This window comes from Mastigoproctus giganteus, chromosome 4, assembly GCF_048544385.1.
Source record: "Mastigoproctus giganteus isolate SK-2022 chromosome 4, ASM4854438v1, whole genome shotgun sequence".
Classification (NCBI taxonomy): domain Eukaryota; kingdom Metazoa; phylum Arthropoda; class Arachnida; order Uropygi; family Thelyphonidae; genus Mastigoproctus; species Mastigoproctus giganteus.
In genome coordinates, this window is record NC_143578.1 from 129,832,821 (window position 1) to 129,976,999 (window position 144,179).

The window sequence follows — 144,179 nt, forward strand, 5'->3', positions numbered from 1 at the left end:
AAAGAGGCTGGGATAGTGCATGAGTATTTAAAAAAAAAAAAATTAAATTTGTAACAATTTTAATGCAAGTTGAAAAAATTTGAAATTCACTAATGTGTTTATATTATAACTACAAGTAATGCATAAGATAGTCCCATGAAAGCTTATAAATCATATTACCACTTTAAACAGCCATTTTGACACTGTTCAATGGACATTTCAAATTTTTAATAGAGAAAATAGTATAAAACTATCTTGGAAGCAGTGTGAGTTACTTCTGTGTGAAGATAACTGTTTTCAAAAGGGAAGTAGCAAAAAAAAGGGGGGAGGGGGTCAAAATGATCCATGTGATCAAAATGGGTTAATGAAAAAGAACTAATATTGGTGTCAATTTTGACATTTTTTTTTGCAGGAACAGTAATACTTTAGTATTTCATAAAATACTTGGAATGAATACTATGTAGTACAGTTTATTGCATTATTGTTTAAAAATATACAGTTTCGTCGCTGTATTTTTCCCAAGGTGAATGGAACTTAAATTTATTTAAAATAAACAAAAAAAAAAAAATGCTTAAAAAAGTATTAACATTAAGTACACACAATGTATCTCCTAAAAATAATCTGAAACAATATTAAACATTGACAAAGTAAGTAAACATTTCTCTTTTAAATGAAAAATTAGATTTTTATGTAAATAAAATGTAAAAAGCTATTTTGAGCTTGACCTGGAGGTTATGCATTTAAATAAATATCACTGAAATATAAATATTTAAAATACAAATATAAAACAAATTACAATATATTACATAAAAAACTATATAATGACTAGACATAACTATACAATGCAGAGTATTTCAAGAGAGAAAAATATGGTAAAAACTATATTGTATATAAATATTGTATTACATCATAAGGTTTTTGTTATCTTACAACGATCACATGGATTAAAAAGCGCATTATTACTAAACAAAGAAAATTCAGACCCTTTCATCAAAATTGTCTGAAAATAATGAATTCCAGTTGTCTGCTTTCCAAGTCCCACACTCCAACAAAGCAAAACAGACCAAGAAATAGCAGATTTTCAAATGTCCCTACAAAAGAAATAAATATTTGAAATCCTAATACAAGTATATAACTAAAGTACAAAAATTATCCCATTACACACTTTTTTAAAAATCTTATTTAATAATTAGTGGCCACTTTTGCTATTCTCAGCTTATACCAGTGCTATTTACACAATGATTAATGATCCATTATAACAAATGCTATTTTCTAAAGAAAATAGCACTACAATGTAAATATTTCCAGGTCCTAGACAACTTGCCATTTTATTAGTGTTTTGTAAAAGTCTCTTTTGAATTAAACAGTTCTGAAGAAAAATTTGATGTGATAAATAAATTATTTTCAAAGTCCACTATATATAAAATGCACTGATTTACAAATAAAGAAAAACTGTAAAAATGATGAACAGTAAGTGCAAGAACAATTTATAAAACTTCTGATTCATTAACTGTGTCCAAAACTTATTAGATACATTTTGCAAAAGCAACTAAAGGCATTGGTACAGTCATCCAAGAGAGGTGACATGAGGCTGTAACAAAGCTCAGAAGAAGCAAAAGCAATTTAGGTAGCATTTAACGAAGTTTCATGAATTTATATGAAGAAAAGAATATTACAAGTTTTGCATTCAATGCGAATAAAGTCTATGTGTTTGGATGCACAGAAAGCTCTTGCATGTAGTGTTAACATGCTGACACAACAGTGGGTTGGGTTTGTTCAAAGCATGCATTAAATCAAAGTTATCAAATCAAAGGTAATAAGTAATTAATGTGTATTCCAAATTAAAGGCTAATAAGTACTAGAGATTTGATAAATACAACGAATCCAGAGAATTGGGGTTGAAATGATAACCATTGGAATGTTAATTTTGCTTTGCCCAAAGTCTTTGCCAAGAACTGACTGGTAAGCATTCAGCAGTGGTTGCAACTTGAAATTTGATTTTTAAAAAACTTTCTAGTTTCAAAAATGATTAACATGCATAAATTGTACAGAGCAGTCTTCTTTACAGGGGTTTTAAAAGTTCAAATTTCAATAAAAAAAAAATCAAGACAGATGAGCCTACTAAGAAAATGACTCCTTTAAACACAGGATTAAATTAAAGCTGGCTCTATTCATTATATTTTGGAATCACTGCAGGACTCCTTGACTAAGAATTAGGACATATTCCAGAAAAAATGCTATGCACAAACTCATCAAAATATGAAGTCTGGACCTCATCATTACAAAAGAGGATCACATGAATGTTATGTCTGGTTTGTGATTTGAACTGGCCTATACTTGTGCAATAATTATCCTATCCCCATATGTTCTACTCCAGTTGAGTTGCTGCCTTGCTATAAGAACTTACGATACACCTTTTGCTATATCTCTTCATCCAAGGTGTAAAGGCAGTAGCAAAGTGGTCTTCTTCAGATTATTTCAAGGTGCTGCTAACTGAATATGAAGCTGTATACACTTTCCTTTGTGGCTAAAACAGTTGTCCATAAATCACTAGTGAGTATAAGAGAAAGACTAGTTCAATATGACTTTCTTCAAAGAATATGCCCTACTTCATATGCAATGTTACCCTCAAAGGATTTAACTATGCCGAAAGTGCATAAATGGGGACCAATGTCCTTTTGTATGGAATATTTTATTCTCAAACAATATGTTCTCAAATTTTTCATTATATTTTGTACTGCAACAATTGCAAAAAAAAAAAAAAAAAAAGTATGAGAACAAAATATAATAAAATATTCCATGCAAATGGCTTTTGTGGCCACCCTGTAAAAATGAATATAAACAATTAAATAAATTATCATTTCATTCTTGTATTAGTTATTTTTAATGAAAATAACAGCTAAAACAAGAAAATGAATATCAACAAATTTCAATTCTCTCAGATTTCTTTTTGGAATACATTATACAGTACATTATATTCTTATAAGTGTAAGGAATATATATTCTTGTAGTTGTAAAAGTGCACACAATAAAACCCCCAACAGTAAGTTGGCTTTTAAGGGTTCTTGTAAGTTTTGCACCATTACTTGGGTGGTACAGAGCTTACAAGAATATATGTCCATTTACTTTTGTAGTTGCAAATTACACAAAAATAAAACCTAACAATAATATCAGATCATCCATACGTAACATTATTTCCTGCATTGTGATACTTGTGTTGTATTTATACGAGTATTTGTGCATATCACATTATATTTATTATTTCCATGCTAATTTGCGCTAGACTTAGTCATAAGTGGACATGTAGAATCTGAAGAGTTAACATGCTCCATTTATTTTTAGCCATTAAAAACAAGATGGAGGTATCAGAAGTGTTAGGAATAGAATGCTTTCAGAAAGGCAATAACGTATGTTTTTTCATGCTGAAAGAAAATTGAGCCATGCTGAGAAATACAGATTAACACGGTTTATTAAGACACTTCAATAAACACGTTAAAATTAGTTAGAGTAGTTAAAATAAATATATAACACCAATAGCTTTCGGACATAAGTTGCTTTTCCTCAGCTGGAAGCGTTAATACAAAATTAAAGAATGCCATAGCCAGTATGGTGGTCATGCGAGGTGAACCGCATGCCACAGGTGCAGAGAACAATTGGCAGCTGGAAGTAGAGGCTTGTTGTAACTGCAAAGCTCGGGTTTCCTGCGTGCACCATTTATCATGCAGAAGGATGGCTGCTTCAATGATGGGATGGATGTGACCTCCTCTGTTCCGGTTAAAGGAATCATGACAACACAAGATGTGGAGTGATTCTAACCAAACGTGTTCACGGTAGTGACGAGATTGGTCAATAATTGTAAAGTCATGTTGGGCAGACCAGAAGTGCTTGTGATCGCTGAGTGTTCTAAATCAGTGGAGCGGATTGCTCTCTTGTGCTCAAAGACCTGATACTTAAGCCTTCTGCCAGATTCACCAACCTTGTAGCCAGCGCAATCTAGAAAGGAAATACAGTACATCGAATTGCTCGACAAGAGAGAGGGGGAGGGAAATTGGTGTCTTTACCCTTGAGACATGGCACCGCAGTTTCCTGCCTGGAAGCTGCAAGCACTTTATCCCGTAACTCTGTAAGACCTTTGAGAGTTGCTGTGACAGGTTCGGGTAGTATGGGATAAAGGCAGTCAAGGTGGGGTCATCACTATGTGCAGTCCTAGGGTTTGCTGCATGGTCACACCTATCTAAGGCACCGGCAGGGTAACTGTATTTGGCCAGATCTGTCTTTACCCTAGTAATCTCAGCACACCTCTTATCCACAGAACTGGAGTGGGTCCAGACATGGGTTTGTAGGGCTCGTGCTGTACTAAGAAGTTGACTATGAGCATGCGCTGACCGGTAGTTGGTGAACTGGCCAGCACACATTGGTTTGCGATAGACTGAGGTCTTGAAATGCGTGCCCTCGCACCGTCCAAAAATGGAAGTGCGTTGTCCGACTCTAGTTCAATGGTGAATTGATTAAAGGGTGAAAGAGAGTTGAAGTGTTGTAAAAGTCAGTCTCCTGACCTGCGGGGAATGATGACAAACACATCGTCGACATAATGACACCAAAAGGCTACATGATCCGGCAGACCCATGAACGCGTGATCCTCTAACTCCTCCATAGCGATGTTTGCTGTGACTGAGCTGATGGGTGCACCTTACGATGATTTTGGTGGTAAAGGGATTCACCGTATATAACCATGCCACCAGTCAGGCACAACTTAAGAGTGGCGTAAATGTCGTTGGCAGAAAGTGAAGTTCTGTTGTAAAGGTTTTGGCCACTGTCCAGGAGTTGTTTAGCACATGTTATTACCAATTGAACAGGAACTGTGATACTATGTCAAATGATGCCATAACCTGATCTTCAGGAATGGTTAAACCAGAAACTAGGCTCAGGACCTCCCCGCTGTATGAAATGGAGTGAGCAGTCTTGCTTACAATAGGCAAAAGCAGGTTGGCAATGAACTTTGACAATTCATTCGTTGGAGAACCACAGCAGGAGACGATGAGTCGTGTTTCCCTTTTAAAGGGACACCTTGCTTGTGGACCTTCGGTAAGCTGTAGAACCGGGGAATCTGGTATCCAGAGGAGTGCAGACGCCAGTGTACGGATTCGGAAATTTTGCCAGACTTAAACCAACCGTAGACCAGGCCGTTGACTTTTGCTTCCCATCTTTCTAGGATCTTCACGGGAGAGTCAGGCAGGCTTGTAGACAAAGGTGCCCTGTAAAAGAGACAGGGCTTTTGCATCGCAGTCCAAATGATTTAGAACAACCAACTAATGTCCTTTGTTTTTTCATGGCTGCAGTGAAAAAATATAAAAAAAAAAAAAAAAAGAAAAAAAGTGAGGCAACTCTAAATATAAGGAAATACCAAACACAGTTCCAGAAATTCATGTGTGGCAAGTACAGCTAGGACAAAAAGTGCATTCAGGATAACCTGTTAATTTCAATAATTATTTGCTGATAGCCTACTTCAAGATTCTGCTGAATAGCCAAAGAATAGCTCAGACACTCAATTACTATTTATTGTAATGAGATCCAATCCACCATTCATTGTTACTTTAAACGGCTAAGGAAAATATGCTAAAACTTGAAAAGTGGGTTCCACATAATAAAAAAATAAAAAAAATTCACTGCCTTCTCATGAACTTCACTTGCAATTTTTTGGGAATGAAATATAGGTGCTTTATCACAATCATCATCAACAATGCATTAGCACCAGAGAATCTGCACTACAGCCAATTATTACAGAAATTTATTATAGAAAAATGAATGATTTTAAGGAAAAATGGGGGTGTTTCAGAGCATTTGTTTTTTTGTGTTTATGAAAGTAGAAAAGTGTCCTCGAATTCCCATTTTCTATACTACTCGTATATGCCAAGTTCTTATCTGCATGTGATATACAGGGTGTCCCAAAAAGGTGTAACCAATTTTAAATGTTTGTAACAAATGTAATTTTAATGATAGAAACATAAAACCTGCACTAAATGTGAGAAAAATAGTTGAAGTTTTTACTGACATTTTTTACCAAATAATAACAAGCAAATGACATGCTGTTTGATTGACAGGTGCTAAGCCAATGAAAGGAAAGCACTTCTTTTTCTTTCTTTCTTTTTTTGTAATTCTCATTATCCACTCTAATATTTTCTGGGTGCTTTCAAATATTTCTCAAGAATTAGTTTTATTGACTATTTATCATAACCTACAATATTATTCTTTTCTATTCCTACACTTGCCTTCTCAAAATTTTAAATACAGGTAGGCCCCGATTTATGCTGGGGTTGTTCCACCTCCTCAGGGTCATTAGCTGAAGCAGGGTAAATCGAGGAAAAATTATAATGTATTTAAATGAGATATAGATTCCTTCACTACGAAAATTGAACCATTAATATAAGTGTTTTTTATATTAAAAATCTGTGGTTATTTTATAATTATTAGATATAAATATGAGTAATACAATAAAAATTAACTTACTACTTCATTCCTGTAAAGCCATCTTTGGAGTACATAGTAATGCCACTGTCTGCACCCCCACTAATTGATGTTCTTTGACAGTGGTGTGATAGACCTGATGGTGGGTCAACCAGTTCTGCAGGTTCTTTGGCCTTAGAAAAGAACTGCAGCAGTGACAACTGTTGAGTCTTTCTCTTTTTCTCTTCTAACATATCATAGTAGGGCTTCAATACATTAGTAACAGCTCTTTGGATAGAAGTCTGCATTCCCAGTCTGGGTCATTATCACAGAGTTTCACAGCCTGTTTGTATTTATGCCAAAGCTGATTGAAGTGTCTTTGTGGTGAGGGTCCTAATTGGCATAATCTCCTGCTCTTCTCTTCAGAATCCTGTTTATCCAGTTGTGCAGCCAGCTCCTCTAAGTCCGCCTTTGAAAGAGGCTGATCATGGCTTTGCAGCAACTCACTGACATCATCAATGTCAACCTTGTCAAGGCTGATATCCTCAGCCATCCGAGTGACATCTTCAGCCACTACTGAAACTGGCTCAAACTCAAGAAAGTAAGACACTGCATCAGGCCACAATTTGCTCCAAATGTCATTCATGCATGATTGCGACAGTTCTTTCCAGGCTGCAGCAATATTACTTATGGCCTTAAGGATGTTGTAGGACCTCCAGTCATTGAGTTAGATGCCTGCACTGCCTCAACAATCCCTTTGAAGGTCGTACATAAATAGTACACCTTAAAGGTTGCAATAAAACCCTGATACATTGGCTGCAACAGTGAGGTGGTGTTCGGTGGCAAATAAACGACCTTCACATTCAGAACATCGTTAGAGATATCTTCAAGGTTGGCTGAATGTCCTGGAGCGTTGTCGAGGACTAAAACAACGGACAAGTTGTTTGCTGCACAAAATTGGGTCACCTCTGGACAAAAGTATGACATTATCATTCACTAAAAAGGGTCTGGGTCATCCACGCCTTTTTATTAGAGCTCCAGAAAACATGAAGTAGAGGCTTCACAATGCCCTTCATAACACGTGGATTCTCTGAATGGTACACCAACATCGGTTTTAACTTAAAAGTGGCTTAAAACCCAGAAGTAATGTAAGCCAATCTTTTCCAGCCTTATAACCAGGGGCAGACCTCTGTTCACAGGCTATGTACGTACTACCAGGCATCTTCTTCCAGTACAACCCCGTTTCATCAACATTAAAGACCAAGTCTGGGGAGTAGCAGCCTTCATCCATTAACTTTTTGGAATATGGGGGAGAATATTCCTCAGCACCGGCACTAGCCGCCTCACCAGTAATTTTTACATTGTGAATTCTGGTCCAGTTTTTGAACTGGGAAAACTAGCCCCTACTAGCCAAAAATGATTCAGCCCCTCCCAGTTGCTCATTAATTTCATTAAACAAGCTCCTAGCCTTGTCCATAACCACTACCTGTGTTACAGGAATGTTATTTTGGTTCATATCATCTATCCACAACACTAATAACTTCTCCAGCTTCTTCGTTGTCTCACTCCTCGAATAAGTTGTTCTAGAAATGCTTACATTAACAATTGTCGTATGTGACTGCTTTATCTTCTTGGCATTATTCATAACAGTCGAAGATGATAAATTTAAGGTCTTGCACACCTCCTAACGCCGCTCACTAGATTCCATATAACGAATAACATCCATTTCCACTTCAATCGTTAGAGATTTGTGGCTTTTTTTAACATGTGCAGGCACAGATTCACCCCTATGCTTAGAAGACATGGTTGCAAAATTTATTTTAAATAAATTGTGCAACCATGTCTTCTGGCACTAATGAACACAGGAAATTATTAAACTTTAAGGCACAGCTCACAACAGGTGCACACAGGCGGACGAGGAGAAAGCAACTGATGTCGCCGTCTAGGTACCCAATTCTTGTGCTGCGTTTACTCTTGCTCTTTCAAATTTTCTTTTTATATATATGATGCTTCAATTTATATTTTATTTTTTCATTTTATTTTAAAAGGGCGTTAACGTGAAACATGTAAATTGAAGCATCATAAAGCAGATGCCTACCTGTACTTGTATTCAAAATACAGGTAGAACTATATGCAAACAGTGTTATAACATACATTAGGAGAGTCAGAAATTTGGTGAACTATACCTTGACACCAAACAGTCACTAGCCAAAGAGCCAGTCCTGCAGCAAAGAGCTTCACCATCAAATTCAAATTTGAGTACCACTTGTAATTTATTTTTTCCATAGCTTTGTGGTTTTTGGTTAGCCAGTTTTGGGAAGTTGCACCTGCACAACACAGTTTTTAATACTAAAAACTACTTTTATAGTTAAAAAAAAACAAGAAATGATTTAGTGCGTTCTTACCTCATACTGGAGAAGTACTGGAAAAGCCACTAAATTAAACAGACATATGCATGTCTGCATAGCTAAAAAAACTTTGTATTTGCTTTGCTCCAACTTTGGGGGTACTACTAACATATATAAGGCCTGTACTCCCTGTTTCTGTAGCAATGGCTTTTGCTGTATCTTGACATGCCTTTATGCAGTTTTCACCATTATATTCTAGTGCAATTACTGGTCCTGAAATATTTTTAAAAAATCATTTTAAAATGATCTTCCTATATCAGTAGATTCTCTTAATGAAGGTCACCTCATAAAATAAATTAATATAGGAAACATATACAGTTAGTATCAGTATTAATCAGGCCAAATTGTGCAAGAAAGCAAACATATCCTGCATTATTCATACTAACTGCAATTAATACAAGTAACTGCATTAACTAAATTAAAATAAAAACAAAACAGGATAAATTCTGATGCAAAAATAAAATACACTGACAACTGTGAAGTTAAAAGCTACAAAATTATATATAAAATTAAAATATATACAAAATATTACAAATTAAAGGTGATAAAACAATATTGTAGCTTTCAAAGGCAACTGTCTCTTTATCAAAAGTGGAAATTTACTGTCATTGCACATGCTTAAATAACATCAGCAGGATCACAGTGGCTTCTGTTGCTCTAGTATGTTCCATCTCCCCAACATACCACTCCCCAGGTACAAGATATTTTACCTTTGACACAACCGTGTACAGTCTCTGCTCCTGTAGCTGCACACAGCATGTCTGACACATTCTTAATATTATAGATTTGTTCTGTTAAGCCCATTTAGTAGGCAATGTATGTGGTAGCAGTGGGTAAAAATGCCTCTATTTAACTTCTCGAATGTTTGTTCAAAGTCTTCTGGGGATAGCTGCATTTTTGAGGATTCACTGTGACACATCTAATCTCTTCCAGTCTATCCTCAGAGGCACTGCAGTGGGTCCCAGCCCTATCCAACAGAGCCCTAATTACACTATTTTTATGATTGTTGGCTTGTGCCATGGTTAAACTGCAACAATAGCACTAATTGGCCGGCCCATAGCTGCACAATGAATCTGCTTATACACAGTACCTTTCTGGAAATGGCTTGAGAGCATGCGGATTTGTTCTTCAGAACATAATACTATCAATAGAGATAGGGGAGTCTGTATTTAACTCTTTTGTTCCCTTCTTTGTTGTTGACCATTGTTGTTTTCAATATTTATCAATGATACTGACGAAGGTATATCAGGCTTAATGTCAATGTTTGCAGATGATCAAAGGTTGGCAGGGTAGTTAATAACAATCACCAGAGTTATTGCAACAAGATCTAGGAAAATTGGATCGATTGGCTGAGAAATGGCAGTTGAAATTTAACATTGGCAAATGCAAGGTACTGCATATGGGGTAGCAATAACCCCAGAGTAACTATAAATGGTGTGGTACTACACTCAGGGTAGTGGAGAATGAAAAAGACCTGGGAGTAATTGTGCAGTCAGACATGAAATTCTCTGAGCACTGCAGACATGCTACCAGGAAAACTTATGGTGTTCTGTCAACGATATACAGAAACTTTGCTAGCAGGGATAAGGAGGTAATTATCCCTTTGTATAAGGCCATGGTTAGGCTGCATCTTGAGTACTGTATACAGGTCTGGAGGCCTCACTTTAAGAAGAATGTAGATCTGCTGGAACAGGTGCAGAGAGGGCCAACCATATTGGTGAAGGGAACAAAAGAGTACTCTTACCTAGAAAGGCTTCAGTTCTGCAAATTGCAGCATCTCAATACCAAGCACCTGCAGGGAGATCTGACTGAGGTGTTTAAAACCTTGAATGGATTGAGTAAGCTGATGTTAATGGTATTCTTCCACTTGCTGAGACTACACACACAAGGGGGCATAAATTCAAGTTGAGGAAGGATGGTTGCAAAATAGATGTGCGGAAGTTTGCCTTCAGCCAGCAAAGTTCATTGTCCTGGAAGCCACTTCCCCCCATGTCTTATCAATTATCCTCAAACAATGGAGGAAGTGATTTTTCCAAAATTATCTCAATGTAAGTTCTGTCTCTGATGTCACTTCAAAATACCTTTGAAACAGGGCTTTTGTATAAAGTTTTTTAAAACAGGCAATGACCTGCTGATCCATGGGTTGGATTAGAGGAGTTGTTTGGTTTTATATATTTAATGCGAATAAAGCTGTATTCCTCTGCCAAATTGTCTTCCAAGTCAGGGGGATGAGCCAGAGCATTGTCCAAAACCAAGAAAGCCTTTACAATTATAACTTTCTAGATAAGCTTTCACACTTGGGGCAAACACTTTGTGAATCCACCCCAGAAAAACTGTCGTTACCCTCCACATCACATTTAGTTTACTTTTTTATGATATTGTTCTTCTTAAAAACTCTCGGATTTTCTGAATGATAAACAAGCAGTGGTTTAATTTTGCAGTCCCCACTAGTGTTACCACACAGCAAGAGTGTTAATCTGTCTTTCATTGGTTTGTGTCGGGGCAATGCTTTTTCCTCTTTTGTGATGTAGGTTCTTCTAGGCATTTTTTTCCCAGAACAGGCCAATCTCATCACAATTAAAAACTTGTTGAGGGATAAATCTTTCAGTGAACTAGCCCCTACTTGCCACAAAATCACCACTAGTTTCTGGTTCTTTTGTTGCAGGTCATCATATAACTGCCTTGCTTTTTTGCAGATGATAGATTCTGAAATACTAATCACCGGCCATTTGCTTTTCAGTAATCCATACTAATAAAAGATTTTCCATGTCTTTGTACGTTTGTGATCTTTTAGCAGTAAGAATTTTTACAACTTTTGCCACATCAGCTGCTTTAATTGCTTCTTTATTTTTAATTATGCTACTTACCATAGTTCTCGGCATATTAAATTCTAATGCTAAGTTGGAAACACGTATTCCACTTTCAAACTTAGCAACGATTTCTTTTTTCAACTCAATTGTGGTTCTCACAGCTTTCCTTTTTGGTTGTTTTTCTTCACTACACTTTTTTGGGGCCATGGTCACTTCTTTTTACAAAGATAACTACAAAAAATTGCAAAATTAAAAAAAATTTCAAAGAGAGCATAACAGGTGATGCACATGGAATGATTGCACAAGGCAGACTGCTGGGCTATCGCATGGGGCTGGCTGACTGCGTGGGCAATTTCACGAGGGTAGGATGACTATGTGGTGGGTGACTTTTCGTGATGAATATTGAATTTGACGAATATAGGGGCTGACAAATATAGAGGTTCCGCTGTACTGTACATATCAACCATCCACCCTACTCATCCGATTTAGCACCAGTGGACTTCTTCCTCTTTCCCAAAGTAAAAACTGCCCTTAGAGGGAAGAGATTTCAGGATGTTAAGAACATAAAGAAAAATGTAGCTGCTGAACTAAACAATCTTTTTGGACACCTTTGCTGACTCTTTTCAGAAAATTTTAGAAAGGTGTAATAAGTGATAATAAGTGTAAGTGTAATAAGTGTAATAATAAGTAATAAGTCGATCAATTCGGCCCTGGAAAGATTGTGCAAGGCTCAAGGGGTAGAATTTTTTTCAGCCTGGACTGTACTTGTTAACAGGAGGGATTGCTTCTACAGGGATGGGTTACACTTAAATAGAAAGGGTGCAAGAATATTTGCTGATGCTATCGAGGCAGTGTTAGGTGGGTCGGAAAACTGCTAGCTTGGGGGGGATACAAAGACAAATAGATTAACAGTAGCCACTGGCAGAGGTGAAAGAGATTCTTGCACTGCTTCTATTGGAATGAGCAGAAGCCTGAAAAACAAGATTCAGGATATTTCAGAGACTGCTGGGAGTCATTGCGGTACAAGTAAACACATGGGTTGTGTTAGGGTAGCTAAGAATAGAAATAGGTGCATGTATACTTGCTTGTACACCAATGCTAGGAGTTTAGTAAATAAATTTGATGAATTTGAGGTATTGCTCAAAACATCAAAGGCAGATATTGTTGGGATATCAGAGACTTGGTGTCACACAGATATAAGGAATGCAGAACTGGAATTTGGGGAGTACAACGTCTACAGAAAAGATAGACTGGATAGGAAGAGAGGAGGGGTTATGCTATTAGTTAAGAAATACATAAAATCCAAGGAAGTGAAGCCAGTGGACATCGCTGGACAGTGCAGTGTCGAGTCAGTTTGGTGTGACATAAGCATTGGGAGATCAAAATTGAGAGTAGGAGTGTGCTATAGGCCTAATGACTCTGATGAGTATAATAAGAAACTGTACAGGGAAATAGAGTGGGCCAGTAAATCAGAGAGTCTTATAATGGGAGATTTTAATTTCCCAGATATTGACTGGAATTTGTGGGCTGGTCACTCACACACTAGCAAGGCTTTTGTGGATTTATTGGATGATTGTTTTCTACATCAGCATGTTCGGGAGGCAACTAGAGGGAGGAATACTCTTGATTTGATTATCAGCAGTGATCCTTCATGCATTAAGAATCTGCAGATAAATGAACCACTAGGTGGCAGTGATCACAGTGTGCTGAAGTGGGATTTACTCAAAGAGGTAACTACCATTAGGGGTAAAGGGAAGGGTTATTGCTTTCGTAAAGGCGACTACGATGGACTGAGACAGTATTTAAATTCTATACAGTGGGACCAACTGATGATGTTACCAACAGTAAATGCAAAATGGGAAGCATTCAAAGAACTTATCTTGGAAGCTACTAGACTTTACATACCAACTAAGAAATATTGTTCAAGGTTTAGGCCTAAATGGATGTCAGATGAACTGATGAGGCATATGGCAGAGAAGAAACATGCATGGGATACATACAAATAACACATGACACAGAAGCCTATGATAGATACAAGTTGATCTGTAACCAAGTTACAAAGGAGGTTAGGCAGGCGAAGGCAGATTACGAGAAATCTTTGGCAAGGGATGCAAAGAAAAACAGCAAAGAGTTCTTTACTTATGTAAACTCTAGAAGGAAGGGGATGAATCAGATTGGTCCACTTGATATCGATGGGTCAACTGTTGATGATCCTGCTCAGGTAGCTAACAAACTAAATGAATATTTTGCATCGACATTCACACATGAGGAGTTATTTAGCGAGGGGAATGCCAGAGGTGTATTCAACTCTAGCAGTAAGCTAGAGAATCTTGTAATAACTGAGAGTAAAGTGGAGGAGAAATTGTTGAAGATAAACACAAGAAAGGCACCGGGGGTGGATGGGATCTATCCAGTTATATTAAAGGAGGCAGCAAAGGAAGTAAGCAAACCCTTAGCCATAATTATGAGAGCTTCCTTGGACTCAGGGGAGGTACCCATAGACTGGAGATGTGCAAATGTGACCCAAATTCACAAAGGAGGATCAAAAGCTGACACAAGCAATTATAGACCTGTGAGTTTAACTTCTGTTCCGGGAAAATTAATGGAGGCACTAGTTAAAGAAGCACTGCAGGATCATTTAGACAAGACTTCAGTTATAGCTCGGACACAGCATGGTTTTGTTAAGGGGAAGTCTTGCCTGACCAATTTGATTAGATACTATGATGCAGTCACAAAGGAACTGGATGCAGGGAATAACTTTGATATTATATACTTGGATCTTAGAAAGGCTTTTGATACTGTTGCACATGGAAGACTGCTGAACAAATTGAAGCAGTGTGGCATTGGAGGCAAATTGCTGCTATGGATAATGGGGTGGTTGAGGGGGAGAAGACAGAGAGGGGTAATCAATGGACACTGCTCATCGTGGACTAATGTTATTAGTGGAGTCCCTCAGGGCTCAGTGTTGGGTCCATTATTGTTTTCTGTATTCATAAATGGTATTGATGATGGTATTTCAAGCTTAATGTCGAAGTTTGCAGATGATACAAAGGTAGGCAGGGTTGTCAAGGACACTACTGACACTATGCTGCTGCAACAGGATTTGGAAAGGTTGAGCAGATGGGCTGAGAGGTGGCAAATGAAGTTTAACATTGACAAATGTAAAGTACTACACATGGGAAACAGCAACCCCAGAGCAACGTATCAACTCTGTGGTATTACACCGACAGTGGTAGAGAATGAAAGGGACCTGGGGGTGGTTGTGCAGGCAGATATGAAGTTCTCTGAGCAGTGCAGACGGGCTGCAAGAGTAGCTCATAGTGTATTGTCAATGATATATATGAATTTTTCTAGCAGGGATAAGGAGGTGATTATTCCCTTGTATAAGGCAATGGTCAGGCCACACCTAGAGTACTGTATACAGGCCTGGAGGCCTCATTTCAAGAAGGATGTAGAGCTGCTGGAACGAGTACAGAGAAGGGCAACAAGATTAGTGAATGGAACAAAGGGGTGCTCTTACGAAGAAAGGCTTAAGATTTGCAAATTACAGTGTCTGGAGACTAGGCACCAGCGAGGTGATCTGATAGAGGTGTATAAAGCATTGAATGGTTTGAGCATGCTCAATGCTGATGGGATTCTTCCTCTCGCTCAGAATAATCACCTGAGAGGGCATAAATTCAAATTGAGGAAAGACAGATGTAGGATAGACGTGCGGAAATTTGCCTTTAGCCAGCGAGTGGTTGGTTGGTGGAACAGACTTCCATCCCTTGTCGTGGAAGTTGATAGCCTAAATAAGTTTAAGGCTCAGCTGGACAGGTATTTTGAACGAACAGAGGGGTGAAGTGGGAGTGGTTTTTTTTTTTTTTTTTTGGCTGATGCTGCATAAGCTTGCTTTCTTGCATCAAATGCCTCTACTAATGCTAATGCTAAAAAGTGCATTCAATCAGGTGGTGATTACTTTAAATAAAAATAAAGCCATTTTTGAGTCCATTTACTTTGTGTTCTTTTTATTGCAGCAGTCTGAGAACTTTATTGCCACACCTCGTATGTTTGTAACTTCCAGGATAATTTGTTTAAAATTTTTTAACTGAGCATTCATATTCAGCAACCTAAGATTACCGCCTTAGAAGACCCTAACTCTAAAATTAAAACTCTCGCCTTTTCCTATGATCACTAAAATTTCCTTGGATACTACCCATTTTATAAAATTGTGGTGACTACCTACTAGTGGTTCCTGCTCTGTCAAATCTTTGATAATATGTGGGTCCTTAGTGAGGACTAAGTAAAGGATATTTTGTACTTTTGATGACATGTTGAAATACAAGGTATGATCAAAACGTTTGTGGGCCAGTTTTGTATTTTGAAATTCAGCATCTCGGTCAGTTCTGCATACTTCATGCAACATAAACTAGCACTTCTGATAGCCAATTAATGCAACTAAGCAGAGATTCCCCGAGTTGAACATAGTTTAACTATTTTTTTGTGGGAAAAAAAAAAAAAAAACTTGTTACAATGGCAAGGTGGAAAAGGAGACAAAACAAGATTCTCTATCACAAATCTGAAGAAGTATGCAAATGCAATTTTTTTTTTCTACATGCTACTGAAATGGGTATATAATGTATAACTTTGTTAATATTTCAATTATATTGTAGAGGAAAATTATTAAATGTTTTTTTCTCTACACAAAACTGCTTATAACCTGGTCATCCTGTTTCAAGAGGGCAGGCTGATATAAAATGCTCTTATTGCAATATTTTGGGATCACCTCATACGCAATGGAAATTTTGTTTGTTTCAAACTGTAAGCATATTAATTCTGAGGTATCAAGTGGTAGCCACCTTGGGTACATTTTTACAGGGGTACAGATGGTTGGTTTAATTTTTTATTGTGCATTGGCAGCTTAGGCCATAATGTGCCAAGTCAAAAATATGTTCGGTAACTTATAAACAGGCTACCAAATCAAAAGGTAAATATGATGTTCTAAAATATATACAGGCAACCCCCATATAACACGGTACTTCTACAAGGTTTTGCTCTAACACGATTGATAAATTGCAACAATCCTTGCACAACACGGTTAGGCAAACCTCACATAACACGATATTTTTGAACATTTGTGTGGAGAAAACCCTATTATTATTATGATGGATGCAATTTTTTAACATTTCCATTCTTTTTTTGTGAATCCCTGCTGTTGACTCACTAGTTGTTATGCAGAAAAAATGATTGGGAAAGCCCTGTATTTTATTTTGTTCAGAAATCCCCATGTTAGGTTCTGTGCTATTGAACATGTGCTTGTTTGAGACCACAAAAAAAAAAAAAAAAAAAAAAACTGACTTCGAAGCATTACTAAACTTTGTTCTTAAGACCATATTGGAATAATTTCTTGTTGTGAATTAAATTCCAGCCATAAATTATGCCTAAGGAACTTAGCATAATTTGGGTATCTGCAGATTTATTTAAAAAATGGTTTCTAAATTGTTTTGTGACAGCTGTGAAAAACTATTTAAAGTGGAAAAACCTAGTAAAAGTTTTATTACTATTAGATAATTCTCCAGGCCATCCAAAAGATTTAAGTAATCTAAAATGTTGAAGTACTGTTCCTACTGCCTGTTGATGATGCAAGGAACTTTAATGGGCTTTTTTCACTCCGTGGCTGAGTTAGTCAGTCTCAGGCATAGGTAGCAAGGTTTCCTCCCAGAAACTGGGGTTTTTATGTCCAGAAAAACAGGCAAATTGACCAGAGAACGCACACAATTTACAGACATAATACATAAACAGGTATATGTAAGAATATTACGGATAGTATAATATAATAATATTATACTAGGTGGCTCTAATATAATAATTTAAATTTGTTCTTACAACCTATACAACTTCTTTAATTCAGCCATAAGATCAAGGCATTATATCTACCACTAAAATTCATTACATCAGAAAATTTACAATGGATTTTGGAAAAAAACTGATTCCGAATCTATTGAAGTGATGGAGGCATGGAAACATTTCTCAATTGTGGACTGTATTGGAATCATAACTTTATCACTCAAAGAAATAAAACTGTCAACATTAAAACCGTGTTGGAAAATGTATGGCCAGAGTCAGTTCATTCAGGAAATATGGTCAAACTGGCAGAAAACAGAATTGGTGCGATAGTAGATATTGCTAAGTCTGTAGGAGGGGGGGGGAAAGGTTTGATGATATGACTACTGAAGATGTTCAAGAATTACTGGTAGAAAAGAGGCTGATTTGGTGGAAATGGCATCAGAGGTAAACCAAATCAATTTAGAGGATGATAGCACAGATTAAAATTCTGAAGTTTCAAATTTTACACTAAAAAGCACACGGGTAGGCATAAACTTCGCCGAGCAATTAGAATCTTATTTTCTGAATGCAGATCCTCCGACTGAGACGAACAGAAATTTCAAAAATACTTTGCTCCCTACCATGAAATTTACAAAGATCTATCAGGCAAAAGCAAACAAACCCAGATTACTGATTTTTTAAAGAGAGCAGAAGATACATGAAATCTAGATGCTCCAGAAGAAAGTTCAGAAGGTGAAGATATCCTGCAACAGAGAAAACGTTCTCGTTTGATTGTGCTTAGCAGTGATGAAGAGGAAGAAAATTAAAAATGTACATTATCTGACATTATCACAGTTTGCAAGACTTTTGTTCAGTTATTACTATTTTTAATAAAAATTAAGTTTCCGATTGTTATAAAATGATGTATTTTTGTTAGCTTTTGGAACCTAACCTCCCCTTTTGTACTGGTTCTTAGTCCAGTATAACATGGTTTCGCACTACACAAGATTTTATGGGAACCTAACTACCGTGTTATACGGGGGTTACCTGTAGTGTATTACGGTAAAAAATATATATAGAGTTAAAGAACAAAATATAAAAGTATAAATTTAAATTTTTGTGTATAAATTATCAGCATAGAAAGTTAAAAATGTCACACATATTGTTTCTGTCATTTAAAATCTGTGTATAAAGGTTCAGTCAGATTATTAAAAGCAGTAAAGCATAAACGTCATGCATCTCTAAATGCAGAATATTCAATTAAAATATTAGCATTAGCAGAAGCATAACGATGCAAGAAAGCAAGCTTATGCAGTATCAGCCAAAAAAAAAAAAAACAAAAAAACCCCTTCCATTTCACTCATCTATTCACTCCAAATGCTTAACCAGCTCAGCCTTAAATTTAGTTAAGCTATTAACTTCCGCAACAAGAGATGGGAAACTATTCTACAACTGTTTTTCCTGCCTCCTCAGGTTCTTAGGCAAGAGGAAGAATCTCATCAGCACCAAGCTTGCTCAACCTGTTCAAGGCCTTATACACCTCAATCAGATCACCTCGCATATGATCGATGGTTAAAAAAAGTTTGCAATTCTTACATATTAGTGGGTCATCTGCACACGGCAAAAAGGAATGTGTCCGACGACTGTAACCTATGTGGAGCGGAGCAAGAACAACCTCCTCTCTCTGAACCATGTGTAGACTAGTATACCACTGCTTGACTGCTGCTGTTGTTTGGTTTTTAGGAGCATTAGCAACTAAGGCCATATTGCTCCGGGATATGCGGTGGTCATTCCCTGACCTTTACGCATCCTCCGTATTTGGTGGTGATGGGCTCGAACCCCGGTCTAATCAAGTAGCGTGTGCTGTGCACTGCTGCTCCTTCCCACCTGGCTACGGAGGCGCCTGCTTGACTGCAGGCTTAATCTGGTGTAGTTTATTTGTGATCTGTCCACAACAAGAATCTTACTATTTAGAGTATAATTTGGTGCACATTATTTGCATGTAATCTGTGTAGGGGACTGACAGGCAATGTCTATTCAGGAGATCGGCTGACTTTGTGGCAGTATTAGTTAATTCATTTCCCCTGATCCCAATGTGGCTTGGGATCCAGCAGAAGCAGATGTCAAAATCTGATTCCACGAGGGAAAAAAAAATCATCTGCAGAATCTGGGACAGGACTGGATGAAGGTTATACCTCACTGATAATAGAGCCTGTAACACACTTGATGAATCAATATATATCATATGATATCACGCTTTTGGTAATCATTATCTTTGATGCAACAAAAGGCTATTTCAACTGTGTGCAACCCTGCAGTATATGCTGGCTCCTTGTGGAATCTTGTTGGATACTGTTTAATGTGAAAGAATAGCAGCTGATCTCACATATGATTCTGACTACAAGGCATCTATGTACATTGGTAGGAAATCAGAATACTGCGCACAATGTGATGCAAAGAGTTGTTAGTGGACAGCTGGTGGTATATTTGTCTTCTCCCAGATCTTCAGGGAGAAGTGACAAGTTGGAAAATGGGCATGGTGGGAGGAACTGCCTTGGTGACAGCGCAACCTTGTCTACCATCATGTTTAGTTCATTTAACAACCTTGGATTCAAATACTAAAACGTTGGTTATCAGTCTGAAGGGTGTTGAAGAGATTTTCTCACTGTGGCCCAAAAATGGATGTCCACATGGGATGATCATGCAGGGATTTTTATTTAAAAGCATACTGTAAGGATAACTACTTATGTTGAAGAGAAGGAGATGGTTCAATTTCTTCAATGTAGAGGCTTTGAATGGGGATGTACAGTATGCTCCAGTAGCAGTGCAAATGGACCGGTGACAGATTAGGTCTAGCCATCAAAGTTCAATATCTCTAGCAGAAGCATAAACCTGGGAACCGTAATCAAGTTTAGGATAGACGAGCCTGGTACAGCTGGAGTAGGGTACAGTCATCTGCACCCCACTAAGTTGACAAAAGGGCATGGAGGATGTTAAGCTCTTTGATGCACCATGTCCTTAGCTGACAAATATGTTGTAGAAATGTCAGTTTATCGTCAAAAGTAAGTCCCGGGAATTTGACTTCTGCTACCACTGGGATGTTGTTTAGCCCAAGCCTTAATTCAGGGTCAGAATGAAGATTATGTTTGTGACAAAAGCATACACAAATGGTCTTCTGCAGCAAAAATCTGAACCCATTAGCCAAGGACAAAAATGTAAAGTGATCAATGGTTTTTTGCAGTTGCCTTTCAGTGACCTTCATATTCCATAAATGACAGAATATAGTAAAATCATCTACGTAGAGAGCATTGTTTACTATCAGTAGAAGTTATTCTGTAATAGTTTATTTTGATGGCAAAAAGTGTGACACTTAGAACGGATTCTTGTGGGACTCTCTCCTCTCGGCAAAATACTCAAGAGCGTGTGGATCCTACATGAACTTGAAATTGACAATTGTAAAGAAAGTTTTTAATAAAAATGGGAAGGTTACCCCTAAGACCACAGTTATGAAGGTCTTTCAATATGCTGAATTGCCAAGCTGTGTTGTTCGCTTTTTCGATATCAGAGAAAACTGCTACCAAATTTGATAAAAGCATCATGAATGCATGTTTCCAGTCTGATCCAAAGTGGGTCTGTTTCTTCAGATACCAAATACCATATGAGGCAAGCATTAACCATTCTTTCCAGAATCTTACACAAACAGCTTGTCAGAGTGATGGGATGATAGTTATTTGGATTTCTAGGATCCTTTCCTGGTTTTGGGAAGGTAAGAACAATCGGTTTCCTCCAGAATCTGGAAATTCTTTGCCAAGACAGATCCTATTAAATAAATCTGGAATATGATCCTTAGATTGTCTTGAAAGATGGTTTATCATTTCATAATGAATGTCACCACACTGGCCCCACAGTGCTTGCTTATGACAGAAAGGGTGCTACACTTAACTTTTTATGTATGGTTCAAGTATGGTTTATGTATGTGAAGAGAAGTTTAATGCTTCTTTCTCACATTTTTCTTTTAGGGCCAAGAACTCTGGGGAGAATGAAGTTATTGTAGAGATTTTTTTCAAATGTTTCCCCTAGATTATTTGCAATGGCAGTTGGACTTGTAATTGGATACCCATTATGCTTTGGGATCATTAGGAGTATAGTTAATAAATTTGATGGCACCTCCGTAGCCAGGTGGGTAGGAGCACCAGTGGGTAGCACACGCTTCTTGATTAGACCGGGATTCAAGCCTGTTACCACCAAATACAGAGAATGCGGATAGGTCAGGGAATGACCACTGCATATCCCCGGAGCAATATGGCCTTAGTTGCTAATGCTCCTAAAAACCCAACAACAACAATAAATTTGATGAGCTTGAAGTGCTAGTCAAGACATCAAAGGCAGATATTGTTGGGATATCAGAGATATTGTGTCACACAGACACAAGCAGTGCAGACAGGAAGGGAGGACGGAGGAGTTATGCTGTTAGTTAAGAAACACAAAATCTAAGGAAGTGCACCCAATTGATGTTGGTGGACAATACAATGTTGAGTCTGTTTGGTGTGACATAAGCACTGGGAAAGGAAAAATGAGAGTAGGTGTGTGTTATAGGCGTAATGAATCTGATGAGTATAATGAGCAATTATGCAGAGAAATAGAGTGGGCAAGTAAATCAGATTGTCTTATAATGGGAGATTTTAACTGCAACTTGTGGATAAGTCACTTGCACACTAGCAAGACTTTTGTGGATTTATTGGATGACTGTTTTCTACAGCAACATGTTCGAGAGGCAACCAGAGGGAGTAATACTCTTGACCCGATTATCAGAAGTGATTATTCATGCATTAAGAATTTGCAGATAAAGGACCACTGGGTGACAGTGATTACAATGTACTGATGTGGAAATCTTAAAGATGTAACTACCATCAAGGCTAAAGGGAAGGGCTTTTACTTTCGTAAAGGTGACTACGGGTCTCAGACAGTTTTTAAATTCTGTACAATGGGATCAACTGATGACATTACCAACGTTGAATTCTAAATGGGAAGCCTTCAGAGAATTAATTTTGGAGGCTACTAGGCTTTTCATTACAAACAAAATTTAGGTCTAAATGGACTAATGAGAACTAATGAGGCTCGTGGCAGAGAAGAAAAATGTATGGGATGCATATAAAGCATCAGATGACACAGAAGCCTATGGCAGATATAAACTAGTCTGTAATCAAGTCACAAAGGAGGTTAGACAGGCGAAGGCAGATTATGAGAAATACTTGGCAAAGGATGCAAACAAAAACAGCAAAGAGTTCTTTACTTATGTAAACTCTAGAAGGAAAGGGATGAATCAGATTGGACCACTTAACATAGATGGGTTGACTATAGATGATCATGCTCAGGTAGCTGATAAACTGAATGAGTATTTTGCATCTACATTCACACATGAGGAGTTATTCAATGAGGGGAGTGACAGAAGTTTATCAAACTCTAACAGGGAGCTAAGTGATTTTGTAATAACTGAGAGCAAAGTGGAGAAGAAATTGAAGTGAAACATAAAAAAGGCACTTGGGGGGTGGAAGGGATCTATCCAGTTATATTAAATAAGGCAGCAAACAAAGTAAGCAAACCCTTAGCCATAATTATGAGAGCTTCATTGGACTTAGGGGAGGTCCCCATGGACTGGAGGTGTGCAAATGTATCACCAATTCACAAAGGGGGTTCAAAAAGTGACACAGGTAACTACAGACCTGTTAGTTTAACTTGTGTTCTGGGGAAAATAATGGAATCACTGGTTAAAGAAGCATTACAGGATCATTTAGACAAGACTGCAGTAATAGTTAAGACACAGCATGGGTTTGTTAAAGGGAGGTCTTGTCTGTGCAAATTATGTGGTCACAAAGGAACTGAATGGCAAAAATAATTTTGATATTATATACTTGGATTGATATCATATATTTGGAACGAATGGAGGGTGAAATTGGAGGGCTTTTTTTATTTGGCTGATGCTGCAGAAGCTTGCTTTCTTGCATCATATGCCTCTCCTAATGCTAATCACTGAAGGGTATGGTAGATATTTATCCTTCATTTTTCAAACCTTATCCTAAACTACTTTTGAACTATCAGCCTGGGTTATGGAGAAGATAAAGCAGATCCATTTGGCTCTGACACTGGATATAACATGCTTTGGCACATGCACAATTAAATGATGTTAAATTTTCGGTGGTGATATATCGGCGGAATATACTCCACACCTTGTTTCAGGCTTTTCTTGCTGCTGTGCATTTTGAATTCCACCAACATTTTGGAAATGATGGAAACAGTGTAGTTTTTGGAACTGCAACTGCCACTATATGGATAATACCTTTTATAATATATGAAACTTCATCACTAATTTGCTGCTAGCTGACTCTTGATGAAGAATTGTGCCAGATGTTCAAAGGCATTATCCCAGTCAACCTTTATTAAACTTCTACTGACATATCCTTAATGGTTGACATGGTATTTTTGACAAGAAAACATCTATAGCGGCATCTAACAATGGTATGTAATGGAAGTGTATCAGAAATGTGAGACAGAAATAATGTAAATTATGTCACACCCTAATTGATGCTAACTCAGTCATTAACATTGATTTGGTACAGTAAGTAGTGGGCATGAGCATAAAATGTCACAATCACACTTCCTCATCATTGTGCCGATGTAGTCTCGATGTCACAATCATACTATTCTACAAATGGATTTCACTAACTTCTTCCAAGCCAAGGATGTATTCACATAAAACATCTTTTATACGTACCCCTTTTTAATTTTTTTTTCAGTCAAAAGAGATATCACAAAGAAATGGTCACCCCATAGGGATTTTCTTCAACCTCCCATATGAAGAAAAGGAGAGATCATTGGCGGTAAATGTACGGGTTTGCATGTGGAAAAAGGTGTTCTTTCTACCATTTAGGGGAGAGAGAGATTATTTTTGAGCATGTGCTCTATTTTATGGCCCCTCATAGTACTATCTGCCCTACCTCAGAGGAAGTTATGCCCATTAAAATCTCCTAATAAAAGAATAGGAACAGGCAGTTGCACAACGACATCCTCAAGATCTGTTTGTTTGTTAGTTTGTTTGTTATTTGGTTTTTGGGAGCATTAGCAACTAAGGCCATATTGCTCCGGGATATGCAGTGGTCATTCCTTGACCTTTCCGCATCCTCCGTATTTGGTGGTGACGGGCTCGAACCCCGGTCTAATCAAGAAGCGTGTGCTACGCACTGCTGCTCCTTCCCACCTGGCTACGGAGGCGCCTCTCAAGATCTGTCTGGGAGATGTTGATCCCAGGTGGCAAATATACGGCACAAACTGTTAGGAGAAACCCTACAAAGAGGTGAATAGCAACTGCCTCTAAGGTAGTTGTAAGATGGTGGATATTTATCCTTCATTTTTCAAACCTTATCCTAAACTACTTTTGAACTATCAGAAGCACAGAACAGAACTTGCTGTGCTTCTCGTGTGGGCTTCCTTTGCCTTTGTTTTTTTCTTAATAAACAATTTATCCACTAGTCCACCAGTGATTCTAAAGAAAAAAGGTCAGATTATCCCCTCCACTTCGGGAGGGTTTCAATCTCCCATGGGATTCAATTTCTACTCCTGACCAATAACACCCACCGTCTGTTTACCGGGCGAGCAACAATACAAATGCCGTTACGGCTTGACTCTAGGGATAGCATTGGCAAGGTTGACTCAAGCAAACCCACCAGCCAACTGATCCTAGCCAAGCCATTCAGGACCACCCGCCTTCTTGAAGTAGGGGCCAAAGCGGTGTGTTTAAGCTGAGCCCCCTCAACCAGGATCTCCCTTTCCGAGTTTACAAGGGTCATAGCACACAGCAAACATGCTGCTCTCCTATGATGATGGCATGGAAACTAGGCTGTGGGCATTGGATCCCAGTGAAGTTAATCTGGAGGACCAGCAGTATCACTGGGAGGTCCCCTGTCCATGTGCAGGAGACTATATCGAGGGGCACAGGGATATAGAAATAATCCTGTTAGAATCTAGTGCCCTCACCACCCAAATATACTGCACACTTGGTTTTGATCAACCTCTAACACAAGAGCTCTAAATGAATGGCGCTATAAAGTGTGGTGGCTTTCTCGAAAGCTGGTGGAATGATATAAAATGAGCCATGTCAGGGTAACTAGGACATTCTTGTATGGATATAAATGTGGCTTTAATCAGACATCATATACAAAAACTCTAATAATGGGGGGGGGGAGATAGACCGTTGAAATAACAGCACCTCAAATAATGGAAAAGTCGAGATAACAGCACAGTGAGATCAGATGTTTACATACAGCACAGATAGTTTGCAGTGCCAAAAAAAAAAAAAAAAAAAAAAAAAGAAAATGGCAAGTGAAAGTCACATGATTACTGTATATGTTTACGTTCACCATTTTGAAGGTGAACTGTGTACTGATATCACGGATTATACCACTGTTTTACATTTATTTTAAATTAAAAACCCCTCACTAAAGGGGTTTTTAATTTCCTAAAGTTAATAAACCTTATATAGAGAAGAAAAGAAGAACAACATTAAAGCTTAGTGACAAACTTGATATAATAATAAAAAATAGAATGGGCATAGTAGGAGTGTATTAATGGCAGAATATAACACTGGATCGTCAACGTGTTTGTTTTTTATGTGCAGTTAATTAAATTGCATTCTTAATTTCTTTATTTCTTATTTAGCCTCGTTATTTTCGCATTAAATATATTAAAAATAAAACTTTCGAGATCACAGAAAAATCAAAATAATGGCACCTTGAATCCCTGAAGGTGCTGAAAGTCTATTGTAATAATAATATTATAATGAATTACTATTATATTATAATGAAAGTCTATTATAATAACCTTATTCTGAAAGTCTATTGTAATAACCTAGTGCTATTATAAGTCTAGCTTCCATATTTTGAAAGTATGGCTAAAAAGTAAATGTTCATACCTGTTGTGACAACAGTATTGTAGGAATTAGTACCAAAAACTCTCTGTGCATCAGTTTCTTCCATTTTTACCTCCTTAGTCCTGACTAGGAAATTCTGCAAGAATTGAAAGATGAAGTGGCTTTAAGACAACAAATAGCAGATCACAGCATGTGTAAATGGTGTTTATGCAAATATGATGAGATACATACCTCAAGATGTAGGTGAATCTAAGGTCCAATGAATGCACATTGAAAATATTCAGAGCAGGTCTAGAGTAAGCAGTAATTGCAGCTTTATTGGAACGCAACACATCAGAAGTAAAGAAATGTAATAGTATATGCAGAGAAGACTTTAGTTAAGGTATATGGTCCCCAGAACCAGACGTTTCACACACACTGATAAGTTGTGGAATCAGCCGCTACTCTTATTTATGACTGATTAAGCATGGCTGAACAGCCCAAACATGCCGCAATATGTCTTCCTAGGCATCCCAAACATGGTTTGATGAGATTCAGGGGAACAAGCAAACCAAACGATACATACTATACCTGCATCTTCTCACATATTGTTCACCATCTGGTCCTACAGACTGATTGTTGTCATCCATGAAAATGAACTCCACCTACAGCACAAGAACAGGGAAGGAACGTGGGCAGCAGGAATTCATCTCTACATCGACATGCAGTCAGAGTTCCATTCCTCATGATATAAAGGTTTGTACAAAGAGACTAATGCTATCCCATACTAGCAACACACTTCCACTAAACTGGCTGCATTCTTGTATATATACATAGGGTCATTTTAGATTCCTTTTACATGCCACACTAAGACTCAACAAGAATCCAACTGTAGATATACCTGGACTCATCAGTGAAGCACAGATGCATGTATATAAAATACAAGAAGCACACACACAGTTGTCTTTTGTAATAGGGGAACAATGGCAGTATGCCACTGGCCACAGGTTTTAGATTACGGGGTAATGCAACAGCTGTAACATAAATTTAACATGGAATAGATTTGAGTGGATTAGATCATCCATTCAAATCTATATGCTCTTTGCTTTCAGTGGAGACTATGAAGTTGGATTGAAAAATAAGACTCAATAAAGTTATGCCAGGAGATAATGGAATAACCAAAAGTTGAATCTGCCAAAGTAGCATTCTTCTCATTTTCTCACATATTCCATTAACCAGTGGCACATTATCCTTTGGTAAAAAACACATCTGCCTAGAGCCCCAATCAGAGGGGAACTCCAAAATTGCTGTTTCAAAAACTCATTACTGTTTTTCACTAATATTTTAAGTGATTTTTATCGGAAACTGAACTTTCTACCTGCCAAGGTCAATGAACTTTACTTGAAGATTAATTACATTATTTGAAGGAAATTATATTTTTTTGAAATTTTAAGATTTCATCAAAATCTTACATTTTGATGAAATTTTATATTTAGTTCTTATATAATTTGTTTTGTTGTCACAATAAAATGAAATTAAAAATGTTCTTTATTAGTTTTTTCTTTAGATGTGGCCCCCAAATTCCATTTTGCCTTGAGCCCCATGAAAGTATAACATGCCATTGCCATTAACCTAATGGTAACACTTAGGCTATGAGGCACTCAGCAAAATTTATGTTAGCCATCAACTGCTGGTTCAAAATTAGTGGTTGATCTACCTATCTTCTTAAATATACATGCACACTTCATTGAGAAATTTTAAATTATTGTTTTCTTGGAATTATATACAAAAATGGGTTTAACAGACCAAGCACCATTTTTAATGTGTCAGAATCCTTAAACTTCTGCATGACATACTATAAGCAGAAAATGAAGCTTAAAGACATGCATGTTCGATGCTGAAATTTCACAAAGTTGAATGATCTTATAAACTTGAAAATGGAAGCAACTAAAATTTCATGTTTATATTTGATGTTTATAATATTTCTTTCTTGTTTCTATTTGAATTAATCAAAGTTTGGTTTTGCTGAAAAGAGCAGTTTCAAAAATATTTTTTCATTTTTGTTTGAAAATGTTTCTTTTAATTATCATTGCAATCCACTAGAAAAGATCCAGCACTGTTACACTCTGAGCAAAATTCAAGAAAACCAAAAACTGTTTTCAGGATAAAGAAAATTTTTGATCTCTCAGACCAGGTGCCCTGTCTTTATAACAAGAGATAGTGCCACAAGAACTTTCAGCTGTTCAGATTGGTCTTAGCAGTGGCAAATGATGCACTAAAGCAAGCTTAATACATGATTAGAGGGGGGGGGGAAGACACCTTCCATTTCACCTATTCATTTCCTCCAATAGTTTGTCTAATTCTTCCTTGAATTTATTTAAGCTCTCCACTTCCAACAACAACAGATGGAAGTTTGTTCCAACAATCAACCACCTGTTGGCTAAAGGCAAACTTCCACACATCTGTTCTGCAACTGTTCTTCCTCAATTTGAATTTGTGCCTGCTCAATCCATTCAAAGCCTTAATCACCTCATCAGATCATCTCACAGGTGCCTAGTCTCCAAGATGCTGCAATTTTCAGAACTGAAGCTTTCCTTGTAAGAGCACCCTGTTGTTCCACTCACCAATCTTGTTGCCTTTCTCTGTATTCATTCAAGGAGCTCCACATCCTTCCTAAAATGAGACCTCTGGACCTGTACACAGTGCTCAAGATTTGGTGTGACCACTATTTATACAATGGGATAATCACCTCCTTATCTCTGCAAAATTCCTGTATATCACTGACAAAACCCCATGAGCTGTCCTGGAAGTCTGTTTTGCATTGCTCAGAGAACTTCATATCTGACTGTACAATTACATCCAGGTCTTTTTCATTATCCACCTCCCTGAGTGTAGTACCACACAGTTAGTACTTTCCCTTGGGTTACTGCTACCCATATGTAGTACTTTGCATTTATCGATGTTAAACATCAATTTCCATTTCTCAGTGCATCTGCTTAACTTTTCTAGATACTGTTGCAGTAGCATACTGTCATTAACCACTCTGCCAACCTTTGTAGCATCGGCAAACTTGGACATTAAGCCTGATGTGCTTCATCAATATCATTGACAAATAAACAAAACAACAATGGGCCCAGCACCAAACTCTGGAGGACCTCCACTAGTAACATTAGTCCATGAAGAGTAATATCCATTGTTTACCACTCTGTCTTTTCTCACTAAACAATTCCTTTATCCACAGCAGCAACTTGCCCTTTAACACCACACTGCTCCAATTTGTACAGCAGTCTTTCATGTGCAACAGTATCAAAAGCTTTCCTGAAATTAAAGTATAAGATATCAAAATTATTTTTTGCATCCAGTTCCTTTGTGACCACATCGTAGAAACTAAACAAACTGGACAAACAAAATTGCCCCTTAACAAACCGATGCTGTGTTTGAAGAATAATTGTGGCCTTGTCTAGATGATCTTACATTACTTCTTTTATCCAGTGATTCCATTATTATCCGTGGAACAGAAGTTAACTAACAGGTGTATAATTACTCGTCACCCATGGATCATCCCCCTTTGTGAATTGCGGAAACATTCACATCTCCAGTAAACAGGGACCTCCCCTGAATCCAAGGATGCTCATAATTATGGCTAAGGGTTTGTTTACTTCTATCGCTGCCTCCCTTAATATATATATATATTTTTTATGAAAACCCCAAACACAAGAGGTATTAGAACCAATAGTACAGTCGGTCCTCGTATAACACGTGTTTACATTACACGAATTCGATCATACACGATTTATAAATAGGGGAACGTTATCTTATATAACACGAACCGAATTCGCTTATGCACGATTCGCCTTTGTGTTTACAAGAAATGGCAGTCGAACGCGGAATCACCCCAACCGAACGCAACACGATAGGAATGAAGAAGATTCTGAAAATGTATTTGTGTTTTATATCAGTGAAGGGGAAACACATTTCACCATAATAACGTAAAAACCAACACAATTCCAGCTATCGGTATAATCGCAAATGCAATTAGATGGAGTTTACTACCAGTTTATAACAGATTCCACTAGCAGAAACGAAACTGGAAATTGTTTTTATTGTTTTATGGTAGTAACCCCCAGAAATGTGCTTTAGTAAAATGTGGGGTGTATCTCGGCCTTTACGGTGTTGTTTATTCAGTTGCTATACGCGCGCAGCTTTGTTTATGTGTATTAAGCGTGCCTCCTCGTTTTGTAATTGCGCTTTATTCCCTAAAAATGAGTAAAATACTTAAAAGGTGTGAAAAGGAAGCGTCCTGGTGAAGACACTGCAGATTCAGAGAGAAAAAAGAAAAGCAATATCGATAAACAGAGGCGGACTGGGACAAAAATTCTTACACGGGAAAATTTATAGTGGCCTCATACTACGGTTTATGGCCAAAATCACACCGGCCTCCGGCCCACCGGGGTTTCCCGGGTAAGGCTTATGGCCAGTCCGCCTCTGTCGATAGAGAAAAAAAATATGAAATTGCGAAACGCTTTGAGCGAAATGAAAGACCATGTTATATTGCACGTGCTACAGGCCTAAATGAGGCAACGCCGAGAATTACAAAGAATGCGGAGAAAATAAAAACAACTTTCATAGCGGGAACAACTCAAAGTGTAATTAAAATCCATTAGATTAAGACAAGAATCGGAACGGCTGTCATCTGGATAGAAAATCAAAGTCGTAATAAAATACTTACATATTACAAAATACGTAAGTATTTTATTACGACTATTTTATTTAATATAATAAATTTTTTACGAATTAAATACGTATTTTATTCGTAAAAAATACTTTTTTAGTATTAAAAAATACTAAAAATACTTTATTATAATATAATAAAAAATTATTTTTTATTAATTATATTATAATAAAAAATATATATTATATATTTTTTATTACGTATTTTAATCGTTATAAAATACGTAAGTATTTTATAACGATTAAAATTACTCTATTATTTATTGTGTTTGGTAATGTTTTGGTTCCAAATGTGTGTTCAATCTTGGGTGGTCGGCACCTAACCCCACTTTTCCCATAGGGCCTGTTGTTTATATTGCATGATTTTGCATTGCACGAGGGTTTCTAGGAACACAACTATCGTGCTATACGAGGACAGACTGTACTTAGTACCGTGCTTGGGTTGGAGAAGACGAAAGACAATATCTGTTGACATCAGACTTGAACTTCTGTAGACTGTAATTTTCAGGAAATACATATGAAGGAAGGTTGTTCCAGAAAACGGCAGTTGAATGAATAAACAAGGAAGATGAAAAGTTGGTTCTCTGAGTTTGAAGTTGGACAGTAAATGGATGTTGGCTTGTGTAGGCATGTGTTCGGACTTTTTTGAAAGAGTGAGTGGGAATTATAGAAGCCGATAGAAGAAAGATTCAGAAGAATAGTGCCCATGGAAGTATCTGTAGAGAAGGCATGCACAAGAAACAGTACGTCTATGAGACAGAGTGGAGAGACTCTGTTAGAGATGAGTCATTAATTAACTTAACTTCTCTCTTCAGAATGGAATCTAGAAGCCTGAGAGAGGTTTTGGGGGCACTGCCCCAGATGTGGGAACAATATTCCATGGTAGGGTGGATTTGCGATTTGTACAGAGTGAACAGCTGTTTGGATGAAAAGTAACGCCCAGAGCGAAAGAGAAAACCAAGTATTTTTGATGCAGAGGAAGCAATATTTGTAATGTGCTTGTGCCAAGAGAGATTAGAAGTTAGGGTAATCCCCAAAAGAGATATATCATTTTGCCTAGAAATCAGAGTGTCACCAAAGATAAGCATAGGAGCAGAAGAATCCTTTTTGTGAGATATAAGACAAGACAGAGTTTTAGAACGATTGAAATCAACTAAGTTGTCTTGGTCCCACTAGAGAATTACCTGGAGATCGGCATTTATGGAATTGGTAGCGGATATTCGAGAAGTTGAAGCTGATTGAGCAGGGCAAGGTTTCTCAAACTGGAAAGTGGAATGCAATGTGCTATCATCGGCAAAACTATGGATAGGATTTCCAGTCAATGGAAGAAGGTCATTAACATACAAGAGGAAAAGAACTGAACCTTGAGGGAACACCAGCACTAGTGGAGAAGTTAGCAGACAGAGAGCCATCTACCATCATCCTCTGTGAGTGATCAGAGAGAAAAACGAATAACCAATTACAAAAAAAACAACCGGCAAAACATAAGGTGGAAGTTTGTTTAGAAGACCTTTATGCCAAACACAATCGAAAGCCTTTGAGATGTCAAGAGCAACTGCTTGTGTTTCACCAAACTTTTCCACTGAATTTGCCCATAAATGGGTAACATAAGCCAGAATATCACCAGTGGATCGATACTGACAGAATCCACAATGGCAATCGTTGATCAGACAGAAGGTTTCTAGGTATTTTTGCAGTTGGCAGTTAATTGATTTCTCCATTACTTTAAAAAGAGTAGAAGTAATTGCAATGCGATGATAACTGGATCGGAGGGATTTGTCTCACCCTTTTTAGGTACTGGCTGTATATGAGCAAATTTCCAAGCAGAAGGCAAAACACCTTTGGAATAAGAAAGTGAAAAAAGGTGGCAAAGAACAGGAGTAAGTTCAGGAGTACAGATTTTGAGAACAAGTGGAGAAATACCATCAGGACCTGGCGCTTTCTGAGCATCAAGTTTCATCAAAATCCTTTCGATGGAAAACCACAGGAGGCATTGAACGGAGCATGTTGGGAATGGTGGGAGGTGTTTTACCAATTTTTAACAATTTCTCTTCAACTTTCCTCTTGGTTATTACAGTCATTTAGCTCTCTCTCTCTCTCTCTCTCTCTCTCTCTCTCTCTCTCTCTCTCATAGTTTGATATACTTCTGGCATACCCTTTCTTAAAGAATTCTTCATGTGTGAACGTAGATTCAAAATACTCATTCAGTTTGTTAGCAACAGTCATCCCCTTCCTAGATGTTCCCTGAGCAAAAAAGATTTTGCTGTTTTTCTCTGCATCCTCTGTCAAAGATTTCTTGTAATCTGCTTTCATTTGCATGGCCTCCTTTGTGACTTGATTACAGGTTAGTTTATATCTACCACAGGCTTCTGTGTCCCCCAATAATTTATATGCATTCCATGCATCTTTCTTCTCTGCCATGAGTTTCATTAGTTCATCTGACATCCATTTAGACCTTGAACAGTATTTCTTAGTTGGTATGAAAAGCCTAGTAGATTAATTCCTCGAACACTTCCCATTTAGATTTTGCTGATGGTAACATCAACATTTGCTGATGGTAACATCAACTGATGACGTTACCATCAGCAGATGATATATAGAATTTAAAAATTGTCTGAGATCACTGTAGTCACCTTTACAAAACAAAAACCGCTCCTTTTACCCTTGATGGTAGTTACATCTTTAAGTAAATTCCAAATCAATACACTGTGATTACTGCTGATAATCAGATCAAGAACATTACTCCATCTTGTTACCTCTCTAACATGTTGTAGAAAACAGTCATCCAATAACTCCACAAATGTCTATCTGGTCTCTGAGTGACCAACCCACAAGTTCCATTCAATATCTAGAAAGTTAAAATCCCACATTATAAGACATTATGATTTACTGGTCCACTATTTTTCTGTGCAGCTGTTTGTTGTGCTCAGAGTCATTAGGCCTATAACACAGTCCTACTCTCATTTTTGCTTTCCCATTCCCAGTGGAATGGGAAAGCAAAAATGAGAGTAGGACTTTCCCATCACACCAAACTGGATCAGCACTTGTGAACTCTGAAAAAAATCTATCAAAATGTCAATGGATGTTCCTATACTATCCAAACACAGAAAGAAATAATAAACAAACTAAAATATACAAATAAAATGAAAATAACATATGGTTAAAACTCAATTCATTAAAAGCATAAAAGTGATAAAACAGTACACATATAATACTGTTGTACACTAATCACCACAAAACAAATGCAGCAAATAAATGTTAGAATTATACTTAAAAGTTGATTCCGCTAAAGTATGTGTTGGCCATGCAATCTATAAGGTTAAATAAGCAAATCTACTAAACAAAACGTGAATCTGAGCATCTCTGAACTTAAGGTCGAGCTTGTGAATTATCAGTCTTTATTTAATCCTATTTATTTATTATGAAAGTGGCACTCGTACTTTGGTGGATGTGGGGAGATAAGTGTTTGCATTGCTGGGAGTGAGCACTGCTTTATCTTTTCTTATTTTTCTGATTTTATTTTATTTTGAATATTAGGGTATATTTTGTACTCAGATAGCAGAATCACACCTTGCCAAGTATAACCGAAATTGTAGCATTAAAAATTTGTCACATTTGTTTCATGGTAATTAGTGCTCCTTTTCTATAGTCTTGAAAGAAAAACCATGTCTGTTTTTATACTTTAGGTTTAGTATACACGCAACAGCTTTCAGGGCAATATATTCCTTTATGCTGTGCTGTTTCGTTTCATTTTTTTTCACTTTCCCCTTCCTCTTTTACATTTAATTTTAATCTCATTCATGATTAAATGTTAATGACTTTATCATCCTTGTACTCTCTAATCCTCTGTTTATTTGTTTTGTTATGTGGTGATCATCTGCTGCAATATTCTTCTCATAGTCGACAAAGGAGTACATTGCTTTGAAAGCTATTACATTAACACGTGTTTACACTACACGAATTCGATCATACACGATTTACAAATAGGGGAATGATATAGTGTGTAACACGAACTGAATTCGCTTATGCACGATTCGCCTTTGTGTTTACAAGAAATCGCAGTCGAACGTAGAATCATCCCAACTGAACGCAACACGATAGGAATGAAGAGAAAATTCTGAAAATGTATTTGTTTTTTATATCAATGAAGGGGAAACCCATTTTACTATAATAACGTAAAAACCAACACAATTCCAGCTATCGGTATAATCGCAAATGCAATTAGATCGAGTTTACTACCAGTTTATAACAGATTACACTCACAGAAACGCAACTGGAAATTGTTTTTATTGTTTTATGGTAGTAATCGCTAGAAATGTGCTTTAGTAAAATGTGAAGTGTTAGCGTATCTCTGCCTTTACAGTGTTGTTTATTCAGTTGCTACACGCACGCAGCTTTGTTTATGTGTATCAAGCATGCCTCCTCGTTTTGTAATTGTGCTTTATTCCCTACAAATGGGTAAAATACTTAAAAGGTGTGAAAAGGAAACGTCCTGGTGAAGACACTGCAGATTCACAGAGAAAAACAAAAGCAATATCGATAAACAAAGGCGGACTGGGTCAAAAATTCCTACCCGGGAAAATTTATAGTGGCCTCATACTATAGTTTATGGCCAAAATCACACTGGCCTCCGGCCCACTGGGGTTTCCCCGGTAAGGCTTATGGCCAGTCCGCCTCTGTCGATAGAGAAAAAATATGAAATTGTGAAACGCTTTGAGCGAAATGAAAGACCATGCGATATTGCACATGCTACAGACCTAAATGAGGCATCGCCGAGAATTACAAAGAATGCAGAGAAAATAAAAACAACTTTCATAGCAGGAACAACTCAAAGTGTAATTAAAATCCATTAGATTAAGACACAGAATTGGAAGAGATGGAACGGCTGTCATCTGTTTGGATAGAAAATCAAACAAAAAAGTCTGCTTACAATAGAAGCAAAAGCATTAGGAATATTTTATTACGTAATAAAATACTTAAGTAATTAAAATGCTTACGTATTACGTATAATAATAAATAATCGTAATAAAATACGTAAGTATTTTATTACGATTATTTATTGTGTTTGGTAATGTTTTGGTTACAAATGTGTGTTCAATCTTGGGTGGTCGGCACCTAACCCTATTTTTTCCGTAGGGCCTGTTGTTTATATTGCATGATTTTGCATTGCATGAGGGTTTCTAGGAACACAACTATCGTGCTATACAAGGACTGACTGCATTTATGTTCTTATTGTTTTGATCTACTGAGCTTTAACCATATATTATTTTTATTTTATTTGCAGATTTTTAACAAAGCCCTTATTTCTTTAGTTTCATCAGTTACAACAAGACTTATTTTATACTGTGCTTATTTCTGATGTACGTGGTCTTTTTTTTCCATTACAGTAAAACAGTTTTCATACTATACCACAGTTCACTAGCAAACAAAATTAGAGACATTTTCAGAATATAGAAATAGATAGCCTTTTCACCATATTCTAAAAAAAAAAAAGTTACTTTGTTAAAAATATGGATGAGATCATTTCCATTATGCAAGGCTTGAATTTATTTAATAATTTATTAATTAAATTATTAAATTAAATTAAATAATTAAATTAAATAATTAAATTATTTATTTGAATAATGTATTTAATACATTATTCAAATAAAGAAGCCTGCTCAGTGAAATACTTTGTCTCTAGCCTCATATATGATATGAGATTGGAAACAATTTTCTGATATTCAAAATATGAAGGCTCACTATCATTATTAGTTTCCATAATAACACAAATGGGACAGAACTGCCAGCTTATGTTCAACATGTGAGACAAACAGAAGTTGAATGTTGTTAAAATTCCAAAAGTTACTAATGATTATTATGTAATGACCTTTCTATTTTTATTCTTTCATGCCTATTTCTTTCTCTGCTTTTAAATTGAAAACACTATCCAAAATGCATTTCAAAACATGCAGTCTTCTTTAATAAATTTCTCGTTAGTTTGCCTTTCTCATTTTAATCCTTTTTCTATGGTTAAAAACAATATCAAAACGAAGTTGCAAACGCCATTTGGCAGCATTAAAGAAGAAGATGGTTAAAAAAAAAAAAACAAAACACTGCTACTTATAAATAATTTAGAAATATAAAAAAATCATAATTTTTTGTAAATTTAATTATGAAGTTTTAAAATGATGATTGAAGTCTTTTTTTTTCAATCTCCGCTTCATAACTTAAAGCAACATTTTGAATCATTAGAAATATAAGAGAAAATTCTATATCTCAACACTCATAATGTATCTACAGATAAAGCAATTCAATATATAAAGTAGAAGTTTCAATCCTTTTTACTTAACATATGCAAAATGTTAAAAAAAATCTATGGATAAAATCTAACTTACTGGTGTTTGCTCCAATTCTTTTATAAAGGACATAGCTCTTTGCTGTGACTGCCCATCAGAAAAAAATACTACAATGCATCCCTATTATAAAAATAACAAAATAAATAAAAGCATAAAACCAGAATTACCTAAAATAATATCAAAATTGTTGTTAATTTTTTTTATTGTTGACAGCATACAAAAAAAAAAAAAAAATTTACAATAGAATTTTAAATGAAATTTGGTCTTTTTTTTAATTAACAGGGACCAATTTCTTAATAAATATAACAAGTTCACTGGAGAATTCTGTGATTCCGTTGGAGAGGTAAGTTATTAAACTTCAAATAATGAATACAATTTAGCAGTTAATTTATTTAATCCATAAATTCCTGGTGATAAGCTTCCTCATTTACATAACTTCCTATGAGAAGAGATCATTCACAACTGCAGAAATGATGGTAATGCATAAAACTTATTTTCTCACTCTGCCACTGACTGCTAAACTTCTTATAATACTCTTACTAGATCTACTGATATGCCACAATACTAAGTTTGCTGAACTAGGAAATTTGGTGACAAAAGCAATTACTCAATTATATAATTTTGTAATTAAAAGTAAATTTAATTCTGGTTAATGTCATAAACTTGATTTCTTGAGAACACCTTCCAGATCATATATGACTTCTTTGTATATGCATAACTCAAGGAACAGTATGAATTAACAGTTAATTTGGAAGATAATTTACAAGGGTCTTACAAAGAAGGTGCAGTTGCAACATTCATAAAATAAATTATGGATATTTGCTTCATCTTTAGTTGCAAATCTTTATAGGTTTCCTTCTAGGTGGACAATCCATCAGAAGGTCCACTTAAAACACCTTGTTAACCAGAACATTAGCCATCAAAAATCTTCACTGGCACCTTAAACAACAGTTGAGGCATCTGAATCACATTTTGCCCTTCCTCATTGCTTTCACCTTGTGTTCTTCGAGATCGTGAAACCCTTCTCCACTGATACCTTGTGCCAAACTCATAATCCTCCACACCTCTTCTTCTACCAGGTATGAAATGACTTTGAGGTCTTTGACCACATCAGGCAACAGCTCCCTTCAGCATGCATTCCAAATCAATGGTTTATCTCTGGATTTCCTGACATTTGTTGTTGGAGAGAAATTCTCCAAATCAACAGGTGTAACATGAATTATATACTGCAACAAGAACCTTATCCAATGGTTGGATCAGTGTCTTATTTACAACCATGGCATATCAATGCAGGGACAAGTACACACACATATATATATATATATATATATATATATATATATATATATATATATATATTCTGGGTGCATAACATAGGTTTTGCATAGAAATTACTCAAAAAATAATAATGCCATACAAGAAAAATAGGTATACTGCATAGAGACAACCTGCAAATAATCAAACCCATGGATCACAGCATGCACAAATTGCAGAAGTGAGATTGTAGTAATAAGCAAAAAAAAAGAGAAGATTCTTACAAAAGTACCCAAAATGTGGTCTCATCTTCAATACTGCATACAATAATTCATACAACATGCATAACTTAATACAATAAGATCCTCTTTGTTTCTGCCAACAAAGTTCTTATGCATCATGTATATCACTGACAGAACCTTATGAGCACCAGCCTCTACCTATACTGTTCAGAGAATCCCATGTAAGATTATACAATTACCACTGGGGGGGGGGGGTCTTCATCTTTATCATTTGCTACCTTAAGTTTGATATTACCTTAATGGTATGTTATCCTGGGAGAACTGCTAACAAAATGAATTTATCATTATGTTATGCCATATGTTTCACCAATATCCTCCATTAATACTTTGCATTTATTAATATGTTATACCCCAAATGATATTTCAGTACTTTTACTATAAAGTAAAATCATTTAACTCCAATTCAGCATTAGATACACTTTTAATATCATCTCTTCTAAAAACTTCTTCAATATGTAGATGCAAAAGGTACATCTTCCTTGCACTGTATCTTACTGCCAGAATCAATTAAAATGATTGTTAGCTGCAGCTAATTTGCACAAAAGCTCTTGGTTTCTGTTATATCTGCTATTCTGATATCATATCAACCTAGTCTAGCTTCACTTCTTTGTTGCATTGATGGTACCTACAGTCAGTTCTGCCATAACATGGTACAAGTGTTCCTAAAAATCCCTGCAATATGGTATATAGCACATTAATAACAACAGGGCTTATGGGAAAAATAGGGATAGGGGCAAAGCACTCAAAAAAAAAAAAAAAAAGTTCAGTCTGTTAAGTGAAACACTAAAAAAAGTTAGAAACCCAATAAAATTGCTATCACAGGTTTAAACATCTTAAATTTCTAATAAATAAATAAATAAATAAATATTAGAGTAAAAATAGCACTTTACCTCGACAAGATATGAAGTTTGTTTGATTTATATTTCTTTTCACTGAAATTTTCTTTCTTTTTGGATTGTAAAATTTAAAACAGTGAAAAAGATAAGGAATCAATAATGGTGAACACGGAATGCACAAGTTGCACAAGTGAGATACGGAGTACCAAGTTTATGAAGCTTGAAAACTAGGAATGAAGAGAAGATTCTGAAAATTACTTTGTTTGATTTATATTTCTTTTCACTGAAATTTTCTTTGTTTGTTTGTTTGATTTATATTTCTTTTCACTGAAATTTTCTTTCTTTTTTTTCTTTTTTTTTTGGATTGTAAAATTTAAAACAGTGAAAAAGATAAGGAATCAATAATGGTGAACACGGAATGCACAAGTTGCACAAGTGAGATACGGAGTACCAAGTTTATGAAGCTTGAAAACTAGGAATGAAGAGAAGATTCTGAAAATTTATTTATGTTTTTTATATGATTGAAGATGTCATGGAAGGGGAAACACATTTCACCATAATAACATAAAAACCCACAGAATTCCAGCTATCGGTATTATTGCAAATGGAATAAGATCGAGTTTACTACCCATTTATAAATAATTGCACTAACTGAAAAGCCCAATAAAATGGGAACTGTAAATTGTTTTTATTGTTTTATGGTAGTGAACTCCAGAAATGTGCTCCTCTGCCCATGCTATCATACCTTATGAAATTTTGGTTCGAACAGAAAAATGTGAACACTCGAAAACATGAGTTGGCCTACAATATCACGTGTTATCTTTGTGAATACAGCGAGTGACAACAGTGTGTCTCCCACCAATACAACTACAGAAAATGGGAAATATAGCTCACACATTTGAAGTTTGACTTTTTAAGCTTCATAAACTTTATGTATTGCCGTGAAGGTCGCTACATTCAGCTTGGTGCTGGGTTTTGTGCTCACTTAGTGTTACTCGCAGACGAAATCGCACATGAGCGAACGCAAAAATCGCATTATACTTGCATTGTTCCCTAATATATCAGTCACGTTGGAGCAAATTCGCATTCCAAAAATGCCCGCTATAGCAGAAATGAATGTATCTTGATGGTTGTTCCAGTAGCATATTTAGCAATGTGTATCCTGCTTACTAACAAGAAAGCAGAGTGGGTATCCTACTGACCCAGGCAATACACCAGACCATAGTTTCTATTGGTTTGGAGATGAGGTTTTAGCCTATAATTTATACAATTTGTTCAGGTAGTTCTACATTGGAAGCATGTATTCTCATTTGTTCAGTAGCTTTATAGCTGGCTTCCCACTAACAGATTATATCACAAGAAGGCAAACAGTGGACAATGAACACCAGTTGGTTTGACACAAAACTAGCTTGGTAGATGGAGAGGGGTCTCCTCCCAGTTAGCTAGCCTCAAACCAATTATTATTTTTATTAAACATAAAAATGCTTAATGCCATTGAAGCTTTTCCATATTTTAACTCTTCTGACACATGAAAACTAAACCCAAGTCAAAAATATTTTTTGAGTTGGATTAATTTTTTTTAAATACTGCAAGTTACAATTCAAGAGACGATATTAGTTTTAAATACAACCACATCATTTTAGAAAATTAATTAATTCCAGTGATAATCAATGTTTTTTGCAAAGAAGAAATAAATATTTATTTTATTCATAAATAAAACTCTTTATTATCTTCAACCAAACTGTAAAATGATAAGCTAAGATGTAAAATATATCTATATGTATCTGTTTGAACAGAAAAATGTGAGCACTTGAAAACATGAGTCAGCCTACACAGTCATTCATTTGTGAAAATTAAAGGCATATCACATGCAGAATTTGAAAACTTATGGCTGCAATCACCATTTAGATTAACACATAGCAGGGGTTGTGTTAATTTCTTCTCACTACAAAGAAGTGATGACCACTTAGGTTAATAAGTCCGAAGTATGTGTGTGTGTTCAAGAAGTAATAAAAAGTAACACAAGAATAAAAATAATGCTAACAATACCTTTCATGAATATAGAATATATAAGTAATGGAACTTTTCATTAACTAGAAATAGATTTCAAGAGAAAATAATAACATAATCTTTGTTATGTTATTATTTTTATTATGTTATAAAATTAAAAGGAGAACTATACTCAGTGTTTCACTGTCACAAAATCAGAGGTCCCCTGCAGTTTTGCATCTTCTTTATAAATGGTCCTTGTCATGTCGGGAAGTATAGCGAACCCTGGTCACAAAAAGTTCTGCAAGTGTGTGTGCGAGGAGGGATTCTAACCTCGTGGGATTTTGACCATGACTTTGTCCAGTCACCAAACTTAAATGATTTTATTGCTACTGGCCTATCTTTTAGAATTGCTATGATAGGATATTAAGGGATTGAAAATTTTTTTCCACATGAAAATGCCTTTTTCATGCTGATAATGGTGGGTTAATGCACCTGCTATTCCATTTGTGAGGCCTGCCATGAAAACAGCATATTAGCTTTCTGTGCACAATTTCACTACAAATGGAAGCTGTATAATATATAACTGTTGAAGTATTTTTCTAAACAGTAGATCAGTATAATAAGCATATCTTATTTGCAAATTATGTTCTATGGCAGATTATGTTAGCATTAGGAGAAGCATATGATGAAAGAAAACAAGCTTATTGCTTGCTTAAGGCAAATTTCCGAACATCTATTTTACAATTGTCTTTCCTCAATTTGAATTTATGTCCCCTCAGGTGAGTAATCTGAGCAAGAGGAAGAATCCCATCAGCATTGAGCTTGCTCACAAGTTCTGCCTTGAACTTATTTAAGTTATTGGCCTTCACTACAACAGATGGAAGTTTGTTCAAACTATCAACCACCCGCTGGCTAAAGGCAAATTTCCGCACATCTATTTTACAATTGTCTTTCCTCCATTTAAATTTATGTCGCCTCAGGTGAGTAATCTGAGCAAGAGGAAGAATCCCATCAGCATTGAGCTTGCTCAAACCATTCAAGGCCCTATACAACCTCAATTAGATCATCTTGCAGGTGCCTAGTCTCCAGTGCTGCAATTTGTAGAACTTAAGTCTTTCTTGGTAACAGCAACCCTTTGTTCCACTCACCAATCTCGTTGACCTTCTCTGTACTCGTTCCAGCAACTCTGAATCCTAAAATGAGGCCTCCAGACCTGTATGCAGTACTCAAGGTGTGGCCTGACCACTGCCTTATACAAATACCTGCTAGCAAAATTCCTGTATATCATGTTAATGGGAATTGCCGCACATAACACTGTCTTCTTTAGATTTCACACCAAACTGTAGCTGCTGATTCTAATCTACTTGACTACATTACTTTCCTTGCCACGTAACAGAGAGAAATCATAACCAACACAAAATTAAATAGGCTATCCTTCTCAAATTAATAATGAAGGAATTTCACTCTAAGCACACCTCAATGCTAAAAATAGTAGTGACTCATGTACTGTAACTGATTACTTAAAATCAATTACACCTTGAATCTAAAAACATCAACTACAGCCACTCCCCGACTTATGTAAGGGTTGTATTCCGTGGACATCTATGTAACTCAGAATTTCCCTAAATGCTTATGCAGCACGCAACTATGTGCTGCTGAATTTGATTGAAGCAAAAAACAAACGTTTGATAAATATGTAAACAAAATCATTTATTTGATTTTTTATCTCATGTGCAGGAAAAATTACAAAAGTGTACAAAATTACAAAAATTTCAAAATTATAAAATTACAAAAAGAGAAAGGAGACAGGCATAACGTCAGCAAGTTTTACCTTTCGAGCATCGTTGCCAGAATTAACTCTCCAGCTGATAATCACACCGCTGTGGAAGTTGAGGGCTGTGGAGATTTAGAAGGGGTTTTTTTCCCAACATATCACAAAATTTCTCTGCAACTGCAGAATCGGCATTGGTGACTTCACTGTATACTTTTAATGTTTTGGAAACCAGCACAATGCTTGAACCTATTAAACCACCCGTTGCTTGCCACAATCTTGGCTAGGGGTTTGCCATACTTAACCTTAATATCTTCATAAATACTTCTTGCTTTTTCTTGAATGGCCATTGGACTCAGGGGCACTTGCTTCTGAATCTGATTTTTCCGTCCATATTATTAATAGCTTTTCCATCTTTGATATAGCATCTGAAAGCTGTTTTGTGATCACTGTTGATCTTAATTTTTTTTTATTTTTTTATTTTTAGGAGCATTAGCAACTAAGGCCATATTGCTCCGGGATATGCGGTGGTCATTCCCTGACCTTTCCGCATCCTCCGTATTTGGTGGTGATGGGCTCGAACCCCGGTCTAATCAAGAAGCGTGTGCTATGCACTGCTGCTCCTTCCCACCTGGTTACGGAGGCGCCCTGATCTTAAATGCCTTTAACATGTTCTTTTATACACGCACTGTCCCTAATTCTGTGCAATGGATGACAAACTTTGTCCTGCTTCGTATGTCTTAATTAATCATCTTCATTTCTAAATCAATTTTATTTCATTTCCTAGCACTGCCAGCACTTGCACTTTTCAATGGTCCCTTTCCTTTCACTATTGCAATAAGTAAATAGAAGTGAAGAGAAGATTCTAAAAATTTATTTATGTTTTTTATATGATTGAAGATTTCAGTGAAGGGAACTCATTTCACCATAATACTGTAACATAAACACCCACACAATTCCAGTTATTGGTATTATCGCAAATGCAATAAGATCGAGTTTACTACCCATTTATAATAGATTGCGCTAACAGAAAAGCCCAATAAACCAGAAATTGCAAATTGTTTTATGGTAATCACCTCCAGAAATGTGTTTTAAAAAAAAATTGATTCTTATAACGGAACATATGATAACGATAAAAAGAGTAGTGCAATTTTCATCATAAAAATGACCCAGCAGGCCCCCGTTATAACGCGGTTCGCTTTACACCGATTAGCTATAACGCTGTTTTTATATTATAACCCGTATCTGACTATAACGCTGTTTTTATATTATAACCCGTATCTGACTATAACGCTGTCACAGATCACTATAATGCTCTTTTACAGATTGCATTTTTGGCATATTTAATGAAATCGTTTCATTTCATGGAGTCGACTGCAAATGAATGTAAAAATATGGTTAAAACGTTTCCCACGCTGATTTGAGAAAATTTTCCACGCTCAGTGAAATTTTCTCCCGCGCTAATTTAATTGCAGTACAGTGACTTGTTACGTAGTTCGGAGATCAACATTTTAAAAAATGATCAAGTATATTGCTTGTAATATTTGCGTTATATGCATTTATCCGAAGTCTAGTCATCACTCAGTACAGTATTAGACATCGTACGTAATGGACAGTTTACTATCGTAATTAATGCAACCAACGCAGTTACATTTGTGAAGAGTTAATAATGGCCGATAAGAATGAAAAAGCAACAACGTCTCGGCGCAATACGAAGACTATAAATGTAAGAAAAAGACTGAATTTGAAAATTAAATTAGACGTTTTGAAGCAAATTGATTCCAGTCAAAGACAAGCAGATGTGTGCCATAATTTAGGATTTACAAGATTAACTGTAAGTACAATTATAAAAAAAATAAAGAATTAATTTTAGCAGCAGGAAAGATAGCTGTTCCACTGCAAGCAACTAGGGCTAGGCCGGCTATTAGGATTGAAATGGAAAGACTAACTAATTTTATTGAAGATAATATCCAATGCAGAATTCAGTTAAGTTAAATATTATAAAAAATAAATAAATAAAAAAAAAAAAAAAAGAGAGAGAGAGATTAGCCTATATGATGATCTGAGGAAAACTCACCTAAAAAAAAAAAATTGGAACCATTTAAAACTAGTAAGGGCTGGTTGAATAGATTTAAAATTCAGGGAGAAGACGCAAATGCAGATCAAGGAGCCTAAACAACTTGTTAAAATTATTGAAGAGGGGTATTATGTGTTATACTTCTCAACAAGTTTTTAACATAGTTGAAGCAGGACTTTTGTGGAAATTAATGTCTAAAAGAAGTTTCATATTGAAAGAAGAAAAAAACATGCCAGGTTTCAAAGCTGCGAAGGATCGGTTGACTTTATTGTTGGGTGGTAAACGCTGCGGGGGATTTAAAATTAATACCCCTTTTAGTTTATTTGGAAGAGGGCCAAAGTTCAACCCAAAATCGACACATTTTTCATGATTAAATTCATCAATTAAATTAAATCAATTTAGATCAATTAAATTCATGATTTTAATTGGAATTTTAAGTTTAATTTTGATACTTAAGTAGTTACCACATAATTATATACGTATGTAATGCAGAATATTTTATATGTACAAATATTTTAATATTAAATATTTTGACTGACATTTGTGCATCTTTTCACTACCATTAATTATTGATTAGGAAATATCCTATGGCACCGACCACAACTCACAAATACATGTTGCCTTACGGGAATGCGACGCTCGCTTAGCGCAGATTCACTTGGCGCTCTGTTTTTCGGAACGAATTATCAGCGTTAAGTGGGGGGGTCACCTGTATAGTGAAAATTTCAACTTTCAAGGTCTTGGAACGAATTACCAGGAAAAAAAAAAAAAAAAACAATGTGTTATTGGGTTCACATTACAATAATGCAATCATAGTTTTGCTGCATAAGAAAGGAGATATATCAGAAATTGGAAATTATAGAACAATTAGCTTGTTATCCCACATCTAAAAGTTGTTCACAAGGGTTATTACTAACAAATTAGAAAGAATACTTGATAAGAATCAACCGAAAGAGCAAGCTGGCTTTAGGACAGGATTCTCAACTATGGATCACCTTCATGTAATGTCACAGCTAATGGAGAAAGCAAATTAATATAAAACACCATTATGCCTGGCATTTGTGGATTATGAAAAGGCATTTGACTCCATACAGCATAAGGCAATATTTCGGGCACTGGAAAGACAAGCATAGATACCCCATATATTAAGATTTTGAAGAAAATATATGAGAATGCTAGCTCCTTTATTAGACTAGACAATGACAGTAGCAAATTTAAAATTGAGAAAGGAGTTTGAAAAGGAGACAATATCTCTGAAGAAGTTTACTGCTGCCCTTGAGGAAGCTTTCAGAAGATTCAACTGTTCGCAGAAAGGAGTCAATGTGATGGAGAGTACACCTAAACCATTTATGATTTGCAGATGACATTGTGGTCATAAGCCACAATCCCAAAGAATTAGTGGAAAATCTTAATCAGTTATGTAGAGTTAGTAAGGATTTTGGACTAAAGATGAATATGGCTAAACCAAAAGTAATGATGAACAATTATGCCACAGAAAGGGATATAATGCTTGAAGGAGCAGTAATTGAAAAGGTGGAGTCATATACTTATCTGGGACAAGTCATTAGCTGTAATAATAGTAAATGGCTGGAAGTCAAGAGAAGAATAAATTTTGGATGGATAGCATTCAGGAAATATAGTCACATACTGAGGAGTAATATCCCAATTTGCAGTCCTAATAGATAATGAACCAATGTATACCCCACACCATGACTTATGGAAGTGAAACTTGGGCACTCATCAAAAGAATGGAAGAGAAGCTGAGAACTACATAACTTCATACCCATCCCCAAATACACACATTATATGGATATATAATTTATAGGTAGTAGTTTCCTTGAGGTTTAAGTGGCCTTGCTATTAATAAACCTTGCTTCAGGTTTACAAATTGATGAAAACTGAATTTTGTGACCACTTATGATGAAATAATGTCTCAGCGACAGGATAAATACACAGAAGTCTGTATATTTATTTCTGTAGGAGGTTTTTTTTTTTTTTTAAAACAAGATTTAATGGCACTACTGAAATTTTAAGGTTCTTAACAAAACAATCTGGAGGAAATATTGCCTTCATCAGAGGGCAAAAAGAGGACTAAAATTTGGAAACTTTGCACAGAAACTGTTTGCAAGTTCTGCCATTATGCTGTGATGATTTGTGTGATATAGTACAGGGAACAGGAAAGTAACATAATCAGATTGTACAGGTGATTATGTTGGTAATAAACACTCCAAGTTAAATCCTTACTGGTGATTTGTAATCTATTCCTTCAGCCCAAATGACAGTAACTATGTCCTGAAGGTGTGAGGATAGAGTGAATGCATTACTGTTTGAGAATCAGCGGGAAACCATTACCTGAATAACACTAAGAGGGAGGATAAGCTGAAGCCACCCAGTACATGCATGCAATATCAATGCTGCACAGAAGAAATGAACTAAACAACTAGATTATGATAGGCATTTGCATCATAATTCAAAGGCTTATAAGGGGTAATAGTCCACATTGAGAGGCTAACAGAGTAACAATAATCAAGAAATTTTGAAAACAACTTGCCATTATTAAGCTCTAATATGAATGCATGATACTTTAATCACAAGTTGTTCCACATAAACTATTGTTTTGCCACTTTTTTTTAAAATCTAGACTACTTAAATCTGAAAACAACAACCACTGACTATCATATAGATAGTTGCTGATGACTAAAATAATTTTGAAAATAATCCACCGTGATTTGGAAAAAAATTTCAGTGGACTGATCACACCTCAAAAACTGTTGAAAATCTCAATAAATGTTTTTTTTTTTAAAACAAAAAAAAAAATGTAAAAACTTCCAAACAAGAGCATATTAATAGTGGAATTAGGAAAACACCAAATGGTGCTTTCAGGAAGAATTTTAACAAAATTTGAATTTGAGCCATTGGATGCTGGGGAGAAACTGAACTTGCACAGGCTTTACATCAAACTCATGTTCTATCAAGAAAAAAAAAAAAAAAAAAAAAAACACAATAAATAACAATTTTGATTGTATAATATATAACAGAACCTGGTCTTTGGTCTTCTTATGAGAACCAAGAGTTTGAGGCACTACACTGAAAACTGGATCAGTAGATGTCCGAACAGTAGCCAATTCTGGTATGGTTGGTACAGGAAGAAAGTCATCTATCCTTGCATCCTAATTTAAAAAATGTTAAACATTTTAAGTAAGGTGGCAACACTAAAAATATATATTATTACATTGTAATACTAAATATATGATATGCAACACCAACACAAATATAAAAAAGGTAATAAACAAGGCAACAAAGGAAATAAAATCATCTAAGTTAATAAAATAAGTTCAGGAAAGCTCTATGCCTATCTGTTGTAAAATTCAGTTTACAGGACTCACATCTGTCTTTAGAACAAGCTGAAAAATGTGTGGAAAGGAAATTAAGTCTTTCTATAATGCTATCAATTTCTCCTACTACAAAACTATTGCTGTGACTTGCCTTATCAGTACACTACAAATAAACAGTACTTCTTCAAAAAGAAATATACAGTGAATGCTTTGTTATGTGGCACTTAGATAACCAGAAAGTTCTAGTAATCAGCTTATTTATTTTCTAGAACAGGGATGAGAAAAAAAAAAGTTACTCATCATGATCCAGATCTCTTTTTGGAATCAAATTGATAAAACCCATGTGAATATTGTGATAACATATTTTTATTTTCTTTTATTATGGAATTATCAAAGAATGTGAAGAAAGGTGCATTTGGTATAATGCACAATTGATTTTTTAAATGTCATAACATCAAATTAAGGGAACTTACAGAAATGCAAAACTAAAATTAATCACCTGTAGTTGCTAACTTTTGACTTCAGAAAAATCGGAGATCGGGTAACTGCAAGCAGAAGGAAAACAGGCGGTTTAGCCAAAACAGGCACAAACAGGAGATTCTTTGGAAAAGATAGGAAGTTTTTAATGAAAATAAGCCAAAATTTGAACAATTTTTAAGAATTTGTAATTGTAATGTAGTATCATTAAATTTTTTGTAGGAAAAAAAAAACAAGATGGAGAAAAACTAGATTACTGCAAAAATAAAAAAATAAAAAAAATCTATGCCATCATGGTGAAAAGGAGTCAAATCAAGTAAAAAAAAACAGATTTTCCATTGTAAAAATAGAGAGCTTGCAGCTATGTTACCATTTGAGGTGGTAACATTTTTTACACAAAATGTGTTCTATACAAAACATTCACCACTGTGATTTGATCTATCCAATCAACTTTTTAGAACTGAGTACTGTAGTTCTCTGCATATATCTCTGAAAGTTTAACTCATCTGAGAAAAGTGATATTAAACTCTACTTGTTTTGACTGCTCTATTCATACTTTTTGTTGGTTACAATATGGTTCATATGAAAGAACAGTAAATAAGTATTTACCTTCGCCTAGAAATATGAGTTATGGATTTGACACACACACACACACACACACACACACACACACACACACACACACACACACACACACACACACACACACACACACACACACAACTAAGCCTCATAAGTTAAAGTATACAGGCAACCCCCCGTATAACACGATACTTCTACAACACAGTTTCGCTCTAACACGATTGATAAATTGCAGAAATCCTCGCACAACACAGTACTTATATAACACAGTTTTTTAGCTCTAACATGGTTAGAGTGAAAAATGTTGTTGTTGTTATTATTTGGTTTTTAGGAGCATTAGCAACTAAGGCCATATTGCTCCGGGATATGCGGTGGTCATTCCCTGACCTTCCCGCATCCCCCGTATTTGGTGGTGACGGGCTCGAACCCCGGTCTAATCAAGAAGCGTGTGCTGCGCACTGTTGCTCCTTCCCACCTGGCTACGGAGGCGCCTGGTGAAAAATGTATGGCCAGAGTCGGTTCATTCAGGAAATATGATCAAATGGGCAGAAAACAGAATCGGTGAGATAGCAGAACTTGCTATGTCAGTAGCACAGTTCACAGAATCACTCTCCTCCCCACACTGGCTGGAAAAGACCCAAGTTCGAATCCCGTTGATGAAAGGAGGAATTTTATGGGTCTTTTTCACAATGTGGCTGAGTTAGTCAGTCTTGGGCGAGGGTAGCATGGTTTTTTCTCCAGGAAACTCTGGTTTTTTGTCCAGCAAAACAGAAAATCAACCTCAGGACACATGCAATTTATAGACAATATACACAGAGTAACATGGCCTTAGTCGCCGATGCTCTTAAAAAAATAAAAAAAAGATATGATTACTGAAGACATTCAAGAATTACTGGTAGAAAAAGAAGCCAGCATAGCGGATTTAGTACAAATGACATCGGAGGTAAAATCAAATCAATTCAGATGATGATATTGCAGATGAAAATTCTAAACTTCCAAATTTTACACTAAAAAGCATAGGGGAAGACAAAGTTAGCCGAGCAATTAATCTTATTTTTTGAATGCAGATTCTTGAATGAAAGGAGCCAAAAGTTCAAAAGGAGCTTCAAAAATGCTTAGTTCCATACAATAAAATTCACGACGATTTACCAAGCAAAAGCAAACAAACCCAAATTACTGATTTTTTAAAGAGAGCAGAAGATACACGAAATCTAGAATAGTGTATTTTTGTTAGCTTTTGGAAAATAACCCCCATTTTTGTACTTTTTCTTAGTCCCATATAACACGGTGTTATATGGGACTAAGAAAAAGTCATGTTGTGCAAAACCATTTTGCACAACATGACATTTTACAGGAACCTAATAACCGTGTTATACAAGGGTTACCTGTATTTACTTGTTTTTCTAGATCCATTGGTTACTGCACTAGAGCTACGAACACAGTAAAAAGGTGGTATGCTGGAAGAGGCTAACGTCCGATTCATTATACAATTTCATTTGCAGGGGAAAGAAGCAAAACAAATCAATGAGGAGATGAAAGCTGTATATGGGGATGACTGCCCATCATAAGTGACTGTGAAAATTTGGAAAGCACAGTTTAGGTGTGGGCAAAGCAGTGTGCAAGATTACCCAAAAGAAGGAAGGCCCATCTCAGGCACAGACCTGCCATTATGGCTAAAGTGAAACAGCCAGTCCTTGAAAATAAATGTGTGACTATAAATTTTATAGAAAACAAAGTGTGAACATTAGCCATGTGTTGTTATCACTATAATGCACAAGTTTCTGTATGGGTCCAAGATTGTTGCCACCTAGTCAAAAGCTGCACAGGAAAGACTGTTCTGCAGAGCTGTTGGAGCTTTTTAGAAAGAATGATGGATGAATGCTGGGTATATCATTATGACCCAGAAACAAAACAGATAAGCAAATAAAAGAAACATTCATATTCACCAACCCCAAAAATGCCAAAGTTAAACTGACTTCCAAGGTCACATTGTCAGTTTTCTGGGTCTATAAGGGTATCATCCTTACAGATTGCCTCCCAGTAGGTAACAGCATTGATCAGGGAGTACTACAGAAACCACCTGGGAAAGTTAGAGGCTATTAAGTTGAAGAGATGCAGGAAGTTATCCTAAAGTGTCTGTCCTTATGGTGGACTCTGCAATCAGGTGTGGCTTTGAAAATGTGCCGCACCCTTATTCTCCTGACCTCTCACCTTCAGACTTCTTAATCAATACAGGGCCACAGATTTCAAACTGAGGAGGAGGAGGTGATTAATGAAGTAGAAGCCTAGTTTTCTGCTCAAAGTGAAGGATTCTATTCAAGAGGTAGGCTTGAATGAGCTTATCCACAGATGGGCTGACTCTGGTGTATATTTAGTTGAAGAGGCACTGGATGTCATTTTATGGTATATCATTCCAGACCTATTCTTTAGCTCCTAACTGAGGGATTGAAAGTGCAGGTATCAAATTTAAGGTCAGGCACCTTTCAATCATGTCCTAGACAGACATATTTAACAGAGACAGATCTGGTATTTCTGTAGGCCATAGAAGAACATTTGCCTTGAGGCAGAAGTGGGAGGCAAACAGTTCAATGGGTGAAGATTGCACGCACTTCCAGTAAATGGTTATAAACTGTACAGAAAGTCTGCACAGTCTGACTGTAGGGCACAACACACTCCTAATCTGGGAAAAAGCAGCTGACCTATTCACCAAAGACATTCACTGGATATATGTCAGTTCTGCTTTGGGTTCTTTTGGAAGGTCCTGTATCTAGTCTTGAAACATGTGTCTTCCCCTTCCCATTGTGTCCAACATCAGTGAATTGTAGACACCTCTTGCAGACACTAATTCATCAATATCGTGGAATGGCATTCCACCAACTCATAGGTCATCTATCTCTCTTCGTTTAAAGCCCATCAGTTTGACGTAGAGAGTAATTTCTCTTCTCGAAATTATTCTAGGAAAACAAACTTTAATCAATAACTTTCAAAAAATTATTTTATTTTTTTTTTTGTAAAAAAAAAAATTAAGTAGTAATTTCAACTCTATAATTTGTTCACAAATAACATATCACTTTTAATACTGAATCAAATTCCCTAAAAATCTGATCATTTATTCCTATAATCCACTTCAACATTATCACCAATATGGACCAAAATCAGATTACTCATTTGTAGTGTTCTGGTTTCCATTTCATTTAGTGTATTTAATATTTAATGAATTTCTATCTGTTAGAAGTTGTTTTTTTTTTAATGTATCGACTGCTTGGAACTATTCCTTGTGGTTTTATGTTTTCTTTTTTGGTTGTTGTTAGGTATACTATTCTTTTATATCAGTTCTACTTATGATCAGTCATCAGCTCATGGTAGCCATGACAACTAAGAAATCCAGGTTGGCAAATAAAATTTTGTGAGTCAGTCTAGTAGAAATAAGGATTTATTCCTACTGCCAGTTTGTTGTTTTATGATCACCATTAGTATCGGTAAGGGTATTCATATGTTGGACAAGATTTTGCAGCTCCAGCGAATGCTAAGTTTTTAATTATATTTAGCAGTTTTATTGACTTAATTGCTATATTAAATTATTTTCTATAAGTATTTTATAGTCCTAGTCAAGCTCCTTGGTTTATTTTGAATTTAGATGGCGATTTTGGAAGTTAATACTTAATGTCCGTAGATTTACCGTTTGCAACTTGCCACTATTGTTATACGATACAATGTATATCCCGAACTAGACAGCATAGAAGCCAATATGGCCTTCTTACCGTGTGGACGTCTTTTAGTCAACTCCGTAATTTTTGATTTTAAACATGTGTTTTAAGTGTTATTTAACCAAAGAAAAGTATGCACACAGGATTATAAAGAACAGAGGATCACACTGGTGAGTTTTTTTTATCATTTACTTGGGAACATTGTCTGGTCGAAGTGTTATTTATCTGGTATCCTTTGTTGCCAGACCGCATGGTCGGCGTGTGGCTGGAGGCAGGACTATAGAGAGGCTGCCGATACAATGCGGCAGCCACGTCTCAACCAGACACCTTGACTAGAGGGAGGTGCTATAGCGACTGTAACTTTGGACAGTGACTGGGTCCCAACCTTTCAACAAACTGAGTGATTTTATGAAGAAAGCTAATATGGGATATTGTGTATTCCCCCCCCCCCGCCATAAACTCTCCATGGAGAGTTTATGGCGGGGGGGGGGGGATATACACGATATAAAAAGCACGAACTATCTTCTCGACCACACTACTGTATTTTGAATACTACCATTGTGCTCGCCGCCCCCAAGAAATCCCCTAGAGAAGTAGTTCCACTCTTCTAGGGGTATTTTTGCATTCGGCTGTTGTCCCCCCCTCCAAAGTGAAGTGGGGGATAGACAATATCTTTGAAAACTGTTTGTGCAGCAACAGATAAACCTACGAACTTGTGGTGGGTAACAACTGCCATCTTTTTAAAAGATGCTACCAGAATATACTGAAGCATTCCCGATTACCTGAACTCTCCCGATTGTTCGGAATACGTAACAATGGAAGGGAGACATGAAAAAATTAAGGACTCCCAGATGCAGAAACAAAGCGACGAACTGACCATAATAGATCAACCAGACAAGATGGAGGAGGCCCGTTCCAGGGCCACCTTAAGCAAGAGGAAAAACCAAAAGGAAGTGGACCCTAAATTTGAAAGGGAGACCCGTTCGCAGGCCGAAACAAGCGAACCTGAACCAACAGCATCACAAAGAGATGCAAACAATGAAAGACAGCAGGAGTCACACCTGCACCATGCACTGCTGGAGGGCTCAGTCTATGAACACTCTCTACCACTGTCAGTGCAATACCACACAGTTGATACGTTACTCTGGGGTTACTCTTCCCATATGCAGTACTTTACATTTGTCAATGTTAAACTTCAGTTGCCACCTCTCAGCCCACCTGCTCAACTATTCTAGATCCTGTTGCAGCAGTGTACTGTCATTAGTGTCATCAACAACCCTGTCAGCCATTGTATCGTCTGCAAACTTGGACATTAAGTCTGATATACCATATTAATAAATACAGAAAACAACAATGGACCCAACAATGAACCCTGGGGACTCCACGAATAAAATTAGTCCACAAAGAGCAGTGTCCATTGATTACCCCTCTCTGTCTTCTCCCACTCATCCATCGCTTTATCCATAGCAGCAATTTGCCTCCAATGCCACACTGCTACAATTTATGCAGCAGTCTTCCATGTGCAACAGTATCAATAGCCTTTCTAAGATCGAAACAGATGATATCAAAATTATTCTTTGCATCCCGTTCCTTTGTGATCACATCATAGTATCCAATCAAATTGGTCAGACAAGACTTACCCTTAACAAACCCATGCTGTGTCCGACCTATAACTGAAGTCTTGACTAGATGAACCTGCAATGCTTCTTTAACCAGTGCCTCCATTAATTTCCCTGGAACAGAAGTTAAACTAACATGTCTGTAATTACTTGTGTCTCCCTTTGATCCTCTTTTGTGGATTCGGGTCACATTTTCACATCTCCAGTCCATGGATACCTCCCCTGAGTCCAAAGAAGCTCTCATAATTATGGCTAAGGGTTTGCTTACTTCCTTTGCTGTCTCCGCTAATATAAATGGATAGATTCCATCCAACCCAGGTGCCTTTTTTATGTTTATTTTCAACAATTTCTCCTCCACTTTACTCTCAGTTATTACAAGATTATTGCTTACTGCCCAAGTTTAATACACCTCTGTCATTCCCCTCCCTGAATAACTCCTAATGTGTGAATGTAGATGCAAAATACTCATTTAGTTTGTTAGCTACCTGACTAGGCTCATCAACAGTTGAACCATCAATATCAAGTGGACCAAACTGATTCATCCCCTTCTTTCTAGAGTTTACATAATTAAAGAACTCTTTGCTGTTTTTCTTTGCATCCTTTGCCAAAGATTTCTCGTAATCTGCCTTTTCCTGCCTAACCTCCTTTGTGACTTGGTTACAGACCAGCTATATCTATCATAGGCTTCTGTGTCACCTGTTAATATATATGTATCCCATGCATTTTTCTTCTCTGCCACATGTCTAATTAGTTCATCTGACTCCATTGAGGCCTAAATCTTGACCAATATTTCTTAGTTGGTATGAAAAGTCTGGTAGCTTCCAAGATTCGGTGCTTTTTTTTTGGGGTGGTACGCAACGGTACGGCATACTGGCACCTTTATTAACAGTGACGTGTGAAATTTGGATTCAGCGCACTTTGAAATTTATAATATTCCATAAATTTTTTCACACGTTTACCTACTATTCAAATATGCTTAAAATTATTTAACTAAATTTGCATTTTTACTGTCTATTGTTAAGATATTTTCTATATAAAACTGTATAACCATTTTTATAATTCTAAATTACTCAGTCGGACCTCTGTTTAACGAAGTCCTTTTATAGCGAATTATTTTGAATTCCCCTTGGAAGTAACATTTAAAATACTTTCAAGATTATTACAAGATTATCGCTTACTGCCCAAGTTTAATACACCTCTGTCATTCCCCTCCCTGAATAACTCCTAATGTGTGAATGTAGATGCAAAATACTCATTTAGTTTGTTAGCTACCTGACTAGGCTCATCAACAGTTGAACCTTGAGCTAAGAAAATTTTCATATAGCGAACGGATTAGGAGAGAATTAACTCGGTATGCACTGTTCGCATTTCTGGGCTTCAGGCAATTTGTGCTGTTGCACGAATTAAGAGAGCTAAAGCAATTACCATTCTACAACTCAGTGGTACCTGGTAAAACCTATCCAACCACCTGTCCAACATACGAAGTCGTGCTGGTCAACAGTAAGCAGATCAAGGGGTATTCCCAATAGGCTCTGGTCCACCTTCTACTGCAGTGGTGTCCAAACATTTCCTGTACCGGGGCCATATTAAAAAAAAAATTCAAAGTTAGATTTCTTTAGTATGTTACATTTTCTATCTTGTTGAATGTAAAAGTAAAATTGAAAATATTCGAAAATTTTATTAAGTACAATACACAATTACATTTACCGAACAAAACATTTCATGCGAAATTTTTTTTGATAATTAACAAAATTTAAAATGCTGTTTTAATTCACTATTAGGGCGGACCGTAGGTTGGACACTGCTGGGAATCTACTGTAAGCGCCCTTTTCAAGAATTAAGAGGGAGTGATTCTCTCAATTTTGCTTTCCCGGTGCTTTTCACACCAAACTGACTTGACACTGCACCATCCAGCCATGTTGACTGGCTGTACTTCCTTGAATTTTATGTGTTTCTTAACAAATAGCATAATCCCTCCTCCATTCCTATCCTGTCTATCCTTCCTGTATACACTGTACTCCCCAAATTCCAGTTCTGCATTCCTTATATCAGCGTGACACCATGTCTCTGTTATCAAAACAATATCTGCCCTGGAAGTTTTGACCAACACCTCAAAAATTCATCAAATTTATTTACCAAACTCCTAGCATTGGTGTACACACAAGTATACATTCACCTGTTTCTATTCTTAGCTACCCTAACACAGCCCATGTATTTACTTGTTCCGCAATGACTCCCAGCAGTCTCTGGAATCCCCTACACCTTGTTTTCCAGGCTGCTGCTCATTTCAATAGCAGCATTGCAAGGATCACTTTCGCCTCTGCCAGTGGCTACTGTTAATCTATTAGTCCGTGTATCCTCCCCAAGCTAGCAATTTTCCGAAACACCTAACTCTGCCTCGATAGCATCAGCAAATATTCTTGCACCCTTTCTATTTAAGTGTATACCATCCCTGTAAGAAGCAGTCTCTCCTGTTAGCAAGCACAGACCAGGCTGAGAAAAAGTCTACCCCTTTGAGCATTGCACAATCCTTCCAGGGACGAATTGATTGACAAGGCTCTCATTATATGCTCCCCCCCCATCGTGTCTGGGAAGAATTGCAGACACTTTCAAATTCAACCCTAACTCACGGCTTTTTTTCAACATTGACCTGTACGTGTTATAGGCCTAATGACTCTGATGAGTACAACGAACAATTGTGCAGAGACATAGAGTGGGCCAATAAATCAGAATGTCCTGTAATGGGGGGATTTTAGCTTTCCAGATATTGAGTGGAACTTGTGAATTGGTCACTCGCACGCTAGCAAGACTTTTGTGGATTTATTGGAGGACTGTTTTCTACAGCAACAACATATTCGAGGGGCAACCAGAGGGGGTAATACTCATAATGTATGAGTCATCAGCAGTGATGACTCATGCATTATGAATTTGCAGATAAAGGAACCACTAGGTAACAGTTATCACAGTCTTTTTTTTTTTTTTTTTTTTTGATTTGGTAGTTGTTGGCGCATCGGCTTCTGTGGCCATATTGCACCTCCCAAGGTTTTTGCAGTACTTTGATCCAAGCCCGAGGCGGGAATCGAACCCGCGACCTTTGGGTTGCCGGGCAGGTACTTTACCCACTCGGCTAGCCCGGTCGGCTTATCACAGTCTACTGATGTGGGATTTACTTAAAGATGTAACTACCATCAAGGGTAAAGGGAAGGATTTTTGTTTTTGTAAAGGTGACCACATTGGTCTCAGGCAGTTTTTGAATTCGATACAGTGGGATCAACTGAAGACATTAAAAACGGTGAATTCTAAATGGGAAGCCTTCAGGGAATTAACCTTGGAACTTCTAGGCTTTTCATACCAACTAAGAAATACTGTTCAAGATTTAGGCTTAAATGGATTTCAGCTGAGCTAATGAAGAAAAACATGGCAGAGAACAAAAACCAGTGGGATGCATATAAATTAGCAGGTGACACAGAAGCCTATGGCAGATATAAGCTAGTCTTCAATCAAGTCACAAAGGAGGTTAGGCAAGCGAAGGCTGATTACGAGAAATGCTTAGCAAAGGATGCAAAGAAAAACAACGAAGACTTCTTTATTTATGTAAACTCTACAAGGAAGGGGATGAATCAGATTGGTCCACTTGAGGTTGGTGGTTCAACTGTTGATGATCCTGCTCAGGTTGGTGGTTCAACTGTTGATGATCCTGCTCAGATAGCTGACAAACTGAATGAGTATTTTGCATCTACATTCACACGTGAGGAATTCTGTAAGGAAGGGGAAGACAGAAGTTTACTAACTCTAACAGGGCGCTAAATGATTTTGTAATAACGGAGAGCAAATTGGAGGAGAAACTGCTGAAGCTAAACATAAAAAAGGTACCTGGGACAGATGGAATCTATCCAGTTATATTGAAGGAGGCAGCAAGGGAAGCAAACCCTTAGCCATAATTATGAGAGCAGCCTTAGATTCAGGGGAGGTTACCATGGACTGGAGATGTGCAAATGTATCTCCCAATTCACAAAGGGAGCTCAAAGGGTGACGCAAATAATTATAGACCTGTTAGTTTAACTCACGTTCCGGGGAAAATAATGGAGTCATTGGTTAAAGAAGTGATGCAGGATCATCTAGACAAGACTGCAGTAATAGTTCAGACACAGCATTGGTTTGCTAAGGGGAAATCTTGTCTGACCAATTTGATTGGATACTATGATGTGGTAACAAAGAAACTGGATGCAAAAAATAATTTTGATATCATATATTTGGATTTCAGGAAAGCTTTTCATACTGTTGCACATGGAAGATTGCTGTACAAATTGAAGCAGTATGGCATTAAGGGCAAATTGCTGCAATGGATAAAGGGATGGTTGAGTGGGAGACGACAGAGAGTGGTAATCAATGGACACAACTCTACATGGACTAATGCTATTAGTGGATTCCGCTAGGGTTCAGTGCTGGGCCCATTGTTTTTTTGTGTATTCATTAATGATATTGATGAAGGTATATATATCAGGCTTAATATCCAAGTTTGCAGATGATACAAAGGTTGGTAGGATAGTTAATAATAGTAAAGACAGTATGCTACTGCAACAGGATCTAGAAAATTTAGGAAGATGGGCTGAGAAGTGGCAACTGAAGTTTAATATTGACAAATGTAAAGTACAACATATGGGTAGCAGTAACCCAAGAGAAATGTACCAACTGTGTGGTACTACACTCATGGAGGTGGAGAATGAAAAAGACCTGGGGGTAATTGTGCAGTCAGATATGAAGTTCTCTGAGCAGTGCAGATGGGCTGCCAGAGCAGGTCATGGAGTTTTGTCAATGATATATAGGAATTTTGCTAGCAAGGACAAGGAGATGATTATACCCCTGTATAAGGCAATGGTCAGGCTACACCTTGAGTACTGTGTACAGGTCTGGAGGCCTCATTGTAGGAATATGTAGAGTTGCTAGAATGAGAACAGAGAAGGGCAACAAGATTGGTGAGAGGAACAAAGGGGTTCTCTTACCAGGAGAGGCTTAAATTCTGTAAGTTGCAGCATCTGGAGACTAGGCACCTGCGAGATGATCTGATTGAGCTGCTCTGGCAGCCCATCTGCAATGCTCAGAGAACTTCAAGGCCTTGAATGGTTTGAGCAGGCTCAATGTTGATGGGTTACTTCCACTTGCTCAGATTAAGAACCTGAGGGGGCATAGATTCAAATTAAGGAAAAATCAGTTGTAGAATAGATATGCAGAAGTTTGCCTTTAGCCAGTGGGTGGTTGATTGCGGGATCAGACTTCCATCTGTTGTTGTGGAAGTTGATAGCTTAAATAAATTTAAGGCTGAACTAGATAAATATTTGGAGTGACCAGATGGGTGAAATGGGAAGGGGTTTTTTTTTTTTTTTGGCCGATGCTCTATAAGCTTGCTTTTTTGCATCATATGCCTCCACTAACGCTAATTAGTCTTGTTAGTCTTGGAAGGATTGGCCTAGCTTTCAACAAAAGTACAGCTGTCAACAGATTATTTTATGTAATGAATTATGTAATGGTTGAAGGAACATGAAAAAGAATAATGGCTAGACTAATCACACCTGACTTTAATTAGAACAGCATGAAAAAAATTGAAATTACACAGAGCATTTCATAATTAGTGTCTTGTTCAACATTGATACAGAAAACTATCCTTTCTTTAATTATCAAGGGGAAAAAAAATTAAATACATATCGAAAGTCAGCACTGGTTTCTCTCACATAAAAAAATAAAACTTATCTGAAGGTTGTTGATTTGTGAAACATTAATATTGTTTTATCTTATGCAGCCTTGCATTGCACAATGGTCATAACACAAGGAGTAACCCAGTAATTTAATCTCTTTTTTTTTCTTCAAATTTGTGATGGTTTGACGTACTGTAATAGTTAATACATCATTTACAATTAATTTAACATACAGATAAAAATAAGTCACAAAGAAATTTAAAAGCTTTTAATTTTCAAGGAGCTTAATTATCAACAGACTATCTAATATCATAGTATGAGATTGACTGATATTGGCTACTTTGGTAAGCTAGCATTACATAAATTAATGCTAAACAAGTAACCTCATCATATGATTCAAGTTTACTGTATAATGGTCATTCCAAAAGAGGTATATCTCTACTATTATGCAGTACCATTCATGTTTTTTGAGATTACGATAGGTGACATGGCAAAATCCAATATTTCTTACATTTCAAGAGTACAACTTCAAAATGGTTTTTGAAGGCCGGCAAGTAAAAAGTTCACCAACCTAAATCTATTGATAATCTTGGAGACATGCCAATTAGATGGTGTACAAACTCACTGCCTCTACTCTGCTAGCTCTTGACTGGAGGGAGTCCAAGTAAATCATAAGGGGTGCATTTCTGAGATTAAATTAAGGTTGCTGATTACATTCTTGCTGTGTGTACACTACATCCAAAAATTTCAGCAGTTTATACCCCCACAACCAAATTTTCTCATTTATACCAATGGCATCATGAATAGTCAAACTGATAAAACTTATCTACAAAAAAGTTCTAAACCTCCCAAAACCTTTCTCATTCATTTCAGAAATATATGTGGTCTAAATTACAATCTGCCAAGCCTCTTAGCTGAAAATTGAGTGAGCCCCTTGTTAACAAGCCTCACTTTTTACTTGCTTCACTAAACCAGCTGTCTAAATTTTACTTGACATCTTAATTATGTTAATTTTTAAATTATAATATACCATAAAATCATTCTTGTATCTTTAAAAGAAACAAAAATTCAAACCTTTGGTAAGAGGGACCAGTTCTGCTCTCCTTCTACTGGTGTGAAGTCATGAATACTGAACCAGTTGTTATTGAAAATGCTAAGCCCAGCATTTTTAAATTGATCTACAATTTGAAAACTGACTTTTCAGTAGAGTAAAAATTATTTTAATTTGTGTAATTTTATATATTTTTTTTATTAATAAAGATTTACCTTTGATTAATAAATAAACAAACACAGCTTTATATAGTTAACTAATGAAAGTAATAATTCAACTTATATGGAATCAGTTTACTTCATATTGTCACATAAAACTCATAAAAAATAGTTTATTATTAAAAATCTTTCTGCAAAATAGGGTTTTATATACAGCAATACCCCGCATAGCACTGATAATTGGTACCGAAACTATTCTGTGTTATGTGAAACCATGCTGATTGAGGTATAATTATAATGGGTTTTAATTGAATGCGTACCAGAGAAACAGTCTATAAATAAATTATAATAAATCTATAAACAATTTGCACTTGATAGCCAATTAAAAGGATTTGAAATTTAAAAAAATATTGCGAAAATTTTATTAATGAAAAGGCAACATCATGAGAGATGAGCGGTTCTTTATTTAGGTATTTCAATAATGAAGTCTGGTGAAGACTTCTTTTTCTCGGCGTACAAATCTTCGTAGCATCGAATCCCATCTTGTAAAATTTGGCATATCTTGATGCTACGTTCAACATTTGGATCTCCATTCATAATTGCCTCGCAGGCCATGTCAACCCCCATCCCAAAAAACTTTCTCCAGTTCTTCTGTTGAAAATTGTTTTGGTGGAGCTTCGGTGTTATCCACTTCAGAATTGTTTTCCTTTTCTGCATATGCAGTTTGCTTGTCAATTTCAAGGAGGGTTGCATCATCTAAGCTGCATGTGAGTCAATGCAGTCATGTACATTGGCAGTGTCCAAATTTTCGAATCGCAAGTCTTTTCAGACCTTCACAATGTCTTCGGAAATTATCTGAAGATGTGATTCAAAATCAGCGAAATCATTTACCAAATGGAGCAAAACATGCTGCCAAACAGAATGCATGTTGTTGGCAGTGATTTCTAACCAAGATGCAGATATATTTTCGATCGTATTTAAAGGGGTAAAAAATAAATTCTGAAATGAAAAGTTTGAAAAACTATCATGTCGTCTTGTCAGGATGGAATTAAGAATACTGAACACTGTAGCACATTGCAGCTGACTGCCTGAAGGGAGCTATTGTCACATGTGCATGGCAGACAATATTGCCACTGCAGCATATATGTATAGTACCTGTCTAAGCTATTGAATAAGTTTTAATATGTACAGTAAATTTTTGGTTTAAACTTAATTGAAAACTGTGTTATAGTGAAAACCGTGCTGTTTGAAGCCGTGCCAAGCGAGGTATTCCTGTACTATTTAATATAAGAAACTAATTAAAAGACTAGATATTTTTTTCTTAATATAAGCTTTAACACACTTGAATACACAGTAAAATTTCATTACAACAAACTTCAAGGGTGCATGAAATCATTTTGCTGTACTAAAATTTTGTCTTAACAAATATTACTTAGAATTATTTCAAATGAACCAGTATTTGTTTAAATAAACTCTGCTGTAACAATTTCCATTATATCAATTTAAAAATCAATAATAAAATAAATAAAATGATAAAATATGTGCTACAAGAGTAAATATAATTGTTCAGAGATCATTCTTTTGAAGGCAGATTACTGTAATTCATTGATTGTAAGATGCACTATTATTTTCAGTACCACTAACAAGGAAAACATGAAATGCTAAAATAAATTGACAAAAAAATTTTATTTCAACAGAATACACTTTACTGACATTTTATTGTATATTATACTTCATTTGCCTATCAGAGCCTAAAACTTCTTCATATTCAGAGTTTGATTCTTCTGAATCACTTTGACTCAGAGTCTGCATTTTCCCACACAATATATTATTCTCAATGCCATCTACAGCATTGGTGATGCAACATTTCTAAGAGTGTTCACTATTGTCTCCAGAATTTTCTTCTAAGCTGTTGATACCTATTCTGCAAGTTTTGATGCCAGCAGTTTATCTTACCAGAGGGTGTCAACAGAAGGTTTTCAGTCAACAACGGGGACATATTCCTTCCTAAAATAGTGCTTAAATGGTTTGTTGACTAAAATATCAAGGAGCTGCAGTTGACCAGTCATGCCACCAAGTCACTACATTTTTGGCCAGCTTATTCTTTAACTGTTCAGATAAATGTCTATAAAATGCATCAAGAACTAACATACTTAGGTGGGTTATATTGAACACCTGGATATCTATTCCAGATGACTTTTGGCCAGCCATTCATCAGCAGAGCTGTCCATTTTTTTGTCCAATCACAATAACTTCTTTGGTATAATTTTGCAGGTTAAAATTATATATGGTGGCAACCTTTGGCCATCGGTGGTTATGTATAGCACGACAGTGATATGTCACCTTTTGTAACCCATACTAATGATCTTGATTTCTTTTTAGCATCAACAGTGTAATTTCAAAGAATACCAGTTTTGTCAGCATTTCCTATTTAACTAAAATCGCAGTTTCATTTTCTCCTCAACTGACTTATGTGTTGCAGGATGCAGCTTCTGTTGATTGTCAGCAGGAGGTTTTTGACAAATTGATATTCAATGCCAAAACAATAGTCCTACACAATGCTAAATCGGTCACACCAGCCTCTCACTGCTTTGAAATTTTTTCATCTATTTCAAAGGATTTGGCAATTTCTCCTGCCTTCAGTTGCATTGCAAAACTGCTCAAGTAAGTCTGTATGCATGATTAGGATGGTAGACAGAATTTCAACCACAAATCTTGAATCAGTGATTAATGCACAAGACTGAGGGGTCTGTCAGACAAGGTACCACTGCTACTGGACTAATAATATAAAAATCATTGTACAGTTCCCCTCGACGTGGACACCTGTACGTGGTGAGAGGATTCCCAGTGACACTGCTGATTCTACAGATTAGCATCACTGGGAGCCAATGCTCACAGCCTAGGTTCTAGGCTAACACCTTAGGAATCTGGTGTGTTTGCTGTGTTCTGTGGAAATTTGGAAAGGGAGCTCCTGATGGTTGGGGGGCCCAGCTTGAACACACCACTATGGCCCCCTGCTTCGACAAGACAGATGGTCCTGGCTGGGTTGGCCAGGATCAATCAGCTAGTGGGTTTGCCTGCAACAGTCAATCGTGTTGATGCCATGCTCCTATGCTCATTGTCCGAGAGACAGGATTTAGGCTGGCAGAGGTGTGGGTATAGTGTCCAGGTAGCCCTGGTGTCCTGCTCCCAAGCACATTTACTGCTTGTCGGGTAGTAGGCATCCCTTTAGGCTCTGTGGTGGGTGGGGAGCTGGGGCACTGAACCACAATAAAACTGATATGAACCCTGATAATCTAAACTTTTCTTCTGCGGCAAAACACAGTCAATAAGAGTAAACAATGACATGGATGCAGACACTACAGTTCAGCAAAGAGGCCCAGGACTGAAGTTATATCAGCTCCAAAATCTAGATACCTGACACTCCATTTGTACCAGAGAAAAACCTATAGAGAAAATGTCACCCTTCTTTATCCAGAAGGGTTTGGAAGGGTTAGCAGGCTCCCTTAAATCAGTAAAATGACTACATTCTTGGGATATCCTCATCAAAAGCAGGTGTGACAAACACTTGTAACAGCTCCTCCAAGCTCCTCTATTGGCAGAATGCCAATTACAGTAACACTCCCACTTTGGAGTGTTACTCCAAACATTACAGTAACACTCCCACATTGGAGTGTTACTGAACTCAACCCGAGGCATGACATCCAAACAGGATTTTATGGAAGTGTCTGAAGAGGAAATCTATTCAGAACTAAAATTACAAGGAGTGACAGCTGCAAAAGGAATGATTGTATGTAGGGATGGGAATCTAGTCCTGATTAGAAACATCCTTATTTTTAACACACCAAAGTCTCTAATGAGGTCAAAGCTGGGTATCTGCACAATATGTCCATATATTCCAAAACCCATTACAGTGCTTCAAGTGCCAGAAATATGGACATTCCCAAATGGTCTGCCATTGTGGCTTTTGCATGCACTCAATGTAGTTCAAAGGACCATGAATTTACACCATGTAAAGCTGCAAAATCCATCCGTATTAATTGCCAAGGACAGCATTCTGCATACTCTTGAGCATGCCAGAGGTGGAAGGAAGAAAAAGAAATGACTTATTAGCAGTGAAATAAGTAATGACTTAAAAGCAGGCATCTCATGCCAGGTGGCCAGAAAAGCAGTGAAACCAGTAAATAGGAATAAGGCAACATATGCTGAAAAGGTTGCCAAGAAATGTTCTACTGGGACTCAAAACTGAAATGACTGCAAAATTTAGTCAGCTGCTACTTTACTATTGATACCTCTTTGTGCCTCAGCACTACAAAAATCTAAAGGAAATGCAACAGCACAAGAAATCCAACCACTCACAGCAGTACAAGAAAAAATGGATGTTGAAACTGCAGAGGTACCTCATGAAAGAGTCTTGAAACTCTTTGTGGAGGAAGAAATGGACAGAGAAGAACGTCCATACTTTCCCAAAAAAAGATAAATCCAAGACTAAAAAAATTAAGCCATCAGCATTTTGGAAGCCGACCAAGAAGTCCACCAAACCCAAGTAATGGCTAAATTCCTACAGAAGAACTGTCGTGGATTCCAGCGAAATACTGGAACCCGAGTGCTTTTGTTTACAGGAGACTTATCTAATGGCAAATGACCCCCCACCATAAATAACTTCATGATTACTCTAAGGATAGAACTGTGGATGGCCCTGCACATGGAGGAGTCATTATCCTTGTGGGCAACCAGACCCCTTTTCAGCCTTTGCAACTTATAAGCAGCATAGAGGCTATTAAGTTTGCCTTACAGTGGGATTTTTATTAACAGTCTCTTCCATTTAATTGCCACGTGGGATTAATATCCTCCCAGAAAGACTTTGATGATCTTGTTATGCAGTTGCCTCCCCCCTTTATTACTTCTTGGGGATTTTAATGGACATAACACCCTGTGGGATAGTGCTGATATCAGTGGAAGGGGATGAATCATAGAACATATGGTGCCTCCGTAGCCAGGTGGGTAGAAGCAGCAGTGCATAGAACATGCTTCTTGATTAGACCAGGGTTTGAGTGCGTGATCACCAAATATAGAGGATGTAGAAAGGTCAGGGAATGACCACTGCATATCCCTGGAGCAATATGGCCTTAGTTGTTAATGCTCCTAAAAACCAAATAACAAACAAACAATAGAACATATGCTCAATGATGACCTCTCCCTTCTAAATGTGGAAACAAACACCTTCTTCCACATGCCTACCTGTACATTTTATGCCACTGATCTTTCTATCTGCTCTCCTCTTCTACCTTCACTTACCTGGAAGGTGGAGGAAAATCCATATGAAACCCATATTATCATACGTCCCTGTGGTAACCTGCTTACATAGTGGGGGGTCTACATCTTCCTTTTAAGTTGCTGCAGTAGAGGATTGGTCATGCTGACTGGAATGCCTTTCAACATTTGGCAAATTTTGACATCACTACAGTCAGTCAGGAGTGTATCAATGATGCAGTCACATATATCACAGAAAGTATCGTCCATGCAGCTGCAACTGTAATTCCAAAAACATCCATCTGGTTTCCACCATTTCCCAAACCAGGTAGAATTCAGAATGCACAGCAGCAAAACAAAGCTGGGAAAAATTCCGATGACATTCCACCACAGCTAATCTCACAGCTTTTAAATACATATGCACTAAAGCACATTATATCTGACATCAGAGCCAGAAGGAATCCTGGATCTGTTTTACATCTTCTATTACTTAGGAGATGAGCTCTAAGGTAGTCTGAGAAAAATTCTGGAAAAATGAAGGAAAAATACACTGCACACCCCTCATCAGTCCTAGAATATAATGGATGTACTACTGCCAACTCAACTATAATAACCAATGCTATAGAGGAGACATTTTGTAACATCTTAGCAGCATCATCGTCTTACTCCCCAGAGTTTCTAGTCCTTAAACACAAAACTGAAAAAGAGGTCTTGAAAACCAATTGGCCATTTACCATCCACGAGCTGAAAACAGCTCTTGCCTTTATGAAGGCTACTGCCATTGGACCAGATGACATCCATTATGAAATGATCAAACACCTTTCACAAAAATCCATGGCCTACCTGTCTTCCTATACAACAGAATGTTCCTTGAAGAGCAGTTTCTGGACACCTGGTGCAAGGCAATTATTCTTGCTTTTGCTAAGCCAGGCAAGAATCCTAAACGTTTAGCAAATTATCACCTTTATTGCTCTGAGTAGCTGCTTGTGCAAATTATATGAGAGAATGGTCAGTGCTCATCTATTATGGTATTTAGAATCAAATGATCTCTCCAGCATTCAGTGTGACTTCTGAAGGAACAGGTCTACTCTCGACCACTTAATTAGAATGGAAACATCTATTCGAGATAGTTTCCTAAAAAGAGAGCAGCCGGTGTCCATCTTCTTTGATACAACTTGGAGATTTGTGATTTTAAAAGATCTTTATAACCTCAGTCTAAGAGGTCACCATCCTGTTTTTATGATAAACATTTTATCCCATCATTTTTTCCAAGTTTGAGTAGGATCCACCCTCTCTTGGTTCTTTTGGCAAGAGGAGGAGCGAGTATCACAAGGATCTACTTGAAGTGTTATGATTTTTGCCATTAAAGCAAACTCCATTACTTACTGAGCAACTTCCTCCCACCGTAAACAGTGCACTCTATGTTGATGATGTCAACATATTTTCCCAGCATGCAGCATGGGGGTTATCAAAGAACTGCAACTAACCACTGATCACCTCAATTCCTAGACAGTGGCCAATTGTTTCAGATTCTCACTGGAGAAGACCATTTTGTGTCCATTTTGGTCACAACCATCACCCAAAACTTGAATTACAACTTGGACAAAGTACCACCCCAGTAGCAGAAGAGATAAAATTCTTGGGACTCTTATTTGATTAAAAAAAGTCAACATTTCTCCGATATATCCATCAGGTAAGCACAAGAAGCATGAGAGGGCTGAACATTCTCCATGCTTTCTCTCCTACTTCTTGAGGTGGAATCCGATACACACCGTTATTCCGTCTGCATCATGCACTTGCACAATTCAAAATTAGATTATGGGTCTCAAGTATATGCCTTCATCCGAAATCTATGTCAGGGCAAATGAACCTTCCTTGTCACTTCAAAGAATAGAATTCTCTACAGTATTCCTGGCATACTCAAATATCAGCATGTGACTTCTCGCTTAAGAATGTGATGAAGTCTGATACCCCGTCTTCAGTCTACCTTCAGAATTTACAACACCATGCTGATAGCTCTGACTTTTTGACAGTTTACACAATTCAGTCTGAATCAGGTGTGGGATCTGCTATTTTTTTTTGAGATAATACTCAATCTGAGCAGTCAATCTAATCCTATATCTGAGCAGATTTCCCCTGAATGCATCACATACACTGCAGAGCTACACACATTATAGAGTTAGCTTTGGATCACATAAGAACTCACCAATACCAATGGTGTATTATATACACCGATTTACTAAGTGCACTACAGACTTTTTCAGCAATGAGATACACTACTTATCCAACCCTGTCCCAGATTCAGCAGATTATATACACTCTCTATGAAGGCAGACTCAATATCTGCTTCTGCCAGATCCCCAGCCACATCACGATTAGAGAAAACAATTTGCCAAATCAGCAGCCCTGAGAAATAATCTTGACCTGTCAGTCCTTAAATAGGATACAGACAAGTATTTTGTAATAAGTTACATTCTCAGCACAAGAATTGTGGCATTGGCAGGTAAAAAACAAACTTTATCAGATGAAGCCCGTAATCAAATTATGGCAGTCTGGTCTCTGTGCAGGGATCGTAAAGAGAAAGCTGTTCTTGCTCAGCTCTGCATAGGAGCTGAGCAAGAAATGTAGTCATCTGACACATTCCTTTCTACTAAGGGCTGATGACCCCTCTACGTGTGAGTATTGTGATATCATTTTATCCGTGAAGCATATTACAAGCAAATGTACAAATTTTAGAAATGCCATCTTACTGCTTTTAACCATCTGACAGCCTTAGCATTAGTAGAGGCATATGATGCAAGAAAGTAAGCTTATGCAGAATCAGCCAAAAAAAAAAAAAAAAAATCCCACTCCCATTTCACCCCTCCATTCGTTCTAAATACCTGTCCAGCTGAGCCTTAAATTTACTTAGGCTATCAACTTCCACAACAAGGGATGGAAGTCTGTTCCACCAAACCAACTACCTGCTGGCTAAAGGCAAATTTCCACACATCTATCCTATATCTGTCTTTCCTCAATTTGAATTTATGCCCTCTCAGGTGATTTTTCTGAGCAAGGGAAAGAATCCCATCGGCATTGAGCATACTCAAACAATTCAAGGCTTTATACACCTCTATCAGATCACCTCGCCGGTGCCTAGTCTCCAGACACTGTAATTTGCAACCCTTTGTTCCATTCACTAATCTTGTTGCCCTTCTCTGTACTCGTTCCAGCAGCTCTATATCCTTCTTGAAATGAGGCCTCCAGACCTGTATACAGTACTCAAGGTGTGGCCTGTCCATTGCCTTATACAAGGGAATAATCACCTCCTTATCCCTGCTAGAAAAATTCCTGTATATCATTGACAAGACAGCACGAACTCCTCTTGCAGCTCGTCTGCACTGCTCAGAAAACTTCATATCTGCCTGCACAATTACCCCCAAGTCCTTTTCATTCTCTACCACTGTCAGTATAGTACCACAGAGTTGATATGTTGCTCAGGAGTTACTGTTTCCCACATGTGGTACTTTACATTTGTCAATGTTAAACTTCATTTGCCACTTCTCAGCCCATCTGCTCAACCTTTCCAGATCCTGTTAGAGCAGCACAGCTTCAGTAGTGTCCTTAACAACCCTGCCAACTTTGTATCGTCTGCAAACTTGGACATTAAGCTTGATATACCATCATCAATACCATTTATAAATACAGAAAACAACAATGGACCCAACAGTGAACCCTGAGGGACTCCACTAATAAAATTAGTCCACGATGAGCAGTGTCCATTGATTACCACTCTGTCTTCTCCCCCTCAACCATCCATAGCAGCAATTTGCCTCCAATGCCACACTGCTCCAATTTGTGCAACAGTATCAAAAGCCTTTCTACGATCCAAATATATAATATCAAAATTATTCCCTGCATCCAGTTCTTTTGTGACTGCATCATAGTATCCAATCAAAACGGTCAGGCAAGACTTTCCCTTAAAAAAACCATACTGTGTCCAAGCTATAACTGAAGTCTTGTCTAGATGATCCTGCAGTACTTCTTTAACCAGTGCCTCCATTAATTTTCCTGGAACAGAAGCTAAACTCACAGGTCTATAATTACTTGTGTCAGCATTTGATCCTCCTTTGTGAATTGGGGTCACATTTGCACATCTCCAGTCTACGGGTACCTCCCCTGAGTCCAAGAAGCTCTCATAGTTATAGCTAAGGGTTTGCTTACTTCCTTTGCTGCCTCCTTTAATATAACTGGATAGATCCCATCCACCCCGGGTGCCTTTTTTATGTTTATCCTCAATAATTTCTCCTTCACTTTCCTCAGTTATTACAAAATCATCTAGTTCACTGCCAGAGTTTACTTCACCTCTGGCATTCCCCTTCCTCAATGACGCCTCATGTGTGAATGTAGATGCAAAATACTAGTTTAGTTTATTAGCCACCTAAGCAGGATCCTCAACTGTTGAACCATCAATATCCAGTGGACCAATCTGATTCATCCCTTTCCTTCTAGAGTTTACATAGGTAAAGAACTCTTTTCTGTTTTTCTTTGTATCCTTTGCCAATGATTTCTCATAATCTGCCTTTGCTTGCCTAATCTCCTTTGTGACTTGGTTACAGACCAGCTTATATCTATAATAGGCTTCCATGTCACCCATTAATTTATATGTATCCCATGCATTTTTCTTCTCCGCTATATGTCTCATTAGTTCATTTGACATCCATTTAGGCCTAAACCTTGAACGATATTTCTTAGTTGGTATGTAAAGCCTAGTAGCTTCCAAGGTAAGTTCTTTGAATGCTTCCCATTTTGAATTTGCTGTTGGTAACATCATCAGTTGGTCCTACTGTATAGAATTTAAATACTGTCTCAGACCATTGTAGTCGCCTTTACGAAAGCAAAAACCCTTCCCTTTACCCCTGATGGTAGTTACCTCTTTGAGTAAATCCCACTTCGGCACACTGTGATCACTGCTACCTGGTGCTTCCTTTATCTGCAGATCCTTAATGCATGAAGAATCGCTACTGATAATAAAATCAAGAGTATTACTCCCTCTAGTTGCCTCCCGAACATGCTGATGTAGAAAACAATCATCCAATAAATCCACAAAAGCCTTTTTAGTGTGTGAATGACCAACCCACAAATTCCAGTCAATATCTGGGAAATTAAAATCCCCCATTATAGGACTCTCTGATTTACTGGCCCACTATTTCCCTGTACAGTTTCTTATTATACTCATCAGAGTCATTAGGCCTATAGCACACTCCTACTCTCAATTTTGATCTCCCAATGCTTATGTCACACCAAAACTGACTCGACACTGCACTGTCCAGCGGTCGACTGGCTTCACTTCCTTGGATTTGATGTGTTTCTTAACTAATAGCATAACCTCTCCTCCCTTATATACACTCAGTCACACATAGAGGGTCATCAGCCCTTAGTGAAAAGGAATGTGTTGGATAACTGTGTCCTATTTTACAAGGTATTAATATTTATACATACATATAAAATAGGCAACCTATTTTTACTGTTATACTGCATTTTATTTATTGATGTATATGTATAAACCTTTGACAAGGTAACCTTTTAAAAAGGATACTAATATCCTAATCTTTTCTTAAATCTTAACATTGTACTGGCACATTATAACCATAGTCATTTTTGCACCATTAAAACCTAAATCAAACAAAATTAACCTAAATTGTACAGTTAAAATATTATTAAAATAAAATTACTGCAGAATTATAATAAAATATAAAACTAGAAAAATATAATATATAAAAAGAAGCTTTCAGAGACAGATATCTGTTTGTCACCTCTATTCAAAAAGCAACATGCCGCCCTTAAAAGGCTACAGAATTACAGACAAATCGCATAATCGAACATATAATCAATCACACTGTGAGAAGAAACGCTATCTGAAAAAGCTAAATTAAAACACCGAGAAACACAAACCTAACTGAAACGAAAAATCTACTAAGAAAAGTAATTTACCTTCAAGTTGTGCATACTGATAACAGAAACATCCAAATCTCATTTCTGTGCAGGCTTCAACTATTGGTTGGGTAGTACAGCAAAGAAACACATCCACTAGTCTACAATCTCTGGAACGGAATTGTTGGCAGGCCAAAAGAAAGCGACTCTCTTTGCAGTTCCTTAGAAATACACTGAAATAATATTTAATTAATTGTTACTTACATAAGGATAAATATCATATACTAAAAGAAATTCGCACATGAGATCTTTAATATAATTATCCCGTGCATTATGTCTTATAATAAACAGAAATTAAGTGAGAACAAAAAGGATCACTGAAATCAAATGTAACTACAAGTTGCATTACTGTACATTATGCACTGATTTGCTAATTACTTGGTAGGCTTGAGTGTTGAGAAATCTTTGGCAATTAATGTTGTGAAGATATATGAGATGATGGAATGCATTTGGAAACATTCTATCCATTTGCTCGAGTCTCAAGATGTCAGATTTGAACTGTTGTTGGTTTCTTAAATTTTCTCTGTTAGGAGCTGTTGTTATTATGTTGATTATATTTGATGAATTGCATGCAGAAGTTATCAATTTTACAAAAAGTATGACTCCACATTTGTTTATGATCTGTTGCAGAGGCTTTGCATTTAAGTTTTCATAAAGCTGTTGCCTGGATATTGTATGGAGAAAACCAAGTTTGATATTGAGCCATTTTAGAATCTAATACTCCAGGGTAAGAAATTTCTAGGCAGTTACTTGAGGGGCTTGAGACCAGATTTCAGAAGCATATGACAGTAGGAAAGATGAATCTTTGAACATGGTTTACAATTGTTTTTTTTTTCTATTTTGGATTGCTGCCATTTCCTGTTTGAAGATACACAAGTATTATTATGTTTATTTCTGAATTGGAAATACGCACATAAGGGAGTCAAGCGTTCCTGTGACCGAAGTGATCTTCGGTGACGGTGATATTGCAAAGATGGTTGTCACTGAAGAAGTGATAAAAAAAATACCACAAAACATTTCACCCCATTATGTACATATTTCCAATTCAGAAATAAACATAATAACACCAATGTAAGTTTTGAGTGTTTTATTACCTTCAAAACAGCCATTTTGCTTTTTTGAATTTTTTTTGAGCAATATGTAAATAGTGGGAATTAAAAGAAAGATTTTTGTCAAAAACTACTCCGCCTAGTTTTTACTTTAGTTTTTACAAAAGTTTAATTTCCATATGGACAAGCGATATTTAATTTCTATATGGACAAGTGATTTTTAATTTCTATGTGGTTTTATTGTTTCTGTAAGGAATAAGTTATCTGAGCAGATCTATTTGCATTGATAGTGAGATTGAGTTCTTTCAGAAGGGCAAGTTACTGTTCTGGATAAAGGATGTTGTTGTTGCTGTTCGGTTTTTAGGAGCATTAGCAACTAAGGCCATATTGCTCCGGGATATGCGGTGGTTTCCCTGACCTCTCCGCATCCTCCGTATTTGGTGGTGACGGGCTCGAACCCCGGTCTAATCAAGAAGCGTGTGTTAACTCTGCTGCTCCTTCCCACCTGGCTACGGAGGTGCCTCTGGATAAAGGAACAGCTGAGTAGAAGACAACAGAGTGGTTATTAATGAACACTGCTCTTCATGGACTAATGTTATTAGCGGAGTCCCCCAGGACTGGGCCTATTGTTTATTTCTAAATTTATTAATGACAGCAATGAAGGTATATTAATGTCTAAGTTTGCAGATGATACAAAGATGGGTAGGGAGGGTAATGACAGCAATCAGTGTGAGCTACTGCAACAAGTTCTAAAAAAATTAGGCAGACGGGTTGGGAAATGGCAGTTAAAGTTTAACACTGACAAATGCAAGGAACGGCATATGGGTAGCATAATCGCAGATTAACATACCAATTATGTGGTACCACACTCAGAGTAGTGGAAAATGAAAGAGACTTTGGGAATTATACAGCCAGATATGAAGTTCTCTGAGCAGTGCAGAGAGGCTTCCAGGTCAGCTCATCGGGTTTTGTCAATAATATATTATTATTATTATCATCCATATGGTGCAAGGAAGCCTGAAGCTTATGCTGCACCAGTCAAAAAAAAAAAATGAGTTACTGAGAGAGAGAGAGAGAGAGAGAGAGAGAGAGTCAAAATTTTGATTAACATATCCCCCCCCCCCCTTTGAAAACAGATTCTGCCTCTGAAGCAGAGAGGGATCATTTACTGCATACCCTGCCATGGCTGCGACACAAGCTACATCGGAGAGGCCATCCATCGTTTGGAAGACCAGCTGAGCAACCACCACACTGCTGTCACTAAAGCTGACTTTGCCCATTCAGCACTAGCTGCTCATTGTTGGCAGGAGGGACACGCTATCACATCCAAAGATGCCAAAATCATAGGCTTCTCTCATAATTGTCAAGATCCGCCATTGGCTGGAATCAGCACACATCAGTGTCACCGAAAGTACAATCAACAGGGACCGTGGCACCCGCATACATGCAATCTTTGAGCCTCTCATAGCATGAGCTCGGAAGCCACCTATGATGGCAGTCGCCCATCTCAACCGTTTCCTTTCCTTCTCCCCCCCCCTTGACACTCTCTCTCTCTCTCTCTCTCGTCACCATTTGCAACTACCCATAAACCATCTCTCCTCCTCCGTGACCTCGAATACTTACATACTTGAAGGTCAGCAAAACACATAAAAACAACCGCTTGCCAGTGCTCAATTAGTTGAAAAAGGCTACATACAGTAGCTGAAACCTCTATGTATGCTTCTTTATTTGTTGAATTTAATATATGTTATTTCTGGAATATCTGTGCCTTGTCAGTTTTTTATGTGTTACTGTGTGTACTCTCTCACTTACTAATTAAGTTCATTTCACTTGATCGGTGCAAGCAAGAAATTATTATACATCCAAATCCCGACCTCAGAGGATTCTTCAGTCAAGAAGATGCTCAGGAAACAGTTTGAAGAAATGCAGAATAACTTCCCCTTCAATGAGTTCCACACCAGAACACCTGCTATTACGAATTTTGTTAACAGCTAAATTAAGATCTTCCATTGAAAAAGGTTAATCTTGAATATCGTTAACATAATCTAACCAATCAGTACTATCACAATGCTATCACTAGTTATGAAGAAGCAAAACTAGTTACCTTGGTGTTGTGAAGGTATTCACAATATGATATATAATCAAAACAATGCCAATTTAACTTAACTACTTTGGTAGCTAGCTATGTTAATTGATGCTTTCGCACTTTATATTGTTAAGTTATACTTCACAATATAAAATTATATTGTGAAGTATAACTTCACAATATAATTTTAATGAACAAGACTTGATATGGCTTGTTCATTAAAAAAATTTAACAAAGGTGAAATTTGTGTCTTGAAATTATTTTTCTACTCTTCAGCCACGGTGGTGACTATGGCCATGCCTTCATATTCTTAAACTGTTCAACTAACATTTTATAAAACAGACATAGTTATTAGATGCTGTGCACTGCTTATTTTCCAACAGGATGTCTTTCTGTAATGAGATACTAAGCTTGTCCAGAACTAAAAAGTTACTCACTTTTGGCATTATAAGACTTTCCAGGTACAATTCTAGGCAACCGGCATGATTAGCCTCAATTTAATTTAATTTTATTGTAAAGACAGTAATATGCACTAAGTCTCTAAGAATAAGAATGTGGAGGACCGAGATATTTAAATTTATGTGTTGTGTAGCCACTGCCAATATCTCTTTGCATTAATTTCCTGATAACAAAAAAACTGAAGGTCAACCACAGAATATAAACTGTTGGGATTTATGTTAAATCCCAACAGTCCAACATCCAACAGAAGCAAAAAAAAAAAAAAAAACAATTCCAGAAATCTTAAAAAGGGTCGTCCAGCAGACAGCATATGCCAGTAGCTGCACAGTTCTATGCTAGAAGAAAGGATAGAAATTATATTGTCATTCACAAACGTATTAGAGATAAGACAACCACGAATTAGAATTATTGAAATTATATTCAAAACTTACCTGCCTTTCGTAGGGCCAAGGAAAACATTGCAATTTATACAATCATCTACTGTTACAGTATTGATATAATCAAAGATGTATATGTTGCAGTTCTATAAAATAAATAAAAATACTAACTATAACAAAATATGTAAAAGACCAGATGCTACTACTGCTGCAAATAATCAAGATTTAGAACAAATTAATAAATTATATCAGGATATGCATCATCTAAATTCTGATTAGCAATTCAAAAATACATTTTTTATCCTACAGAATATGATCTTAATGTGATGGTACATGCATGGAGCACAAGATGAATCCAACATATTTTATATCATTTTTCCCAAGTAAAAATGTCCTAGATTACTGAAACCTTAAGTATCTCCAAGTTAAACTATGATATTTGATTTTGATTAACAACAGCGTACATTCATCTGATGTCACAATGAAGAAACGTGCAGTCGGAAGTACATATTTGTAAATAGGAAGCAATGTAAAGTGTTCTGTGCCTGGTATCTGCTCATACAGAGGATGGAAAATAAATGATTATTTATGGAAACATCAATGATAATAAATTATGGCCTAATTAAAAACACAGTGCAACTTTAGACATTCATCCTATTAGTGCCTTGGCACTAATAGGATGAATGTCTTGGCACCAATGACATCATTGCTAAATAATCCTAGAATTTTTGAAAGATACAATGATTTTATTCATCTAATTTATCCTATTATTTGAAAGCCAATCAAGCAACAAATTGTCAAACCATGTACAAAAATTCCAAGGGTTTTTCATTTAAAACTGCAGCAGTCCTGCTTTGCTTTACAACAAATGATCTAAGGCAGTTATCTTCTGGATCTGTGATATATGATGCTCACATTCCAGTGGTTATAGAAACTTATTTTCTGCTCTTATGTTCCTATGGAGAGAAAATAGCACAACATACAATCTGAGCAACTGTTTTACTTTTCTTTGTTTGCTCATAGCTACCTTACTGAAAATGTTCCTTGAAAGACTGACAAGTGAATTTTCTAAAAAAGGATCCGAGCGACATAAAGAAAAAAAAATTAATTAAAAAATATTACAGTATCATAGTTATATTTCATTTTTATAATTCCTAATATTCTTTGCCTAACTGATTCTTGCATTGCTCCTATTGGGATATAAAATAAAATAGAAGAGGCCTGTGGCACTGGGTTCCATGGATACGAAATAATAATTCATTATAACGAATCTCTTATATAACGAATCTCTTCCTCAGCTGTAGGAGTACAAACATACATAAATATAAAACATTATGAATGGAATGTGCAGAGCATGGTCATGTTAAGTAAAAAGAGAACGTGCACAAGGATGCACGAATGCTGAATCATTTACTACGTAGAATTAGGTGATTGTTGCCCGGGTGCTTCAGATCGCATTTCTAGGATCTTACGCAGGTACTGTATAAAGGGCCTGCAACTTCCTGGTAGAGGTTTGTGATCTCTTGTCTCGAGGGTGAAGACACTTGTCCCCCTCTTTTATGTAGCCGTGCTATATACCGCATCACATGCTGACTGTGGCAGCTTCTATGTGGGAGAACCGCCGGAAGGCTCCAGGACTGCCTCACAGAACATGAAAGAGCCATTCGGCTAGGTGACTCTACACTCTGCAGCACAGAACATTTCTGATCAATGCAACATGAACTCAATCCCACTCATGATACTGAGGTGTTGACCGACCAGCCGCTACTATCACCAGCTGTGGTTAGAATCACTATACATATCTAGTTGTCATAACATTTTAAACCGCAATAGAGGTGTACGACTACACCCAATCTTGGAGTCAAATGATCTAAGGCAGTTATCTTCTGGATAACTGTAGTGTTACAACGTGACAAATGCTGGTAGTCAGTCCCATATATGCACCCTGTACCAGCAACAATCACCTAATTCAACAGCAGTAAATGATTCAGCATTCATGCATCCTCGTGCATGTTCTCTTTTTACTTAACATGACCATTATCTGCACATTCCATTCATAACGTTTTATATTTATATACGTACGTACTCCTATGACTGAGGAATAGATTCATTATCTCGAAAGCTCATACTGGATGTACTGAATTATTATTTCTTATCTATTGGGATATGTTAGGAGTGGGAAAGGAAAAGCTGTGTTACAGTTAATAAGAACACAAGCACATATATACTTCCTTATATACTAACGCTAGGAGCACAGTAAATAAATTTGATGAATCTTATGTACTGGTTAAGTCACCAAATACAGACATTAGGAATAACAGAAACATGGTGTCAAAGCCTGATGTAGCCTCATGATCAGCACAGCAGTACCTTTGACTGAATTGAATCTGTGATCACAATCTACAAATAATTACGAGAAATCTTTGGCAAAAGATGCAAAGAAAAACAGCAAAGAGTTCTTTACTTATGTAAACTTTAGAAGGAAAGGGATGAATCAGATTGGACCACTGAACATAGATGGGTTGACTATTGATGATCATGTTCAGGTAGCTGATAAACTGAATGAGTATTTTGCATCTACATTCACACATGAGGGGAATGCCAGAAGTTTATCAAACTCTAACAGGGAGCTAAGTGATTTTGTAATAATTGAGAGCAAAGTGGAGGAGAAATTGTTGAAATTAAATATAAGGAAGGCACCTGGGGTAGATGGGATCTATCCAGTTATATTAAAGGATGCAGCAAAGGAAGTAAGCAAACCCTTAGCCATAATTATAAGAGCTTCCTTGGACTCAGGGGAGGTCCCCATGGACTGGAGGCATGCAAATGTATCACAATTCACAAAGGAGTTCAGAAGGTGACAAAAGTAACTATAGACCTGTTAGTTTAACTTGTGTTCCAGGGAAAATAATGGAGCCACTGGTTAAAGAAGCATTGCAGGATCATCTAGACAAGACTGCAGTAATAGTTAAGGCACAGCAGGGGTTTGTTAAAGGGAGGTCTTGTCTGACCAATTTGATTGGATACTATGATGTGGTCACAAAGGAACTGAATGGCAAAAATAATTTTGATATCATATGCTTGGATTTCAGGAAAGCTTTTGATACTGTTGCACAAATTGGAGAGGTATGGCATTAAGGGTAAGTGCTCTACAATGGATAAAGGGATGGTTGAGTGGGAGACGACAGAAAGTGGTAATCAATGGACACTGCTCTTAGTGGACATAGGTTATTAGTGGAGTTCCTCAGGGTTTGGTGCTGGGCCCATTGTTGTTTTGTGTATTCATCAATGATATTGATGAAGGTATATCAGGATTAATGTCTAAGTTTGCAGACGATACAAAGGTTGGTAGGGTTGTTAACGACAGTAAAGACTGTATGCTACTCCAACTGGATCTAGATAAGTTGGGCAAATGGGCTGAGAAGTGGCAACTGTAGTTTAACATTGACAAATGCGAAGTACTGCCTATGGGTAGCAATAACCCAAGAGAAACGTACCATGTGTGGTACTACACTCAGGGAAGTGGAAAGTGAAAAAGACCTGGAGGTAATTGTGCAGTGAAATATGAAATTTATTGAGTATTGCAGACGGCCTGCCAGGGCAGGTCATGGAGTCTTGCCAATGATATACAGTAGATTCTCGATTTTCCGGGATAAATGGTAAAAAACAAATCCCGGATAATCGATTTCCGGTTAATCCAAAAATACAAAAGTCCCCGACATACGTAAGAGATATGTTCCAGGACTTCTTACATCGTCGAGTTTTATGTAACTCGGGAATGACTAATAACATATTGCTACTATATTATTATTGATAAATCTGAACTCCGCGCAATACTTGTTAATGTTTGGTCATTTTCATACATCCTTATTAGTTTAATTTTTTGATCCAAATCGATGGCTTTCCTTTTGTTAGTAGATTTACTAGTAGCACTGTCACTTATTCTCTTAGTCGGTACCACGATAACAGTCAAAATGAAATTTTCTGAAAAGAATTTCACAGGGTTAAGGGGGAAACACACTATTATCACCTCACACAAACTCACATTTTACTAAAGCACATTTCTGTAGGTCACTGAATTTAAACAATTTACACCTTCCGGGTTACTGGGCTTTTTTTGTTCATGCATCTAATTATAAATGGGTAGTAAACTCAATCCTATTGCAATAATACCGATAGTTGCAATTGTGTGGGTTTTTACGTTATTATGGTGAAATATGTCCCCTTCACTGAAATCTTCAGTCATATATAAAAAAAAAAAAGAATCATAAATAAATTGTAAGAATCTTCTCTTCCTTCCTATTTTTTTGCTTGTTACTCCATGTCTCACTTGTGCAATTTGTGCGTGCCGTGATCGTCGTTATTGATTGCTTATTTTATTTATTTATTATTTTTGTTTTAAAATTTTACAATCCTAAAAAAAAAAATTGGGCGAAAAAAAATTTATGTAAATCCGTAGTTGCATAAGTCAGTGACTTACCGTATCGAAAAATGTTCAGCAACCTATGTAAAAAATATGGCGATATATAAAAAACGAAAAAACTTACCACGTACTACTTGCGTGTCCAATACGATGTGTCCCTTTATTTTTTGCGATGTCGATTTTAAGTCTAACAGCTTTCCTATATTTTTTTACAATGTCGATTTTAAATCTTCCCTTTATTTTTTACGATGTTGCATATGGTTTGGTCATCAACATTATAATGGTTCTTTAGAGATTTAACGGATGCACTGTTTTCAAACTTTTCAATAATTTCAAGTTTTTGTTTAACTGAAAACGCAACTCTTTTGCATTTACCCATCATTTTTGCGATTTATAAACAAAAAAAAATTACTATAAAAAAAATTCTGACATCCCTGACATAAATAACGAAACAAAATTTGTCCTTTTGTGCTGCAACGGAACATAATCGACGCGACGACGCAGTAAAACAAACTAAACATTTGGTCTCTCTCTTTTCTTCTTTTTTTTGAGCTGCAGATGTGAAGACAGCGGGGATTGCAAGATAATAGGCACACTAATCTCCCAATGACAACTTATAATGCCGCTTGTCACTTATTTACAACTTGCAAAATATCTGTTTATGCCTATTCTAGTTATTACTTGAATTTTATGATTTCTAGTTTATTTTTTTTATTTGGAGTATTGAAGTGTCCCAGTTAATCGAGAGTCTGCTGTATAGGAATTTTTCTAGCAGGGACAGGGAGGTGGTTATCTCGTTGTATGAGGCAATGATCAGACCACACCTAGAGTACTGTTTTTTTTTTTTTTTTTGATTTGGTAGTTGTTGGCGCATCGGCTTCTGTGGCCATATTGCACCTCCCAAGGTTTTTGCAGTACTTTGATCCAAGCCCGAGGCGGGAATCGAACCCACGACCTTTGGGTTGCCGGACAGGTACTTTACCCACTCGGCTAGCCCGGTCGGCTCTAGAGTACTGTGTAGAGGTCTGGAGGCCTCATTTTAGGAAGGATGTAGAGTTGCTAGAAAGAGCAAAGAAGGGCAACAAGATTGGTGAGAGGAACAAAGTGGTGCTCTTACCAAGAAAGGCTTAAGTTCTCAAATTGCAGTGCCTGGAGAGTAGGCACCTGCGCGGTGATCTGAATTAGGTGTATAAGACCTTGAATGGGTTGAGAAAGCTGAATGCTGATGGGATTCTTCCTCTTGCTCAGATTAAGAACCTGAGGGGGCATAGATTCAAATTGAGGAAAGACAGTTGTAGAATAGATGTGTGGAAGTTTGCCTTTAGCCAGCAGGTGGTTGATTGGTGGAACAGACTTGCATCTTTTTTTGTGGAAGTTGACAGCCTAAATAAATTTAAGGCTGAGCTGGACAGACATCTGGAATGAATGGAGGGGTGAAATGGGAGGGTTATTTATTATTATTATTTTTTTTTGGCTGTATACGCTTGCTTTCTTGCATTGTATGCCTCTGCTAGTGCTAATATTTTTGGATTTGCTGGATCTGAATGAAACTGCATCAGATTACTTTTTTGGAAGCTGCTAAGTGGAACTTTCTTAAAAATTGTTTTTTTTTAGTGTGGTTGTTTTTTTCTTTTTTTGTGTTTACTTGATAAAGTTTGTGAATTTTTTCTTTACTTCACCTTAAAAATTGTTTAAAAAAAATCATAGTCGACTTCTGCAACTCTGTTATTGTATCAATATAAGAATGATATAAACAATACTATATTTTTTATATGTAATTCTGTAAATGTATAATTTTTTTATTCAATCTATAAATTAAACATTTATTGCAATACAAACATGATTTTACAGTGTAATTATTACAAAATGCATAATGTAACTTAAAATAGTATAGTTTTACTGCTGTAAAATGCTAATACTAAAAAAAAGCTGGTATTAGTGGAGTGTTATTATTTTTATGTGGCTCAGTTCATGTGATGTTTTTAAATTAAACTTGGACTAAAATCTTGTCTCAGACTACAGCAGCAAAGCAAAAAGCTGAAAGTAGCAGGAATGCTTTGGGTTGGGAAGAACTGCCCTTGTCCTTTGGAAGTTCTCCTTACTTACTTACTCCACGGCGCTACGGTCCTTGTAGAACCTTGGCCTCCTCAACGATTTTTCTCCAGCTGTCTCTTTCCCTAGCCATTGTTCTCCATCGTCTCACCCTAAGCTGTTGTAGGTCGTTCTCTATGTCGTCCACCCACCTCCTTCTCGGTCTTCCTCTCATTCTTCTTCCTCCCGGTTGCCCTTCCATTGCTTTCCACGGCCATCTGTTTTCCTCCATTTGTATCACATGGCCTGCCCATCTAAGTCTTGAGCTCTTTATCACTGACACTATATCTGGTTCTCCATACAGTTCCTTCAGCTCTTGGTTTGTCCTTATTTTCCACTCTTCCCCGACTTTTACAGGGCCAAAGATTTTCCTTAATATCTTCCTTTCCCACACATTTAAATATTTTTCGTCCTTTTTATCACGCACCCATGTTTCACTAGCATAAGTCACGATAGGTCGTACCACTGTTTTATAAAACACTAATTTCGTTCTTCTAGAGAGCAGCTTTGATCGAAAGTTGCAGGGAAAAGTAGCATCTATTACCATGAAAGTTCTCCTGCAAATCAGAATTATATCATGTATGGCACACTTGTTCCCTTCTGGCAAAGCTATCTCTTGTAGGGCATGATACAGCCATAGGGAATGCCTTTGTTTGTTCACTACAAAAAACATGAGGAAGTTAAGTACAAATTCAGAGTTCTGATGAGCTTATATGAGGGTCTGAAGAATAGGGTTGATGCTCTCAAAGGATTAAAAGAGAGTGACTCATCCCAGTGCTACCCAGCCCAATGCTAGAGCCCATGCTCCAGAATTAGACAACACCATAACATAATTGACAGGAAGCAGCTACAGTTGGTGACTTGACTGTCAAGTAAATGGGGAAATATACCATGCAAAAAAGATATGTGGATTAGGATGGCATGTTTTCTGGGGCAAAAGCTGACGACACTGTATAGAAGATGTCATCTTTTAAGGGCAAATATTTTAGAGAACATGTTGGTACTAACAATAACAGTAAGAGATCTAAAGAAGTACAAGACAATGTTGAGAAAAAATCACGAGTTAGGAATGAAATAGAAAATGTCTGTAATTCTGCCCAGACAGAAAGGAATACACAATGAGGACTTTGTCAATAAATTCGGCCCTGGAGAGACCATGCAAGGTTCATGCAGTAGAATTTTTCTCAGTGAGGCCTGTGCTTGTTAACAGGAAAGACTGTTTTTACAAGGATGGGATATACTTAAATAGAACAGGCACAAAAATATCTGTTGATGCTATTGAGGCAGTGTTAGCTGGGTCTTAAACTGCATGTTCCAAGCAGTGCAAGAACGCACTGCTTGGAACATACAGCAGTCTGGAAAGAAATGTCAACAATTTCAAGGCTCGCTGCAGATCTCCAGGGAACAAACAAATACCTAGGCTTTGTTAGGGTTACCAAGAGGGAAAACAGCTACAAATATACTTGAGTATATGCTAATGTTTGGAGCATAGTAAATAAATTGATGACCTTGATGTACTGGTCAGGTCATTAAATGCGACGTTGTGCAAATGTCGCAGATGGATATCAATTGGCACAAGGGATGCGAATTTGAATATGGGAGTACATTGAGTGCAATGCTTATTTAGAAAATTCCATACATCGATCAGGATTATCCTCTCTCAGTACTTGAAGAACTGTCTTTAAGGATAGCACAGATTTCTTTCTCTTCAAGATGCAGTGAATACTGGATTTGATATCTCATGTTTCCGAATACATTGGACAGAACTGTGTTCACGATTAATGCAAACCTTCAAGCACTGCTGTCATTGTTGCTTCATCAGAAACTAGTGAAAGGTCCACTGCATTCTTTATCTAACATTGACCTTATTTCCTTGAATTTTGCCAACAACTCTCAAACATGAATGGGTAATTGGGGACCATTCTAGATGATGTGCACTCATTGCAAAAAAAAAAAAAAAAAAAACAATCAGAGTGCCATAGTGCGAATTTTAGTATTCCTCATTATGGGCTGGGCCCCTAATCTGCATCACTGACTGAGTGAGAGCTGGAGAAGCTAGGAATAAAAATATCAGATAACAAGTAACCTCTTATTGTTGGAAAATTCTAAACTTTTGTATTTCAAGTGCATAACCCTACATATGCACTATTTGAAACCAATGATGTTTATAACATTTGATTTTTTTTTTTTTCCAGGTTAGGAAGAAACCTCAAGACCAATATTAATTTAATTCAAGAGATAAACAGAGAATTAATTAGAAAAGTTTTTCATTGGAGCAGGATACAATACTAGCAATCAGCTTATCATTCCCTTATCTTAGCTTTACTGCATACCAAATACAGTATTCTGAACTGTCATTTAACTACAGATAAATATATACACCGGTATTCAAAGAAAGTGCATCACCCCTAAAAATTGTAATTGTCATCTGAATTGTCGACACAAACAAGGAATGACTGCAGGAGTCGCAGTCATTCCTTGACTGTGTCAGGATTGCGAGTTATGTGCAGTTGACGCAGGAAGAAAGAGTGCTATTGTTGCTTTATGTGAGGAAGGATGTTCTTCCCGTCATATTGCTTATAGAGTGTCTTGTAATCAGTCGACAGTGGGTAGATTTCTTTCCAAACTCAAGAATACTGGTTCTGCTGATAGGAAAAAAGAAATTGGATGCACACGAGTCTACACCCAAACAGGACTACATTTTGAAGCGTATATGCCTTAAAAACTATAAAGCTTCTTCGTCTGAGCTGAAAAGAGAATGGGAAGAACATACAGGAGTGGTAGCAAGTGCAGTAACAGTCAGAAGATGCCTCTTCAAAAATGGACTTGTAGCTCTTCATCCTAAGAAAAAGCCCCTCCTCACACAAAAAATGAAAAAAGGCATGATTAATTTGGTGTAAGCAGCATGTCAAACTAGCTTCCATTGCTCAAGCAATGGAAGTCAGTTATTTTCTTGGATAAGAAGAAAGTCAACCTGCATGGCTCTGATGATCCATCAGACGTGGTGAAGAATACCATCCAGACTGTGTGGAGTCTACAGTGAAATTCCCTACCAGTCAAATGATATGGGGGTGCATTTCATATCGCGGAGTAGGTAACCTGCAGTTTATAAAAGGTTCTGTAAATGCCAATGGATACCTTGCTATATTGGAAGGCAAATTGCTGCCAACCATTAGAGACCATTCCAACCTACCAAGTAACTGCATCTTTCAGGTTATTTGGTTTTTGGTTTTTTTTTTTTTTTTTTTTAGGAGCATTAACAACTAAGGCCATATTGCTCCAGGGATATGTGGTGGTCATTCCCTGACCTTTCTGCATCCTCCATATTTGGTGGTCATGGGCTCGAACCCCGGTCTAATCAAGAAGCGTGCTACGCACTGCTGCTCCTGCCCACCTGGCTATGGAGGTGCCACATCTTTCAGGACAACTCTGCTCCTTGTCATTGGGTGAAAAGTATAAGTGGGTACTTCTGTAGTTAATTTAGCTACATTTCTGCATTAGAGATTCCACAGTAATGTGTTTACATTTATTACAGGTGAAAAATGGTTGGAAGAACGGTCCATTACAACTTTTAGCTGGCCAGGAAACAGCCTGGACCTGAATCCTATAGAGAACTGTTTGCATCGTGCAGAATCTGCAGTTGCCAGAAAGAAACCAAAGACCCTTCGTGAACTTGAGGCAGCCATAATTCAGGTTTGGAACCATGAACTATCAGTTGATTATTTTCAGAAATTGATCTTATCAATGCCTCGACAGTGTGCTGCTGTCATCAGGGCCAGAGGCAGGTCAACTAAATATTAGTTTGCACCTGGTGAATTTTTTTTATTTTGTTTTCCATTTAAGATAATAAACTGAAGCAAAGAAATTGAGGGCTTCTTCTTTTTTTTTTTTTTTTTTGTGAGTTGTTGGTGCATCGGCTTCTGTGGCCATAATGCACTTCCCAAGGTTTTTGCACTACTCTGATCCAAGCCCGAGGTGGGATTCGAACCTGTGATCTTTGGGGTGCCAGGCAAGCACTTTACCCACCTGGCTAGCCCGGTCGGCTTTGTGGGCTTCTGATAACATTTCAGCCATAATTGTCGTGTTAACCAAAACTGTTGTATTAAAGGTTGCAAATGCTCATTTTGGAATATTTTGGGAGCACTTGTCAATGCCTTAACTATTAATAAATATCTTTTGTTTATAATTCTATTTGTGATGCTAGTCATTAATGTGACATACCATTGCAAAAAAAAGGTTAGAAATGTGAAATTTCTAGGTAATGCACATTCTTTGAACACCAGCGTGTGTGTGTGTGTGTGTGTGTGTGTGTACACACACACACACACACACACACATATAAAAGCAACTGTAGTTCAAAATTGAAGTTTTACTAAGAGTTTCTATTCACACCACTTATGAAATAGCATACATTTTCCTAATGCAAAAATTTTTTCAATACATGATCCTCCATGTATGTAATAGCATTTGCTGCTCTCTACAGAAATTTTTCATAAGTGCAACTAATACTTCTTTATTAATGTTATCTGCAGAACTGCAGTTTCAGTTTTCAGTTTGTCAACTGAATACACATTATTCCAAAATATGTTGTCTTAAAAAATCCACTGTAAGAAATAATCACACTGATTCCATTGATTCCTGATGATCACTGTGGTCAGAGCCTAATGTTTGAGATATTGAGGGTTTCATATTGCCCACATCATGAAACTGTTCACTAAGGTTATCAAGACCCCCCTCCCATTATCTTAATTCTTAATTGCAAATTTTACATTATTCTTTATTTTGTATTATTATTATTCTTAATTACAAATTTTACATTATTTACCTGTTTACAACCAGGATGCTGAGAGCCATTTTACAGATGTTCCAAGATTATAAGTAATTGATTCCTGTATAAGTACATTTTTTTTCAAGCATTCTAATGCAGTTTATTTGTTAACATAGACACTAGTCTCTTCAAACTTTTAATCAACCTGTTAATTGGAGATCTGCCTGGGCATATTCTGCTTCTAGTTTCATAAAACAAGTTTCATAGAAACACTACTAGTTTCAATAGAAACACTACTAGTTTCATAAAACATTTTCACACAAAACACATACTGCTCAAACAGTGCACATGATTTCACTCATGGATATTTATGCAAGCTGGTACTAAAGACTAATAATAAATCCCCAAATTTTAAATTCTGGGACACCAAATTAGTTATTGCAATTGAAATACCTAAATGAACATACACAAAAATACATAAATGAACATATACAAAACTAAAGCAGTTTTTTTGATGACCAGTAATTTTCTTTCACTGATCTAAAAATGAATTTGTTATTCTTGAACTTCAACAGCAGTCAAGAATTGCTGCATTGTGAAAATAACCTGTTTCACAATGAAAAAAAAATTTTCACTGGGGAAAAAATTAATTTTTAATTTTTTTTCAATGAAAAAATAACTTCTGTATCCAATGAAAACAACTGGATAAAAAACAGAAGATTAAATTGGAATGAACACATCAACTAAATGGAAAACAAGATTAGTAAAGAAGAAAAAAAAAAAAAATAAGGGACTGGTTAGTTAGTTATTTGGTTTTTTTTTTTAGGAGCATTAGCAACTAAGGCCATATTGCTCCGGGATATGCGGTGGTCATTCCCTGACCTTTCCGCATCCTCCATATTTGGTGGTGACGGGCTTGAACCCCGGTCTAATCAAGAAGCGTGTGCTACGCACTGCTGCTCCTCCTTCCCACCTGGCTACGGAGGCACCATAAGGGACTGGACACCAATAGGCAAGAGAGACCTAGGAAGACCTAATTAAATTGGAAGGATGCAATCAGGCTAGAAAACTGAATGGACACAAGAAGCTACAAGCTTAATGCAGAAAGGAAGAAAAAGAAAAATATATTTAAACATTGCACTGGTTTTTCAGGAATAATGTTTGCAATGTTATATATATAATAATAACGTTATATACAGTAATACCCCGAAGTTATGCGATAGGTGGGTCCGACGAAAATCGCTTAAGTCAAATTCGCATAAGTCGGGGTACAACTTTGCATATAAATACATATAAATTTTGTTTAATTGGGACCAAGATCTAACAAAAACACTAGTTTAGAAGAAAAATATTTAATAAAATTGCAGTTATTTATACATATTAATACAAAATATGTATTAAAAAATAAATGAGTTAAGTAAAAAAGTTATTTCGATGTCGATGGCTTCATAAAATCTAACAAATTCGTCTGATGACACAGCGCCTTCTTTTTTTCACACAGAATTTCTTCGTAGCAAGCTAATAATTTTTTTATTCCTTGCTTTGTAGCTATAACGCGTTCTTCATTGGAGTCTAGGTGTTCTAAAATTTTTAACCTCTTTTCAATTGAGCTGAGACCTTCTGTCAAACTTGCAATTGTCATGTGCTTTTCTGGTGGAACTGGGTCTGAAGTGTCAGACCCAGTTCCACCAGACCCAGTTCCACGTTTTGCTCACGCATCTCTGAGCTCATTCATTGTCAGCTCCTGACTATGTGAATCCAACAGCTCGTTGACATGATCACCATTGACTTCCAAATCTAATTGCCTGGCAAGATTAACAACTTCTTCTATCACATGAGCGACATGATCAGTTTCTGGCGTTGTTTTCGTCTTGTTTTTGAAAAAAAATGGACAAAGTTTCTTCCAGACACCATTCAATGTTTTTTTGTGAATTTCATCCCAAGATTCTTCAATGATTCTTACAGCATCTAAAACATTGAATTGTTTCCAAAAGTCTTTAACAGATATCTCACTATTTTGTCTCATAGCTTCATTCAGACGTGCAAACGAATGCCTCGTGTAATAAGCCTTGAATGTTTTGATGACTCCCTGGTCCATCGGTTGAAGCAAGCTGGTTGTGTTTGGAGGCAAAAACACAACTTTCACACGTGGGTCAAAATTAATTAGGGTGGCAGGAGGGTGACCGGGTGCATAGTCAATAAGAAGCATCACTTTAAATGGAATCTGTTTAGACCTGCAATAACGTTCGACTTCGGGTATGAAGTGGTGACCAAACCAGTCCTCAAAAACGGAAGCTGTCACCCAAGCTTTATGATTTGACTTCCAAATCGCTGGTAAGCTAATTTTAGATATACACCAAACGAAAAAATCAAGAACCGCGTAACTCCGAGTATTACTGTACATAGATATAATACACAGGTGTCGGGGGACAACATGAGTTACAAGACGACCAAGTTATAAATGAAACCAAAATTTACTTAAATTTTTTAGGTGACAATGCATAAAAGACGACTTAAAGGTAATATCATTCCCTTTACACTTTATTCATTCTACTAATATACAGTGCTATTAATGCTTCTTCAATGGATGTTATCCACAAAACTGTGATTTCAGTTTCCAATTCAACTGAATGCATATTATTTCTATATATAACTTATCTTGGAAAATTTGATTTACATTTTATGCATCATTTCTAAAATGGTGCATAAAATGTAATTTAGTTTGCTGGAATGAATCTAATTTAGTTTGCCAGAATGAATGACAGCACTTTTATCACACACAATTCTTAATAGTGGTTAGATATAATAAATGAAGGTGTTCACTATCAGTCTGATGTTCTAACCACACCATCACCTCATTAATATTTAAGTAATTTGTTAATTTCTAGCATTCTATCCCACTTTACAGGAATCACTCACACATTATCTTCTGAGCCTTAAATCTTGTTTGTTTTTGTGTTCCCACCAATTACAGAAGCTGCAATTTCTTTCTCTCTCTCTTTTTTTTTTTTTTTTTTTGGTAGTTGTTGGCGCATCGGCTTCTGTGGCCATAATGCACCTCCCAAGGTTTTTGCAGTACTTTGATCCAAGCCCGAGGCGGGATAAGAAACCGCGACCTTTGGGTTGCCAGGCAGGCACTTTATCCACCTGGCTAGCCCGGTCGGCAATTTCTTTCTCACTCAGGTGATGTACAACCAAAGCTTTCACATCCACTTCAATCCAGCTACAGGATCATTTACTGCAAGATTACCACCAAGTAACCAAATACGGAGGATGAGGAAAGGTCAGGGAATGACCACCACATATCCCCGAGCAATATGGCCTTAGTTGCTAATGCTCCTAAAAACCAAATAACAACCACCACCAAGTAAGTACATTACAAACAACCTTTGTTTCTTGTTCTTAAAATGCTGCTAACTGCAGGATGCAATTGGTGTTCTTGTCTATTGCAATAGACTTTTTCCAGCAGTTTTCAATTAACATTGAGTTAACTTTCATCCATATTAATCCAACATTGTATGCACATCTTTTGGTTTTAATATTTTCAGTAATTTTGGAACTTGCATTCTGCAGTTTGCAATACCAATAAGTACTCTACTGTGATAGTAGGCTTTAGAGGATTAACATAATGTATAAATGTATGGGCTATATGGTTGTGTTCTTTGTCAGAAACATAACACTGATCTTGCCATCTAGTGGACAGTGGTCCAACGGAAAGAGCCATTTCCCTAAGAATTCTGAAAAGCAAGTGGAATTTTACTGTTGGCACAAACTCACTTTCACACCCTGAAGCAAAATTATCATGTCATCTAAATGGCAGAGCTATGTCACAAGTTACGTCAAAGATTTCATGTTGACATGCATGAAACACCAGCAACTTTGACTTTTACTGAAGCACAATGACCAGCTTGTGACCTTCTACTCTCTTGTTGGTGAACAGCAACAGAGTCACTCTCTCTCCTTCCCTTTGTTAATTTTCATGTATTGCATTGTTGGGTGCCTTTTTAATAGCCAAAGATTTGCTGGAGAGTCTATAGTACAACTAATAAATAAAAATATTTATAATATATTTATTAATTTACCATCTTTTATTTATTAATTAATTTAGCATCTTTCATCAATAAATCTGCCATCTTTAATCACATTACAAAAGAAATTCAAGGATCATTTCTGCTCCTTTAGCATCACTAAATGCAGATTTGCCTATAAGACTAATCTGAGATATCTGTGACAAACCTTCCATTTCCAAGCCACCTTTCGGAAGCTTTAAATGTACCATCCCCACCAAGTAGTTCATGAAATTAAACTGCCTATGATTTCAAAATTACTCTATTTATCAATAACTCCACTATTTTTTTTGAAGTAATCATTTGCGTAAAGAGTGGTTCACATTGTTTTCACAAGGTCTAGTTTTCTTTCTTTGGAGGGCAACTTTATCTTCTACAGAGTCTATGGATGAACAATTTTTTTTCCCTCTTTCATCCAACCATGGCTCATTCCTTCTGGAATTTTACACTTGCAAAATATATTACATTTTGTTTTGCCACTTTTAACTCATTCAATAATCTTCAACTGATCTTCAATGTAATTTTTTTTTATGGCTATTACTGCAGCCCTGATGATCTACTAAGACAGGTTCACCACATATTATTTATGCCTCCTCATGTGTGTAGTTTGAGCAAGAGAAAGGATTCCATCATCACTGAGCTTACTCAATCCATTCAAAGTCTTAAACACCTTAATCAGATCTCACAGGTGCCTAGTTTCCAGATGCTGCAATTTGCAAAACTGAAGCCTTTCCTGGTAAGGGTACTCTTTTGCTCTCCCTCATGATTCTTGTTGTTATTCTCTGCACCCATTCCAACAGATCCACGTCCTTCCAGACCTGTTATGCAGTATGCAAGATGTGTCCTAACCACTGCCTTATACAAAGGGATAATACTGGCCTATATAATGGTAACCATAGTGCTGAAGTAAAGTGACATGATTGATGGAGAAAGCAACTGACAATTTCTTACAGTGACTCCACACTCCCAACTGGGAATTATTTATAGAGAATGTCAATTACAGTAAGATACCAAACCAAACAGTCAACAAGGATTGGCTCAGCTAATCACATCATCAACTATAAAAACAATGCCATATGGTGATGGCCTTGGGTTTTGGTTGTAAATGTCTTCATAAAGGAGGACAGTAATTTACCACTTTCTACAGTTCACTGCTATGTTAAAATGCCACAATTGAAAGTTGTAACTTTAAGATGCAGGGAGTATTTAGAAATTTGCGGCCCTAGACAAAATACCCATACAAGTGTCTCAGAAACAGTCTCAGATTATTTTTCCTATAAATAAATCATAATTTGATGCTTTTTATTTAAAAAATGATATAATATAATAGCTTTATCATATACTGTGGTCTAAAGCACTGATTCCCACTGGTGTATCCTGGCACTTTGCTGCGAGATTGGGGAAAATTCCATTCAGTTCAATAATAGCAATCACCCCTTTCGGTGTGCTGCGAATACAGAATCTTTTAAATCAAAGTGTAATTTGATTTGTATACTCAAGTCATTTCTCTATTTTCCTGTACTTTATTTCACTTATTTATTATTCTTCTATTATTTATGTATTTTTGGCTTATTGAAGCAATAATGTCTCTGTAGTACGTTGTTAACCCCTGGCCACTGTGCCATGATGGGCTGTTGCAACTACTAGTATGTAAATTATCATTTTAAGTGTTGCAATAAAGATTCTTCTTATTTGCAACTGTTTGTCTAAAGCAAATTTAAACACCCTCTTAATTTAGAAGGGTAATTTAATTAATGCAAAAAAAAGAAACACAACCCTTAAAAATTGTGATCTTAGACAATGGTCCTATTTATCTAAGAATAAATATGGAATAAATATGGTTTAATTTTTCCATGCCAATACAAAAAAAACAAAAAAAAAAAAAAACAACCTTTTAGTTTTTATCTAACAGATTTTCCAAGACAGCACATAAGCTGAGTCTTTTACTAAAAGACAACTTATGTGCTGCCACAAAAAATGCACAACACATTACACTGGTTAACTGTTTCACTGGTATAGTGACTGTAATAAAAATAGTTGCAATAAAACTGTAAATTAACTGGCTGTGATGAAGGCACAGCACAGAACGTGAAAGCCTAGAACTTGGAAACCATTTTCCCATAGAAAATAACAAGAACTGGGCTACATTTAGAACCAGACCATTCAATTTTTTCCTATAAACATACTTCTCCAGTAATGATACAAGGAGAATACTAATTGTAGCAGTAACAAACTTTTTAACAGAATACAAGTTGTTTATCAGTTCATGTACATTTTTGTACACATTAAGCAAAAGCAGTTTTTGTTGTCTAAATGTGACTTCCTAGTCAATGAAAGGATACTGTGTTTACAAAAATTCACTCTGTAACTGAGTATACTTCATGTACTTGGCAAACAATGGCCTTGTAACTCTCCCAGAAGATGTAGTCAGCATTTCACCGACATATTTTTATTGCATCTCTGAGGGGAGGAACTGGGAATATATAGTAATCAGTCTCTGTAAGTCTTGTTGTTTACAAAAATTTACTCTGTAACTGAATATTGAATATATTTAAGCAATTACAGTAGTTGATATTCTCCTCTTGGAGGCGGCATGATGTAAATATATATTTCATTTTGGTAGTATCCAGTGAAAAATTACCGGCTCTGTGAACACTATATTTTTTTCAGGTTCGGTTTAGTGGACATGCTCATAACCAAGGTATGTCCGAAACTGTTGTATGGAAGGTGCAGTATATTGTAGTTGCACTGTATTTAATAACACTTAATAACAGCTTATAAGAAAAACTTAATAACACCAATACCAACAAGTTTTTAAAATAAAGCAATTATATATTGGGTTAAAGTAATTTACATATATTGGGTTAAAGTAATTTACAACAGGACCAATTATTTGTAGTATGTTTACCTTAGCAAAATCATATATTCCAGGTAAAAAACAAAACAAAAAACATATATAAAAAATATAACACAACATTAAAGAATCTTACTTCACAATTCTGAATAATGAACTGCTGTCCATTAACTGTTCCAGGTATTCTGCCAGTAGTCACATCTTTCAGATTTTCAACTATATAATCTTTGGGATTTACTTTGTCTTTATTGTCCCTAAATAATGATTAAAAAAGACTAACAGGTCAATTAAAAAAATATCTACAAGACAATTCTTTTCTAACTAGTTTTTTATATACTGTGTGTGTGTGTATATATATATATATGCTATTAAAATAATAAGAGAAGTTTACCTCAATATAGTGCGTAGAACACTTCCTTATGATACCCTCCAGAAATTAAAACGGAAAAAACGAAAAAACAATCGACAACTTACCGGTACATTAGAGTAAGATATAAATAATTAAATAATCAATTTAACACAATTCAAATCAATTTAAAACAATTAAAAATCAAATTAACGCAATTAAAAGAATCTAACGAAAATATTCAAAACGATTTTCCTTCCTCTTTTATCAACGTATGTTCAACGTAGAACATATTGAGTAGTACAGCTCTGATTCATACTATCTAATATATATATGCATATTAAAGAATATGACAAAAACAAAAATAAAGATGATAGTAATGCGAAATGTCTGGAAAGCCACAAGCCAAAAAGGAAGATAGCCAAAAAAGTGGTAACCTTTAAAATAAAAATGTGGTAACTTTTAAAATAAAAAAAAAAAACAACAGCGGCCTACATCAGATAAAGGCAGGAAAAATTTGCATTTTTTATATATATATATATATTGCATATATACAGGGTGTCTCAAAAATATTGGTACAACCGTTTAGGGGAGGTAGGTAACATCTAAAGGAATGTGAATCACATAGGAACCCATAACCAGAAACGTCACCGTAAGTCGGTACACGGCACTGTTCATCAGTTCGCGAGAGGGAAAATTTCTGGTTTACTCATTCAAGCAGTAGTCGCTGCACGAAGAGCATGCATCAATATACGAACTGTGAGCTGGCAGACCTGCACCTAGTGTATGGATTAGCAGAGTGCCCACACGGTGTGCGCCCCCATGCGGCACAACATCGCTTTGCAATAAATGTGTGGGCAGGTATGGTCAGTGACTGCTTAGTCGGCCCATACCTGTTACCATTACGCAGGAACTCTGCTAAATATTGGATCTTTCTTGAACAAGTTCTACCAGGGTTACTTGATGATGTTCCAGCAAATGTGAGACGCAACATTTGGTTTCAATATGATGGGGCGCCTGCCCATTATGGAAGGTGTGTTCATGACCATTTGAACAGGTGTTCTGGGCGTCGATGGATTGCCGTGGTGGACCCGTTGCCTGGCCCCCATGCTCACCTGATTTATCGAGCCTTGATTTCTTTCTGTGGGGGGGCCCCAAATCTATTGTGTATGAATCGCCTGTGGAGACGGAAATGGATCTCGTGGCGAGACTTGTCTGAACTGCTGCTACTGTCAAAGAAACTCCAGGTGTGTTCGACCGTGTCCGCCAATCCATGCTGCGTCGGTGTCACGCATGCATCGCGTCTCATGGTGGAACCTTCGAGCATCTGTTGTAACATCATGAAATGCATCCATCTCTATTCCATTGTTAATATTATGTCAAATAAATGTTTGCCACTAATTACTGTCTTGTGTCATTTCTGCTTCTTGTGCCTCTGCTACTACTTTCCCGTGACTTTTCCGGTTATGGGTTCCTATGCGATTCACATTGCTTTAGATGTTACCTACCTCTCCTAAACGTTTGTACCAATATTTTTGAGACACCCTGTATATACAAAAAAGGTAAAAATCAGCATATTTGTGCATATAGTAGGGTAGTTGAGCTATAAAGTGTAGTAACCATGGAAGTAATAAATCAATTTACCTGAAATAAATATAAAATGCAATTAATAAGGGCATAATAATTGTAAGGACCAAAATTTTGCATATATATATATATATAAAAATTTAATATATATGAAATTAAATAAGGTGTATTAAAGAATTGTGGTTTATGGACTAGAGACATTGCATTTTTTTTTTTTTTTTTTTTTTTTTTGCAGAAGGAATCTAACAACCATAATGAATATATAAAGGTTAAAAGAGAAGATTGGGGAAGAGCAGCATAGAATATACATTACAAATGGTGATGACACTACAGAAAATAGGAAAAAATAAAAAAGCACTTATCACTGTATAACTCATAATTTCAACGTCTTCTTCAGGGGTCAATCATTGAAATTATAGGAAAGACAGCAATAAGTGGGCCTCTGTTTCTGCATTTGAAAATTTGATATGAAAAATATGAAATTGCTGGTTAAAGAGATTAAGCCTAGAAGTCTAGATAATGTACAAGAAATATGAGTATATATTTCATGGCTGACTCAACACAGGCAGAAAGCAAAAAGAAAAAGTTAAATATCAAATACTAAGAGATAGTGAAATATAAAGAACAGCATGAGTAACTCAAGTTACTTTTGCTATTCTTTATATTTATTATATATTTATGTAGGGCAGTAATCACCTTTTAGGGGCACAGTTGATAGTTGTGCACATCAGTACTAATAATATTAAGAACAGGAGTTCTTAAAATACTGACTTACAGGAGTCAATGAGCCTTTGGAATTTTGGGTTACCTCATCATGCCATTAGAGCTCAGAGAATCTAAGTTTGGACCTGAAAGTGGCCACAAGCAAACCAATGTTACCAGAACACAGAGAGAGCCACTGGGTGCTATGAACTTTCATGGAAGAGCTACAATACTCAAGCCTTTGATAATATAAACAAATGCATAAAAACAAATGACAGGGTACAACGTACATTAAACCTAGACACTGGATATTGATGATATTGAATATTGAATGGATATTGGTCCTGTGAGGCAACAAGTCATGGTGCATGATCTTTTAGTCTCATAAAGATGTTTGGATATGAAGGGTGCCTGTAGAATGCTTATTAACTGATTGTGTTGTTCCAACTGAAGTTGGGAGGAGGAAGAGGAAGTGTTATTATCTGGGGTGTTTCATGTGGTATAGTAATAGCCATACGGTGCAATGAAGCCAAAGGCTTTTGCTGCACTTGCCTGGGGGGGGGGGAGAGTAGATATGAAAATACAAATGATTTGCTTCCCCTCCTCACACAGGTGCTCTTTGAATTTATTCAAACTGTCAGCCTCAACTACCTTTTTCCCAGTAATTTGAATTTATGCCCAAGTTCTGGAATTTGCTATAATTGTAATGAGCAGCAGCCTGGAAAGCCAGGTGCTGGGGATTTCAAGGCCTGCTGCGAGTCATCATGGAACAAATAAATACATGGGCTGCATTAGGGTAATTAAGCTTCTCTTTCTTGGTGATTCCTTTCTACTTCTGACTCACTCTATCTCTCTCTCTCTCTCTCAGGGTAACTCAGGAATTTTTTTTGGCTGGTGCAGCATAAGCCACAGGCTTCCTTGCACCATATGGCTAATAATAATAATAATAATAATAAGAGTAATAACAAGTGCATGTATACCAATGCTAGGAGTTTAGTAAATAAATTTGATGAATTTGAGTTGATGGTCATGACATCAAAGGTAAACATTGTTGGGATACCAGAGACGTGGTGTCATACAGATATAAGGAATTCAGAATTGGAATTTGGAGAGTACAATGTCTACAGACAGAAAGGATAGGAAGGGAGGATGGGTTATGCTGTTAGTTAAAAAACAAAATCTAAGGAAGCGCATCTAGTTGACACGGGTGAACAGTGCAATGTTGAGTCAGTTTGGTGTGACATAAGCACTGGGAAAGCAAAACTACGAGTATGAGTGTGTTATAGGCCTAATGACTCTGATGAGTACAATGAACAACTGTACAGAGAAATAGAGGAGGCAAGTAAATAATGGAGTCTTATAACGGGGAGTTTTAACTTTCATGATATTGAGTGGAACTTATTGATTGGTCTCTCACACACTAACAAGGTTTTTGTGGATTTATTGGATGATTGTTTTCTATAGCAGCATGTTGAGAGGCAATCGGAAGGAGTAATTCTCTTGATCTGATTATCAGCAGTGATTCATAAGGCATTAAGAATCTGCAGATAAAGGAAACACTATGTAGCAGTGATCACAGTGTACTGATGTGGGATTTACTTAAAGAAATAACTACCACCAGGGGTAAATGGAAGGGTTTTTGCTTTCAAAAGTTGGCTACAATGGTCTCAGACAGTTTTTAAATTCTGTACCATGGGATCAACTGATGATGTTACCAACAATGAATTCTAAATGGGAAGCCTTAAGGGACTTAATCTTGGAGGCTACTAGGCTTTTCATTCCAACTAAGAAATACTGTTCAAGGTTCAGGCCTAAATGGATGTCAGATGAACTAATGAGACTCATGGCAAAGAAGAAAATGCATGGGATGCATATAAATTATCAGGTGATACAGACACCTATTGTAAATATGAAAAAGTCTGTAATAAAGTCATAAAGGAGGTCAGGTAGGCAAAGGCAGATTACGAGAAATCTTTGGCAGAGGATGCAAAGAAAATCAGCAAAGACTTCTTTACCTATGTAAACTCCATAAGGAAGGGGATGAATCTGATTGGTCCACTTGACATCGATGGTTCGACTGTTGATGATCCTGCTCAGATAGCTAACAAACTGACTGAGTATTTTGCATCTACATTCACACATGAGGAATTCTTTAGAGAAGTGGGGACCTGAAGTTTATCAAACTCTAATAGGGAGCTAACTGACTTTGTAATAACAGAGAGGAAATGGGAGGATAAATTGTTGGAATTAAACATAAGAAAGGCACCTGGGGTGGATGGGGTCTATCCAGTTATATTAAGGGAGGCAGCAAAGGAAATAAGAAAACCCTTAACCCTAATTATGAGAGCATCCTTGGATTCAGGGGAGGTCCCCATGGACTGGAGCTGTGCAAATATATCCCCAATTCACAAAAACAACACAAGTAATTAAACCTGTTAGTTAAACCTGTTAGTTTAACTTCTGTTCCTGGGAAAGTAATGGATTCACTGGTTAAAGAAGCAATGCAGGATCATCTAGACAAGACAGCAGTAATAATTCAGACAGCATGGGTTTGTCAAGGGAGTCTTGTCTGACAAATGTGATTGGATACTATGATGTGGTCACAAAGGAGCTGGATGCAAAAAAATTATTTTGATATCATATACTTGGATGTCAGGAAAGCTTTTGATACTGTTGCACATTATTATTATTTATTTGGTTTTTTTTTTAGGAGCATTAGCAACTAAGGCCATATTGCTCCGGGAATATGCGGTGGTCATTCCTTGACCTTTCCGCATCCTCCGTATTTAGTGGTGAAGGGCTCGAACCGCGGTCTAATCAAGAAGCGTGTGCTACGCACTGCTGCTCCTTCCCACCTGGCTACGGAGGTGCCACTGTTGCACATGGAAGACTACTGTACAAATTGGAGCAGTATGGCATAAAGAGAAAGTTGTGGATGAATAAAAGGATGGTTCAGCAGGAAAAGACAGAGTGGTAATCAATGGACACTGCTCGTCGCATACTAATGTTATTAGTGGAGTCTCTCGGGATTCGGTGCTGGGACTATTGTTGTTTTCTATATTTATTAATGATATTGATGGCGGTATAACAGGCTTAATGTCCAAGTTTGCAGATAATACAAAGGTTAGCAGAGTTGTTATTTACAGTAATGACAGTATGCACCTGCAACAGCAACAGGATCTAGAAAAGTTAAGCAGATGGGTTGAGAGGTGGTAACTGAAGTTTAACACTGACTAAGGCAAAGTACTGCACATTGGTAGCAATAATGCCAGAGGAACATATCAACTGTGCTGTACTACACTCAGAGTTTGTTTGTTTGTTTGTTTGTTATTTGGTTTTTAGGAGTATTAGCAACTAAGGCCATATTGCTCCGGGATATGCGATGGTCATTCCCTGACCTTTCCGCATCCTCTGTATTTGGTGGTGACGGGCACGAACCCCAGTCTAATCAAGAAGCGTGTGCTACGCACTGCTGCTCCTTCCCACCTGGCTACGGAGGTGTCTCAGAGTAATGAAGAATGAAAAAGATCTAGTGGCAATTGTGCCATCAGATATGAAGTTTTCAGAGCAGTGCAGACAGGCTGCCAGAGCAGTTAATGGTGGTCTTGTCGATGATATACAGAAACTTTGCTAGCATGGATAAGGAGGTGATTATCCCTTTGTATAAGGCAATGGTCAGGCCAAACCTTCAGTACTGCATACAGGTCTGGAGGCTTCATTTTAGGAAGGATGTACAGCTGCTGGAACGAGTACAGAGACGGGCAATGAGATCAGTGAGGAGATCAGAGAAGTGCTCTTACTGAGAAAGGCTTAAGTTCTGCAAATTGCAGCATCTGGAGATTAAGAACCTGCAAGGTGATCTTGATTGAAGTGTTTAAGGCTTTGAATGGTTTGAACAAGCTCAATGCTGATGGGATTCATCCTCTTGTTCAGATTATGAACTTAAGGGGGCATAAATTCAAGTTGAGAAAAGATGGCTGCAGAGTACTTTTGCAGAAATTTGCCTTTAGCCAGCATGTGGCTAATTGCTGGAAATGCTGACAGTTTAAATAAATTCGAGGAAGAACTGGACAAACTTTTGTAGTGAATGAAAAGTGTTTTTTTTTTTGGTTGATGCTGTATAATCTTGCTTTCTTGCATCATATGCCACAATTAATGCTAATAACTGAAGAGCTATACTACAAAAGCACTGACTAAGTATTCTCAGGCAGTTTGAATGGCTTTCAATGCAATCCTGCACCGGGCTATAAACACAACCACAACAGCAACTGAACCCATAATACAAACCGGACTGCCGACTGGGCTAGCCAGGTGGGTAAAGTGCTTGCCTGGCAACCCAAAGGTCGTGGATTCGAATCCCACCTCAGGCTTGGATCAGAGTAAAAATGTAAAAATTTTGGGAGGTGCATGATGGCCACAGAAGCCGATGCGCCAACAACTTAAAAAAAAACAACAAAAACCTGACTCTGGTACAGAACCCCCGCACCCTGAATGTGACAATGAACTACCAAACATAACTTGCTAACCGAGACCTTTGAGGTCTTTCAGAGTGCATGTTGCCTCTTTGCCCTAATTAACTGGAATGCCTGACTGTGTGAGAGTGATGCATCAAAGTATGGCTGTGGGCATATGTGAGATGTATGGAAGAACGAGTTTTCAGGGCAAGCGAGCATGAGTGAATGATTGTGTGTTGTGTGCGGGAGTTTTGCACAAGTGACAACGTTCCCCTCCTTCTTGTGGGATGCCCCAAGTATGACAATACAGTGTTCTTAACTTGCAAAAAAAAAAAAAAAAAAAACAGTGTGCTGATCTATATTTAGAGTGCAACAATGAATGATTGTGTTGTGTAAGTGAGAATACATAAGAATGACCTAATTATCTGTTGAATGTTTCACTCTGAATATGTACCCTCCTCCCAAAAAAAAAAATAAATAAATAAAATTTATACTCCCTTACAGGATAAGTTTGTAATTGTGGTATGAATGTATCTGGCTATTATGTAAACTGCGCAACAGTTTAAAATTAAAAATTAAAATGTCCTATGTAAACGTCCTTGTATAATAATAAGTATATGACTAAATTGTGTTGTGTACTTTTTTTACTAACAGGCACCTCGCCCCCTTTAAACACAAATGCAGCTGAGGATTCACCCAATCTCGATATTCCTTCCACTGCTTGTGCTGACCCCTGTGGGTAACAAGATGGGTGATGCTGACCTTAATTTCAACTAATCTGACCAATGTGGGATTTTTCAAGATTATGCAATAACCTGACAGCAACCACATAGGGCACTCTGGCCCTGTGACTTTAATCCCCCAAACACCTGGGGGGGGGGTGAGATTAAAAAATTTCACCTGGTGGGACCTACCACCCTAAATACTTTTGCTGTTTTTTTGAGGGTGGATTGCCTCTACAGGGGTGTCCCTTCTGTTCCCAATTCTTCTATATTCCTGGTAGACATCTTCCGGTTTCAGCCTTCTTCACCTTCATTTATTCTTCAAGCTATAACTGTCACCACCATGCTCTTTTCAAATAAACATTTTTTTTTAGGTGCCCCCCCTCCCTGGCAGGCTTAGTCAACACCAGGGCTCATCAAAGCCAGACACCTTATACTCTACTTCCTGACCCACTTCCTCATTACAGTAGACAGGCAATAGGGTAAACCTTGGTTTCCAAGGGTCCCATGGCTAAGGCCATGGGACCAGATGAACTACAGATCAACATAACACAACACAAATTATCAGACACACAGTATCTAGAATTCACAGAGTTTGCACTGCATCACAAAAGTACACAATAGGGGAGAGAAACCCAGTGCCGGTAGTTCATTATAGTCATTACAATGATTTGGCCTATAGCAAGCTCCTATTTTTAGTTTGCCCAGTGCTTATATTACTGGCCAACAACTTCAACTTGGTGTATTGCCTTATATTATATGTACTTCTTAGCCCCGAGCATAACTCCTCCTCCTGTCCTGTCTTTAATGTCCTTTCTGCACACATTGTACTCACCATATTCAAATTCTGCATGCCCTATGTCCAAGCAGCACCATGTTTCTGATATCATTACAATGTTTGCAGTTGATGACTTGACCAATAATCAGATTAATCAAATTTATTTACCATACTCCTAGGTTGAGTGTAGAAGTACACTGGTGTTCAAAGAAAATGCATTATCGCTTAAAATTATAATTGTCATCCGAATAACGTAAGTATATGGCAATATTTCTTACAGATTGCATCAGATAAGATTGACATGCGTAGGTGATGACGTAATATTGCATCAGCTGTTACTTTCAGCTATATAAGCACGCTCTGCAAGAGTTGCAGTCATTCCTTGCTTCTGTCAGGATGGCGAGTTACATGCAGTTGACGCCACGAAGAAAGAGTGCTATTGTTGCTTTATGTGAGGAAGGATGTTCTTCCTGTCATATTGCTTATAGCAGTGGTTTCCAAACTTTATGTTACTATGCCCCCTTTTAAAAAAAATCTAATCTTGGCGCCCCCCCCCTTTATTTCATAAAATAATACAGACACATTTTTAAATGGTAAAAAATGTATTAATACAAAAAATGAAAAAAACATAATTGACAGAATAATAACAAGGTTTTACTATATATATATATTCATTTTTAAATTAATTTGTTTTTAATGCGATGGATGTGCTTGTTTATTAGCACAAAGTTTATCAAATCTAGGTGTCATTGAGGAGAGTGCAACTCGTAGCTCTTTTTCTACTACTAAACGGGCTCGATATTTGGATTTCACTGCAGCTAATGCAGAAAATCCCGTTTCACATAAATATAATGTTACGAATGGCAGCAGTACTTGCATTGCTTTGCTTGACAAAGTATTATATTCTTCACTTCGATTCAACCAAAATTGAACTAGGGTTTCACTCTGAAATTTTTGTTTCAATGAAGTATCGCATGATAATTCTATCAATTTTTCCTTTTCAATAGTTGTCAATCCAAATTCATCATCTTGTTCATTGACAAATGGATTCTGTATCCACGTGAACTTTGTAAAATCGAGATCTTCGAAATAATGTGAAAAGTGCATTAGCAAACCATCCAAGTGTTCAGTAAATGGATTTTTGTTTGCTTCAATATTAACTCTGGCGCAGAAATCATTTAAAAGTGGAAACATGTCAAACTTATTTTTTTTGTAAATTTGATTTCCATAGCTCCAATTTTTTTATGAATGCATTTGAGGTCCTTGCATTGATTTATTAAAAACACTCAATTTTACAAAAATTTCAACCAAATAGGCAAGTTTAACAATAAAGTTATCATTCCTAAATAAATTTGCCTCTTCATTATGATTTTCATCAAGAAAAATTGCAATCTCTTCTTTGAGTTCAAACACCCTTTGAATCACTTTTGCACGAGATAGCCAGCGCACTTCACAATACTATAGAAGTGAGGTATAATTAGCTTCCATATCTTCACACAGCTTTGCAAACAACCTAACTTTTAAAGGACTATTTTTTATGTAGTTTATAACTTTTGTAAAAATGTTGTTAAGTTCCTCGCTCATATTTTTTGACCTAAGAACTGCTCTGTGAAGCATGCAGTGCATCCAGATAACTTCGGGTGCTTTCTTTTTAACTAATGCTTGAAGACCTGCCTTGTGTCCTGACATTGACTGTGCTCCGTCAGTACAGAGTCCAATGCAGTTATTCCACTTTATGTCGTTCTCATCAAAAAAAGTGTCAATTATATTAAAAATTTCATTGGATGTGGCCTTTCCAGAAATGGGGTTGCAAAATAATATATCTTCCATTATATTAGTTTCTGCAACATATCGAACATATGCAATTAAATGCGTATCTTTAGTTTCATCAGTTGCCTCATCTACTTGTATGGTGAATTTTGAAGTTGTTGTTGTTATTTGGTTTTTAGGAGCATTAGCAACTAAAGCCATATTGCTCCGGGGATATGCGGTGGTCATTCCCTGACCTTTCAGCATCCTCCGTATTTGGTGGTCACAGGCTCGAACCCCAGTCTAATCAAGAAGCGTGTGCTACACACTGCCGCTCCTACCCACCTGGCTACAGAGGTGCCAAATTTTGAAGTACGCAGTCGAGAAACTAATTGATCGCAAAGATCTTCAGATATATCATCGATTCTTCTGCCAACCGTATTATCAGCAAGCGGTATTTGTCGCAACTGTTTCACATATGATTTGCCGAACATTATTTTAACCATATCAATAGCTGCTGGCAAAACTAGTTTCTCCTATTGTGTGTGGTTTTTTACATTTTGTGATTCTGTAAGAAACTTGGTACGACGCTAGAAATGCATTTGATGGAACAGAAACTATTTTTTTGAAAGTTTGCTTTTATTTATTAAACTCATCTAATTTTCTTTGAAAAAATATTCTATGGGCTTACCAACGTATTCAGAATACATAGTTTTAAGGTGCCATTTTAATTTGCCTGGTCTCATACTATCTGCAGCCAAAACTTTCGTACAAAACAAACACATTGGTTTTTCCAAGCCATCTATAATAACACTTGTGAATCCTAATGATAAATAGGATGAATCGTATTTTCTTGTCTTGGGAGTTCTACCTCTTTGTTCCCTGTTGCTTGTATTCCCACTACCTTTACTTGTATCAGCATCAGTATCTTCATTATTAGTGGATTTTCTCTTGTAACCAGTCAAAAATTTATACATTTGTCTAAAAATATTAGGATTAAATTTATATTCTTAAAAAATACAACTTCTAAATTACTAACGATTATTATCAGTATGTAATCACGCCAAAAACAATCACCGCTGAAACCGTATTTTAAACCATGCAGCTAATACCATACTATGCAATCTACCTATATATGTCATACATAGTACGCACTAAATTATATATATATTACATTACATCATATCAATCATAATTCATCAATCCATTTCAGCAAAATATATATTTTTTCCAAATAAATGTTTATATCGAAGGTAGAGTGAGATAGGTGGCAGTAAATGCTTTAAAAAATAGGTTATAAAATTTAATGTTATGTTATGAAAGTTTATTTATATGTATATATTTTTTATTTATATATGTTATGTTATAAAAATTATATTTCTGTTAAACTTTTCGCGCCTCCTTTTGTACTAGTCCGTGCCTCCCAGTTTGGAAATCGCTGGCATCTGGAGTGTCTTGTAATCAGTCGACAGTGAGTAGATTTCTTTCCAAACTCAAGAATACTGGCTATGCTGATAGGAAAAAGGAACCGGATGCAAATGAGTCTACGTCAAAACAGGACCGCGTTTTGAAGCGCTTATGCCTTAAAAACCATAAAGCTTCTTTGTCTGAGCTGAAAAGAGAATGGGAAGAACATACAGGAGAGGTAGCAAGTGCATTATGAGTCAGAAGACGCCTCTTCAAAAATGGACTTCTAGCCCTTCGTCCTAAGAAGCCCCTCCTCACACAAAAAATGAAAAAGGCCCGATTTATTTGGTGTAAGGAGCATGTCAAATGGACGCCTGAGAAGTGGAAGTCAATTATTTTCTCGGATGAGAAGAAATTCAACCTGCATGGCTCTGATGGGAGACAAACGATTCGCCGTAGACGTGTTGAAGAATACCATCCAGACTGTATGGTGTCTACAGTGAAATTCCCTACCAGCCAAATGATATGGGGGTACATTTCATATCACGGAGTAGGTCACCTACAGTTTATAAAAGGTTCCATAAATGCCAATGGATACCTGGCTATACTGGAAGGCAAATTGCTGCCAACCATTAGAGACCATTTCAACCTGCCAAAGTAACTGCATCTTTCTGCACCTTGTCATCGGGCAAAAAGTGTAAGTAGGCACTTCTGTAGTTACTTTAGCTTCACTTCTGCATTACAGATTTAACAGTAATGTATTTACATTTGTTACAGGTGAAAAAATGGTTGGAAGAATGGTCCATTACAACTCTTAGCTGGGCAGGAAACAGCCCAAATCTGAATCCTATAGAGAACTGTTGGCATTGTGTGGAATCTGCAGTTGCCAGAAAGAAACCAAAGACTCTTCGTGAACTTCAGGAAGCCATAATTCATGTTTGGAACCACAAACTATCAGTTGATTATCTTCAGAAATTGATCTTGTCAATGCCTCGACAGTGTGCTGCTGTCATCAGGGCCAGAGGCAGTTCAACTAAATATTAGTTTGCACCTGGTGAATTTTTCATTTTGTTTTCCATTTAAGATGATAAATGAAGCAAATTGAGGGCTTCTGATAACATTTCAGCCATAATTGTCATGCTTACCAAAACTGTTGTATAAAGTTTGCAAATGCTCATTTTGGAATATTTTGAGAGCACCAGTCAAATATTACTTAGCTTTGCCTTAACTATTAATAAATATCTTTTGTTTATATTTCTATTTGTGACACTAGTCATTAATGTAACATACTATCGCAAAAAAAGGTTATAAATGTGAAATTCCTAGGTGATGCACTTTCTTTGAACACCAGTTTATGTATATGCTTGTAAACTTAGTGCAAATATATGCTGTATGCTTATATGTGAATAACAAAATACTGTTATTCATACATATATAAATGTAAGTTATTTTAACTTGTACTTTTATTATACATTAAGGATAAGATTAAATTTAGGTCTACCCACATGGGTGGTGGCTTCAGATCCCTCCTCAGGACATTTTGTTTTATATTACAATGTGTTGTATCATGTGTTGGTGCTTATAAAAACTACTATTGTGGAACATACACAGACATCCTGAGGGTAATTGTTCAGTCAGATATGAAATTCTCTGAGCACTGTAGAGATGCTGCCAGGATAACTCATAGGATTTTGTCAATGATATACAGAAACTTTGCTAGTAGAGAAAAGGAGGTAATTACCCCTTTGTACAAGGCCAGGGTTAGGCTACATCTAGAGCAGGGTTGGCCAACGAGTTGATCGCGATCTACCAGTCGATCGCGAATTTAATTTCGGTCGATCATGACGACGAATTTTAAATATACAGTCATACCTTGATTTGTGCACCTTGTGCAATGAAATTTTTGAGATGGTAGATCACAGCACATTTTGAAGGAAAAAAGTAGATCGCATCACAAAGTAAGTTGGCCACTCCTGATCTAGAGTATCGTATACAGGCCTGGAGGCCTCCCTTTAGAAAGGATGTAGATCTGCTGGAATGGGTGCAGAAAATGGCAACCAAATTGATGAAGGGAACAAAAGGGTGCTTTACCTAGAAAGACTTCAGTCCTGCAAAATGCAACATCTGGATACTAAGTCCCTGCGGGGTAATCTGACTGAGGTGTTTAAGGCATTGAATGGTTTGATGAGTAAGCTCAATGTGAATGGCATTCTTCCTTTTGCTGAGATAACACATGAGGGTGCATAAATTGAATTTGAGAAAGGATGGTTACAGGACAGATGTGCTGAAGTTAGCCTTCAATCAGCGAGTGGTTGACTGTTGGAAGAGGCTTCCATCTGTTGTTGTGGAAGTGGATGGTTTGAATAAATTCAAGGAAGAACTAGACTAAATTCTTAGAGGGTAAGGATGGGTGAAGTGTGTGTGTTTTTTTGGCTGATGCTATATAAGCTTGTTTTATTGCATCATTTGCCACTGCTACTATATACGAGTCACCCCTCCCTGCACACCAACTAAAATTTTTCGGTTGCACCACACAGGATTTATTTGATTCTGAGTGTGCTATACACATTATTCATTTGATTCAGGATATGCAACCTTCAAATCTGGGTAAATGCCATACAACATTCATTTTATGTGAATTTTTGTTGTTATAGAGACTTTTTTTTTCTTTTGCATTATCCACTCAAGAATAGTTACTTTAAAGACTAGTTTAGCCTTAATGTTGGCAGATAATAAAGAAAACACTCTCATGACCTAAATATTTTCTTATAATGAGGCCACATTATAAGGTGTCCAACAATGGAGGTCAGGTGCTATAGTCAATTTGACAGTATATTTATTTTTAGGAATTATTTAGGCCGATTTAATTTCATGATTAAGAAGAACCAGTTGAACATCATTTCATCTGACAGTTAAACTATTTTAAACAAATTTAATTTATAGGTAACAGGAAAGGCTACATTCACTGAGCAATGCCTTCTTTGTGAAAATAATAAAACCCAAATGTGAATTGTTTAGAGTAAACATGAGCCCTTAGAATGCAAAAACGATGCTGTAATATGTGTACATGTTGGAGTAATTTACAAGTGTTGATGCATATGAAATTGGTATTGGTACCTACAGCTAGGCCACACTTGTTTAAAAAAAATAGTCCTGAGGAACAATAAGCTAAACTCAATTAGTACGAATTCTTCTAGAAACTGAATCAAATCATTAATCCTAATTCAAAATATAACATAACCTCAACATTTTACATGGCCTATTTACACATATTTAAAACTACAAACAGAAATTGATATGTCTAAAAGTATCAGATGAAAAGGAAAGCTTCAGACTGGTATCATTAAGTTTTCTAGATGTCCTAGAAAGAGAAATATATATGTATAAAAACTATCACTTTTGAAAGTCAGTAATGGTTACAAATCAGAAGTATGCTAGGGCAAAAGTTCATTTGCACTAAGAAATAGAGTCCATCAAACTACTACATTCTATTATTTAATCTAAAATCTGGAATTCTAATGTGGTTCTTCAGCAGATGATGGCAGAAATGCAAACACCAGTGCAAGCAGTTCCTAGAACAGCAATAGTCTAGTTTATTTCTAAAGCAAAATTATGTGACAAAGCTTGTTGCATATATGTTCATGACATGAAATGTAGCAATTATGATGAGAGAGTGTGCATATGTATGTGCACGCACAAGGGCATATTATTCAATAAAATATAAGAAAAAATGATAGAAAATTGCAAGGAATACCTTCCAACACCATTCTGAAATTGTAAAAGTAACGTGCAAGGTATAGAGAAACATAACTGAACTAAACATTCATTAAAAACTTTGGTTTAGATAAAAAGTGTGGACAATTGAAGCATTATACGAGTATCGATAATATTCAATTTGGGTTTGTGCAAGGAAATAAAACTACTGAAGTTACATATATGATGAGTAAAGATGATCTTCTTTCCAAACTGCTCAACTGTAAAAAAAAAAGATGTGAATCTTAATCTTTCAACATAAAGTACAGCACCAGTATAAAGCAAATGATTGAATTTCACCTTACATTTCAGTTGACCTTAATTTATTTCTGTTTGCTTTAATTTGTTATCTCTACACTGGCTAAACTAATACTGGCATTAGTTTAACATTGATCCACAGGGTATGCACACCTATTAATACTTATACTTTTAAGTACTAATGCTTCCATTCAATAATTTGTGAACTATTGTTTCCAAGTTTATTCACCAATTGCACCAGTCTCAAGTCTGGATCAAAAAAGTGATGGAGCAATATTGCATTAGCAGCTGGCCTTGAAATCTTGGTAATTTATGAGTTGATGATGAGCACCTAATTATTGAGAGAAGTGGACACTGTAACTTCTATCAATAATCAAGTCACAGATGTGAGCAAGGGTTCCTCTAAACTGGATGGGTAAATAATAAGAAAGCAAGTTCTGAAATTATCAATAGCAAATGAAACACTGATCCATTGTGTGTTTTTGGTCAATATCAGCAATTCATAAACTGATTATTTTGTGTCTCTGATTTATTGAGTCTTGATCTCCAGGCTTGTCCGAAATATATTTAGTTACTTTTTGAATGCGATTCCTTTGTAAGTAACTAACAGAGTTTATCAAATTATTATTTTTATTATTAGCAATATGATGCAAGGAAGCATGAGGCTTATACTGCATCAGCCAAAAAAAAAAAAACTCCCCGAGTTACCCTGAGAGAGAGAGAGAGAGAGAGAGAGAGAGAACTAGAAGGGAATCACCAAGAAAGAGAAGAATGGTGATATCCAGCTCAGGACCCTGGCTGTGCCAAGCCCATACTCACCAGATGTTTTTTGATCACACAAGGTCTTTCCTTAAAAATCCATTGTGTGATTGCTGATTAATTGCATACCTATAAAGACGCTGTTGGGTTTTAGGTGCATCAGCAACTAGAACTATATTGTGCCACTGAGTAATATGCCTGTAGAAGTGTGTTCATGGGACGATTTGCATGTTGGGTGAACCAAAAACCCTATTCTCTCTGTTTGAGATCAACTAATCACAGTCCCAACTGAGGACTTTAGAAAACAGCGCCAACAAGCAGACTCAAATTCACTTCTCTCCAAAAAACTGACAAGTGGCAAAACCACAGTCTTGCATTGTCATTTCCTAGAAAATTTACATTAACAAATATTTATTTGACATTTAGTCATCAAAATTGGCAACTCATTCATTGTCATGTAAACATTGCCTCACTTCTCACTATTGTATTTTATTTATCTGCTGCTGCACACATACCATCAGAAACATATGGCTTGTTACTTTGAATATGGTCTAATTTAAGTACCAATTTAAAAAAGTTTTCTCATTCTAACACAATTTGTAAGCTGTTCGAATAATAACACCAATTAGTATGACTTTTTCGAAAAATTATCCATAAGGGATACTATTTTTCTTGGTAAAACTGAGAACCCAACAATTTGCGCAGTATTCCCCCACCAAGTCTAGTTTGGTGGGCTTTTGTTGAGAATACTGGCGAAAAAAAATTTTTTTATACATTATTATTATTAATGATTTCAATTTTAGCAGTTAAAAATTATTGAACTTATTGTTATAGAATGAAAGGTTAAGTTGTAATAAGTAACGCATTGTGTTGTGAAATTAAACATTTAAATGTCAAAGTGGGAAAAATAAATACTATATTAAACAGTTAAAATACCTGCTCCAAAAAGGTAGAAAATAATCAAAAGTAGCCCTTTTTTTTTTTAATTAAAGACATAACAGACAGAATAATTCACCCTCCGCATGATACATTCTGATCAAAGAACTTCGGAATACGACACACACAATCCTTACCCAGGAAAAGTCTTGACATTAACACCCCACATGTACTCCTGGATACGCAATGTTTACTAAATATAAGATATTGCTTTCAAAGTGAGAAAAATAAATACTGCTTTAAACAGTTAAAACTGCCTGTTCCAAATAAGTAGAAAATAATCAAAAGTAGCCATGTTTTGTTTTGTTTTAATTGAAGACATTAATATAAATTACATGGATTTCGGTGTGTTAAGAAATTGTCTGCCGCTTACCACGAGTATGTTTTCTTTTCGGAACCATCTGCATGCAACTTTTTTAAAGAATTCCGCCGTGATTTCGAATATAAACAGCCCATCTCATCGTATTAATTAAGAGTTCAATTTAAGCACTAATGCAATGCAAAAGTCACTTTTATAAGCGCAAAGCGCATCACAGTTACTACACGTGACTGACACACCCAACCAAATTCAAATACAGTACTAAATATAATCCACACAAAACGTTGATAAGATCTACGACAAAACAAACACCCTCGTTCTTTTATTCCCTGTTTCAAAGTTTCACCTACAAAGCCTAAACAGTTCGAACACTGGCAGATAAATACATAAGACTAAATTATGATATAAATGTATAATTTGTTCCATAAATTCTTTATTGGTCGATTGATCACACAATGAAATAGTCTTTTCACAGCCGATTTGGACAGGAACTAAGAAACGGGAACAGTCCTTGGTGTAATAAAAAAAAGGGGGGGGGGGAGATTTATATCAGATGTGTAACAAACGTGAGCAAAATCCAATCTGACAATAACCACTCACTATGTAGACCTAGCTAACAGCGCATTATTGCTCTAGTTGCTGATGTGCCATTAAAACCCAAACCCAAGCTAACAGTGAGTGCGTCCAACGGCAGAATATCTCCTTATTTTCTCTCGGATATGTTTCAAGTGTGGGTTGAAAGATTGATTCTTGTCCAGTATGATTCCTAGATATTTCATATCACTGACTAGTTTGATAGTTGTATTTTCTACTTTAATTTGCGGTGGTCTACAGAGATTTAATGTTCCTTTCAGTAGCATTGAGTAGGTTTTCCCCGGTGAGATCTTAAGAAAATGGACCTTGATCCAGTCTTGTAGAATTTGAATTGCTCGATTTGCCTGGGTTTCCAATTGAAGTCGATTGTCTGCGGCAACAGTCAGTATCAGGTCATCTGCAAATGCCTGTGAGTGGACTACCCCCAAGTCGAAGGACAGAAACTCATCCAATACCATACTCCAGAGGAGTGGTCCCAGTACCGATCCCTGGGGGCAGCCCCTGTAAACAGGCCTGGTCAGTTTCTTGTATGGAGTCACTACTTGTATTTTTCTCTTGGATAAATATGACTTCATTATTTTGTAAAGATTGATGGGTGTAGTGTGTATGTTGTTTAGCTGTTTCTGGCCGCTTTGCTACCAGGAAGCAGCGATCACCAGGAAGGCAGCTTCCCAGTGCCGTCCACGCCACGAGGAGGCGGGCTCAACTATACACGTACTAAACTAAATGTAATATTTCAAGCACCCATAGGAATAAGCGCAAGTCATATAGGTGTAGCAGTCTCCTATAATCACGTACGGTGGTGAATTACCACAAAGAATCCCGCATCCACTGCAGAAAGTGTAATAGCAATGGACGCCAGCAGTTTCTGTACCCAGGAAGCCCAAATCTGAATACAAGCAGTTTAAAATCCTGTCCCTAATAAGCTGGAGACCAGCGAATCCTGCCGCCTAAGGGGCTAGCAAAAAAAAACAAAAAATTAATGGACAAAATATTATTACTTTTCACAAAATAAAAAAACAAAAATAAAGAAAAAAAAATAAAAAAATAATAATAACGTGTATGGCATTTTTTTTTTTTTTATTAACACACAACTGTATATACATTCTCTAATATACATTAATCAATTTATATACAGATTTTATATACATACTCTTATATATACTGTAGTCTTTCTGTACATTTGATTGTGTGTGTCCTGATAAGAAGGGTGGCTCCTAGACATAAGCCCATCTCCACCTTTTACTCCTGTAAAATCTCAGAACGTCTGCAAAACAGGCCTGAAAAAGAGTGTTATTTCAGGCCATTTCGCCATCAGGGATTAACCAACACCTGGATCAACCATTCTCGGAGTGTGCTGTAATTCACAAATCCCGCACCTACCGGAAGTAGTGCTATACTGGTAGGTGCCAACAATCCTGCCCCCAAGGCTGCCCAAACTTGGAGGCCAGCGGAAAAAAAAAATTTCCAACTAAGAACAATGTATACTTGTTGAGACAAAAGCAACATTATACAAATATTTACATGTAAATAGCAAATACATACACTTAGAATGACATTAACTTAACAATAACACTTAGAAACATTAACCTGTTTCTACACCCAAAAGAGAAAGTGCAATACTATTGACATAAAGCTTCCAGGTCTGAGGCTCCCAAGCCCAGATGCAAAAAGCAAAACTCCCAACATACACTGCCAGTTCATTTTCTGATAGGTTCCTTATAATTGATCTCTTAGAGAACACTGCAGCAGCAAAAACCTGCAATGCTTGAAAATTAGACACTCCGTTCACAAACTCCTGCACGTTGTTTTCAGCTAGATCGGGAATCAGTTCGAAAAGACGACGCCTCTCAACATTATAAAATGGGCAATGAAACAGTGTATGCAGCCAAGTTTCCGCCTCACCACAAGAACACCACGGATCTGGCTCCAGACCCCATGAACATAATTTGTCTCGAAAGGACCCATGTCCTGTCAGCACATAGTTGGTGAACATTGAAGGACAAAACCATGACGAAACTGTTTTAGAAGTAGCAAAGTCCGCAGCAGGAATAATATTCCTAGTTATTACTCCCACCTCCGACGAAATCCACCGATTCCTCCAAATCTCTATTAGTTCATTCCAGATTCTAAGTTTCTCCTCTTTAACACTGGCATCCAGGTTGATGGAAATGTCCAAATAATTAGCAGGGATTTCCTTTCTCATAGCATATAACATTCCATGATATGCAATGTAGAGATCAAGAGGAATAGATCCAGCAATTACCTGTAGCGCAGCCGTAGATACCGTCCTCGGGGCATGCAATAGGGCCAACAACATAGATCTTTGTAATGACATGAGTTTGTTTTTTATTTTTACTTTAATCACTGATCCCGACCACACACCAGCCGCATAAGCAACAATTGGCAGGAAGATAGTTTTGTAATAAAATGTACAGTGACATCGTTCGTTTGTTAGGTCCCCATTCTTTTTTGGAGATTCTAATCACCGAAGACGTGAATTTTTTGATTTTATCATTGAGGTGTGATACGTGCAAATGGAATCCCAACCTATCATCCAGAATAACTCCTAGGTATTTAGTGCTAGACACAAAAGGAATTTGTCTTCCATTTAACAATACTCTGGGCGGACGGTTATAATCAAAATGTTTTTTAAACACCATGAAGTTAGTTTTCTTAGATGAAATTTTTAATTTGTTTAAGGAGGCCCACTCAGAAAGGTCCTCCAGAACATCTCGTATTCTCTGCTCCAGCATCAATCTAGACCCACCAGGAACTCCAACAACCAGGTCATCCGCGTACGCCACCTGCAGGCATCTTGAGGCACTAGGCCTATTCAGCCACTGATCCAAAACTGTGTTCCAAAATATAGGACCCAAAACAGATCCCTGCGGGCACCCTCGACTGATATATTTTCCAAGCATCAGATGTTTTGCACAGACCCTCACCTGCCTATCACAGAAGTAAGAACGAATTACTCCATATATGTATCTGTCACATCGAGACATTCTTAAGGATGTTAACACACTCTCCCACCACACAGAATCAAAAGCACCCTCAAAGTCCACAAACACAACCAAGACATACTTCTCAGGAGAGGATTTTATGTAATTGATTAATGTCAAAATAGCTTCCTCAGTTGAGTGACCCCGTTTAAAACCAAATTGACAATCCGAGGTAACATAACCTTCATTCAGCATATCAACAATTCGAGGAGCCAGAAACCTTTCAAACAACTTGCCAAGATTAGCCAAAAGAGAAATAGGTCTGTATGATCGAGGATCCCCCTTAGGCTTACCAGGCTTATGCAGGATCTTAAGCAGAGCAATCTTCCAAGATCTCGGAAACTTTCTCTCGATCAAACATTTGTTATACATTTTTAACAATATATGCGGACAAAGGTCAAAACATTTTATCAAAACTTTGTTTTCTATCAAGTCAAGACCTGGGCATTTCTTAACATTCAATTTAGCAATGGCTACTCCAAGTTCCAGGAGGGAAAAAAGACATATTTCCGACGAACCGACATACTCAGCATTATCCAGCCGGATTGTAGATTGATCTTCTGTGTCCAACTCTGACCTGTCCTCGGGAAAAAGTTCCCTGACGATGTGCTCAACGGTATCATACCAGTTGTCAGTTTCCTCCCCATTGGCCACAACAGTGTTATAAATTTCTCCCTGTAGAAGTTTATCACGAGATATTCTATAAATCAGTCCCCAAGGATCTGAATTACCCACCTCTTTGACCAGACTCTGGCAACTCTCAATCTTAGCACGGACGATTTCCCTATGGTTCTCTCTACGCAATGATTTATAATTTTCACTGAGCAATTGTACATTCTCCACTGACAAATGTCTACTTCGCTGCAGCACTCTCCTGGCTCTGTTTACCTGAGATCTTCGCTCAGTCAAAACCGGAGACCACCAAGGAACCGGGGCCACTCTAAATTGTTTTCTAATTGTAGTCTGTAGCGTTGCCTGATAAAGATGATATTCAACATGAGCTACCAATTCCTCAGCGTTAAAATCGTTCAAAGATATCGCATTGTCATCATTGTAAATAGATTTCAAGTAATTTCCAAATTTTTCCCAGTTTATCTTGTCCATAGAAAATCTTTTAAATTTCCAATACTAAAATTCCTTCGTACCGGCTCAGGGGCAACATAAAACGAAATAGCGTTATGATCGCTGTTTACCATGTCCGGATTTACATCCCAACTCAGAATCCTCCCATCATACCCCGAGGAAACAAGAGTTACATAAATGTTTGACTCTCCATTGCATGTAGAATATGTATAAGGTTTACCAGGTAGATTCTGAACACTGAGATTATTAGGTATTAGGTATTAGGTATGTTGAGGGTCTAACGGTTCCTGGGATTTCTCCCATCTCCGCGTATGTTCTCTGTATCGGTCAAGCCAGAGATTTAAAAGTGTGTGGAATATGTACTATGTAGTATGTTGTGCCCATTGTTCATCCGGCCCGTTAGCCGCCGGGCCCCTAGTGGGGCCCGACGTTACCAATACCAGCCACGAGGAGGCCAGCCGGGTGTTACCAGTGATTGAAACAGTACTCTGGCAGGTCCTGCCACCTACTTTCCTGGGATTTCAGTGGCTAGGACCAAAATAAATAAAATATAAATTAGAAAAATAAATAGTCGCGAGGATGTTTTATTGCGTATTTGGGGTTTTGCTTTAGGAGCACTGTTTGGGGTTTTACGCTGAAGGTCTTGATAAAGCCTAATTGGGTCGGGCAAGAATTTTAGTGTGCTTAGAATTTTGATGTAGGGCTAATCGCTGTGTGAGATGACAGATTTGGGTGGGGAGACAAAAGGCTGGGGGGTGAAATAGGAAGCAGAGGGGTCGATAGGGAAGGTGACCCCCCGTTTTTCAGTGGGGCATGCCCATGCCTCACCAGAGGGAAATAGGGTTGGCGAGGAGGAAGGGAGCGTGTGTCTCTCTCCCCCCCACCAGGGATTAGGGTTTTAAAGAAATCTCGCAGGTGCGAGATTTGATAGCCAGATGGCACTCTAGTTCTGATGACATTCCATTTTTCATCATTTTCAGGAACTTCGTTGTGGCGCGCTTGTATCAAGTCAGAGATGGTTGTCCGCAGGATTCTTGCTTTGGTCTCTCCCAGGAGGAGTAGCCCTGCGCAGGTCTCTTGAGTTTCAAATGGCGTGTCTATTTCTTCATGCTGAGATTTTATTCTTTTGCTCTTGCTTTTACTCTTCTGTGTCTCTCCTTTATTTTTATTTCGTCCATGACATTTGGTTTTTGATATATCTATTGGGTGTTATTGTCCTCCCGAGGATCAGGTTGCATTGAGATAATTGTTTTCCTTCTTGTGAATAACTGTATTGCGAAGTTAGTTAGTGCTGTGTACTCTTCCTGAGTGTCCAATAGTCGAGACTCTTGGTGAATTGGGTTATACTGGATTCTTACAATAAGTCTTGCTCTTATATCTTCATAGTGGTCGCAGTCATGCATGACGTGATTCCAGGTCTCTGGTTCTCCACATGGACAATTCCTGTCTTCTATTATGCCCATTGTGTTTAGTTTATCTCTGAACGGGCCATGGCCTGTCAATAAGTAGGTAGTGTTGAGGCCCGGGTATATCCATGCTGGTGCTTTTGGGTACATTTTTGTTACAAGGGGAAGAAATTTGTGGGTTATTGCTCCTTTGGTGGTTTCATTCCACCTTGTCTGCCAAATGTGAGTTAGGTGTGCATCAATTCTTTTTTGCTCCTGCTTCCAATCATTGGTAACATTGAGGGTTAAGCCGTTAGTTGTGATTGGTATTGCCTTTTTGTAATAATACATTAATCCAGTTCGTACTACCTCTAAGTCAAGGGGCAGTGCACCAGCAATGACCTGAAGCGCTGCCGTACTAGTTGTATTGCTTGCCCTAGTGATGGTGAGTAGTATGTTCCGTTGTATTGTTTCTAATATTTTCCTATTTGTTACTGTGTTAGTCTTCGTCATCCATATAGGTGAGCCGTAGATAATTGCTGGTATAAATAAGGCTTTATAATATAAGGAGAGGGTCCTCTTGTTTAGTCCCCAGTCCTTCCGCGTTATTCTTATTATGAGTCCTGTATGTAGCAAAATCATATCCTCCAAGAGAGAACCCCGAGAATCTACCACCACGCTGTGCCAAAAACCAGATTTAGCATTCAAATCAGCCGCCAGAATCAATCCACGCTCCGCAAACCTCGAGCAAATTTTATCTATATGATGTAATGAAACTTGAAAATCTTCCGCAGGAGAGCAGTATGCAGAAACCAGGCAAAAGGAAAATTCCATCAATGACACTGAAACACAAACAACGTTCGCGGAACACTCCCCAGTAACGGCGGTCAACACAATATCCTGATTGAATACCACTATCGCAGACTTGGGAGGGGCATCCGAAGCAGCAACCACTCTACATGAAGTTGGATATCCAATGACTTTAAAGACAAGTCCTCCCACTTGAACAGAATAATATGGCTCCTGAATGCACACCAAATCAAAGCACTTTTCAATAGTAGCCACTCGGATTTCGTCAGCCACAGCTCTAGACCTTTGTGCGTTAATCTGTAAAATTTTTAGACACTTTTGATTTGCAAAATTATCTGTGGTAAATTCCAGATTATTTTTCCTATTCATTGTAAGTTCTCCTGTCCGTCATTTCCACAGCTCTAATGTACTCCAGACATTCGCTGTCTCGTACCGAGTGATCACAACCTCGACCTCTCCTCTTGCAGTTAATACATTGAGGGGAACTATCCTTGTTAGGACATTCAGCATAAACATGACCACTGTTAGCACAATGACCACAGGACACCGAATTGTGTATGGCATGTTGTATGTGTAAAGTATTGTGTTGGGTTCTGTTGTTTCTCTGTCTTCCTGGCCATAGGGCTCCTAATGGGACCCTACATTGCCCGCCGCCACCACTGGGAGGTGTTCAGGCTGCCTATCATACCTATGATGGGCAGCCTGGGTCGCTTGAGCTTCCTGACAGAGGCCACAAAAAAGAAAAAAAAATGTTGACAATTCACAGGGATAAGAGAAGAGGAGGTCAGACTATGGGATGAAAGAAAGTTGGACTAAGAAGACAGTCCACCATGGATTCAGGAGAAGTAGGGGTAGGGAAGGTGATTAAAAGTCCCAGGAGCAGGTGCCCCTGTGTATTGATCTAGCACCCATTTAAGTGCCAGCAGTGATTCTGTACCCTAAATTGGGTGCCAGCATGAATCCTACCCATAAAGGGTTTGCAGTATTGTTTCTGTAGCACAGATTTACATTAATCTTACCCCTGAAGGGGTTAGCAGGGAGTAGGGAGTATTCTGGACTGTCCTAGAAGCAGTGAGCTTGGCACGCCTTGTGGTGAAGACAGCCTGGGCAAATCGAGTGAATGCAGTATATTTATCTCTGTCATTTAGCAGATCTTGCTCCTGATTACGGGGAATTCCTCGGATTACTGTAAAGTAACCGGTAAAACTGCTAAAACCAGTTGTAACTGGTGGTTTTCATAGGAGGGGTACTCATACATAACGTAGGCTCAGGACTCCTCATCTCCACAATGGCAAAAGGGATGCGGTTCGATACCCATAGAGTTGAGTTTTTGCTAGAATGATCCGTGTCCTGTTAATAAAAAGGCTTGCAATCCAGGTGAGTACCTGGGAGGAGGCTTGGGAAAGGCGAAGCTGACTGAGGGGGAAGAACTTATTTGTGGGTTGAATTCCAGAATTTCAGCCAGAGGCGCTGCAAGGGATCTGAGATTCGTCTTTTTTTCTTGTTTGTGGTCGCTTGTCAGGTCCAGTTGGAAATTAAGTAGCTGTGTAGGCATGCCTTTTTTCAGACGATGGAAAAGGCATCTTTTGGCAACTTTTAAGTATAAGGGCATATACCCTGCGATGATTTGGACAGTACCCTCCTGGAGAGCACAATTGTCAGAATCGCCATTTTCCCACACCAAGTGGGAAAACCCGAGTTCGAGTCCTGCCATTTAGGAATTTATAATGGCTTTTTTCACAACATGGCTGAGGTAGTCGGTCTCAGACGAGAGTAGCATGGTTTTTCCTCAAGAATACTCTGGTTTTTCGTCCAGAAAATCGACCGCAGAACACATGCAGTTTACAGACATATTATATCCGGTGCAATATGGCCTAAGTTGCAGGTGCGCTTAAAACCAGACAACATCAACAGTGTGGATAGCAAGGTTCCCTCTTCCCTAAAGGAAACTCGAGTTTCTGCTCCAGCAAAACACGCAAATCGACTAGAAAACAAACGTAATTTATAAACATAATACAGGCGCAATCACACTTCATTTTGTCGGAGCTGAGTACCTGGTGTAAATGGCACAGGCTTGTTATTTTAACAGAAAAGAGCAAAACTGTGTTGTTAATATGATACCTGTCTATTACGAGAAATCCATAATGCCGGATAGATGAAGTCAGTCTGCAGTGTGTGAAAACAATCAAATACCTAGGAGTTAAGATTGATAGACAGTTATGGTTTGTCTCACACATAAACTACATCGCTGAGAAGATTCGTAAATTTGTTGGTATTATTGGGCCTGTAACTAGGAAGGAGTGGGAGATAAATGGCAAGGCAATGAATCTATTTTTGACTGTACCTTCTGGCCAATGCTATGCACATGTTTGGCTAGTTGTGCGTTGCAAAAGGCAAAAGTTAGGAAAATATTTTCAATTTAATGGACAACGTTACAACTCAGTATGGCCTGTAGGACTGTGTCAAATGAGGCCTTGCAGGTTATCACTTGCAAGGCTGTCACCGGACGGCTGCCGCTGGATCTGGTCTTAGTATTCAATTCAATGTGCTTCTATCTGCGGCGTAGACAGCCATACGAGCGGATATCAATTGAAATTCGATGTGACGATTGACGATGATTATAATGAAGAGATGAAACGGTAGTGGATTCGTCTTATTGACTGGTGGCAAAACAGATGGAACAACTGTACCAAGGGTTTAATAACCAAAAAGGTTTCTGCCACGCATCAAACAGTTTCGAAAGAGTATACCAAGTTGGTTTCAACCAAACCTCTATTCAACGTTCCTGCTTACAGGACACTGGTCCTTTGGAAAATCAAATGAATTAGGCGTTTCAGCACTTTCATCGTGTACTTGTGGAGAAAAATAAGACTGAGTAGATCTACTGTATAGGTGCCATGAATATCAGGATCTAAGAGAGGAATTGATTGATGGAGCACCCAGCTTGCAAACTGACTTCTGGATGTGAGGCCCTTCTACTGAAGACAAAGACAGACTTTGGTGCTTTTCAGAATTTTGCAGTACAAGTTTTCAAGAGACGACGAGTCCTGCTGCAAATGGAGCTGTTGTTGTTGTTATTTGGTGTTTAGGAGCATTAGCAACTAATGACCACTGCATATCCCTGGAGCGATATGGCATTAGTTGCTAATGCTCCTAAAAACCAAATAACAACAACAACAGCTCCATTTGCAGCAGGACTCGTCGTCTCTTGAAAACTTGTACTGCAAAATTCTGAAAAGCACCAAAGTCTGTCTTTGTCTTCAGTAGAAGGGCCTCACATCCAGAAGTCAGTTTGCAAGCTGGGTGCTCCATCAATCAATTCCTCTCTTAGATCCTGATATTCATGGCACCTATACAGTAGATCTACTCAGTCTTATTTTTCTCCACAAGTACACGATGAAAGTGCTGAAACGCCTAATTCATTTGATTTTCCAAAGAAGGACCAGTGTCCTGTAAGCAGGAACGTTGAATAGAGGTTTGGTTGAAACCAACTTGGCATCCTCCGTATTTGGTGGTCACGGGCTCGAACCCCGGTCTGACCAAGAAGCGTGTGCTACGTTCTGCTGCTCCTGCCCACCTGGCTACGGAGGCGCCTACAAATGGAGCAAGAACAATGCTGATAAAACTACCTGTCTGTGTACTTCCATGGTAAATTTCAATTATTCTTGAGTGAAACAGATCATCTGAAACGAATATAAGGGAAGAAGACAGGTGAAATGTTCAAGAGGTCTTTTTCACTAGCTATTTATTTGGCAGAGATTTAAACTCACATGACATGAATTGTAGGATTCGATTACCCTACACTGGAGCGAACACATGAAGTGCGTAACTTCAATATGTTATAATGGAGAAATTGTAATTATCTGTACAATATGTAAATAGTGGCGAGGGTACAGGAAAGCTGGCTGGGCCTGCCTAGTTCAATAAATAAATAAATAAATAAATAAAAAATGCGGACATAATACATATGGGCAGATAACATAGCTGTTGGATGGCCCTAATAAGACTTTTTTTCTTTTTTTTTTTTTTGTAACTTTTCGGTTCTGTTATCCTGTGCAAGTCGTCCCTGTCTCCATTGGCCTCTTGCATCAGCTAGCTGTTTCTGACCGCAGTACTGCCATTAGCTGAATACTATTTGTTTATTATGGTAATCACGATATACACCCGAGACAAAAACCTTACATAAAAACCTAGCGAAGTTACAGTTTCAAAGATACGCATCTACTGCTCGTCTGGAGTTGACCACAATGCCATATTAAAAAATCAATTAATTCTTTCGTCTTGCCCATTCTCGCACCGAATTGCATTCATACAGCATTCCTCCTTATCTTCCCAGCTGAGTTATATCGAATGGTACGAAAAATGATGTCGAATATAAAGGTGCACTCCATTTCATGAAAATGATAGGCAGGGCCGGCTTCAGGGGCGATCGAATACGGTCGAAGAGGGCGCCAAAACTTAGGCGGCGCAAAATGCCTGCAAATTCAGTGATTTGCTGTAAATCTTATATAAATCTGCATATAAATCTCGATATGCAGTCAACCACGAGGGCTCACATCTGGTGAGTATGGGCACACCCAGGGTCCTGAGTTGGATATCATCATTCTTCTCTTTCTTGGTGATTCCTTTCTAATTTTCTCTCTCTCTCTCTCTCTCTCTCTCTGGGTAACTCGGGAATTTTTTTTGGCTGGTGCAGCATAAGCCTCAGGCTTCCTTGCACCATACAGCTAATAATAATAATCTTACGTTCCGATTCAAGCAATTCGGATTTCAGTTATCGTGCATTCGAATGAATAAATAATATATTTAATTCTTTCCTTCAGGGGCTCTCATACATTGTTTCTTTCAGTTAATAGTAAAAGTATAATGCATAAACTTAATAGGAAGTTGGAGAGGGCACACCAAAAAATCTCACATAAACCTGGTGCCAGTTCTGATGTTAGGTGTATTTAATGAAATTGTCACTCAGTGTGTGGCAAACCCAATGACGGATGTACCTTGGGACCTTAATGCAGCAGCACAGATGTTTCAGGGAAGAGTCAAGGTCTAATGAGATCCCAAAATAGTTAGCGCTGGTGTAGCGCCTCACAAACTTATTCCCAGTCTCTAAAAATGGGTAACTAAATCTGGGTAAATCTGCTTGGACAACTTTGTCTGTTTACCAGTGGACGAAAATACCATATTGTCAGGGCAGCCACTGTGAAGGTGGACAGAAGGATAATGATCCAGTTGAATCCAGAAAGAATATGTAGGGAAGAGTAGTTTCGTTTCTTTCATGTTTTTCAGGTTGCAAATTTTTAATTGCAATCACCGTTGTAATGGTCTCAGTGAGGCGAAACTACAAATTCTACAATTTCAGCCGTGAAATAACCGTTTCCAACCCCACGCTCTTTTGTAACCATGCCGAACCATCGGGCCCCCTTGATTCTTTGGACCGTTCTCCTCTGGCGATTGACGGTATTGTAGATTCTCCACCATTGGTACTCAAAACAGAGAAAACTCCTAACTGCAGGAATACCTATTTATGATTCTAATATATTCAATAGGCCTTGCTCGTCTGCACGGGTTACATAGTCGCATCGTCACCATTCTTTCAGCACAGGGTGGAAAAGGCCCGAGTTCGAATTCCGTCAATGATATAAGGAACTTTTGCGGGCTTTATCACTCCGTGGCTGAGTTCGTAGGTCTCAGGCGACAGCAGCAAGCACCATATCACCCATGGAAACTCGGATTTTTCGTCCTGCAAACAGACAAATCTACCCAAAGGGCACACGCAATTCACGAACGTAATGTACTTGGTCAGATGAATTGATATTCCGAGTGGCCCTAGTGTGACATTTAAAAAAAATAGCTCTTGCTGCTCGAGGTACTCTAGGAATCGTTTCGGTGTCTCACTGATCCAATTCCCCTCTGATTATGCAGAATGTTAAATTGTTTAAATTTAGAATTTATTATTTTATACAAATTTTTTTAGAAAAAAAATTGTCTAATTATAGCTATTTTTTTATATTATTTGAAGATAAATTTCATCTGAAATATTTTAAGCACATAACGATATAGTACAATTTGATAACTATTGTTAAAAATGCGCTTTACAAAACGATATCATACTGGAAAGGATCTTGTTTGGAAGAGTATTAATGAGCCAAAAATAACCATAAAATCAACCGTTCTGCTACTCAGTTTTCAAATGTTCCTTGAAGAAGATTCCTCCCAGCTCTCGAAATTGCAGGGACTGAAAACCATTACAATCTGATAAGAAATATCAATTGCCATAAAGTATATTGATACAATCGAAATACAGAAACTAATACATTTATCACAAGATAAGTTAAGATACAAAAATATAAACAAACAGGAGCTTTCAGGTTGATGTGCCCCTAGGACGCTTGGTGCTGAGAATTGTAACATATTTGTATATATAACGTAGCGAATATATATACATTACATTATATATACTAACAATCCATCGCCAAGTGATGATAGCAGCAGAATCCTTTCTGCCGACCCAAATCTTTCTGTTCCAGTTAAACTTGATTTCAGCATCTCCACTCCAGTGGCAGCTTCTATCCTAGAGTATCTTGCAATGGCTCCTCCAGCTCTTCCTACTCCAGCTTCTACACCTCTCAATCCAACTTTGCAGTTCCCATCTTCTAAACAACCAGGCTCAACCCCATCTGCTCCCAGTTGCTGTTCTGATGTAACCTCACCTTCAGTCAAAACCAGACTTGCCTCTTTGGCCAAGTGTTCATACCCTGGGTCTGCTCCACCAGCAGATACACCTGCTCCTACCCCATTGGTTCTAACTGTCCCTTCTGTCTTAACTGCAGCACCCACTGCTCCAAACTTACCATCAGCCCTGGACAAGACAGTTGAAGCAGGCCTTCCAGCTTCAAGAAGACTGGCCATTCCTGATTCATCTTCTGTACCTGATGTCTCAAATGCAACCTCACCACATCAAGCTGTCACCATTTACCATAAGAGCCTCGCTGCATTCATGAACCAGGAGTCCAACAGATTCACCAGATCCGCTGCAAACTACATCCAGGAGTTGTGGGACAATCTGGAGACAATTACCACTGCTCTTCTCATTGATAATGAAAGGTTGAAGACTACCAATGAGGAGCTCGAATCTCGTACTAGCATCCTAGAAAAGGTCTTGGACACCATCTCCAAATACCCATCTGCTGCACCAGACACCTCCAGAGCAGAGTATCAGCAAGCTGAGAGACCTTACAAATCTGTTCCTAGATCATATTCCAATGTCCTCAGTGGGGATGGTCTTCCCCTTCCTACCACCTCTCCGTCTTCCCAGCCCCTGCTCAGCTGGCAGGGGCTGGGAAGATAGAGAGCAATGGATGAGAGCAACGGACGAGTCCGATCTCAAGACCAGTAGAGATGTCAAGGAATTAGTGCAAAATACACTTAACAGTGATTTCAAGACGGTTAGAGTCAAGTCATTAAGAGCAATCCGCAATAAGGGAGTTTTACTTGAAACGGCCTCCAAGGACGATCTGGAATCTATATAAATTGCCTCAACTCTCCAAAATGCAGGAGTAACAGCAAACCCACCCAGGCAGACTAACCCCTCCATCCTAATATACGATGTCCAAAAAAAATACTGCTAACGAGGACTTCCTGGATGATCTAGTCCACAAGAATCTCATGGGGCAAGGATTCACTTTCGAAGAAGTTAAAAAGCAAATTACCATTAGATTTACCACTAAAGCCAACTCCGTCTTTTCTTCGCATCAGGTAATCACACTCACCCCAAATCTCTTCAAGACAATTATGTCTTTGGAACGGATCTATCTGGGGCGATTCGTTCCAAAGACATGTGAATGGTCTGGACCGGTGGCACACCGGTTCAGACCATTCACAGTGTTGACCAAATGCTTCCTCTGCCTAGGGTTTGGACACACTGCCCAGTATTGCTCCCACAAATCTCCCACCTGTGGATACTGCGCTCGCAGTGGTCATGTTCATGCTGAATGCCCCAATAAGGATGAGGCACCTAGTTGTGCTAAGTGCAAAAGGAGGAAAAGGGAACACAACCATTCTGTGAGGGACAGTGCACGTCCGGAATATCAACGAGCTTTAGACCAGGCACGACTAAGGACTGCTGATGAATAAACACCAAAAAGCTTCCTTCCAGTTTCCCAATCTCACAAATAGAACCTCTGGCCCTCAGCCTTCAACTTCCCTTGTGTCCTGCAGGCATCGCTATACCTCTACTAGTCAGTTAACGGTCATGCGATCAATGGACATCGGTCTAGGGCAGTAGCAGATGAAATTAGACGTGCAGCAGAGGAAAACTCCATAGACATCATCTCTACAGAGTGTCTCAAAAATATTGGTACACACGTTTAGGGGAGGTAGGTAACATCTAAAGGAATGTGAATCGCATAGGAACCCATAACCGGAAACGTCACCGTAAGTCGGTAGACAACGCCGTTCATCAGTTCGCGAGAGGGAAAATTTCTAGTTTACTCATTCAAGCAGTAGTAGCCGCACGAAGAGCATGCATCGATATACGAACTGTGAGCTGGCAGACATGCACCTAGCGTATGGATTAGCAGAGGCAATGGACGAGCCGCTCAACGAATTTATGGAGAACGCTTCCCAGACAGACATGTATCGGACCACCGTTTGTTTGCGCGTGTGCATAAAAATTTGTACAATTATGGGCCATTTAGAGGTAACAGGAGTAGTGCAGGAAGACCACGTTCGACGCGAACTCCCGCCATGGAAGAAAGTGTGTTGATTGCCGTCCAGAATAATCCTACTACCAGCACACGTGCCGTTGCCTCTGCCTTAGGAGTGTCTCGTTGCAGTGTACAGCGTGTCTGGAACGACGATTCCTTATACCCCTTTCATCTCCAAAGGGTTCAGTTACTGCTCTTCCAAGATCATCCTACACGTGTGGCTTTTGCTCAGTGGTTTCTCCAAGAAAGTGTTCAAGAAGACTTGAATTTTCCAGCCTATGTTTTGTTCACGGATGAGGCTTATTTCACTCGAGAAGGCTTATTCAATCAGCACAATGCTCATGTGTGGGCTCACGACAACCCACACGGTGTGCGCCCCCATGCGACATAACATCGCTTCGCAATAAATGTGTTGGCAGGTATGGTCGGTGCCTGCTTATCCGCCCATATATATCGGATCTTTCTTGAACAAGTTCTACCAGGGTTACTTGACGATGTTCCAGCAAATGTGAGACGCAACATTTGGTTTCAACATACGAGGCGCCTGCCCGTTATGGAAGGTGTGTTCGTGACCATTTGAACATGCGTTTTGGGCGTCGATGGATTGGTCGTGGTGGACCCGTTTCCTGGCCCCCACGCTCACCTGATTTATCGATCCTTGATTTCTTTCTGTGGGGGGGGGTGGCCCTCAAATCTATCGTGTATGAATCGCCTGTGAAGACGAAAATGGATCTCGTAGCGAGACTCGTCTGCGCTGCTGCTACTGTCAAAGAAACTCCTGGTGTGTTTGACCGTGTCCGCCAATCCATGCTGCGTCGGTGTCACGCATGCATCGCATCTCGTGGTGGAACCTTCGCGCGTCTGTTGTAACATCATGAAATGCATCCATCTCGTACTCCATTGTTAATATTATGTGAAATAAATGTTTGCCACTAATTACTGTCTTGTGTCATTTCTGCTTCTTGTGCCTCTGCTACTACTTTCCCGTGACGTTTCTGGTTATGGGTTCCTATGTGATTCACATTCCTTTAGATGTTACCTTCCTCCTCTAAACGTTAGTACCAATATTTTTGAGACACCCTCTATACAGGAACCGTATGCACCACCCTTCACGGCTGCAAGCCAGGGGTTTGCATAAAAGAAGGGGTTTGAAAGGGGTTTACCTAAAATAAAGCGGTTTACATAAATTTTATTGGAAGTTTCTCATGGTGGAATTTTGAAAGGCATTTTTACAGATGTGGTTTATTTCTGGGACTTGAAGAGGTACTGGTTCAGTTGTAGTGGAGTCAGCGTAGTGGCTTTTATTTCCTTTTACAGATTATGAGGATATTGACTGGGTTCAAGAGATAGAAGGTAGCGAAAACGTTGGTGAGATCACTCTTCCAATTTGTACCGTACCCACTAAAACAATCTGCGCACATCCCGTACCCTCCCTCCCTCCCTCCCTCTCTCTCTCCCTTTTCCATGAGGGATACCTCTAGTGTATGTCCCATTCTCATCGAGCTGACAGGTTCACTCATGAGGAGAACTTCTATTACAATTTATGTTAAGCCCAGATATTAAAATAATGAATATGAAGAATGACATATAAGATTCGTATCATAAAATTATAGCCTGATAAATAAACTCAAAAATATAATATAATAATATAATAAATATAATAATAATAATGACGATGAGTGCGTAGCTCATCGTCATTTGAGATATTGTTCATGCATACCCTATATTGTATTGCGATGTCTGCTGTCGCACATGTCCTACCGTTGAGCCCAGACAACAAGCTAGAGGTGGTCTGATCCGTTCGACACCATTCTCTGTAAACCTTAACTCCAGTGGGCCGTGCGCAACCGACAATACGTGCCGTTTCCGATATGGAAGCACTCGAATCATGATCTCCCACATTCATAGCCGTTTGAAACTCCGTGACATCTTTACTACGTCCTATAACTGCTACCTTTGAGTTGCACGACCAGATGCAAATTTCCGCTGCTCTAGCGTAGGAAGCTGCTTAGCTTTAATACTGCGACCTATGCATCATAGTCCAGTACGGATTGGGGTGGACACAATTTTGTGATTACTGAGTGTATTTATTTATAGGTGGCTCTAGGTCAGCATGCATTTCCAGTTCACTATCGCTGTAAGGGTACATCGCACACGCATTGTTCAGAGAAGTGAAATTGAACAAAGTTGGTGGCATTATAGCATCTTCCTGTTTAGAAATTAAATATTCTGTTTATTGGTATTGATATTTAAGGTTGCAAACTTGAGCTCACAACCAAAATGTACAAGGTCTGTAGAAGTGTGCGTCTGTTCACAGGCCGATTTGCATGCTGAGAAAACTGCAATAATTCGCCCTAACCCTCCGTTTGAAATCGACTAATTACAGCCGCGAATTGAGGGGACTTTAGAAATGTGGAGGAGGGGGGAGGGATGGTTGTAACATGAGCAATAAAGAATTGAAGACTCCTGGCAGGAAGGTGGAATACACCGAAATTGGTTCCTATGCAGCAGCGTGATAAGGTGATCAGAAATGCCCAGACAGGCAGTAAGCACTTTGTTCCTTTATTCTTTTCTTTATTATCAATTTAATTTCATTTTTGTTTTAACATTTTATAAAATAGTAATAGTAATGTGGTATAAAATGTATTTAGTATGGCATTTGTACTATATCGCAATTTATTTTTAAATAGAGTATTATGTATAGTATTAATAAAATTCAGATAAATTCTTTTTAACTTTTGATGACCCCCTATGCTAGTGCGTCTAAGCGTAAATGCACCAAACCAGTCATCTTCACTACAAACTTTCCGGAAGTGTCACATAAATTCGGCTATTGCTAGCCCGTGCAGAATTGTCAACTTGATCTGGAAACAATTACATCGTTGAGTTAAAAAAAACAAACTTACATAAATTTTTAAAAGGGCAGATTATTTAAACTGACTGATTGTCATATCATTTCTTCACGAATAATCAGAAAGTTGGATTAGCTACTCTTTTCAACGTTCTGTTAATATAACACGCAAAATTTAGAGAAGTTACGGTTAATCTGGTTTAATATAGACTGAAATATTTAATCTGTCTCAGCCAGGCGAATAGTAGCGCGTACACGATGATGATGAAGATTCAACTGGATTTTTTTTTTAAAGACGGTTAAGAAGTTCACTACTTTTGAACAAACCTGAGATATTACCGTTCAGTCTTTGAATGCAGTTATCATACACGTCATCTTTTCCTAAAGCTGTTTCTGTTCGAGGGAGTTTTTTTATAACAAAATCTGATATCGATTCGCTGCTAAGTGAAATCACTCATTTTGAAACGCGAAGAACGCCTTGTAATCAATGCTAGCTAATTCAAAGGGACTTCACATCAACGGATGACTTATGCGTTACCATGTCCAGATGAGCCATCGAACATGTTGAAATTGTAAGATCTGAAAATCTTACAAAAATAAAATATTTTTTTTAGACTTCGGAAGTTAGTTTTCCTTTTTGGATTCTTGCCGTTGGTAGAATAATATGGTAATAGCGTCAGTTTCAATAAACAAGAATTATCCAGTAAGGATTGTAAAATTAAAAGGTAGGAGGAACGAAAACAGCAAAATTAGCTCTACATCCGTTAAAACAGAGAACTGACGGAAAATACTATAGCAAGCCCAGCAGGAGGTTCGGCGCTACAAAAACAACTTAAGTTTATGAGGGGTCACACACCGGAAACGCATTCGGCTAAACGCACACACAAGCCAGTCTCCAGTGGCACATTTGTGGTTTTTCTGAAGTGCTATAGAGACAAGCTGTGATGACACAGGAGGAGTTGTTTTGATACATTCGGCCTACATGAAAGAGCTCAACGGATGTCAACAGGTTGGAAATAAAAAAAGGAAAGGGGTATTGTGAATCACGTGCTACAGAGCTGGCTGACCCACCAACGAATTAAAGAAGAAAAATGAAAAAAAGATAGAGGGGATTGGTAGAAACCACTGTGGGAAGGCGTGACAAACTCGGAAGAAAAATTGTGGATGGAGACGGACAGAGAGGAGAGAGTGAGTCACGGGGAGTAAGTGGTGGAGTTGTAGAAAAAATTAGTGTTGGGAAGAAGAGAAGGGAACAAGTTACGATGTAGGAGTTAGTCAATCCGCCAGCCAGTAGCCGACACAGTTTTGGTTTCAGTAAGAAGAGTTCAGAGTTTTCAGAGTTTCTTTTTTGAGTTCACTAAAGCGCAGTATGCAACTATAATAGTGGAGAAAGCTTAACACTGCTAAGTTAGCTTATTGTAGGATAAACAAGGTGTCTGATGCCCGGAGGTAATGGAGCTGAAGCAGATAGAATCCGGAGCCGGACCGAAAGGAGAACAAACGTGCTGTCCAGATGAGTGAATCATTCTTTTAGGAGCAAAGGTACTCGAAACCCAAGAAGTAAACCCGAAACCCCTGTCGAACTCTCCAAGGATTGCAAGATGAGTTCCAGATGGAGATGATCTGCTGTTCCCCGTGAGGAAGACGAAGGACATGCCGCAGAGCCTCGAGAAAACTAAGTAAGTGGTTAGTTACATAATTGTTCTCACACACACCACGAACTGTAGGAACTCTGAAATTAAGTAGCAGGACTTTAGAAAGATACTGTGCATAAGAATTACTCAGTAGCTAGGATAAGTTAAATTTAGGAATGTGCTGAAGGAACATTAGCCAGGACAAGCTAAGAGAAAAATATAAATAAATTTTTGGATGGGAAATAGAAGTCAGAGATACCTTTTATAATATTTAAGAAAGGTAAATGAATAAGTATGAATTTTGGAAGGGGATAAGGGGAATAGACGGATGTCAGTAACCCTCAAATGTGCAAGTAGTAAATTGTAGAAATTTGATAATGGTATAATCTAGATTAGGGAAGGTAGTAGGCTATAATCTGTTAGAAAACGGAGTAATGATTTATACCGAAATTAAGAATATAGGAGCTGTGTCAATTTGGAGTAAGAATTGTTTTGTAGTGGAGGAAGAATGTTAACAAATTCTTTGAAAGTCAATTGAACTCAGGAGTGAGGAAGTAGAAACATTATTAATTTGTTAGTTTAAAAGAGGGGATAATTGATTATGATTATGTAAAGAAAATAGCCCTCCTTGAGTTTACTCAATAGGCAATATACCTTGCTCATATACATTCTGTTATAAGAAGATGAAATTAAATCTGTTTGGTCATGAGTTTAATAAATTTCCTTTGTTTGATGTATCTATGTAAATATGTCTAATAAACTGATTTTGTTATATACAACATTTGTGTGTCTCTTTGTTGTTCTGAGTAAAAGCCTATCCAAAGGGAATTAAACACCTCAAGGAGATTTTCCCCTAGAACTTGGAATTTTCTGTAAAGTAATAGTCAGATGTGTAAGTGGGGAAATTAAATTATGGTGGATAAATACATAAGGGAAAAAAAAAAAAATAATAATAAGAATAAAACTGAATAAAAATAAAGTATCATCTATTAAAAATCCACCCCCCACAATTGGCGAAAGCAAGCCAGGATAAATTCCCAAACGGAAGGCAGTGTACCAGAATAGCAAAGAAATAAATTAAGCCCAGTTGCTGAAACTGAGAAAAAATTCAGCTGGCGAGCCAGAATACAGTTCATATTGATTAAAATTATGGTGTAACATAAAATTGATTATTGATTGAAAAGGATAGATGTTCTTAAGATAAATAACGGTGGAGACAAAAGCTAAGCATTGAATTATGATATTCATGTATTATTGAACTGATCAGATAAATTTGCTAAGATAAGAAATTTATAGATTTAAAGTGTTAAACATTGAAACACGGTTAATTATGTATTAGTGAATTGATCACAGATTGAACTTGGATTGAGTAGATAAAGGTGAATATAAAGAAAGGAATATTGAAATATTAGGAGTAATTAAGTGTATAGGAATTCATTATTAGGCTAAGAGATAAGCATTTAGGACAGATTAAACTTAATAAGGGAAATTATATTACTGTTAATTAATTTGTCAATTAAATTAAAGATGGCTACTAGAAGGGCACATAGCAGTAGGGACAGGGAAAGAACAGAAAATAATGGAAGGGAAGGATCAGTGGAAACAAGTTCTAGCATAGGGAGTAACAAAAATGGATCCCTTAGATTAAGTAAATTCTTAAAAGTTTTCAGGGGCGAACCATCGGAAAGTGTAGACTATTTCCTGCGTAAACTGATAATGATAAAAGAAAAGGAAGGGCTAACAGAATTAGAGATTATTATTATTATTATTATTATTATTAGCCATATGGCGCAAGGAAGCCTGAGGCTTATGCTGCACCAGCCAAAAAAAATGAGTTACCCTGAGAGAGATAGTCACTATGGCCGAGTTTAAATTAGAAGGCGCAGCACAGAGAAAATATTTAGAAACTACGCAGTCCACAGAAGTTGAAACTCTCGAACAATTCGAGAAAATATTAAGAAAGCTATTCTCTGAGAAAATTACCTTCCTGGAAGGAATCAATAGGCTAAGCAACATAACACAAAACAGTCGCGAAACCGTGGAAGAATACTATAAGAACTTCAGAACAATTAAACTAAATACCGAAGTTTCCGAAAATGAAAGTGGCGCCTTCGATAAAATCCTAATGGGGCAGTTTTTATCGGGGATTAGGGAAAGGTATAGGCGAGAAATACTACGGAGAAAGCCAAAATCCTTAGCAGAAGCAGTAGAACTGGCCGTTGAAGAGGAGAAACTAGATTTTCACGGTAGGGGGACCACTAGAAAGGACGTTAACATATTAGTATCCGAAGGGGAAACAAAACCCGAAAATAGTAGGGATAAGGGAGGTGAGAGAAGGTTAGAAGGTTTAGAGAAACAGATCGCAGGGGTGGAAGCCAAATTAAACAAGTTATTAGAAGAATTTAATACCAAGAAACAAATAAAGGAAGGGAATAAGGAACAGTTAGGCGAGAATACGCGGACCTGGGGAAGACACAATTACTTAGAGGAAAACGGAGATGGAAGGGAAGGATGGAGAACTGGAGAGGCTGACAAGAGTAGAATTCGTAGGTGGTGCTATAGATGCCAGAATACAGATCACTGGACTAGGGAGTGCTGGTACAGAGATAGGCATCACGAGAGCAGAAATGAATACTGTAACAACAGGGGCACAAATCAAGGGCAGCATATAAGCATGAATGCTCTGCATCTTAGACGCTGGAAAAATAATTCCTGTGAAAAAAGGAGCAATAAATCAGGCAGCGCAAGGAGGAAACCACACACACATAGAAGTAAGAATAGAGAACCAATAGTTGTGGCCACCCTAGGACATAAATGGAATCATCCAAGTCAAGTAAAGTGTTATAGGTGTAACAGATATGGGCATATAGCTAGATTTTGCCCAGCAAGAAGAGTACATCACAGAGATGAATACAAAGCTGTTGACCCAAGAAAGGAATGGAAACTGAAGAGAGGTCGGTTCTATCCATGGCGACCAGCAAACCTAAAATCCAGGCCAGGCGAAAACGAAAGTAGATCCCATAGGATCGAAGTTGGTTATCAGATGAGAGAAAAGGACGTTAAATGTAAGACACCGACTGCAGTGGTGGAGGCGAAAAGAAACATAAGGAAAGGCAATGAGAGGCAAGTGCAAAGAACGAGTCAAAAGTTACCGCAAAGAAAAAAAGGTGTTGATAAAGTTCTGATTGCTCAGGAAGAATTAAGAAGATTAAGGAGAAAGAGAAGAATTAGAGAAAATGACGGAACAAGGCAACAAGCAGAAAACAAAATAGTGCATGTGGGAATAGTAGAACTAACAGAGAAAGTTAGGCAAAATTCAGGGCAAATAATATCTCAAAGGGAAGAGAGACTAGAAAATGAAAATAAGAAACCTCGAGCGGAAGTAACAGGACAGTGGAAAGAAGGACTTGCGAATCAAAGTGGAGAAAGGGCAATTAAACTGAAAGAATCAAACAGACTCCAGCAATTATATTTAGTGGGAGGATTAATTGATGAGTACATGGGATGGGAATAGTGTTAGTGAAGCCCAAAATATACATTTAATTAATGTACATGTATATAATTGTAAATATTTGTGCATTCCAAAGGGTAATCGGAATGAGTATAAATCATTTTGGTGTTAGAAGTTAATGGAGAGTTAATGTATATTAAAGAGATGTAAATAGATGTAGGTGGTTAAATTCCAGGGAAGGTGATGGAGTATAGAGAAAAAAAAAATTTACACAGGTATAATTTTTTTGGGAGAGGAGCGGCAATTGTAAGATCTGAAAATCTTACAAAAATAAAATATTTTTTTTAGACTTCGGAAGTTAGTTTTCCTTTTTGGATTCTTGCCGTTGGTAGAATAATATGGTAATAGCGTCAGTTTCAATAAACAAGAATTATCCAGTAAGGATTGTAAAATTAAAAGGTAGGAGGAACGAAAACAGCAAAATTAGCTCTACATCCGTTAAAACAGAGAACTGACGGAAAATACTATAGCAAGCCCAGCAGGAGGTTCGGCGCTACAAAAACAACTTAAGTTTATGAGGGGTCACACACCGGAAACGCATTCGGCTAAACGCACACACAAGCCAGTCTCCAGTGGCACATTTGTGGTTTTTCTGAAGTGCTATAGAGACAAGCTGTGATGACACAGGAGGAGTTGTTTTGATACATTCGGCCTACATGAAAGAGCTCAACGGATGTCAACAGGTTGGAAATAAAAAAAGGAAAGGGGTATTGTGAATCACGTGCTACAGAGCTGGCTGACCCACCAACGAATTAAAGAAGAAAAATGAAAAAAAGATAGAGGGGATTGGTAGAAACCACTGTGGGAAGGCGTGACAAACTCGGAAGAAAAATTGTGGATGGAGACGGACAGAGAGGAGAGAGTGAGTCACGGGGAGTAAGTGGTGGAGTTGTAGAAAAAATTAGTGTTGGGAAGAAGAGAAGGGAACAAGTTACGATGTAGGAGTTAGTCAATCCGCCAGCCAGTAGCCGACACAGTTTTGGTTTCAGTAAGAAGAGTTCAGAGTTTTCAGAGTTTCTTTTTTGAGTTCACTAAAGCGCAGTATGCAACTATAATAGTGGAGAAAGCTTAACACTGCTAAGTTAGCTTATTGTAGGATAAACAAGGTGTCTGATGCCCGGAGGTAATGGAGCTGAAGCAGATAGAATCCGGAGCCGGACCGAAAGGAGAACAAACGTGCTGTCCAGATGAGTGAATCATTCTTTTAGGAGCAAAGGTACTCGAAACCCAAGAAGTAAACCCGAAACCCCTGTCGAACTCTCCAAGGATTGCAAGATGAGTTCCAGATGGAGATGATCTGCTGTTCCCCGTGAGGAAGACGAAGGACATGCCGCAGAGCCTCGAGAAAACTAAGTAAGTGGTTAGTTACATAATTGTTCTCACACACACCACGAACTGTAGGAACTCTGAAATTAAGTAGCAGGACTTTAGAAAGATACTGTGCATAAGAATTACTCAGTAGCTAGGATAAGTTAAATTTAGGAATGTGCTGAAGGAACATTAGCCAGGACAAGCTAAGAGAAAAATATAAATAAATTTTTGGATGGGAAATAGAAGTCAGAGATACCTTTTATAATATTTAAGAAAGGTAAATGAATAAGTATGAATTTTGGAAGGGGATAAGGGGAATAGACGGATGTCAGTAACCCTCAAATGTGCAAGTAGTAAATTGTAGAAATTTGATAATGGTATAATCTAGATTAGGGAAGGTAGTAGGCTATAATCTGTTAGAAAACGGAGTAATGATTTATACCGAAATTAAGAATATAGGAGCTGTGTCAATTTGGAGTAAGAATTGTTTTGTAGTGGAGGAAGAATGTTAACAAATTCTTTGAAAGTCAATTGAACTCAGGAGTGAGGAAGTAGAAACATTATTAATTTGTTAGTTTAAAAGAGGGGATAATTGATTATGATTATGTAAAGGAAATAGCCCTCCTTGAGTTTACTCAATAGGCAATATACCTTGCTCATATACATTCTGTTATAAGAAGATGAAATTAAATCTGTTTGGTCATGAGTTTAATAAATTTCCTTTGTTTGATGTATCTATGTAAATATGTCTAATAAACTGATTTTGTTATATACAACATTTGTGTGTCTCTTTGTTGTTCTGAGTAAAAGCCTATCCAAAGGGAATTAAACACCTCAAGGAGATTTTCCCCTAGAACTTGGAATTTTCTGTAAAGTAATAGTCAGATGTGTAAGTGGGGAAATTAAATTATGGTGGATAAATACATAAGGGAAAAAAAAAAAAATAATAAGAATAAAACTGAATAAAAATAAAGTATCATCATTTGAAAATCCACCCCCCACAAAATAAATCTCAACTCGCTACAACGTCTCAATTTCAATATGGAAAACCATCCTTGAACTTTTTAATACTTTCTCGTACATACTGAACATATATTGGAATCAGTGAATTTCATATATATTTTTGTACGTACTGTATATATATATATATATATATACAGTGGCGGACAAAAAAACTGCATCACCTTAAAAATAAGTAACATTTGTAGTGAAATATGTAAGATATTGTTTGATTAGAGTAATTTTGTTCGTTGCAAAGAACAGGTATTGAATTAGCCGTTTCTATAAATACGGCGTTGGAAGGGTATACACGCTCATTACCATCCTGTTTTGCGGAGGTGTAAGCATGGCTCCATATCTTCAGTTGATACCAAGAAAAAAAAGTGTAGCTGTTGCTCTGCCCCAGGAAGGGCTTTCTACGCTTCCTATCGCTGATAAAATAGGCTGCCACCAGTCAACAGTATCCCGAATGCTGAAATTAAAGCGTGAAACCGGTGATGTGAAGAGCAGACCTGGATCAAGCCGTAAGAGAGTGACTACGCCTTCCCAAGATCGATATTTGAAACGGCTATGCCTTCGTAATCGCCATGCTAGTGCTCTTCATCAAAAACTGGACTTTGAGATGACTTCTGGTGTTGAAACAAGTGCACGAACTATCCAGAGACGGCTTTTGGAATGTGGTCTGCATGCTTATCGGCCCAAGAAGAAGCCTTTGTTGACCCAATAAATGAGGAAGAAGCGACTTTCTTGGGCTAAAACGCATGTTTCATGGACAAAAGAGCAATGGGACACCGTCATATTTTCTGACGAATCGAAATTCAAGCTACATGGCTCGGATCGGATGGGAAGCGATATGTCAGAAGACGAAAGTCGGCGGCATACCATCCCGACTGTATCACACCGATTGTAAAGTTCCCTGCCGGTCGGATTACTTGGGGATGCATAACAAGCAAAGGGGTGGGGCGAATTAAGTTTATTGACTGAACGGTGAATGCAGAAACCACTGCTATCTTGGAGGAGTGCCTGAAACCCGTTATTAGGGATCACCACCCAGACTTTCAAAAGTGCATTTTTCAACACGACTCAGCACCTTACCACCCAACAAAATTGGTAAGTTTTATGCTATTTAGATTTAATGACGAGTTTTTTTCTTATCTCACGAGGTTTAAAACATACACCAATGTTTTCCCTCGTTTTTCTCCATTAAGGTGCAGTCATACCTCAGAAATGCTGGCATTATAGTGTTGGACTGGCCCGGCAACAGTGCAGATTTGAACATTATTGAAAATTGCTGGTACATAATGTCCTCTAAAATTGCTCAGAAGAAGCCAACAAGCAAGATTCAGCTGCAGGAGAGCATTGTAAGTGTGCGGTACCACAAAATTGGGCAACCGTATATCCAGAAGTTAACCCCATGCCAGATCGTTGCAAGGCTCAAGGAGGAACAACAAAATATTGAGGACTTATTTTCCTGATTTACAGTGCATAATACTATTACGTTAACTTGTCATTATGTTTGGTTGTCATGATTGACATTTCCATGGTTTCTCTTATTTCCATTAATTACGCATTTTACCCTTTGGGAAGATATTTATTGCAATTAGGTATATCAGGAGACGGGGCTGTATATCAGGGACTCTCTTTATTGGATTTCTTTCAGAGAGATGTATATACAATCGAACAAATGCATTTCGATCATTTCTGCAACCACAATACAGCGCGAAACACATTACACTGTTTCCTTAAACTGATTAAACCAACTTATTATAGTCTTGTCTGTAAGTACATCGGTATTGATGTTGCATTGTTATGAAAGATTTAAATTCAGCATACCACAACACACACTGCGCTTTCTGTTGCACGGTGGCCATCTTACTGGCATTGACTTAGGCGGTGCGTCTAGGAGTCATTCTGCGCACACTCACGGCGCAGCCAAGGTCATTGTTGAGGTATCAAATAAAACTTAGTTACCACACAGTTTGCTGCTACGATCACAGCAATTGATCAAATATTTCCGAAGATAAAAGGAAAATAACGGACATCTTTTTCGATATATATGTATAGAATTTTTCCTAAATTTTTTGTGCTGTTTCGTTTTCAATTTATATTCGCTAATGTTATTCTTATTCCTTGTCCTCATTTAAAATTTAATTTTTAGTCTTATATGTATTTTTTTTTTTTCAGTTCTGAAATTTATGTAAAGTTCAATTAATGTAATATGAAAAGAAAAAAAAATGAAACAGTATAAAACAGATAAATATTTATACTATTTTTATACTAATATAAATTTATAAATAAATACTATGTATAAATAGAGTATATCATAAAGAGTATGCGCAGTATAATATCCGATTTCAGCACTCCAAGCGGCATTTTGCTCGCATCGTCTGCTTATGTGTGAAAGATAACGGTAACAGAAGGCTATCTGTTAGTGCGCTGTTTGTAAACTTTTAGGGCATTTTCAAAACTTGCAGAAACTTAACTTGGTAGGTTTATTTTGAAATATTTCATGTTTTAATGCATTTTTAAGATCTATAAAATATAATAGTAATTTTTCGTTTGTTCATTTTTTTTCTCAAACTGCTTATCAGCACTGATTCTACTTGAATTTAAGAATCTGCAGGTGAAGATCCACTGGGTGGCAGTGATCACAGTGTACTAATGTGGAATTTAATTAAATTAATTAAAGACCAAACTACTGTCAAGGGTAAATGGAAGGGAAAGGCTTTTGTTTTGGTAAGGGCGACTACAGTAGTCTCAGACAGTTTTTAAATTCTATGCAGTTGAACCAACTTATGATGTTACCAACAGAAAATTCCAAATGGGAAGCTCATAGGCTTTTCATACCAATTAAGAAATACTGTTCAAAGCTTAGCCCTAAATGGATGTCTGATGATTTATTGAGACATATAGCGGAGAAGAAATGCGCATGGGATACATATAAATTATCGGGTGATAAGAAGCCTATGGTATATATAAATTAATCTGTAATAAAGTCATGGGGTTCGGATTGTGAGCGTTCTCTGGAGGGGAGTGCGAGGATTGGCAGCAATGACCTGTGCTTGTGTTAACAGTGGAGGAGTGGTTGAGACGCATTGGACCACTTGATATTAATGGTTAACCGTTGATGACTTTGCTCAGGTTGTTCACAAATTGAAAATGGGTATTTTGCATCTACATTCACGCATGGGGATTCTTTGGGGGAAGGGAAGACAGAGGTTTATCAAACTCCAACGGGTAGCTGGATGGCTTTGTGATGGCTGAGAGGAAGTGGAGGAGAGGTTTGAAGCTAGAAGTACAAAGGGCCCCGGGATGAATGAGATTTATCCAATTGTAGTAGAGGAGGCTGCAAGGGGAAAACTGCACCGTTGGACGTAATTGTGAGAGCATTCTTGGATTTGGGGGAGGTCCGTGTGGATTGGAAATGTGCTGATGTAACCCCAGTTCACAAAGCAGGATTAGAGGGTGAGGTGGGTGGTTGCGAACCTTGGGTTTTGGCTTTGGCTTCTGTTCCGGGGAGAGTGGTGGAGTCACGGGTTGGGGAAGTAATGCAGGGACCATCTGGAAAGAAATGCGATTGTGATGCGGTTACGGCATGGATTTGCTATGGAACAGTTTTGTCTGGCTGGTCTTGTTTTATACTGTGGTGCGGTGGCACGGGGCTGGACACGAAGAGTAGTTTTGATATAATGTATTTGGATTTCGGTAAGCCTTTGGTGCTGTTTCACATGGAGGATTGCTGTGCAGACTGAAGCCGTGTGGCATTGGGGAAAGTTGCTGCTGTTATAGGGGTGGTTGGGTGGGAGGGACAGAGAGTAGTTGTCGATGGGAGCTGCTCTTCTTGAATTGGTGTTGGTGGCGTTCTCCCAGGGTTCGGTGCTGGGCCTATTGTTGTTTTCGGTGTTTGTTGATGATCGTATATCAGGTTTAATGTTGAGATTTGGAGATGATACGAGAGTTGCTAGGGGTGTTAGCGACAGTGGTCGGAATGGGCTGCTACAGTAAGATCTGGGAAAGTTGAGTCGATTGGCTGAGTCGGTTGAAGTGTGGCATTGCCAGGTGCAAGGTGGTGCGTGTGGGTGGCGGTGGTCCCGGAGTGCCTTGTCAGCTATGTGGTACCACACTCGGGTTGGTGGAAGACGAGAGGGATCTGGGGATGATTGTACAGTCAGATATAAAATTCTCTGAGCAGTGGAGGCATGCTGCCATTACAACTCATGGGTTTTTGTCAATGATATATAAAAACTTTGCTAGCAGGGATAATGAGGTGACTATCCCTTTGTAGAAGGTTATGGCTAGGCTACATCTGGGGTATTGTATGCGGGTTTGGAGGCCTCGCTTTGGGAAGGATGTAGATCTGATGGAACGGGTGCAGAGAAGAGCAACCAGATTGGAGAAGGAAACAAAATGGTTCCCCCATGTTCCTGATTTCCATATACTGCAAATTCCAGCATCTGGAGATTAGGCACCTGTGGTGTCTGATTGAGGTGTTTAAAGCCTTGAATGGATTAAGTAAGCTGAGTGTGAATGGCATTATTCCTCTTGTTGAGACTACACACATAAAGGTAAATAAGTTGAGGAAGGATGATTATAGGGTAGTTGTGCGGTTGTTTGCTTCAGCCAGCGGGTGGTTGATCGTTGGAACAGGCTTCTATATGTTGTTGTGGAAGTGGATGGTTTGAATAAATTAAAGGAATAACTAGACAAATCCTTGTTGTGTATGGATGAGTGAAGTGTGTACTTTTTATTTTATTTATTTTTTTGGCTACTATATAAGCTTGCTTTCTTTGTCATATGCACCTACTGCTGCTGCTGCTACTACTATCTTCTAAAAGTTAAATCATCGGTAG

General features: G+C 37.6%; 1 protein-coding gene across 1 annotated transcript; it reads right to left on the reverse strand.

The window, feature by feature from the left end:
- Positions 1-8,862: 8,862 nt before the first annotated feature.
- LOC150087061 (protein XRP2-like) lies at positions 8,863-113,615 on the reverse strand. The gene is made up of 9 exons (XM_090371788.1): positions 113,496-113,615; positions 95,808-95,925; positions 77,523-77,614; positions 73,498-73,670; positions 62,137-62,240; positions 48,691-48,819; positions 37,457-37,537; positions 26,412-26,505; positions 8,863-9,044 (listed from the first exon to the last, which is right to left on the reverse strand). The coding sequence occupies exons 1-9, from the start codon at positions 113,576-113,578 to the stop codon at positions 8,863-8,865; spliced, it is 1,056 nt and encodes a 351-aa protein (XP_090227914.1). The 5' UTR covers positions 113,579-113,615.
- Between the last annotated feature and the right edge of the window lie 30,564 nt (positions 113,616-144,179).

What these genes read in the sequence shown, in the direction of transcription:
- LOC150087061 (XM_090371788.1), bottom strand. Translation starts at nt 113,578, where the DNA reads ATGGGCTGTTTATATTCGAAATCACGGCGGAATTCTTTAAAAAAGTTG. An exon ending in TCAGTATGCACAACTTGAAG is followed by an intron (nt 62,241 to 73,497) that starts GTAAATTACTTT and finishes TTCAAATTGTAG; the next exon opens with ATCAATTTAAAAATGCTGGG. An exon ending in ACTGGTCCCTCTTACCAAAG is followed by an intron (nt 48,820 to 62,136) that starts GTTTGAATTTTT and finishes TTTTTAAATTAG; the next exon opens with GATGCAAGGATAGATGACTT.